Genomic DNA, 129,535 nt, shown 5'->3' on the forward strand with positions numbered 1-129,535 from the left:
CAGAGCTTTTGTAAGGCCCTCGGTCTTACATTTTGGAGGCCCTGCTGGGATCCCTGGGTGTTCTGCAGTCAGCTCCTCAGAGCATTTGGTAAGGCCCTCAGTCTTACACCGGTTTTTTCTTGCCTTTTTGGTTTTTTTAAAGTAAATTGAGTGTTTTCAGATTTTTGCTGTACTTCTTCCACATGCTTTTAGCTAAGCCTTCTAAGGTTCACTCTGGGGAATGTGGTGGTGACTTAATATTATGTCACTTCTTATATCCAGGCCTTCTGTCCTGCTGGGCATAGTGGCACATGCTGTAATCCCAGCACTCCGGAGGCCGAGACAGGAGGATCGCCATTAGTTGGAGGCCTGCCTGGGCTACATAATGAGTTCAAGTCCAGCCTGAAGTTGAAACTGTCTCAAAACACCCCCCCCCCAAAAATCCAAAAAAGCAGCCTTCTGTCCTATGTTATAAACTCTATGATGTACTGTTACTATTTCTTCTTAAATAGTTAATTATCTCCAGAGTTTAATAAATAAGAAAAAAGTATATTTTATTTCCTTGCAAACACGTGGTTTCTGGTGTTTTTTATCCTTTATGTAAATCTTAGTTTCCACCTCATTTGACTTTCCTTTGACCTGAAAAATGTTTTCTACATTTGTTTCCTGTACCCCGGCCTGCGGCCATGAGCCCTGCCAGCTTCTTTGTCTCAAAATAGCCTTGTTTTGGTTTCATTTTCAAAGATAGACTTTACTTCTGTACCACTTTTAGGCAATACTGAGCAGAAGTTCAGCGACGCCCCAAGTACCTTGAGGCACACACCTTCATTCCCAGTGTTGCAGAAATCTCAGAAAGAAATACACAGAGACACAGAATTTGGATAAAATAATAAAATTTCTTCTCACAAGTGGACGGGAATGCCAGAAACCAGTCTGGTCTATATCTGCCCTCTTTGTTCAGCGTTTCCCTTTTTATATCCTTTTTAGCCATTATCTCATCCCTAGTGGTCTTTGATGTATAAATACAATTCCAGTTTCTATTTACAAGTCACAGACAGAAGATAGGCACATATACATTGTAAATTCACCCTGGCATGGTAACTTTGTTAGGTTAATGAAGTTACTGGTTAGAGTCAGATAGCCTGCACATTAAACAAGGAGTTATGGGAAAAGCAAATCTTAAAAGAACACATTACTTATTTTGCTTCTACAACTATCTTAATATTCAATCTATTAAGTTATCTAAAACTTTTCCCTATCATTCCTCCCTCTGTTTACTTCGGGATAATTCTTCTATCCATTACAAGTTCTAGCCAGTTTATCTACATTTTTTTAACACTAGCATTTGGTAATGTTGAGCTGCGGCACTGTGCTACCATGTAAAATTTTTTTTTTTTTGTACCAGGGATCGAACTCGGGTCCTTGCACTTGCACAGCAGGCAGCGAAACCACTGAGCTAAATCCCCAGCCCCATACCATATAAATTTTGAAATCCATTGGATGACACGAGGACCAAACATTAATATTAATATTATAACAAGGGGACTCAGAAGAGGTCCTATCCAAGTTTTTTTTCATTCTGCACAAGTAAAATTAATCTCACAGGACAGCTCTCCTGTAGCAAATTTCTCATCAAGAGCCTTGATCTGATCTTTTAGTTTGCCTAGTGATTCTTGTACTACACCAGATTTATTAGCATATTAACAACTCTTCACCAAGAAATAAGCAAGTCCCTCCTTTCTGAGCAAATGGAGAGTATGCCTATTTTGTAATGACATTGGCCAGTGAATCTAGTTGGGTTTCTAAAGCCTGAAGTGAGTCTCGAATTTCCTCAAGATCTTTTTAAACTTCTTGTCCTAATGAAATATATTACTCCTTCTGGCATATACATAGATATAATATTACATTGACCTTGTTTACAATTGTTGCAGTTACCAGTGGGTCGTCCAACAAGGGAGCCGTTGATCCAAACTTGGGTTTTCTCTTTGCCATATAATTTTTCATTAGAATAGCCCCCCACAGTCAGAAGCTACCCCAGGTCCCCCGTAATGTTTTTATCGAAGAATATTGTAAATGGATAGCCTTCCGGTTCCCATTTTACCATTTTAAAAGTCACATATTGTTCATCAAACTTTTCATAACTAGGCCTAAACACCTGTAGTTCAAAAACAAACTTAAGGCAGTGGTGATCGCACAACACAATAACCCATGTCGGCCTTGTTGGGGCTCCCATCCTTCAGCCGTGCGTTGCCTCACCAGCCTCCAGAGTGGTGAGGGGAGGGCTTTGAGTGTGGTGTCTTTCTCGGCTTTCAGCATCAGCTTTGTTGTTACCTTGTGCAATGAAGTCTTTGTCTTTCTGATGTCCTGAACAATGTATTACTGTGACTTTGCTAGGTTCCCATACTGCCTCTAGCAAGTGTATAATTTCCTGTTTATTTTTAATTAGCTTCCCTTCTGCCATGAGAAGACCTTGCTCTCGGTAAATCATGCCAATGATGTGTAATGTAGTAAATGCATAGCAAAAGTCCATGTATACATTTTTTACCCTTTGCCCATCGGTGTGCCTGTATGAGTGCCCAGAGCTTAGCACATTGCACCAATGGCCCTGGCTAGGACCACCTCATCCTTCATGGTTACCGCATATCCAGCATGACAAACGCCATCTTCCACGAAGCTGCTCCCATCTGTGGACAGAATGAGGTCAGCATTGGACAAGGGTGTCATTTGCAAGTCAGGGCGGCTGGAAAAGAGCTCATCAGTGACACTCAAGCAATCATGATTGGGAGGGCCTGTCTCCACGGGCAAGAAGGTAGCAGGATTTAAAGTTTTTATAGAAATAAACCACAAGCAGGGGTTCTCACAGAGAAGGGCTTGGTACTGAGTAACCCAATTATTTGAGAGCCAGTGATGCTCCCTTGTGTTTAGCAGTTCTAGGACCACGTGTGGAATCTGCACAGTCAGTTCCTGACCTAAAGTCAGCTTGTCTGTTTTTTGAATCAACAGAACTCAAGTTGCTAAGGCCCCAAAACAATGAGGCCATCCTTTTGATACTGAATCTAAGTTCTTAGACAAATATGCCACTGGTTGATTCCATGGGCCTACTTCTTGGATCAACATTCCAAGGGCCACCTGGGTTTTTTTCAGTCACATACAGAGTAAAAGGCCGCTTTACATCTAGTATGCATAGGGCTGGGGTGGTTGCCTAAGTCAGTTTAAAATTTTTTTTAAAGCTTCCTCCTGTTTTACAGTCCAACGCAGATGATTTTCCTCTTGTCCCTTTAGAGTTTCATAAAGGAGTTTAGAGATTTCTATAAAACCCAGAATCCAAATTTTACAGAAGCCTGCTGCCCCAAGAAACCTTCTCAGCTGTTTGTTTGGGGTTCAGGGATGCCACTAATAACCTGTTTTTTTCTTTCCTAGGCAACACATGCCCTGTGTTATTTGAAATCCTAAATATTTAACCTGCTGTACACAAATCTGGGCTTTTCCCCATGATACCTTACATCCAGTTTTCCTGTAAGTGCAGCAACAACTTTTTTGGTGCCTTCCCAGCACCGTTCTTGGGTTGAGCTGCATAACAGTAAGTCAGCCACATACTGCAATAGGACACAGCTATATTGTTCTGTGGGGCAGGCAAGCAAGTCCTTGGCTAGGGCTTCCCCAAAAAGTGTGGGTGAGTTTTAAGTCCCTGTGGCAATCTAGTCCAAGTAAACTGAGTATTTTTCCCATCACTCGGGTCTTCCCATTCAAATGCAAAGATGGGTTGACTGAGGGGAGCGATGCGAAGGCAAAAGAAGGCATCTTTTAAATCCAAACAAGTAAACCATGCTGCTTCTGGGGGTTTCAGACCCAACAAAGCATAGGGGGTTAGGGACCACTGGGTGCAGCTTTACTGTTCTGCCATTTACAGCCCGTAGATCCTGCACTGGCCTATAATCCCCATAGGGTTTCCAAACAGGCAGCAAAGGGGTGTTCCAAGGTGACATACATTCTCTAATAAGTCCAAATTCCTTTAATCTCATGATATGGGGTTTAATTCCAATTCAGGCTTGCCTGGACATTGGGTATTGTTTTACACCAATGGGGCAGAATTGTCTTTTAATTTTATAACTATGGGTGGATGATTCTTAGCTAAACCTGGGGGTGATTCCTCGCCAATACTCTAGGAAACATAGTTCTTAATTCTTGCAGAGCCTGCAAAACATCCACATTGTAACAGTGCCATTCACCCTCTCTTTTAGTTGTTACCATCATGATGAGATCTCTTCCTGGGTCTAAAGGCAGAGGTGCATTTCCTCATTGGGTGAAAGTTATTGTAGCTCCCAATTTAGGTAATAAATCTCTTCCTAGTAAGGGGCTAGGACATGCTGGTATATACGAGAATTCATGATTCACTTTATGTCCTCCAATTTCACATGTCCTTTCATAGCAAAATTGGCGCTTTTCTGAAATTCCAGTGGCACTGATCACTTGGATGCGCTCTCTGCTCAGAGGGGCAACTGGAGCTGTTACTACTGAATGTTCTGCACCACTGTCCACCATTAAGGACATATTTTGGCCCCCCATCTATATATCACCATGGGCACATGGGGGCCTAGCTGCACTGAGCCCAGTCTGTGTCCGTCACTGTCCTCATCACAGGCAACAACGTGCCAGTGTCCTTCCTTTCCTTCAAGCTTGCTTTTTCTTTTCCTTGAGCCTTGTCTTTCTTTTTCCTTCTCTTCCTTGGCTCCCATAGCTACTGCTATCTTCCTTCCTGGCTCTCTTCCTCTTTCACTGTCTCTCTATTCACATACACTTTCCCAGCTAATTGCAACAATTGTGTTACAGTCATGCCTTCCCAAGTCTCCTGCCTTTGGATTTTCCTTCTAATGTCTGGTGCTGACTGGGTTACAAAAGTTTGTATTAATTAGCTGGAACAGCAGGGTCAAAAGGTGTATACATTCTGTAAACTTTGCAGAGCTACTCATAAAATCTCTCAGGGCTCTCATTGGGCTCCTGCTGTGTTTCTAGCCCTTTAATCATATTTGTAGGCCTTTTACTTGCAGCCTGCATTCCTGCTAAAAGGGCTGTCTGATAATTTCTCAAGTTTTCCTGTCCTGCTTGGGTATTGGGATCCCAATTGGGCCCCACATTTACTGGGAATTGCTGTGCATATCAAGCATCTGGATTCTGCATAGCACCCGGTATTCTAGTGGCATTAACTTTTTAATTTTTCCTAAAACTCTCTGTATATTTTAGAGGTTAACAAAGTTCTACAAAGTTTTTCAGTCTTCCCAATTAGGACAATGGATAGCAAAGATGGAATCAAATAATTGAAGCATTTTGGAGGGGTCTTGGCAGAGAATAAATCACTTTTTTCTCTGGACTGAGCCTCTTTTTTTAATCCTTTTTAAAGTCAAATCTCAAATACCGCACCTTAGTCTGACATATTTGTGCCTTTTTCCAACAGTCTTTTTTCTAACTCACTATAAAGGAGGAGGTCATATTGTAACCTGTTGGCTCTTAAACCCTTTGAAGATGACCAATGTACACATATTATAGTAACATATTTAGAATTTAACCCTTTGATAACAACCAATGTAAACATATTTAAACCTTTTAACATAGTTGAAACCAACAAACATACATTTTTTTTTTGATAAATCACTCTTGTGCATCTTTTGACATACCTAGACCTTCTGGTCTTGTATATCTTTTTATCTTTTTAACAAGACAAACATACAAAATTTTTTATATCAAAATTGTATCTTTTACTTATAGCTTTTAAATATATATATTTTATTTCACTATAGACCTTTTATCACAAACTAGTCTTTAGCTGTTAAAATTTTAAAGTGTCCCTTTTTTCATTCTCAGATAGTTAACACTTTAAATTTGGTTGGCTGCCAATAGGATGTAGTAATCTTGAGGGGGTTTTTTATCAACAAAGTACAGAAAAGAGCAAGTTAACCTTATAATTACAATTGAAGAATTTGCAATGTACAATACTTTAAGCACACCAATTAAACATCAACTCAAACTGAAACACAGATACATTTATCAATTAACTAAAATTTGTAACTTTTCAAACTGAAACAGATATTTATCACTTAACTAAAATTTCTAACTTTTCAAACGGAAACAAATATTTATCAATTAACTAAAATTTCTAACTTTTCAAACTGAAACACAGATACATTTACCAATTAGCTAAAATTTGTAACCCTTGTAAAATTTTTTACTTTCTCTGGCTTTATGTCCTTCAGAGCTTTTTTTAGCTGTTTTTAATCCATTACTCATTTTTTCTTACTAATTTTTAAAATTTGAGTGTAAGCCCTATTCCATCCTTTCTGAGTCTGATCACAGCACGGTGCTCTGAAGCCAAGCAGTTTTCACGCTTTTGTCCCCACCTCCTCCAAACCTGTGAATTTAGGAACTCAAAAGGAGGGGGAAAGTCTAAATTCTCTCCCGGATCTGAAAGGACCAGTCACTTTTCAGCATGGTCCCCTTTCTGACGGAGGACCAGGATGTTGCTTTTCAATTCCGGGCCGCACATCTGAAGCCAAGGAGGCATTCTGTGGCACAATGTGAGCCCTAAATCAACATAGGGAAATTGATCTGGATGTTCCCGTCCAGGGGTGGTGACTGTTAGCCAGACGGACCAGGCGAGACCCTCACCTAGGGATCTCCCTATTGGCCAAGCTGGGCAAAGCTCGGGCTATTCTACCTCACAAAAGGCTCTAAGTTTGGGGGTTTCATCTTAATACCATAATTTCCAATAAACCCTTCTTAAAATTCCTAAGCATGCATTCCAAAACTGTAGGACCAGATGGTTCTGTCCCCACGACCGGCACCTCAGAGTGTAGGTGTGTGTATGGGTGCCCTTGTACGGAGACCCAAGACAGACAAAGGTGGGGATCACTCGCTCACCTGCCTGGCTGCGGGCTTCTCGGCCATTGTGAGGTCCCTTCAGGCTAAGGCGGGCTGTCGCCACACACAAATTCTATGACTCGGGGAGGACTCTAAGCACAAGCGCTTCCTCCCTCTGTCTTGTTCCACAGCTCGTTCCACACACTCTCCTGTCCAGAACTCTTTCACTCACACATTTATACAGAAGTTATCACATTCCCTCCCGGTGACCCCTAACCGTGACCAAAACAAATGAAAGAAGCTACCTCCCCAAATGGCAAAGCACAAGGGGTGATCAGGCCCCTGCGCTGTATTTGCCCAAACTTACAGAATACAAATTCACAAGGCAAAACCGGAAGTTAACCACTAGGGGGTTTCCCGGGGTTTCTCACCTGGCAAAGGAAAGAGACAGAGGAGACACCAAGAGCAGCAGTCCTCCTTCTGTGGTCTCCTTCTCGGGTTCGGGCGATCCTCTGCCGGTGAGCGGGTCTCTGTGTCCTGTTGGGGAGCCTAGGAAATTAGTCCCAGGGGTGCGCCTTTGCTGTCCAGGAGACAGAGAGCCGCTCCCTCCGGTGGGGTTCGGGCCGATGCCCAAAAGGGCTATTTCATTCCCGATTCCCGGTCAGGGAACCAAAGGTTGCAGAAATCTTGGAAAGAAATACACAGAGACACAGAATTCGGATAAAATAATAAAATTTCTTCTCAGAGCGGACAGGAAAGCCAGAAACCAGTCTGGTCAATATCTGCCCTCTTTGTTCAGCGTTTCCCTTTTTATATCCTTTTTAGCCATTATCTCATCCCTAGTGGTCTTTGATGTGTAAATACAATTCCAGTTCCCATTTACAAGTCACAGACACAAGACAGGCCATATACATTGTAAATTCACCCTGACATTGCAACTTTGTTAGGTTAATGAAGTTACAGGTTAGAGTCAGATAACCCGCACATTAAACAAGGAGTTACAGGAAAAGCAAATCTTAAAAGAACACATTGCTTATTTTGCTTCTACAACTACCTTAACATTCAATCTATTAAGTTACCTAAAACTTTCCCCTATCACCAGCACATTGAGAGAGAACGAGTACTCTGTGGTGGTCGGTGGTCGGTTCCCCTCGCACACGCTGACGTCTTCCCCGGGCTTTGTCTTCCGGCTTCCATGAGCTCTGGTGAAAGATCAATGACCATTTTTATTGTTCCATCTCTTTTCCACAGCCACGTTTTAAGGTTTTCTCTTCTTTTTTTATTTTCAGCAGTTTGACGGTTGTGTACCTTTGAGTGGGTTTTTTGTTTTGCTTTTCTGGTGTTGTTTTTATTTTTGTATTTTTCCTGCCTATGAGTTCCTTGAACTCCTAGGCTCAGAGAATGTCCCTGGCCCTGAGCCTCGGCCCTACTTCCACCACCAAGACATAGGTGGCTTTTTGTGCCCATACCCCACAGCAATGGCATTTCTGCCTTGGGGCCAGCAAATGAGGACCGAAATTGTGAGCCAAAACAAACCTCTCCTCCTTTTTTTTTTTTTTGCGTACTGGGGATCAAACTCAGGACCTTGCGCTTGTGAGGCAGGCAGGGGCACCACTGAGCTACATCCCTGGCCCTAAACCTCTCTTCTGTAAATTGTGGGTGTCAGATATTTTGTCTCAGTAACAGAAAAGTATCCTTTTCCTTTTATTGTTTCATTTTCTTTAGTGAACTTTTCCACTAAAGGAATATTTGTTTCAGCCAACATGCTAATATTTCTTTAAATCCTTATGTATATTTATAACAGTTATTTAAAACTTTTTGTCTGATCATTCTAACATCTTGGGTGTCTATGAGTCAATTTCTGTTGTTTTGTTTTAACCTGGTTATGGGTCGCATTTTTCAGTTTTGTTTTCATGTTTAGCAATTTTATGTTTTGCGCTGGACTTTATGTTGCTCATTTTTTTAGGATCTTCCCTTGAAGAATGTTGTGTTTTGTTCTAGCGGAGGGTAATTTGCTAGCGGATGAGCGTGATTCTTCCCAGGTCTCTCGTAGGGCTCGCTTAGGAGGGCTCTGGTGGCACAGCGGAGGGCGAGCGTGGCCCTCCCCAGTGCATGGCTTTTCTGGGTCCCAGCTCAGCCTACTCAGTGAAGTGTTCGGATTCTGGATTAATAGAAACTCTCATACCTCCCGGTGCTGTGAGGACAGAGCTCTGCTCTGCCAGGCCTGTGGGGCTCATGCTGCACCAGGGTAAACCTCTCGGGTTTGGCTGCAGGTGCTGTGGATGTCTGCAGGTCCTTTTCTCCACATCTCTGTGCTCTGCCTAGTCCCACCTCACTGCAGCATCGGAAACACCTTCAGGCAGAGAGCTGGGAGGAGCCAGGCGTGGTGGTGCTCACCTGTCATCCCAGCACTCGGGAGGCTGAGGCAGGGGGATCGCTGTGAGTTTGAGGCCAGCCTCGGCTACACAGTGAGGTCATGACAGGCCTGAACTATGTGGCAAGACCCTGTCTCAAAAAAAAGCGAGGGAGTCCATCGAATTCACTTTGTGTTTCCTTCCTGTGGGATTCACAGTCTTGCTCAACGGTCACTTCATGTCATTTGTACAGTTTTATAGCTGTTTGCTGTGAGAAGGTCATAATGTAGCGTTCCCAATACCATTTTACAGAGTGTCTCTGATTTGCTGGCCACGTGGTTTGCTCTAGGTGATGTTGAAGGACAGTGGCTATGTGTGCAGCTGTGGGTTACATCCCAGCTCTGTGTATGAGAGAAACTCAAAGGACAGAGAAGTTAAAGGTAAAAGAGAAGACAGATAAGGGAGACAGATCTTTTGCAAACAGGAAGAGGACCAAGAGAGGGGAAGAAGGGAGGGAGGGGGAGGGGACACAAAAAGAATTAAGATGCGTCGTGTGCCTGTGCCAATCCTGTGAGCAATGTGATCATTGCGTGCGGCAACGTGTACTAATGCAAATAAAAATAACATCACACAGCAAAAAAATTCTAGCTCTGCCACTCACTGGGTGTGGGCCTTGGGGAAGTTACCGGTGATTTTCTTCACTTATGAGATGGCACGGACCGATGACAAGCCTTCCGTGAGTTGTTCATGAAGCACACCTATGTGTGGAAAGCTTAGGCATTCCTGGAGCATGGAGCCTACTCAGAACCCCAGCGACTGTCATCCAGCGTTCTTGCTTTTACAAATGACTCAACAGCATACATCCTGGAACTTATTTATTTGTATTCTTTTTTTTTTTTTTGGTACTGGGGATTGAACTCGGGACCTTGTGCTTTCGAGGCATGTGGTGGAACCACTGAGCTAAACCCGCAGCCCTCAAATGTTCTTTTTCATGTGTGTGTGTGCACACATGCATGTGCGCGCGCCACTGAAAGGTCAAAGTTTTAATGCTTTATTGCTACTTTCAAACCCAATTATTTTATGGCCACAGGCAAGGTAAATTATTCCCTTTTTCTAGACAGATAGATTCACTGCACTTTATGCTCTATGGTTTACACTACAATAATTTCCTTGGCAGATGACCTGGAAGAAAGAAAACTCCAAGAAACAGATTTCCAAAGAGGAAGCTGCTCCCAGGCTCCTATTCTTGAGCCTTCTCCATGTGTTCCAGGAAGAAAGACTGGGAGAATGAGCACTCTGTTCAAAGCAAGGAAATAAAAGTCAGTAGCTGAAACCATAAGTTCCCTTTCACCCTCCTTCTGGAGCTCAGCTTCCTGCTGTGTATCTCCCACCCTGAACCCTAAGCTGGCCTCAGAGTACATGGATAAGCCAGAGATAAAACTGAAAGGGGCAAAAATCCTGGAACTTTACTTGGGAGCAGAGGTTGAGATAGACAGCCCTGGAAGGGGCTGGAGGCCTGGTTTAAGCCAAAAGAACAGCCATGCACAGCTGTCCTTCAGGGCCGAGTCCCTGGCGCTCCCGGGACGCCAAGGCCAGCTGGCGGCAGAGCCCAGAGGAGACAGCAGAGCCAGGCAAGTGCAATGGGGTAAATTTTATTTTACACGCGGTGGAAAAGCAAAGACACGTTATGAGCAGGGAGCAGATGTGAGCTTCCACCTTGGGTCGCTCCAGCTGCTCTGTGGAGACAGCAGAAGAGGAAGCTCGTGGGGATAAGGAGTGTGTGGGTTCGGTTCTCTGGCGGAGCAGAATCTGTCCAGGAGGCTGCTGCGGATCAGGCGGTGCTGGCAGCTTCAGTGGCAGGAGGAGGTGACGTGTGTTCCAGAGGTGGAACTGGCAGGCCTTCATAATCCATCTCCCGGAGTCAGGTTTAAAAAGTGGCCCTGGGCCGGCACGGTGGCACCTGCCCACGCTCCAGCACCTTGGCGGAGTGTGCGGACACAAAAGGCTCACGCAGCCTGCGAACTGGAGACCAGCCTGGGCAGCAGCAGCGTGACCCTGCCAGCCTCCGCGAAGAGGAGACCCTCCAGGTCTCCGGCCCATTCTGCTGATGGAACGGAGCATCGGCAGCAGTAGGGAGAGGACAGGAGGAAAGCAGGCCTGGGAGGCGAAGGGGGTGCAAATGTCAGGCTGGGGTGTGAGGCTGGATGTGGTGGGGGAGGAAGGGAAGATGCATGTTCTCACCACGCTGCTCACCTGCGAGACAGCGAACACAGGGAGGCCAAAGAGGAGCCTGTGCCACGGGACTCGAGGTCAGCAACCACCTGGAAGGAAGCAGCCCCACGGGCCCCGTGGGGCTGCACACGTCCTGTCACCCAGCAGCAGTGTGGTGCAGCACACTCCTGAGCCGCTGGTGGGGACGCTGTGGACACAAACCCCCCGCTGCCAGTCACAGGGGCAGCACGTGTGAGCTCTGCAGGGTCCGTGGTCCCCATTAGCCATGTGGCACTGCCCTAGTTCTCGCCACACTTCCCACACAGGGTTTTGGAGCATGCCCATGCACTGGTGGAAAGCCCACCGCAAGCTCTTGGGCCTCTTGCATCCACCCTGCCCCTGGACAGCGCTGAGGGCCACTGGAGGGCTGACTCTACCCCCACACTGAGTAGGTACCCTTGATGACGTTTGCCCAGCAGTGAAATTGCCTAATGACATGAGTTCGGAAACGTCCTTGTTGTTAGGAAGGTGTAATTGCACACACACACACACACACACACACACACTAATGACATGAGTTCGGAAACGTCCTTGTTGTTAGGAAGGTGTAATTGCACACACACACACACACACACATACACGTGTGTGCATGGTAACTTGTTACAGTGAAGTAAATCTCATCGAAAAATTTCTAGCCCTTTTGTTTGGTTTTATGCTTAATCTTTTTTTTTTTTTTTTTGGTGCCGGGGATCGAACTCAGATCCTTCCGCTTGCGCAGCAGGCGGTGAAACCACTGAGCCAAATCCCCAGCCCCAACTTTTTTTTTTTTGTTTGGTACCTGGGATTGAACTCAGGACCTTTCGCTTTCGAGGCAGGTGGTGGCACCACTGAGCTAAATCCCCAATCCAACGAAGCAGGCAGTTTTAATGTTTTCCAAATTTCTGAAAGTTTGGTTGTATCATGCTTTATCCAATGGCACTTTTTTTTTTTCCCGGTACCGGGGATCGAACTCAGGTCCTTGCGCTTGCGCAGCAGGTGGCGAAACCACTGAGCTAAATCCCCGGCTTGTTTGGTTTTAAATAAGGATCTTTTTTGTCAAGTAGCTTTACGAGAACAACCATTAAGGAGCCAACCTGGGTGTGGTGGCACACACGTGGCACACACCTGGCACACACCTGGCACACGCCGGGTACTTGGGAGGCTGAGCCAGAAGGATTATGAGTTTGACCCAGTCTCAGCAACTCAGTGAGATCCTGCCTCAAAATAAAAAATTTTTTAAAGGGCTGGAAATATAGCTCAGTGTTTCTGGATTCAGTCCCCAGTGTGAAAGGGGAGGGGAGGGGAGGAGGATACTGTATTGCGGGGCACGCCCCACCCCTGGGAAAACCTGAAGGTCCTAGCTGCTGCCTTCTGCTGGGTAGAGACAGATAACACAGCCCAGAAAAGGAAGGTCCCGAAGAAGCAAGACAGCAAAACACACCCAGCTTCCTCCCCTTTGAAGTCTGGGACCTGGTACCCGACTCCTGCAACCAGGAACTGAAGGTAGAGAGGAGCCCACAAGCACCTGCCAGCCCAGGCATGCAGCGCTTCTGTGTGGTTCCAGCTCTCCCCGGTCTCCTCTGAAAACGGTTGTCTCCACGCAGCAAGAGCGCCATGGCCCTGCGGAGCCCATGAGGTGGCCCGAGAGGCCCCGCACCTGCACTTTGGATGGGCCTCAAGGCCAGCTGTCTCCGCTCTGGCCAAAGCCGGCCCTCGGCATGTCTCCCTTAGTCCCAGCACTGCACACCATGGACAATTGGCATGCCGTGGGCCCTTACTCTGATTTTGCTGTTTCCTAAATAAAGAACGCTTAGAATTACAAATGCCCCTGAAGCGGAAACCTGTGATTTGCATCTCGAGTTAGTGTAGGATCAGAGTCGGCCAGCAGAGGGTTTATCTAGTTGGCTTCTACTCAGGCCTGAGATGGGCTTTAGTCTTGGGCCACCTTGGGAGACCACAGAGGCGGTGGCTTGCTCACCGGGGGCTGCGTGCTTGCTGCCTGCGTACCCGACTTTTACAGGTGGAAAGAATCAGTCCACACACAGCCGTGAGACTCCATGCGGAGCTCCAGACAGGCTGTCTGGACACAGCAGAGCATGGCTTGAGGCGGGGCACTGGAGCTGTGCCTCTGTGGCCGCATCACAGTACTGCAGACTGCTGCGCAGTGACGGTATTCTAGGATATTCTAGGCCATCGCACAAGGCCGGACCCTCAGAGCCAAGGCGGAAGACAGGAACGTTAGCGTCAGGCTCAGGACAAAGAAGTGGCCACACCCTCATGCTTCCCCTGGGGCTGAACAGCGGTGACTGGTACCCCACTGTAACCTCTGGTTCTAGAATTCATCCTTGGTTTGAGAGCACACGGACCTGGCGTGTTGGACACTAGCAGGTTGCGAGTTGTAATGTTTCCCTTGCATCCTGTGGATTGCTTGGAGTTTCTGGGTTGTCCTGTATCCACCCCTGTATGGGGAGGGTGTGCTCCCCAGACCCACCGGGATGCCTGCCACGCCCCACTCCCACCCTCCGCCCAGGAAAGGGAGTGGGGCTGGAGCCCTGGTGGCCTTCAAGCCTCCTGCCCTAAATCCCTCATTTGATAGATAAGGAAACTGGGGTTCGGATGAGGAAGAGTCACCCCAGTTCTCATGGGAGCACAGGTTCCAGCAGGACGCCAGGCTGCGATGGGGTTCTGGGGTTCATCAGACTCTTTTGAAGGATTCTTTCCAGGTTCGTGTCGTTCTGAGCAAAGAATTGGACAAGACACGCAAAAAGGCAGCGAGATTTTTACATCTACTAGGCAACGTACTCTCTGCGGAGAGAGCTCAGGGTGGCCACAAGGTTAATGGCAGGGACCTTTTATCTCTCATCCTTCAGGCTGCTGTCAGACCTGGGCTTTCCTATCAAAAACCTACTTAAAAAACAAAACAAAACAAAACCCTGCTTGATCTGAGCCAAAAGAATCGAAGACAGCGCCTTCTGATTGGTCCCAGGCAGGGTTTGGGCCCCTTCTGCGCATGTGTCCTGGGCCTCGTGTTGACGGCCACACCCACTCGCCCGGCTGGCCGGCCACACCCGGATCCCCTGCAGCCTCAGGTCGGCGCCTACCCTGCAGCCCCTCCTGGACCCCAGCTAGCAGCCGGAAAGGCCTCACCAACCCTGGAGAGGTGCAGCGGGAACTACCATAGACTCTGTACCCCTGGAGGGAATCATCTCACTCTTGGAGGCAGAGGGCGTGTGGCCCATGCAAAAATGGCGAATTTAGTAGCCAAAGTTGGAAAGAGCCCTGAGTTCTGACCTCGGCAGATCCAAGCGTACTGGAATGTGTCAGCTCAGCGGTGGGCGGCAGAGCGAGTTAGAGAACCGGGGTGGGCACGACTGCAGGAGCTGAGCTCTGTGTGACCACTGGGACAGGACTTCCCCAAACCGGAACTTCAGTTTCCTCTGGATTTCGCTCAGTGTGCCAATTTCCTTTGCTGATTTTGCTCATTATTAATGTAGTGTATGTCATGTAATAAAGCATAATTGTGAAGAAGAGAGAGAGAGAACCAGGATGGGCAACATCGTCATCGCTGAAAAATGCTGTCTACGGGAAAAGCAGAGCCCGGAGGAGACTGGACCCCAATCACAGGTGAGACACGGCCAGGGTGGGGTCCCCACACAACCCGGTTCTCACGCACTGGAGGGGCGGTGGGAGAGAAGCTCCCTGTACGTCTGGTTAGAGCACAAGTGGATTCACCATTTTGGAAAAATAATTTGGCAACTTTAGAACCTTAAAAATGAGTGATTCTGTTTCAGGAACTCTATGGAGTGCGTGTGTGTGTGTGTGTGTGTGTGTGTGACTGGAACTTGAACCCTGGCCCTTGTGCTTGCTAAGTAGATATTCTGCTTACCTCTACCACTGAGCTACACCCTCAGCACTTTCTATATTTTATTTTGGGATAGAGTTTTGCTAAATTGCCCAGGCTGGCCTCAAACTAGGGTCCTACTGCCTCAGCTTCCTGAGTACCTGGGATTATAGGCATGGGCCCAGCTACTGGGCTGGAAATTTTTAAGGGAAAACATATATAGACAAAACAATTTTGGGGCAAGGCGAGGTGGCACACGCCTGTAAACACAGCACTCGGGAGGCTGAGGCAGGAGTATTCCTGCAAGTTCAAGGCCAGCCTGGGCTACATGAATTCAAGGCCAGCCAGAATTGAATAGCAAGACCTTGTCTCAAAAAACCTAAAAAGTTTTTTTTCTACCCACTGCCCCCTTCCCCTGAGCGCCACTCCCGCTGCACCGCGCTTGCTCTGATCTCCACAGTCCTAAGCTGGGTGGCCACGACTCCCTTCAGCCACCATCACGATTACCTATCTTACCAGTCGGGACCTCGTCAGCCACCGTGAGGAGTTCTCCGATGGTTATAAGATCCGGGAGATCGAGGAGGCCGTGCCCAGGGGCAGAGGGAACAGTGGTGACGCGCTCATGGCGGAGGCAAAGGCTGGGGGCAAAGGCACGGAGGGCACAGAGGTCTCTGGTGTGGACCCTGCACAAGGGAAGCCGCTCCCCAGAGGAGGCCCAGGAGAACTTCACCGAGGGTCACAGGAATCAATCAGAGCAGACCTGGAGAACAAACACCAGCAGGAGTAAGACCCTTCCGATGGGCTAATTGCAGACAATCAGTTCCTCACTGGTGCAAACGTGAACCTCTGAAAAGGAAAGGAACGAACCAGCAGCCACCGAAGCAGTGGGACACAGTGCTTAATGATACACAGAAGCCGGGCCTGGTGGCGCACACCTGTGATCCCAACACTCAGGAGGCCGAGGCAGGAGGGTCACTAGGAGTTCGAGGCCAGCCTGGGCTACACAGTGAGACCCTGTCTCAGAAAAACAAAAATAAATTGATACACTGATGCTTGAAAGTGAATGTCTCCTAGACTGCCCCTTTAAAAGATTTCTTGAGAAAACAAATGACATAATCCAAGGTCTTTTCACAAATATGAGTCAGATGCTTCAGCTGCCTGGGCAGGAAATCTGTTCCCTGGGCCAGAAACACGACCTGGGGCGCAGGAGCTTGTGTGGTTGTGCCCGACTGCATATTCGGACCTGTTTCTGCCTGGTGTGGACGTGTGTCTGCATGGGAGACACGTTTGTCACTTCTATTTTCTTATCACATTGCCACACTAAACCCCAAACAGCTGGAGTTAGTTGGATTTAAGGAAAATAAGGACTTGTACAAGGGAAGTGGCCTGCGAGCGTTCACAGATATGAACAGACCCCCGTGTCATAGACGTGGACAGGTCACAGAAGTAGCCCCAGCGTCTGGCGGACGCTGTCACAGGGCGCTGCTGTGTGCTTGCTGTACAGTGCGGAGGTGGACGGCAGCAGGGCTCGGTCAGGGCCCAGGGTGTCCTGAAGCGGGAGGAGGCCGGGGCCGGGGTGAGGGGACCACGAGGCAGCACAGACCAAGGCGCGTTGTGTATTTGTCTCGAAGGTGTGTGAGACTCACTGTGTCTGTCGGACTTGGGAGTGAGTCCGAGTTACAAACGTTCTCCCGGACGGAGCTTACCTGTAAGGCGGGGACTTCCTGTAGGTGACGATCCTCAGCACTGCCAGGCCCTAAATAAGGCCTGTGCCCACAAACGCTGTTGAGCCATCTCTGCGGCCGCACTTGGACTTGTTTGCCTTCGGTCAGCTTGGTCGGCGATGCCTGCTGAGGGCGTATGTACCTCAGTTTCTCAGTTTGTTTTCCCGGTAGCATCCCGAGGCCTCTCAGCTGTGGTGGGTCCTGGGTGGCCATCCTGTCTACGTCCCAAGAGGAAAGCAGAACCATCCGAGCCATCCGAACCCCTGCCGGAGTGAAGTACGAATTCTGTGCAACAAAGACTGAGTCCGTCGGGATGGTGGACAGACAGGGTGTCAGTGCCCGAGGCTCTGGTGCATCTCTCATAATCAAGGGTCTGATGGAAAGGGAGGAAGTGAAAGACCTTGAATATCCAAAGTAACCTGGAGCCGAAAAGCAAAGTTAGAGGCATCTGCTACCCGATCCCAAATTCTGCCACAAAGCTGCAGTAACCAACAGCAGGGTCCCAGCAGGAAACAGACAGGCGGACCCAGGGCGGGGACAGACAGCCCCACAGCAGCAGTCAGCAGGTGGCTTCTGCCAAAGGGGCCGAAATGCACCCGGGGAAAGGACAGTCTCTGGACGCACAGCACTGGGAAAACGATTCCAGGAACAGAAGAGCACAGTGGGCCCTCTTTGCTCACCGTGCACAAAAAGCCACCCCATGTGCACTGAAGACTCAAAGGCAGCAACCAAGCTAAGAAACCACGAGGAGAAAAGCCAGGGGGAAGCCCCCTGACATTGTCCCGGGCAGAGAATGTTCAGCTATGATCTCAAAACCTCAGGCAACCAAAGCAAACAGACAGACGGGATCCCACCGAACCAGAATTTCCACACACACTGGAGACGCTCGCAGAACGGGTGGCAACATTTGCAGACTGTACTCTGATAAAGGGTCAGTACCCAAAATGTACAAAGTGCGTGGCTCCAAAGCAAGAAAGCAACCTGGCTTTACAATGAGCAGGCATTTCTCCAGACAGGACACAAAACGGCAAGCGGGTTTATCTCAACATCACCAGTCTGCAGGGAAATGCAAATCATGGCTTTAGACAGTCCCATCTCACTCCAGCTGGAATGGCAACTATGAGAAAGACAAGTGCCAGCAGGTGCTGGAGCAGACTGGTGGAAATGTAAAGTACTGCAGCGATTACAGAAAACAGCACTGACTTTCCTCGAGATATTGAAATAGAACGACCACGTGAGCCAGCCGTTGGTCTGCAGGGAACACACCCAGAGGAAATCAGTATGTGAGGAGATGCCTGCACTCCTGTGCTCCTTGCAGTATTTTTCCCCACAGCCAAACGTGAAGTCAGCTTGCATCCATCCATGCATGAATGGGTAGAGAAACTGTGGCAGAATACTACTCAGCCATGAAAAAGAAACAAGAGCCTGTCATGGCAGCAGCACGGATACCACCAAGGATGTTAAGTGGGATGACCTAGTCACTAAAAGACAAATTTATGGACTCTTAAAAGACAAAGAGGAGGAGATGGTAGAACTGCAGTGGGATGTCTTGGAGCCTGGGGTGTCCAGGAGGCAGTGAGGAGACGATGGTGAGCTAGGATGAACAATTCTGAAAGTTCCCACAGTAGGACCACAGTGAGTGACCGTGTGCTCTTCAGAAATGCTGCGGTGTACACGGCAGCGAGTATTCTCACCACAAAGGGCTGCCTATGCCAGGCGCTGCTTGGTGAGTAGCCAGACTTAGCCGTTCCACAAGGCAGGCAAACTTAATACCTGCTGTGCAGGATGAATACATAAAATGTATGTATCAGCTTACAAAACAAGTAAGCCAACAGGCAGGCAGAGAACTGTCAAATAACGTCAGCTCTGAGGCTGGACATGGTGGCACACACCTGTGATCCCAGCACTTGGGAGGCTGAGGCAGGAGGGTTACTAGGAGTTCGAGGCCAGCCTGGGCTACACAGTGAGTTAAACGCTGGTCTGAACCGAAGACCCTGTCTCAAACACAAAGGAAACTCTGGTCCAAAGCGGAAGCAGGCGCCTGTCTTCCGGACTCCCCAAACTGCACCCGCGGGCGTCTGTGTACCAAGGGCCTGGGTCATGGGAGTGCCTGGCTTTCGAGGAGCGCTCAGCTGCATCCAAGGGGGCCCGGGCGCGGATGCTTGCGTCCCTGCTGAAACAAACTGCCAAATTTAATTCGCCCTAAGTGTTGTTTTTTGAGGGGTTTTTGTTTCGTTTTGTTTTGTGTTTTTACAGTACTAGGGATTGAATCCAGGCCCTTCACACTTAGCTACATTACCCCGCTCTTTTAAAATTTTTGGTCTTGAGATAATGTCTTGCTAAATTGCCCAATCCTGGCTTGAACAAGCGATCCTTCTGATCCTTCTGCCTCAGCCTCCCAGAGTGCTGGGATCACAGGCCTGTGGCTGTTTGCTCACTCAACACGCCCACTCCCGGGCGGGCGCTCCAGGCACGCCGGGTCCACGCCTCTCGCGGCGCTGCCCGGGCCTGGAGAGCGGGGCGCCTCGGGCGCACCCGGCCCGTTAGTCAGCCCGCGCACTGCTCCATCCGCGCCTCCCCGCCCGCGGCCGGCCGAGTCCGGAAGCGGGGTCGACGCGACCCTCGCCATGGTCCACGAGGGGGCGTGTGTCCGGCGGGAGCTGGGCCCGGGCGGGGCGGGGCGGGGCGGGGGCGGGGCTCGCTCCGCGCCACCTGGCTCGGCCAATGGGCGCGCGCGCGGCGGGGTTCGCGGTGCAGAAAGCCAGGCGCGCCCCGCGGGCCTCGCGTGATGGCTGCGGACCCCGAGGCGGCCGGGCGGCGGGAGTGGGGCGGGGCGCGTCTCTTCACGTGGGAGGAGGTGGCGCGGAGCGCGGGGCGCGGGGAGCGCTGGCTGGTGATCGAGCGCAAGGTGTACGATGTCGGCGACTTCGCCCGGCGCCACCCCGGCGGCTCGCGGGTCCTCAGGCACTACGCGGGCCAGGACGCCACGGTGCGGGCGGCGGCGGCGGGCGGCCCCGGGTCGCGAGCGTTCCGGCCCCGCATGACGGCTCCGGGTCCCGCCGGGTCGCTGCGTGCAGGGCCGCCCCTTCCGGGCGCAGCCGGCCTGGCCTCCGAGGGACCGGACCGCGTTCGCCGCGGGCAGGGCCCGGCTCCGCCCCGGGCTACGGCCTCTCCCGCCTGCAGGCCTCTCCCGCCTCGCAGAGTGCGCCCCGGGAAGGCGGTGAAACCGGGTCCCCGGTAGGGAGGTGGGGGAGGTCGTGGCCCATCCGGCCCCAGCCCCCCGGAGCTCCCAGGGCTGGGCATCTTGGCTGGGGCGAAGCAGAGCCCAGCAACCCCAGGGCAGCCGGCGGGAGGACGGCCCCGCGTCAGCCTGGGCAGCGCCTGGCTGGACCGAGGGGTGACCTTCAGGGAGCCTCACCTTGCCTCGCCTGCCCCTCTCCCACAGGACCCCTTCCTGGCGTTCCACATCAACAAGGGCCTGGTGCGGAAGTACATGAACTCCCTCCTGATAGGGGAGCTGTCCCCGGAGCAGCCCAGCGTTGAGCCCAGCAAGAATGTGAGCTTGTGTGCTCTGGGGGTCTGGCTGGTGGGAGGGCAGAAGCCCAGACGGACCACAGGTGAGAGGCAGGTCCCCGACTCTCCCGCGGGCCCAGGGGTCGGGGGATTGCACCCCGAGTCCCGCAGGGCTCCACCTTCCACAGGAGACCTGCATCCAGCACTTTCTGCAGACCCAGTGTAAGCTTGTAATTCCCACTGGAGAGGAAACGGGCTGGGACAGTTAAGCCCCAAGCCCCCAGTCACACAGGAGACAGCAGGGCCTCACAGGGCCCGCCAGCTCCTCGGCCTGGCCCTGCTGTCTTTTTGGCCAGGAGTCTCCCTCCAGCCCCTCACTTCCACTGCCCACTGCAGATGGAGCTGACCTATGAGTTCCGGGAGCTTCGGGCTGCGGTGGGGCGGATGGGGCTCATGAGGACCAACCACCTGTTCTTCCTGCTGCACCTGCTGCACATCCTGCTGCTCGACGGGGCCGCCTGGCTCACCCTTCACATCCTGGGGACATCCTTGCTGCCCTTCCTCCTCTGCGCCGTGCTCCTCAGCGTGGTCCAGGTGAGCCTAGCCTGGCCCCAGCTCGCCAGTATCCCTGGCTCTCCAGGCCCTGTCCACGCAGTCCCCTTCTTCCCATGGAGCCAGTTCGAGTTTGGGTCCTGAAGCCCGGGGAGCGTCGCTCCCACCCACCACGACTCCCCCTGCCTGAGAGGCCAGGCCCAGCATCTGGCGTGCAGTACTCGGCCAGCCTTGTGCCCCTCGGTTTCTTCTGAGTCCTGGGTGCAAGTCCATCCTGGGCACCACACCTCCTGGCCTTGTCCCCAGGCTCAGGCCGGCTGGCTGCAGCACGACTTCGGGCACCTGTCGGTCTTCGGCACCTCCACGATGAACCACCTGCTGCACCACTTTGTGATTGGCCACCTGAAGGTGGGTGGGGCCCTCGAAGGGCTGCCTGGGGCACGGGGATGCTGGTCGGTCTCCATTCCCTGTCCTTGTCCTGTGCAGGGGGCACCTGCCAGTTGGTGGAACCACATGCACTTCCAGCACCACGCCAAGCCCAACTGCTTCCGCAAAGACCCAGACATCAACATGCACCCCCTCTTCTTCGCCTTGGGGAAGGTCCTCTCGGTGGAGGTGAGTGGGCTGCAAGGTACACAGGGCCTGCCCGAGGTGGGCTTCGGCGGGGCTGGCTGGAGCCCTGGCCTTGCAGCTGGGCATGGCAGCAGCCAGGGCTGCCCGGGCCGGGTCGTTGGCTCCTGGGGCCCTGCACAGACTGGGGTGACAGGTCACCGTGGTGACCCCCCCCCCCAGGCAGTGGCCCGGGAACATGGTTACTGGTACCGTTGGACGTCTGTGTGCTTGGGCCCTGCGTCTGTGGGTTCGGAAACCCTCAGAAAAGCAGGTGCACCGTAGTGAGCGTGTGCAAATGCTCTCTCCCGCCATGCTTTCCTGACCAGTGCTGCGTGTCAGCTGCTGGCAGTCTCATTGTGCGGGACATCCTGGGTGTCTAGCTAGGTCACAGCACGCGTGGAGGCACTGGTGTAGCCTGCGGAGAGCGCTGGCCCAGCTGGGCTCCCTCCTAGTTCTGCACAGCAGAGGAAGCCCCGGCCAGGCCCAGGGCCAGCAGGCTCCCCGGGACTGCAGGTTGCCACGCGTGCCATGGGGCACCCCTGTGCACGAGGAACTTGGCCAGGCCAGGATCTTATCCCTGTGGCTACCAAGGTGACAGCTCTGCTGCTCCCCACCCTCCTGGTTCCTCTAGGTTTTAGCTGTGGACTGAGGTGGGGAGCAAAAATCGCACCTGTGGCTGAAGGAAGAGTCGGTAGGGGAGGACCTGAGCACGCTCAGCTCGGGCGCTGAGGTTCTGGATACCAGCAGAGTTCTTGAAAAGTTCATGAAAATCCTTATCCCCAGGCTCACACAGCCGCTGCATTCTGCCAGGTCCCTTCCCCCTCGGTGACGTTTCAACTTGCCAGGAGCTGCAGTGTCACCAGATGCAGTTCAGCCCCAGGCAGGAGTTCAGGCAGCCTGGCTCTGCTCTCCCCTGGTAGTGCTGGCTGCCCTGGCACAGGGTGCTCTGCCTGAGGCTCCTGCCAGGCCAGTCCCTGGCGTTCTCCTGGTTTCTTGGTTAGGGTGCCGTGTGGGGTGCACCCAGCCCTGGCCCCCACCTGGCTCTGGTGCCCGCTTCCAGTGTGGCGTGGGTCACCTTGGGAGCAGCCTGGGCTCTCAGCACTTGTGTGGTCGCCAGAGAGGGCCCAGGAGACGGAGGGGAAGGGACATTCTTTTCTCACCATGCTTCCACCACTTCTTGGCGAGTGATTTTGGGAACCTGAACATCCTCTGGGGTCTCGGCCTGGGCTCCTCAGGATCAAGAAGGCTGGGGCTTCGGGCTGCTTGGGCTCCCAGCTCCAGAGACGTCTTAACTGGGTGATGGCACCCTGGCGGGACCACGGCCCCTGCTCTAACAGAGCCTGGTGAACCCAGGGACAGAGTTAATGGGGTCACACTGCATTCAGCTGCCACTGAAGAGCAGCTCCCCCCGGCCCTGACGGGTGCTCCCCTCCCAGGGTCCCGCCACTAACCCCTAGTTCATCGCCGAGCCCTGATGGCCCCCAAATTACCCCAGCCCCCTCAGGCCTCTGCTCCCGCTCCATTTCCATCACTACAGAAAAATGCCTGTGTTTGGGTAGGAAAAGGGCTTCTTCAATAGCTCGCAGCTCTGCAGGCAGAAAGTCCAAGTTGGTGGCTCCCAGTGGGTGCTCTGGCTCCACGTGGGGAGGGTCCCCACCTCCCAAGCCTCTGCAAGTGACCTTGTGTTCCGACTGCTGCCCCACCCTGCCTGGGGCCTCCTGGCCGGGCTGGTCATTTCCCCACCCCCAGCCGGAGGCAGCAGAGCGGCCTCATGCCGACCTGCGGGCTCTCAAGGCCCTCTCCTCTGGCCCTGCCCAGTGCTGTTCTGAACACCATAATGTCCTCCTCCTGCTGCCATGAACGTCCTCCCCGCCAGTCAGGGAGGACAGGTGGGACTGCCTTTGCCACATGGGTGCCTTGCCACCTCGTTTCCCTGTAACTTACGTCAAGCTCTGCTTCCTGACTTACCACCGGCTCCCTCTCCTGGGGTGGGAGCTTGGTGCCCCAGCACCGCAGTGACCAGTGCAGAGCTGGTGCCGCGTGCTGCTGGGTGAATGCAGACGGCGAGCTCGGCTGGCTGGGGCGCCCGACGCAGAGGATGGGCCTGTGGCGGGCGGTGGCTCTGACAGCCAGGCTGGCCTCTGCTCGAGGTCAGCGGTGGGGTCCAACCCTGGTGGCTGTCTGCTCCCAAGAACCCCTGGGACGAGGGCCGCCAGAGCCAGGGTGTGAGACGCAGGGTGTACGTGGGACCCCGAGCCAGGGCCCGGGCTGGTGACCGGGCTGCTTCCACCCACCTGTCCCTCCTGCTGCTGGGGTCACAGAGTCCCCACTCCACTGGGAAGAAAACTTCCGAGCCTTCGGAAGGCCACGAATATCTCCTCTTTGCTCAGCTCTCTGGGGTTTTAGAGTCCGGGAGACTGAACCGGGAGGTGGCGGGGCAGGACCTGGGGCACTTCCTGTAGAGGGGCCGCAGTGTGTTGTGTGGAGATCCTGCTGTTGACAGAGACAAGGGGGACGATGGGCCAGGAGCCCAGGCAGAGATGCCCTGAGGGACAAGGAGCCCCGCACAGCCCTGCCTGCGTGGCACCAGCCGCCCAGGCGGGAGGCCGCAGCTGGGGCAGGGGCGCTGTCCCTGACAGGGACCACAGTCACGGTTGGTTTTCTTCACAGCTTGGGAAGCAGAAGAAAAAGTACATGCCGTACAACCACCAGCACAGATACTTCTTCCTGAGTGAGTGCACCCAGGCCCCCGCGCGGCCGGCTCGGGCTCTGCACCACCCGGAGGTCACCTTGGCCTGGCAGGCGGTCACGGCCCGGGGAGGGCCACCTGAGCTCTGCCGCACCATGCTGTGCTGTCTGCTCCTCTCCTCGCTGTAGGAGGCTCTCCAAATGTCCCAAGTTTGAGCTGCACAACTTTCAAATTTGAGACCTGAAAGGAGGGAGGGGAGAGTCTGACTGTCCGCTGGGCGGGTGGCTTGGGGCAGCAGGGAGGGACAGGGAGGTCAGGACGGCACTGGGCCGGAAGCAGCGTCTTCAGCCCACAGCCTCCTTGCGAGAGAAGCCGCTGTGCCTCACCAGTGACCTCCAGGCTGCAGGTGGGGGTGCACAGGCCCTGCCCTGGTCTGAGGAGGTGGCGCAGCCTGTGAGGAGCCAGAGAGCCCTGACCCGGCGCGTGCCACTTGCCTTCCTGCCCCTGCCTGAGACCGGAGGGGAGGGTGGCGGTTTCGCGGTGGGCCGGGCCGAGGCTTGGGAATGTCTGCAGTGCCCATCAGGGAACAGAGCAGGCGTCTCCGCTGCCTGGCGTCCATGGCAGCGTGGCGCTTAGACTCGGCGTGTGCCCGCCCTGGTTGTGGTGATGTAGGCTGCTGGTGGGGTGGCCAGGACCTCTCCATGGTGGGGCTCACCCGCCTCCCCTCTCCTCTCCCTCCCAGTCGGGCCGCCGGCCTTGCTGCCACTCTACTTCCAGTGGTACATCTTCTACTTTGTCATCCAGCGGAAGAAGTGGGTGGTAAGGCCCTGAGGAGCCCCGCACTATGTTCTCTGCTACCCTGGGGAGGGGTGAGAGCTCTCCAGGAGAAACTGAGGCTGGCTCTGGCTCCCCTGTAGAGCAGAGTCAGCACCAGGTGAAGGTGCTCCCCGCATCTCAGTGGCTCAAGCACTTGGCTCAGCAGCAGCTGGGCGAATGGGTGTGACATGGGAGGCGGGCCCTGGGCACACAGAAGGGCCCGGCACTGTGCCCCGCGGAGACCCTTTTCCAGCCGGCCCCAAAGCATGGGCAGGAGCTGACAGGCAGAGGACGGCGGAGGCGGGCTGCAGGCTGAGAAGCGGGGTGTGGGGCGTGTGGCCCCAGATGTTGGGAAGAGTGATGCTTTGTCACTGAGCAGAAAGGGGCTGCATGTATGGACCGAGGTCCGGGGTCCCTCTGCCAGGCTGGAGAGGGCGCAGGGCAGGGGCGGCAGCCCTGGGAGTGAAAGACGCTGGCCAGGCGGAGGGAGGTAGAAACCCCACAGCAGCACCGCTCTCTGCCCCTGGCCCCACAGGACCTGGCCTGGATGCTCACCTTCTACCTGCGCCTCTTCCTCACCTACGTGCCGCTGCTGGGGCTCAGGGGCTTCCTGGGCCTGTTCTTCATTGTCAGGTAGCGCTGCTGGGTGTGTGGCGGGCACAGCAGGCTGGGGCCAGCACGGTGGGCTCACAGTTCTATCACCACTGTGGCCAACAGGTTCCTAGAGAGCAACTGGTTCGTGTGGGTGACACAGATGAACCACATCCCCATGCACATCGACCACGACCGCAACGTGGACTGGGTCTCCACTCAGGTGGGCCCGGCACCCCAGTCCCCGGGCTGCTCCCCGCCGCTGGGCTGGCTCACTGACCCGGGCCCTCCCCTCCCCTCCCCTCCCCTCCCCTCCCCAGCTCCAGGCCACCTGCAACGTGGAGCAGTCCTTCTTCAACGACTGGTTCAGCGGGCACCTCAACTTCCAGATCGAGCACCAGTGAGTGGGGCCGGAGGGCGCCGGGGAGGGGTGGGGAGAATGCAGGGCTCAGGCCATGGTGCTGCTCTGCCCGCAGCCTCTTCCCCACGATGCCCCGACACAACTATCACAAGGCAGCGCCACTGGTGCGGTCCCTGTGCGCCAAGCACGGCATCGAGTACCAGTCCAAGCCCCTGCTCTCCGCCTTCGCCGACATCGTGCAGTGAGTGCGGGCAGCAGCTGGCGGGCGGGCATGGGGCGGGAGGTCGCCCTGGCAGGCGTGGGCCAATGCCCACTGTGCTGGCCACCTCACTGCCCGCCCTGGGTCCCTGCAGCTCGCTGAAGGAGTCGGGGCAGCTGTGGCTGGACGCCTACCTTCACCAGTAGCTGCCGCCGCTCCCCTGCCCCATCCGGACGAGGAAGGGACGACTCGGCCAAAGTGGGGAGCTCGAGGGATGTGCCACTGTGACTCGGTGTCCGGCAGGGGCGCGTTGGGGGCCACAGGCGGGAGTGGGAGTCTGTGTTGCTTCCTTTCTGCTTCAGCAAATGCAGGTGGATGATGAGTAGAGGGGACCACGGAGGGTCGGAGAGGGGGACCCCTGGCCCTTGTGCCCCTCCGGCAGACCCCAGGGCTGTGGCGGCTGATAGCTCAGGACGGAAGCAGTTGCCTCCCACCTGGGCGCTCAGCTCCACAGGGCCACCTGCCTGCCTGCCGCTTTCCAGAGTGCACAGCGGGGCACAGGCCTGGACTGTCCTCTTGGAGACCTGGCCACATGATGCTGGCACTTCTGGTGTCAGCCTCATGATACGCCAATCAGGTGGGAGCCCGGGTCGGGGTGTCACTGGCACTGGAACCCCATCTTCTCTCTGACCACCGCAGGAGCGCAGGACTCACTTCCTGCTCCACTGGCCAGTGAGCAGACAGGGCGACTGGGTCTGTCTCCCTCCCTGCAAAGAAACGGGGCTCCCAGCGGCTCCCCTCTGCTTCCCACCTTGTGACTCCAAGTTGTAAGCGGTGACCGGAGCGTGTGAGGTGTCAGCACCAGGATACAGACACAGGAAGTGACGCCATGGCGTCATCCCTGGGGAGCAGAGTCCATAAGCCGCGCGTAGTCTGATCCGAAGCAGGAGGGAACAAGTGCAGGTGTTTGTGGCCGTCACTGCGTCGCCTGTTGGCTCTTGTTCCAGTGTCTGATTCTTGTGGAAACCAGATGGAAATTTAGAGTAACTTCTTAAAAACATACTAACACTGAAAGTCAGTTTTTAAATCTGATTTGCAAAAGAGGAAAAAAAAAACCAGTTGAACTCATCATTCCAGAAAGGGGCCCGAATACACCCAAGGGGTCTCCCTGAACCCTGAAGGTGGCCATCCTGCATTCGCCCCTTCCTGCCTGGCTGCAGCCTTCTGGTCCAGCCTGGAAGGCAGAAGCAGGGCCCAAGTTGGCTGGGGCTGGTGGCCAGCGGAAGCAGGGTGGTAGGTGAGGCTGTGCCCAGGCTGTGTGACCCTGATCTTTGTCTAAACCTGGAGAGGCCCTGGCGTGCTCAGGCTTCCCATGATGCCCCAGCTGGAGACCCTGCTCGAGGATGGCTGAGGGGAGCGCTGCCTGGCGCCTGCTCCTCCAGGTGCTGCGCTGACCCCTTCCTGTCCCTGCCGGCCAGCGTGCACATGGCATCCCCGGCCTAGGGCGCCAGCTGGCCCTGGCCCCGGGCCACCGGTCTGCACTAACACCAGTGGGGGCCAAGGCCTTGTGACCTTATTTCCTTAGCCCTAAAGCATGGTCCCATGTGGCCAGGAGGGAGCAGCCACAGTCACCCTGTAAAGCGAGGGACTCAGGAGATGCTCAGTCGGAAGCTGCCTGCCGGCACAGGGATCGAGCTGGAGCCCTGCAGCTGTTCTCCAGCTCTGGCTGCCATGTTTCTCCTTTCTTCTCCACCTCCAGGCCTGGGCGTCTCCTCTGACGGGCCCAGGTCAGGCTCCGTCATGTGCGCCAACCTTGTTACCACATCCTGATGGTGTAAAGCTCAAAAGTAAAGTTGTGACCAAGTGACAGCGTGGTTTGTCATCGCGATGCACGTGGTGTGAGACGAGCCCTGGCTCCATTCATTGTGCCCTTGCCTCGCTGCCCCCTGTACACCCCTCAGGCAGCACAGGAGCAGGGACTCTGTGACACCCAGGCCAGGGTGGCGCTCCGTGCCCTTGCCCTGCCCTCTGGGTTCCTGTTCAGTCATTGCCTCTGCCTCAGGTGTCCTGCCTTCACGGTGGTCACTGCCCTAAGCCCTTCCTCCTGGACCTCGGCGAGCAGCACGCGCTTGGCACGGATGGCACCATGGTTCCTACCCTGTCCTGCCCACTGGGCAAGAGTCCGCGTGCGGGTGGTGATTTCTCACAGGGTGCCCCTGCAGACTGACAGCTAGCTGTCCAGGACAACCCGGGTTCACAGGTGCGATGCCGGGCCCGGCCATGCTTGCCCACCCCAGGGAACAGGCCCTTCCCCGCGGCTGTCTACACCAAGGTGATTGCATCCAAGGTCGCATCACCCTTGCTAGCGGGGCCTCTACCTGTCCCAACTGTGGCTCTGCTCCACCTGGGGAAATCTGCTCCGTTCATCAGCTGCTGGAGTAGAGCAGAGAACAAAACGGGGGGGGCATTGTCTCCCTGTTTCCAGTACCCTTGTCGGGTTTGCTGGGGAGACTCCTGCTTCAGCTGCACATGTGCCTCCACCCTGGTCTTTCACCTAAGACTCCACCTGGAAAACCGCCTGCTCTGCTCAAAGGTGTGGAAACCAGTGGTGCTGTCTTGTTTATTCTTCCAAGATGTTTTCCACCAAGTGTGGATGGTTACCTAAGTATTTGGAGCTACAAATGGCAGTGACGGGAATGCTAAACACTCAGGCCGGCTGGCCCCATGCCACGCCAGGCTCTGCTGGGCTGACACAGCTCCGAGGGCAGCCGCCCACCCCACACTGGCCGAGTACCTGCGGGATGTGAGGGTGCGGACTAAATCTCACACCCTTCTCGGGGTCCTGTGTCTCCCAGGGAAGGCGGAGCACCAGAAACCCACTGAGTTTATTAAAACCGGCAGCAAGATGAACCAGGCCGCCTCCTACCATGGCTCGGGCCTCGCAGGGGGCACAGTGCCACCTCGTGGCCACTCGGCCACCTGTCACCACGGTGTGATTCCAGCGTGTCACCTTCAGTGTAGTGGAGAATGTTTCTGACCCGTAGAGCCAGGGGTTTTCTCAAATGTTTGCAAAGAACACACATTCAGGACACTTTCACTATTTTATTGATTTTTTCCCCCCGTTCATATCTTTAGAACAAAAACAGCGTAAGACACCAGTGTTAATCCTGGCTGCAAGAGCTCGCCAACTTACGCCTCTGAATAACGCATCACATAGCATGTTCACGTTTTCACCTCAAGAGCACCCAGTGGTCAAACCCTACTGCCAACCGCAGGGCTTCCTGCTCTCAGGAGCGCTTCCCTGCCCCCATGGGTCCGGCCGGGCTGGGAAGAGCAGTGTGGCTCTGCCTGGGCTGCCCAGACAGGAAACCATTCCCTGCCATCTGGTCCCCGCCACTCCCGTCCCTCTTCCTGCTGTCACTGTCACCTGTCCTCCACCCTGCCTGAGCAGTGCTTTGAGCCCAACACTTTCCTGAGCTACAAGAGGAAGCAGCAGCTCCGTGGGCTTCCTGCCTTCCCACCAACACCAAGTGAAAGGGAAGCACCACTGAGAAGGGTGGAGCGCCCCCACCCCACCCCACCCCACCCCGCGGCCTTGCCGGGCTCAGGCTTCCGTGGGGACAAGGGGCACGGCGGGTTTACTTCCTTCCTTTGAACTTCCCCGCCGCCCCCGTCTTCGCCTTCTTCTTCGCTGACCCCTTGGGCCCTGGTTCCTTGCGCTTGGCTGAAGACAGCGAGCCGGTCACCTTGAAGAAGTCATCCAGGCGGCCCTGAGTGCTGCCCTGGCGGCTCTTGCTCAGCCGGCGGACCCCGCCACGGATCCGCTCCTCAGAGAACTGCTTCTCGCCACACAGGAACTTGACCAGCTCCTCCTCGTTGGGCTCACTCCACTTCAGCTCCACAGACTCGGGGTCCAGCACCTCAGGCTCCAGGAAGAGCTGCTGTGCCTCCTTGTGCAGCCAGTTCTCCGGCACGGGGTACTTGCTGGGGTCGAGCCGCCGCACGATCTCCTCGATGCTCTTGTGCTTCTGGATGAGGTCCACGGCCCGCTTGGGCCCGATGCCCCGGATGCTCTCGCAGTAGTCACTGCCCAGCAGGATGCACAGATCCACGAACTGCTCCTGGGTCAGGTTCAGCGCCTGCAGGATGCGGCTCAGGTGGAACTCCTGGATGGGCAGCTTCCTGGCCTCGCTGGCAGTCAGGTGTCGCATGAGCACAGGGCTGCCGAAGGTGAGGCAGTCCATGTCCTCGGTGGCCGCGGCATAGACTTTGCCAGCCTTCACCAGGGCAGCACAGCTGGCCTCCGCCTCGCTGGGGGCATCGAGGTACGGGATGCCCATGAGGCTCAGCAGATGCTTGCACTCATCGTTGTGCTGCTTTGTGACCTTCACCAGCCGCTTGGTGAACTTTTCCACCTCTTCCTCCGCCCCGGCAACCTGGGCCTGCTGCAGCTGCTTCTCGGCCTCGGCCCGCCGCTCACTGCGCTTGGCCAGCTCGCCCGACTTGAGCTGTGGTGGTTTGCCATCGAAGACGTACACGGGCTTGATGCCGTGCTCCATCATGCGGATGGTGCGGTAGAACATGCCCATCAGGTGGCTGGTGGTCTCACCCTCCTCGCTCTGCAGTGTTTCTCCTCCCTGGCGAACAGCGATCAGGAACTGGTAGATGCTCATGGAGGCATCGATGGCCACCTTGCGGCCAAAGTAGCTCTTGATGTCATTCTCCCGGATGGCACTGGGGGCCACATCGGCGATCAGTTTGGCCAGGCCTTGAATTCCCATGGCTAAAAAAGGAAAGACAAGAAGAGGAGAAGCTTTACGTACTCAGCAGATTATGCCAAGGGTCACTCAGGCAGGTGTCATTCCAACCAGCTGATTCTTGTACTGAAGAAATTTGATAAAACTGCCATTTTTATATTTCCGGCTATCTTATAAAAACAAATAAAAATACGCAACGTCTGTTCATCCTGTATTTAAATAACTCCACTGGTAAGTGACTTAAGTTTTGTGCAGGAGTGAGGGTGATAGTTGGTGCTATCTCACCAAGCTCTTTATTTTTTTGGTACCAGGGACTGAACTCAGGACCTTTTGCCTGTGAGGCAGGCGAGGTACCACAGAGCTAAATCCCCGGCCCTACCAACTTCTTGTTTAACCAAGTAAGACACCAAGTCAGTGCAACAAGATGGAAAGATGAACAGGACAAGACCCTTCAAAGTCAAGAAACAGTTCAGGAGGATTGCTCACTCGATACTAAGGGTAAGTATTGGGAGGTGATCCGATTCTTACAGGAATTACACACTGAGTATGGTATTCTTGAGGTATGCAAAGCTGTGGACAAGGTAACTGCATGATGCATCACATAAAGACTACAGTAGACACCCGCATCAGGAACGTGGAGGGCCGAGCAGTCTGCGGCTCAGCTCAAGTCTGCGGATCATCATGGCTGGACAGGCAAATATCAGCTGCAGGACCCGCAAACACCAGCTAAATAAACGTGCCTGCTGTCTGCTCTGTTCTATTTAGAGAACTCTGAGAAGCCAAGTATAACATCTGGATGGGGGTGATGTGCTGCTGTATTCTGCCTTTGGCACCCCTTAGCACATAAAGTTTCTACTTTTATCCACATGTTGCTGAGAGTTTCAAATCTCCACCACCTTTGTTATTTTCTCTCCACCACTAAGTCTGAAGTGTGAAATCCACGGCTCTACTCCCTCCCCATGTCCTGATTTGGGGGCCTCCATGTTGTAGTCACCTGGCCCAGTATGACACTTCGGTCAAACCTTCCCTGGCCCAGTGTTTCCCAAACTACCCTCACAATTTTTGTTACTTCCAACCTAAAACCGAACTTTCATTCACTTAGTATTTTTCTTTAGGTGGACCCGATTTTTTAAAAAACTAAGTTGACCAAGAAAATGCATTTTAGGCAATAATATTTATATCATTTAACTATTAAAAAGGACTTTTAGGTTGGGCATGGTAACACGCCTGTAACTCCAGCTACTCAGGAAGCTGAGGCAGGAGGATTACAAGTTTGAGCCCAGCTTGGGCAACTTAGTGAGAGAGGGTCTATCTCAAAATCAAAAAGTGTTTAAAGGGCTGGGGATGTAGCTCAGGGTGAAGGCCCTGGGTTCAATCCACAGTACTGCAGTAAGTGGTTTTTGGTGGGCAACTTAAAGGCATCTGTCAGCCACTCTCTAAGGAATATTCTGTCTGGCTTCTAATTGTTCCCACTCTTCCGATTCTTTCTGGAGCATCAGTAAGTGACAGCTACGGTCCTATCTCTGATTAAGTCCCAGCACCTCCGAAAGGCATCAAGATCTGCGTCCTTCTCCCTCATCCTCCTGCCCCTCCGCCACGGCCCACCTCAGTTTCGCTTCTCCAGGAACAGGCGTGGTGGCCAAAGCTGGGCCTCGATCCCAGGTGCCCGCCATCTGTGTGCAGTTATCAAGCCACTTAAGCTTGGTCTGCTCATCTGTAAAATGAGGATGGTAACCACGCCTGCCTAGCAGGATTCGTGCGGAGGGGAACGGCGGCAACAGATAGAAAGATTACCGCGCGGGGCCCGGTGCTCAGCAAACGAACCCCCCCCCCCCGCCTTGCTTTGTGAGATCGTGTGCACAGGTCGATGCTGCGCGCACAATGCCCCACTGCTCTGGGACACCGGCCGTTAAGGCAGGACGGGGGCCAGCACGTGGTCCCCAACACGGTTCTGATGAACACACACCACGAGCCGAGCGGCGGGAGTTAAGATCCTCGTCCTCGGGGAAGAAAGGCCCAGGGCCCTGCCAATGGCCCAGGTCTCAGCCGGAAGGCGCTGGCCTGCCCGGCTGCGAAGCCGCCTGCCGCCACCTCGAAGGCGACCCCGCCCTGGGGTCTCACCTGAGCCTCCGCGCCAGCGCTGGTCCCGCGGCGCCAAGGTGGTTCCGAGCCCTACTCCTCCGAGCCAGCCCACGGCTCGCTCTCGCTTGCCGCCTTCCAAAGCCCGCGCTCACGTCACGTGCCGCGCATGCCGCGCACAGCCTCCCGGGAAATGTAGTGCAGCCCCCGTCCCCCGGGTCAGAGCTCTCCCGGGACGCAGGCCTGCTGCAGCAAGGAGCTCTTCCAACGACCCCGCTCCACCCCTCGGCCCCTCATATCCCCATCTTGCCCGTATTCGGCCCCCACAGGCCTAGCTCTCCTACAACCCCCGAAGCCTCAAGACTTCAAGTCCCACAACGCACCTCGTTCGGGCCCTGCCTTTTCCGGCGCGCGAGGCGCAGGCTCCTGCCGACGTGTTCTTCCGGTTTTGAGTGGCGGCTTAGCCTGTGTGGGGCGAAATGGTGAGAGGGCTGGGGCGCTACCCCGGGCATGTGAGGAGCCGGCGCCCCACGCCGTGTTCTCCCAGAGGCCCAGGCGCCCCCGGGATTCCGGCTGGAGCGGGCGGGCAGGGAACGCCCTAGCCGGGGCTCCTTGGGCGGAGGGCTGGAGCGCGCTGTTTTGAGGGGCGGGGGCCCTGAATACCTGCGAGCTCTTGCAGCTCCATCACCTGTTGTCGCTTTCAAGAAAGTTGTCCCCCTCCCGAAGTCACACCCACCCGCGGGCCCCTGGGCCGATGTCATTTCCCGGTGAAGCCCTGGGGACTCGCGGGCCCAGCTCCGTGCGGACCTCGCGCGCGTGCTGGGTTGTCATCTGCCTCGCCTCCTAGTGACGCCGTCTGACGCGCGCCTGGCTCTGGGACGAGGTCTATTCATCTTTGTATTCCCAGCGCAAACACAGGGGCTGCTGGTGGAGGCCCAGTAAATGGCAGTGATTGTCTTGATTGCTTCCAGGGGGGCGAGGGGGACATCATTGTTTACTGGATTGAATTCCAGTGTCTCTTGGAACAGTGGGATCTGTTTGCTTCTCTAGAGCTGTTATGTTCTGCATCTCAGGAGCATTGGCTGTTGGGTGACAATGAAAGTTACCATTTGTCCAGAACTTGACGTTCGCAGCCCTCTCTCACGGGCATTAGCTCATAATTGTCCCTGTGACCTTAGGAAGGAAACAAACACACCTATTGACCATTTACTCTAAACTAGACGTGTCAGCATTCATCGTTTTAAGTCAGACGTCAACCCCATGAGGTAGATACCGTTGTGTCCTCTTTACTTGGGCTCAGGTTATTCAGCGGAGCCCAAATTTTAACTGATGAAGGTCTTCTACCTGTAGACCCTGAGGTTCCGGAATTGTGTGGTGAGAATAATACTGAATTGGAAGTTGAGGTCTGGGATTATGGCAGGGATTAGGGGTTTGCAGTCTGTAGACACAGGTCTGCAGGCTCCAGAAGTTACAGGGGAGCTTTTTCCTCTCTGCGGTTTTTCCTGGGCAGAGTCCACAGCTTTCCTCACCTTTTGGTAGTGGCCATCGGCCTCAAAGATGGCTAAGGACCATTGCTCTGCTGGTCACCTGTGTTGCAGTCTCGTCGGTTGCCCTTCTAGAGACGGTGCCACGTTCTTGAAGATGTAATTGTAATGGTCATTCCCATGATGGACCACGAGCTGTTGGTTCTGAAGGATTTCTACATTTCCCAGGCGGAAATGGCCCCTGTCAGTCAAGCAGCACAGGGGGCTCCGGTGCTCTGGGTGAATTCATGGGCTTCTTGGGTGACTGACCTCACGCTTCCCCTAGGAGCTCGAGGCCATGAGCAGATACACCAGCCCTGTGAACCCAGCTGTCTTCCCCCATCTGACTGTGGTGCTCCTGGCCATTGGCATGTTCTTCACTGCCTGGTTCTTCGTGTATCCTTTTCTGAGCAGCCAGTAGGCTGTGAGTGATGTAGGCAATGGAGGGAGGAACTGCTGGGATCCTGAACCCTGCCAGTTTTGTATGTTGCACTGGGAGCAGGACAAGGCTGGCAGTGCCCAGGGGCAAGCATAGCTGTCTTTTCCAGTTCAGGTGAGCTCAGTTGGCTCTTCAGACCGGAGCTGGGGCCAAGCTGAGGTTGGGAAGGTGGAGTGAGGAAGGCTGTGCCCAGGGCCAGAGGTCTGAGGGCAGTCCCAGCTCTGTCACTGTGAGCTGTGACCCAGCATGTGGCCTGCTCGCAGTGGACCTCACTTCTCCGTGGGCGGGCGGGGGTGGTGTGGGGAGCAGCGTCCGTGGCCTCTCCCGGGCTGCACCAAGCTGGGGAGCCCTCCGCTCACACCTTCCTACCCTGAGTGCCACCGGCAGCTCCCTGCACTCCGAAGTCCACCTGCCTCTCCTTAACAGCTCGCCCAGCTACGAGGTCACCTCCACCAAGTACACGAGGGACATCTACAAAGAGCTCCTCATCTCGCTGGTGGCCTCGCTCTTCATGGGCTTTGGCGTCCTCTTCCTGCTGCTCTGGGTTGGCATCTACGTATGAGTTGGTAAGAGCTGTGGTGGGCGGGACACTCCAGCCTCCGGGTGCAGCCACACGAGCCCCCCTGCCCTCCTGGGGGCGTGAAGCTGCTCAGTGCTGCGTTCTCTGCACTGTCCCGCCCCCTCCAGCTCTGGGATCACTGGGGGGGAGGTGGCGAGGGTGTTAACACCAGTGACTTGGGTGGGATTTCGGACAAAGCTGGCTGCACGTGACCCACCCTCAGAAGTGTCATGGGCCTGTGCTCTGGCCCCCACTGGCAGCGAGGGCCTCGGGGAGAGGAGGGAAGAAGGGGCTTCAGTCTGGCCCTCACACTCTCGTCCTCTTTCAGGTACCCCAAGTGGCTTCACTGAATGCCTGCTTTTGTAAATTAATTTTTTACTGTTGCTGAGTGTCCCTCCTGCTGCTCTCGCAATAAAGGCAGATGTGTGACAGTGCTGTCCTGCACCCTTCCTGCTCCTCAGCCGCCCTTCACATGGCTCCTGCTGCCAGAAGTGACCTGTGGGCTGGGGCCCGGGCTCCCTTCTCTCGCCCCTAGAACACGCTTGTCTAGGAGCCCACGCCAGCCCCTCCGCCTGGGCAGCCTGTCCGTAACGCAGCCACCCTCTCTGGGTGGGGCCCCTCCCCGGGCACAGCATGCCCTCACCAGGCTCGGCTGCCCAGTGTCCTTGCCATCCAGATGGCCAGGCCGGCAGTGGTAGGAGCATGGGCAGGGGAGGTGGCCCAGAGATGCAGCCAGCGTGAGGCCGAGAGTGAGTACAAAGCACCATCCACAGTGAGACCTCCTTGCTCCTGGCCCACGGGGCCCCCTCTCCCACCAGAGCACTCAGGAAGAGCCCGGGAAGCAAGCTGGGGTACAAGGCAGTGTTGGACATTTATTTATACATGTATATGTACTTCAGAAGAAAAGGCAACCTGGGGACAGCAAGCGGGCCCAGAGTGGGTGCACGATAAATATAAGAAGGTGGGAGATAAGTGGAGGGCGGCGCAGCGCAGGCTGCTGGGTGGGTGGGCAGGGTCCGCTGGGGAAGCCCTGTGTACAGCCGAAGCAAGGGGACGTTTAGCTGCCGCCACAGGACGGGCAGGGGGAGGGGGCCCACCCCTCTGTACCCAGGGCTAGGGCACCTTTGGTCCAGTGTTCACACCTCAGGCAGTGCGAGCTGCCGAAGGGACCCAGGGGCAGAGGCGGCTCACTTTCCAGTTCAGGGCTGAAGGGCCCCAGTCCAAGCTCCCGTGCCCCCAGCACAGAGAGCCCCAGAGTCCTGCCCAGGAGCGGGGCCTGGCAGCTACAAGGCACTGGCAGGGAAGCCCTGGAGGGCTGGGCAGGACAGGAGTTCCCCTTCCGCACACAGGACTCGGGTCTGTCAGGATGAGGGTGGGTCCAGCACCCCCATCCCCAAGGTAAGTGCTCTGAGGGCCGCGGAAGGCCTCTCATCTTACGGGCTTTACCAGAGGCTGCCCGGTGGGGCACTGCACAGGACACCGTGCAGCAAGGCTGGGTGCTCCAGGCACCACTGGGACTCAGACTTCTGACCCACTCCTGCCTCTGCACTGGGCTAGGGAGCTGCCACCAGTGGGTGCCATCAGCCTGGGACAGCCGAAAAGCCAGGGTTTGGGGCTGGAGGGAGCAGTGCCAGGGCCTCTCTTTGCAGGGGTCACCCCATGCTGTCCAGCCCAACCCCATTGGAGAGTCGTCGCCGGGGCAGTAACTGCAGCATTAGCACGTGCACCCCAGCTGTCCCCACTGCTGGCAGGGAAGCCTGCTCCTCTGCTCAGAAGGGCGGGTTCCCTTCAGGATGCCCCAGGCTCCCGGCCCGGCTCAGGCTGTGGTGGGCTGAGGGTGGCATAAGGCACGGGTGCCAGCTGTCCAGGCATCCTCTAGGCCACACTTAGAGCTTAGGGTCCAGGCCCAGCGTAACAGTCACATCGTGGAGAGTCCCTGGGCTGTCGCTGTCCAGCCCCAGCAGGACTTTGAGTGGGGCCGAGAGGCCGCTGTGGTGGGGTTGGCCCCACCCGGGTGGGGAGGTGGCAGCAGGCAGCAGCGCCAGGGTGAAGACTCTGGTCCTGTGAGGCTCTGCACAGCCCCCGGCTGCCAGCTCCAGTGTAACACTGCGTCCGCGAGGAGGGCCCGGCTCAGGGCCCCGCGTGGCCACCTCCACCGCTCAGGGGCACAGGCGGTAGAAGTGGAAGTAGTAGTCTGTAGCCGGCCCGGCCTCCGAGCTGCAGTTGGCCTGACCCTGGGGGAGGGCAGCAAGAGCTCAGGACACAGGGCAGGTGACACCCCTGCTAGCCCTGCCAAGTGCTCAGCAGAGGCCTCTGCCCCTCCCAGCCCCGCTGCACAGGTGGAACCTGGGTCCTGGGCGCAGGCGGGGCCCACACTCACCTGCGGCGCCACACGGAAGTGGTAGGTGAATTCTCGGGAGGGCAGGATGGTGAGCGGCCACTGGTGGGAGGTGCCCTGCAGAGGAGGGCACTGGGTCAGCAGCCGCAGCCCATCCCTGCCACCCCTGGGCCACCACAGCCCCATGGCCAGAGCAGCCTGCATCTTCAGAGAGGTGGGCACTGTGGCCGCTGCCTTCCCTGTCCACACTGCCCAGGCCCTGTCTCGCACCCTGTTGCAGGCACGCGGGCCGCTTGCTAGCCCGCTCCCTGTTACAGGTGAGGACACAGCCACTGGCCTAGGTCGCACGGCATGGAGAGCAGGGGCCCACACCCATCTGCCTGGCACACCCTCCCAGCCTGGTGCTTGGGTCTGTGTGCCCACCTCCCGCTGCGGCTCTGCTGTGGCGTCCGGCACGTGCTGGCTGGGCTGTCCCTCTGCTCTCACCCACTCCCTCTGCTTTCCACACAGCCCCTCCCCCTTGAAGACAGTCCGTCCTTGGAGGCGGAAGCCTGTGTCCCACCTCTGTCCCACCAGTGGGAGCAAGGGCCTGGCAAGAGGCCCAGGGGCCTTGCCGAGCAGACAGTAAACGGGCAGCGGCTCCCCCTTCTGTGGCCTAGGCCATTGGCCCAGTGTACAGGCCTGGCCAGGGAGGCGCTGGACGGGACCAGGCCCGGAGCCCAGGGCTCTGGCCCTCAGGTCACCCTGCCAACCGCAGTCTCACTGACGCGCCCAGCCTGGCCCCTGTGCAGCAGGGGCACCAGCAGCGAGCAGAGCCAGTGGAGACGCACTGTCCCCAGGCCGTCCCTCGTGGGGACCTCTGCATCTGACACCGGCTCCCGCTCCTCAGCCGCTCGGGGAACTGTCCGGGGAAGAGGGTCGGGCTGCTGGCCACCGCTTCCTGCTGCTCCCACCTGGGTGTCCCAGGGCGTCCGGGGGCTCTGCGGGACACCCCTGTCCTCACATGGCTCCGCGGCCGCCGTCAGGCTGCACAGCACCACGGACACGGGGGCAGAGGAGCTGAGGGAGAGCACAGTGAGCTGGGGGAGAGCCTGTGCCTGCCCAGCCCACCCCCGGCCCTCTGACTGTCCGGCTCCGGCTCCCGCACGGTGCTTACTTCATCTGCAGGGTCAGCCTGAGGTGCAGTGGGGTGCGGCCGCTCACTGGGATGCGGTAGGTGAAGTTCCCGGGCCTGTGGGGCAGAGGGCGGCTCAGCCAGGCCTAGCAGGGGCTGCCCTGCCCGGAGGGAGAGACCCGGGCTTGGGCGCGGCCCACCTGCAGGCATCCTCGGGGGCGCAGTACTGGGAGGTGATGGGCATCGCGCTCTCCAGCACCTGGATGGAGGTCAGGGAGGGCACTGGGTCTGCAGGAAGAGAGGCCATTGGGGCCGGGCGAGGGCGGCAGCCTCCCGCCAGGCCTCTCAGCACGCACCTCAGTGTGGTGGCTCAGATGGCCAGGGTCGCACCGCACCCCCTTGCCGGCAGAACCAGAACCCTGGCCCGGAAGCAGCCAGGCCTCCACTCCGCCCCTCAGCATTGCACCAGCAGCTGTGGGCACCACGCAGGGAGCACTGCAGACTGCAGCTGTCCCCACCCAGGAGCCTGCTGGAACCCTCCCCACCAGGCCCCAGCACGCTGGCTGGGGGACAGGCCCTTCCTGTGATCTGGGACTGGGCACCAGGCCACTGGTCTCAACCCCTGCCAGACCACGGACCCTAAAGGACTGAGGGTGCCCCGTGCAGCCCGGGGCAGGTGCCCTTCCCACTTCGGGGGCCCCTGCGTGTCCTCTGAAGCCCCCCAGTCCTGTCCCCTTGGATTCTCGCCACCACTGGTGTCCATCTCTGAGCTGGCTGGGGCAGCAGTGTCCGTCTCGGTTGCCTGTAGGCCCCGGCCCAGGAAGCCCCCACCCGGTTCCCGTCACTTTGAACTTCAGCCTCTGCAAGGCACCGTCTGAGCCTTTTTGCTCTAGAAGCCACGAGCTCGCTAGTGGAGGTGAAGAGGCTCACATGTCCGTGCAGGGCTACGGGCCCACGCCCCCAGGGCACCTCCGGAGCCCAGCTTGAGAGCCTCTGCAGTGACAGGCGCTCAGGAGCCTGGGCATGGCGGTGCACACCTGAATTCCAGCACTGCGGGAGGCTGAGGCAGAGGGATTACGAGTTCCAGCCCAGCCTGGACAACGTAGTGATTTAGTGAGACCCCATGAAGACATAAAAAGGGCTGGGATGGAGCTCAGTGTCAAGGCCCTAGATTCAATCAGCAAGTACTACAAAAAGAAAATGAAACGTTTTAAAACCTCTGAAGGTTTGAGGTTAGAGCGCTGGAGGACCCTGTACAGTGCCTTTCTCACCCTGGCACAGTGACAAGGGAGTTGGGCAGAGTGGGCGCGAGTTCCACCCAGGCTGTCTGGCCCTGGCAAACCCTTCCCCGATGTCTCGCCGTCCTTGTCTGGACGGTGGGGCCAGCAGCCTTCCTGGAGGCCACTGAGGGGACGACAAAGACCCTGACCCCCATATGCCCCATGTCCACTGTGGCTGCCCTGTGCCAGGCACCGTGTGACCCGGCCACAGGGCCTGCGGGCCTGGCTGGCAGTGTCAGGGAGGCAGGTACCTGGCTGGCCCTGGGTCCCAGAGGGGCTGAGTGGGGGTGCCCCTCGGCGGGCCCGGCCGCGGAGCCCGAGGTTGGGGCTGTTCTTGGCCTTGCCTGGCCCCCCAGGAAAAGGGACAGCAGGGCTGGCTGCAGGCTCCATGCCCTTAGGGTGCTTGGTGTGGCTGATGCCATTGGCCGAGATACCCCAGGACTTGGCTCTGATGTTAGTGACTGGCAGCGGGGCCACCTGGCTGGGGCCTGTGGACAGAACCGGGGCAGTGAGGAGGGCACTGGCCCGTGTCAGCCTGAAGGTCGCTGAGCCCACTGTCCTGGGCCCCTTCAGGGTGCCTCCCCAGGCCTCCTATGGTCCATGCTTTGGGCCCCAAGGCCCCTCCACCCACAGATCTAGGCCCTCCTCTGTGCTGGCCCCCCACCCAGGCCCGTACCTGAGTGGCTGGTGGCCGGGCTGGGGCTGGGCCTGGGGCTGGGGGTGGTGCAGCAGATGACAGGGCAGGGGTGGCTGGAGCACAGGTCCAAAGCTCGGACGGCTGGAACCGGGGCCACGGGGCTCGGGCTGGGGGTCACTGAGGAAGGGGGGGTCTGATGAGCCCAGGACGTGGGCCCTGCACCTCCCATCCCAGCAGCCCAGCCCGGCACGCACCCAGCGGCAGGGAGGGCTGCATGCCCGCTACCCCAGTGGTCATGGGCAACTGGCGGAGCTTCGTGGTCCCAAAGCTCTGGCTGGACCTGCTGGGGAAGGCAGGGGAGCTCAGGGCTGTGGGCCGAGGGGAGGGCCGGGGCCTGGGCAGACGGGAGGACGACGGTGGGAAGGAGGTGGGACAGGGGCTGAGGGTCCCACGTACCAAAGGCACAAGGCCTCACTCCCCCCAGCACGCTGGGGGCGAAGCAGGGCCAGGAGACAGGACGTGGGCACCGCAAGATAGCTAAGTGCAACAGAGGCCGAGAGGGGACAGGCACGAGGAGAGAGCAGACAGTCAGAGGCGGCCTGGGAGCTGGGCGACGGCAGTGACGGCCGGGTTGCACCCTGGCCTCCCCCTGCCCCCGGAGCACTGAGCAGCCCGAGAGACCTTGAGTCAACGGGGACCCCAGCGGGCCTCCCACTCTGCCCAGCCCGACCCCAGACCTACCCGTTGGTGCTCACCAGGTCCTCCTCGGCACGCAGGCTCAGCACATACAGGGTGGACATGGACACCACGCTGGCGGCCACAGGATGGGTGACTGTCAGAGCCAGAGCCACTGGCCAGCTCCCCAGGGGTCGGCACAGGGCAGCCCCTTCCCTGGAGACCTTGGCCACATCACCTCCCATGCCGCGCCCCCAGGGCCCCGGGGTGTCACCTGAAGGCCATGACCACCACCAGGGCAATGATGGTTCCCTGCAGGAAGCGCTGGCTGACACAGGCCTGGTCAGGGACCACTGAGGATGACTGAGCAGGGAGGAGGGAGAAGCGGAAGAGGGACTGAGGCGGCCTGCGGCCCCCCGTTCTGGGGCAGAGAGCAGGGAGGAGCCCAGAGTCGGCTGCCCCCAGCCTGCCACTCACCTTGCTGGCCACCTTAGGGGGCCTCTTCTTGTGGGGGGCACTGCCTGCCCGGCTGAACTGGCTGCCGCTGTGGCTGCGGGGAGGGCCAGGTGAGGGCCCCGAGTGCCCCAGCGCGGGCTCCCCCAGGACTGCCCGCCCTCCCGGCCGCCACTGTGCCCACCTGAGGGCGCCTGAGCTGCCGGTGGACTTGAGGCTGTCGAGGCGCCGCAGCTTGGCCAGCTTCTGGCTCCAGCGCTCCAGCTCATCGATGCGTGTCTCCAGGTTGTCTGTGAGCTTGCACAGCTCCTTCACGGCGCCCACATTCTCCATGAAGATGCGCTCCTGTGGGCCAGCCGTCAGCGTGCACCCACGGCGCCCAGAGGCAGTGCGACTCAGCCTCTGCCCCGCAGGGTCAGTGTAGCCAGGGGCGCGTGTGCCCCAGCGGACGGGGTCTGGGCCCCTCTGCGCCGGGACCCCAGCACCCGCCTACCTTGTTCACCACCAGGAAGTTCTCTACGGTCTTCCCATTGGCAAAGACCACATCCCCCGTGTCCTTCACGGCCTCGGGCAGGATGTCCTTCACCTCCTGGGCAATGACACCTGCGAAGCCAGACGGACGCTCGCTGGGATGCGGGGTGTGGGGGGCGCTGGAAGTGGGTCCCGGGAGAAGGGGCGGGGTCCCAGAAAACGGGGCCACACTGTGGGGGCCAGGAATTGGACTCCTGGGTCAAGGGCTCAGGTCCCAGGCCAGCAGCGGAACCCCTGGATCAGGGTGCCAGGCCCTACCAGTCTCGGGCGCCGCGGCCTCGATCCCGGCGCTGGCGGCGAACTCCGGCTTGTAGCGGTAGTGCACCAGCCGCATGCGCGAGATCCTCTTCAGCTGCTCTGTGGTGTCCACCTTGGGGAACGGCCAGCCTGAGCGTGGCAGGGCAGGCGGACCGGGCTGGGCGTGGACAGGAGACCCTGCCTCCCGCCTCCGCCCGCATGGCCCCGCCCACCTGCCCCGCCCACCTGCCCCTGCCCACCTCCTGCACATGTTCCTTGGCGCGCAGGTCCGAGGGGTGCAGCAGTGAGCCCATGACCTTGACGTTGCCGTGCACCACCAGCGCCTCGTCCGGCCGGTCGGTGTTGATGCCCACGCGGCCGTGGTGGAAGACGGTGTCGGGCACCTGCGCCCTCTGCCACAGCACGTCGCTGTCGCTCTCAAACTGGCCTGGGTTGGAAGCCTAGGTCAAGTTGGGGCTGGGTCATTCCTGGGAGGTGGGAACAGGCAGGGCCTGGGGGAGGGGGGGCCCCAGGCCGCCTCTGCAAGAGCAGCCCGGCCCCTCACCCGCTGCCCAGCGGAAGGCGTCCTGCCCGCGGGGACAACTCCCAGGAGGCTCGGGTCCCCTCCACCTGCACCCTGAGTGAGGGGACCCCAGGCCAGGACCGCCCCCCGCCCCCCGGCAGCCCAGGGCGCAGGCCGCCTCACCCGCACAATGATGCGCTCCGAGATCTGCGCGGCCAGCGTGTAGCTCTGGTTCTGCGCGTGGGCCTGGAGCGCCACCACCAGCATGAAGTACCTGGACACATGGGGTCAGTACGCTCGGGCACCGAGGGCAGGACCTGCGCGTCCACAGGGGCAGGCAGCAGGCGTCTGCCCCGCCACCCCCCACCCCCTGGATCGGCCCTCGAAGCAGCAGGCCGGCCGGCCCCGCCTCACCTCTGGTCGGGGTTGGGCTTGCCCTTTTTGCGCATGTTGTTGGCGGTGGTCTCGCTGAAGTGCAGACGCCCCACGGTCACCTTGGTGACCTGCTCGGGCGGCAGACTGACCCTGCAGAGGGGCAGCTGCTCAGGGCAGGGAGGGGGCTGCCCAGCCAGGCCAGAAGCATGCAGTGGGTCACCATGGGTGGCACCGGGCCTGATGGGACAGACTCACGTGACGGGGTTGAAGGGCCGCTTGCTGCGGTCAGACTGCGACTGCTCTATGTTGATGGACTGGTTCAGGGCCTCCAGCTGGGGACACAGAGGGCTCAGGGCAGGCGCCTGCCTGGGCCCACATGCATAGCGGACACGCACCCAGGCCTGGGGGTGCCCGACCCGTGCCCGGCCTCACAGCGGGCCTGGGGGGCACCCTGGGGAACAGGGAGCCCATGAGAGGCTACAAAGGGGCAGGCAGGTGGAGTGAGCGTGGGCCCAGGACCCCTCGAAGCTGTGGCTGTGCCGGGGGGCACCAGGGTCTCAGGAGGAGGTGGCAGGCTGTGGGCTCCTGAGTGACAGAGGGCAGGGGAGGCCGAGGGGCCGTCGTGGGGAGAGGCTCCAGGCGAGGCCAGGCCAAGAGGGGAGCTGGGACCCAGGGAGCAGCAGGCTCGGGAGGAGGCAGCTGAGGGAGGGGTCTCCGGAGAGGGGGTCCCTGGGAAGCCAGCACACCCGGGCCCCCGCCCCCCGGCCCAGCCTGCCTTCACTCCATGCAGTTTCAGGTGGAAGCAGTCGAGCGGCTTGAGGCCCTCGGGCGTCTTCACGAATTTGGGCTCGCCCAGCATGCCGATATACACTGTGACCTGGAAGTGGTTCTTCTTCTGGCACACGAAGGCATCGTCACCCACGGAGAAGTTGAAGCCCTTGTCGGCATCCACGCGGTAGGTGAGCATAGGCCTGGGGCAGTGATGGCACTCAGGAGTCCTGGGGGCCCCCATGTGCCCTGCCCTGTACCCCAAGACCCTCCTGCAGTGAGGAGCTGGCATGTCAGAAACAGAAACTGAGTCCCCACGAATATTCGCACACATACTTCTTTACATGTGCCAGGGACAGGATGCGGGCGAGACCCGAGGCCCCCCGATGGAGGAGCTCGAGGTGCTTCACAGCCCCCACTGTGACCGGCCTCCGGGAGGGGAGTAGGCCGGGGGCTGCATCTGCAGAGCCTCATGGGCCTGACAGCCAGTTGCCATGGGAACCGTGGGTCCAGGCACAGGCTCCCACGGGCCCAGCCCCCGACTCCCGCTCTGCCGGCAGGGAGAGGCGTTTTGGGGCTCTCCCGCGAACCCTGCCAGAGCAAGGCCCATCCACGGCGGATGCAGTGTCCCTGGGGTGGTGCCTGCAGGGGAGCTCCAGGTGGCCACGCAGAAGGCAACTACTGCCTCTGCCCTGGCCCCTCACACTGGCCACAGGGACGCTTAGTGGGTGGGGGCACACATTCTGCTCGGTCGGGAGGCCTCAGCCTGGCTCACCCGTCTTTCCTCTGGGCCCCTAGCAGGACAGCAAGGAAGTGGGCCACCTTAGGGACTCAGCTCCCCCAGCCGCCAGGCCTGGGCCTGTCAGGAGGATCGGCCAGAGGAGCATGGAGGGAAGAGGGGCTCCCCCAGGACCTGCCCTCACTCAGGCCCCACTTCGAGGGACTACTGAACTGGCACAGCAGCTGGGCCCCTGCTGGCCCTGGGGCTTCCAGCTGGGAATCACATAGCCCAGGGTACTCAGCGGCAGGAGGCCACCTTGCCAGGGCGGGGCCCTGTCAAAGGGAGGAAGCCAGCTGCCCTCTCCGCCATCTGGACCTCTGGGAGAGCAGGGGAGTGGTCCACCCACAGCCTGGGTGTCGGTGCAGGGCCAGGAATGCCCCCGGGAAACCTCTGCCAACGCGCCCGTCCTCCTCCTGGCGGGGAGCAGGCTATGGGCAGGGCCAGGAACCCTGGGCTTCGCCATCTTCCTGGAATGCAGGGGAGGAGGCGGCGGCGTACACAGGGCCACTTCCTCCTGACCTGGGCCCGCCCTCAGGCACACAGCGCCTCCCCGGGAGTCTGAGGGTCCCGCTCTGCAGTGGCAGTGCCCCCTGCTCTAGGACACAGGGCACGGTGACTCACAGCTCCTTGTAGTTGGCATCGTACAGAGTGGCCCACTTGTTCTGCTGGTGGGGTTGCCACTTGATGGACTGGTAGTTGGGGTCCAGGTAGGAGCCACTGAGGCTGTCGCTGTCCTGCAGGAGACCTGCAGGGGGGCACCCATGTGGCCGGGGCTCAGCTGCTCCCCACCCCCAGGGCTGGCCGGCTGAGTACCTGGGGAGGGCGCCCCAGGAGGATGCCAAGGCGGGGTCTGTGCCCGGGCAATGCTGAGGGGCAGGGAGCTGGGGCCCGGGGACAGGGGGCCCTGCGGGGGCCAGGACGGCGACGGGGCTCGGGCGGGGAGCAGGGGCAGCGCGGTCACAGTGCCCGGCTCCTGCTTGATCGTGCCGTTCAGCATCTGGGCGCTGAGGGTGTTGGGGGGCGACTCAGAGTGCTTCCTCTTCTTGGAGGGGTGCGGGGGGGGCCTGGGGGACACAGGGTGCGCCATGGGCCCGGCTTCTCCCAAGCCCCTTCCTGGGCAGCGCCCAGCCTGCCCAGCCTGGAGGACCCCTCTGGGCCACACACTGTCCGTCACCCCTGCCCAGGGTCCGAACACCCTTCCTTAGGGGCATTGTGGGGGTGCTTGGGTCAGAACCAGTCACAGAGGCCTGGGCCATGCAGGCTGGGGTTTCCGGGCCTACATGGCTCCCCGCCCTTCCGTCTACAATGGCCTTTGACAGTAGCATCTTTCCTTGAACAAAATCAATGAAAAAAAATGTTCTTTTTTGGTGTTTTTAAGACAGGGTCTCATTATGTAGCCCAAGCTGGCCTCGAATTTACGGTGATCCTCCTGCCTCAGCCTCCACAGTGCTGGGATCACAGGCGTGCGTTACCATGCCCAGCTTGATGATAAAATTTCAACAGAAACACAGATGAGGGCCAACTAGCAGGTGCAGCCCCTGGGGTCCAGGTTAAGGCCTGGCCCTGCCTCAGTCCCAGCTCCCCCTCTCAGACCTCAGTTTACCCATCTGTGCCCTGGCCCTGCCGGCCCCCCTTCTCCACCCTGTGCCCCCAGGCCTGGGCCTCACTCTGCTCCGTGCTGCAACAGCTGGTGTAGCATCTGCGGCTGTGGGGTGTGGTGGAGCTCGCCGGGCAGCAGCCCCTGGCCCATGGCCGTGTAGGGTGGGACAAGGGGCTCGGGCTTCAGATACAGGTCCCGCGGCAACACGGGGTAGTGGGGCGGGGGTGGGTGCTCCAGGCGGGAGGGGACCCCCACGTGGCACAGGGTCTCTGGGGTGATCGTCCGCAGCAGGCGGGGGTCTGCGAGGAAGGAGTGGAGAGCGGCCTCGCCCTGCTCCCAGGCCCACCTGCTGCTTCCGGCCACCAGAGCTGGCGGGACAGGACAGCAGGCCCATGCGGGCTGGGCAGTCCCCCACCATCCGACCTGCGCCCTCCCCCAGCTCCTCTCAGACCCATCCTCGGCCGGAGCCCCCCACGCAGCAGCCTGGTCCCAACAGTGCCAGGGGCCTGGCTCCCCCTGCCTGCTCCCCAGGAGGCTGCAGCCCCCTTTGTTCCCGGCAGGCATTCCAGGCATGTTTGGTAAGATAAACAGAACTCTTGACCCCTCCCAGGCTGCCAGGGTCACTCCGCCTGGCCACCTGCGGGCCGCTGCTCCCCGCAGGCAGGCAGGCGCGGTGGGCCCGCAGCAGGCCCTGCCTGGCCCACTTACCACCGAAGGGTGCGTCCATGATGGCTCGGGCGGCCGGGCGGGCGGCATCCCCGGCGGGGACACTGGCTGGAGACAGAGACGGCCCAGCTCCCCACCCGCCCGCGGGGAAACAATGGCCAGGCTGGGGAGTGTTTGACCAGCGATAATCTGGCCGTTGGGCAGCCCCGGCCCCCACCCGCCTCCTGCCTGCCCGCCCTCCCGATAAGGCTGCCCAGCCCGGGCGCTGGCGGACCGACTCACCGTTCACCTGCTGGGGGGAGTAGGCCTCAGAGCCCGAGTCGGGGGGCGAGTCGGGCAGCACGCTGTGGGGCCAGAGGGGGCTTCTGGGCCTCAAGCTGGCAGTGCTGGGGCACCCAGGCACCAGAGGCACCTCCTTCCGTGGTGTCATCTCTGCCACCCGCCCTGGTGTGCCCAGCGAGCCCTGGGCCTGAAGTGGGGCTGGGGGCCTTGGGGTTCCCGGCCCCAGACTACAGGGTCTCTGTGGACCCCATGGTGCCTAAGGACCCCACACCCAGCTTGCCCGGCAGCCCTGGGGGTCCGTGGGCCTCAGGGGCGGAGCAGGGGAGGCTGGGGCTCGGGGCTGCCCCCCAGAGGCAGGTGCGGGCCGGGCAGGGTGCCAGCTCCGCAGGGCCTGGCCAACTTCTTCCTCACCAGGGGTGTTTATCAGTGGCTTGGGAGCAAGAACAAACGCAGGCCCCGAGGTCAACACGTCCTGCACGGCCAGCAAGGGGAGGCCGTGGCCACTCACTCGGGTCTGGCTCCTTGGCCATCCCTGTCCCTCGTCTGGAGAGCCCCCTCCGGGCCGCCCACAAGCCCTCTGCACACGGCCCGGCACTGACTGCAGAGCCCCAGTGTCCCTGGACGAGCCACCCATCCGCCTGTGTGTGGAGCGAGCAGACCCTGCAGTCGGGTGCACTGCCGCCTGCCCACAGCCCCAGCCACCGGGAGGCCGAGGCAGGAGGTTTGCAAGTTTGAGCCCAGCCCGGGCAACTTAGCGACTTAGTGAAACCCTGCCTCAGAATAAGAAACAAAGAGGGCTGGGAGTCCTTCCATCCCCAGCACTGCAACAGCGAAGACAGCGAACGTGGCCCGGGGAAGGTCTGGTGAGGGAGCAGAGGAGAGTGTTGAGGTCGCAGCCCACACCCTCCAGTGGCTCCGGCCGGCAGCTGAACAGCCTGGCCCGGCCGCCGAGCCTTGGGACCCCGTCCCTGAGGGCACTCACACCACAGCCCGGCTCCCTGAGCCTCCTGGCAGGCCCTCTGCTTCCCCATCCTCGCTTTGGCCGTGGGGCTGTGTGTAGCGCTGGAGGGGAGCCCTGGGCGCCAGCACCCCTGCCCTGCCTCGAGCCCACAGGGCCACGCCTGGGCCCGCGTGCCCAACTGGACCTGCACAAGCCCCCTCTCGGAGGCGTCGGGAACACCCTCAAGGGGTCCCAGCTGCGCCCGGACCCCTGCTGACAGCCAGGCCCCAGCCGGCCGCGCTCCTGGGGCTCAGCACTGTTCCCTCTGCCCCAGCCCTGGGACAGCACCAGGGCTTCAAGCAGCCCCACACCTGAGCGCAGCCTCCGCCCAGCCCCGATGCCCGGGCTCGGAGCACCCTGCTGAGCAGGTGCGGGTGGCTGCATCCCCAGCACCCCATGCTGCTTCTCTGTGACCCGGACTGGGCAATTCGGGGCTCACTTTCGGGGGTCCCCTGACCTAGCCCCAGGTGCCTCCGAGGAGCATGGCGGGCACCGCAGTGCTGGGCCCGTCCCGGGGTCACTCAGAGAGACGGGGCTGGGCGGGGAGGCCTCTTCGGAAGACAGTGGCTCGGAGGCTCGCGCCACACAGGGCGGTCAGCCGTGCACCCCGCTGAGGACCTGGGGAGCCCACCCACCCCTCAGCCCCACATCCCTGCCCTGCCCCCCCACTCACCCTGGGGCATAGGGGGCCTTGGGCTCCGCCTTGATGGGGGTCCCGGAGCCCCCCAGGAAGGGCTTGGGGGCAGCGCCCAGGCCGTTGTTGTTGTTACAGTTGAGCGGGGCGCCATAGCCTGGGGGTGGGAGGGGACCGTGGCGCCCTGGGGAGGGTCCGCCAGCCGGAGGACTCAGGTGGTGGCCCCCGCTGGAGCCAGGGACGGCAGGCTGCCCGTGGGGGTAGGAAGTCGAGCCGGCGGGAGCGGAGATGTCGGGGAAGCAGCTGCGGAGAGGGAGCAGGCTCAGCAGGCGGGCGGCCGGTGGAAGGGCGAGCTCGGTCGGGGCTCCCAGGGCGACTCACAGCTCGGATGCGTCCTCTTTGCCAATGTACTCCTCCAGGATGCTGGTGTCGATGTTGGACGGCTCCAGGGCGCCGTTGATGTCATGGCCTGCGGGCAGGGCTGGGCTGGGCAGGCTCCCTGAGACCCCAGTGCCACCCTCCTGCCCTCTCAGGGGCCTGCTGTCCACCCTCGGCCCCACCGGGATGCGGGGTGAAACGTCCCTAGCCCAAGGAGGTGACAGGACAGGCCCAGGGTGCAGACTGGGGGCAGGGAGGTCACTCGTGCCCCGCCACCCCATCCCAGTGAGATGCAGGCGCCCAGCCCTGTGAGCTGCGGGGAGCACCGGGGAGCAGTGAGTGCTTCATGACAGTCCACAGCCCGGGGCCACAATCAGGGGAGCCCAGGGTGGGGGCCCACAGCCACCCCAGCTTTGGGGAGGTGGGCACGGCAGCACCCGCCAGTGCCCACAGGGCTCTGGTCCCCAGGAGGCGGGGCCTGGCTCGCCCAGGGGACGCAGCGCTGGCTCTGCTCCTCCCGAGCCCTCCCCACTGGCCCTGGCCCATGAGGGCAGGGAGGTGTGGCGCCAGCCCTTCCCCACCAGGGTCACCTTGCGGGGGGAGCCCGAGGGCGGGTGATAAGCAGGCTGACGTTGGAGATGCGTCACCCCAACAGTGCAGGACAGTCCCTCCCACGCCGCTGGCCTGGGCTGGTGGCCCCACTAGGCAGGAAGGACCCTCGCATGGGCCTCGAGCTCGGGGGTCTGTGCCTCACACCCTCTGGGGAGCCCCGGGGCAGAGCCAGCTCTGGGTGAGAGGGTGCCGTGTCTCCCTCTGTGGGCCTCAGCTCCGGGTAGGAGAGTGGGTGGCGCACAGCGAAGGCCTTGGTGCTGCGGGCCTGGGGCAGTGGGTGCTCAGCCCCAGCCCAGCCCGGGGTCCCCAGAGTCCCCGGCCCTGCTGCTCCCTGGCCCCAGCTGGCATTTCAAGAATGCTGAGCCCCGCTTAGGTGATTAATGAGCAGCTAAGCCCTCCTAGAGTCACGAGCCTGGGCAGCCCAGGGCCTCCGGCTGACCCCCTCCACAGACAGGGACGCCCACCAAGCCCAAGGGACCCTAGCACCGAGAATGAGCCCAGCCTCAGAGCCCATCCACTGCGCACCACTGCGAGCCAGGCCCGAGGCCAGCGCTCCCCAGCTTCAGGGCTGGCTGCGCGGCCTCCTCCGCGGGCCTGCGGGCAGTGTCAGCTCCCCCAGCCCTGGCGATGGCAAAGGCGACACTGACGGTGTAAAGGGACAAGTGCTCTTGCACCCCAGTCACCCGCACTTGGGGTCAGGGAGGCATCGCACTGCCTGGGGGTTGGGTCTCCCTAAACAGCGCAGCACTAGGCCCACACTTGAGGAGCGGCTGAGGCTGAACTTGGGGCCCACGGTGGACGGTGGACGCTGGCCGCGACCCCTCCTCCCTCCTCCCCAGGAGCTAATCGCCTAATCCCCCGCCCACCCCGTGAGAGGGATGGAGACCCTAACGAGATCCAGATGTGGGGGGCGGACCCTCCGGTGCCAGGGACGGCGCTGGGTGGGGGAGGGGCACAGCGGCGGGGGGGAGGCGCCCACTCCCTGCGGGCGTGGGCTGCCTGGGCTGCCCTTTGCTGCCCCTGCACCGAGGGCCTGGCCACCGGCAGTGGCCCCACCCGTCCCACCAACCCATGAGAAACAAGGGTCCCTGACCAGGGTACGTTCTCGAGGGCACCCTAAGTGGCTGTCCAGAGGCCCAGGTCTCGCATTGCTGGGAGGGCTGCGTCTCCGGAGCCTAGACTCCTAGAGGGCAGGGCTGGCCCACCACCAGAAGGTAGCACCCCCACAGGGATGCGGGCTGGCATCTCTGTCCTCCTCTCTGGTCCCGCCTCCCACCCTGCAGCCACTCCCATGGCCCCAGCTGAACCCAGGGCCAGGCTGCTGCTCAAGCCCGGGACAAGCATGTGCCCCCAACCCTGCCCCAGGGCCTTTGCACAGGCTGCAGCCTCTCCAGGAAAGATCCCTTTAGGTGGCTTACGCTACACCCTCCTCCCACCTCACCCACAGGCCAGGTGGCTTCCTCTCCTCTGTTTTCCAGGCTGAGGGTACCTGTCCATGGCTTCCAGGGACGGGAGCTGGGCTGTGCCCCTTTGTGCCCTCTTGCCCTGCACAGAGTAGGTGTGCGATACTGATCTGTGCAGAGTGTGCCCCAGGTCACACGGGGACAGCGGCAGGGTCCCCAGGCAGCCAGGCCCCAGATCCTTGCCACTGGCTGGCCCTTTATTACCTGCTGGGGACAGGAGCCAGACGCCGGCCTGCCCATGGCGGGGGGTCTGGCTGTGGGATGCTGGCCTTGGCCCCGCCTCTCTGCTGGCAGGCGGGGGCCCAGGTGTCCCCGGCCCCTCCCCCCACCAGCTGTGGCCGCTGCTGAGTCCCGGCCATTGTCCCGGGGGCGCGAGGGTGCGGCTGCCACACAGTGGGAGGCTTGTGCCCTGCAGCCCCCTCCCTGCCCCGTCAATGGGGCACTTGTCAATTCATGCCCCAAACATGGCGGAAATCCGTGGGCAGGGTGGGCCAGGCCCAGGTGCTGACCAGGCCGGGCGACGTGGACATGGGGTGGATGGGGCCCACGCCCGACCCCCAGCGTCCTTCTTCCCCAGGTGCTAGGCGCTGACCTGGGGTGCCCTGGCTCCAGGTAGCAGCGGGGCTCAGCCCCTGCCCGGCCCAGCATTGTCAGCATTGTCACAGGGCCTGGAGAGCCCTGCAGCCGAGAGGCCTGGCTCCCACAGAGTATCCCACTCCGTGCTGAGTGACCCCACCCCTTACCCACAGGACCTGCAGGGTGGGTGCTCAGTGGGGCCTTGGCTGTCTGCTCTCCGCACCGGGCTCTCAGGGAGCTCGGCCCACAGCTGCACGGGCAGGCTGGACCTCAAGCCCGGGCCACAGCTGTCTGCTCGAGGCCTGCCCTGCAGCAACTATGCAGAAGTGCACACACCAGCAGGCAGGGACCTGTCTTCTGGGGACCCCACACAGCTGCCGTGCTATCCTCTGGTCACACACCAAACCCACAGCCCTGGATACTCTCAGCCTGGGGCACAGGCACCACTTAGTGTGGGGCACAGTGGCCGGGAACCCGCAGGTAGGCGTGGAAGCTCACGCACTCCACACTCCCGCAGGAGCGCCTGCCATGCACCGGTTCCGGGCCAGGCCAGCGCGAGGGTCAGGGCCAGGCCGGACAGCCAGCCACTGTCCTGTCCAGGGGAGAGGAGGTGACGAGGACTCAGCAGATCCACTGCACCATGGAAGGTCAGGTGCTGGCTGAGGCCCAGGTCCAGCAGGGTCCCCAGGCCTGGTGCTGGGAGCAGACGCACATGTGTGAGGGCCACGGCCACATCACACAGCCCCGACCCCACCAGGCAGGGGCACCGTGGGGCCGCATCGGCCCTGGCCACCTAGCAGCAGCCAATGCTCACCAGGACCCCAGGTCAGCTTGCTGAGGCCGCCCACAGCCTCCCTCCCCACTCGGCCCGCCCTGGGAAAGGGGTCACCTCCTGCTCTCCTCGGCACCCCAGGAGCCCAGGCCAAGACAAAGGAGGACCAAGGTCCGCCCTCGGGGGACCGGAGGTCTGTGTTCCTGACTCCGGGGTGAGTGGGGTGGGCTGGGGACCAGGCCCTGCCCGGCCTGGGCCCCCCACACAGCACACACACCAGCTGCCAAGTTCCCTGGCCCTGGAATCAGGGACCACAGGGCGAGGGCTTTCTCAGCCCAGCCTGAGCTGGGGCATCCAGGGCCCTGGGGTGGGTGGGTGACTGGAGAGCTGCACTGTGTGCCACCTGCCCTGGGAAGGACGGGAGGACAGCCCGGTGGAGCTGACAGGCCGGCACGGTCTTACGGTCCCCACAGCACCCCCAGAGGTGGGCATGAGTCACCAGCCCAGTGACTGTGTCCCCAGTTTACAGACGAGAGCCAGGGCCCATTGAGGCTGCAAAAAGCCACTCGCCACCCTGGGCCGGCTGGAGACCGCCAGGTCCCCGCCCACACCCCACACCCGGGCCTTGTGGGAAACTGAGGCCCTGACTGCAAACTGGGCTTCAAGGGGAGGAGGAGGGAGAAATGGGGCTGGCTGGGCAGGGCTGTGCCTGGTTAATGATTCAGTTAATGATTCCTGTCCTGCTTATCAGAAGGCCAAAGTCCGAGGGCAGCAGCCAATGGGCACCCGTGGGCTGTCACCTGGCAGCCTAGGCGCCTGGGCCGGAGCCCTGGGAGTGGGAGAGGGCCAGGTCCCCAGGGGCTTCCTAAGACCTCCAGTGTTCGCCCTGCAGCCCCCAGACCAGGAGAGACTGTGGTGGGGCTGGGTGGGGCTGGGTGTGACCCCGGAGGGGATGCCCCTCCGGCCTCTGCCTAAATATCGATTGTGGCTTTCACCGGCTGGGCGTGTTCCTGCTGCCCCTTGGGCTGGAGCCCTGGGTGGATGAGTCAGACCCCCGCTGGCATCTCCCCGCCTGGCCTAGGACCTGCGTCAGGGTGGAGGAGGCTTACGGGCTGGGCTGGGACAGGGGTCTTGGAGCACGGGTGTGGGGGCCCAGCAGGAACCTCCCGTGTCTCCTGCAGGGGACAGGGGCAGCACCTTTCCGGGGGAGCAGGCTGCTCCCTAGAATCCAACCCAGCACCCACCCCCTTCTGGGCCCAGCCCTCGTCCCCCAAAATGTCCACCTTCCCAGGCATCCGGGGAACCCTTGCCTGCAGGCAAGAACCGGAAAGAGCGAGGGCCCTGCACGGGCAGCCGCTGTGGGAGCCTCCGACACTGTCTTGCCCGTCCTGGGCCTGGCTCTGGAGTCCATGGCCCAGCAGGTCACCTGCCACAAGGACCCGTTACCTGCTGGCAGCCAGTGCATCCTGCCGGTGGGTCCCCTCTGCACAGGCCCTGTGTCCATGCTCTGGGCCGCTGGTGCCTCTCTCGAGGGGATTAGCGGGTAGTCACGGGGGCCACTGTACCAGCCTCCTACCTGGGCACAAAGCGCCTTAGCCCCCGCCAGCACCCACAGGACAGGACCAGGACAGGGCACACACCAGAGCCCTTCCCAGCTCCCTCCCTGTCCAGAGGCCTCTGCCCCTGTCCAGGGTGCACGCTGAGACTACATGGGCACCAGGAGGAGCCCAGGACGGTGCAGCCACATCCCCAAGCTCAGCTTCCCTCCCGGCACACTGTCCTGGGGCTCCATCACCCACCCTGAGCCCCATACTGTCACCTCAGGCGGGTCCCCTGCATGCCTCCTCTCCCAGGAGCCCAGGGACCCCGGCTCCGGGTGCCCCCCCACATCGCAGGCTCTGGAGACTTCTGGCCCTCCTGGGCGGGCGCCGCACCCCGCCCTGCTCCCCACCACATTCTTCAGCTCCTCTTATCTCTGGAGGAGCTGCAGCCTCCCTGCCAGGCGGCCGCATGGCTGAGCTGTGGCGTCAGCCCCTGCCCCCCACCCAGGGCCAGGAGGGAAGGTTTGGCCCAGGGTCCTAGGAAGGAGGGATGAAGAGGGGCTGTAGGTCATGGGGTCACCTACCAGCACCCCAACAGCACCCCAGGTAAGGACCTATGTCTCTTCCCTCCCCTGGGAAACCCAGCCTCCAGAAGCCCCTCCCCATGGATGATGAACAGGAACAAGGGCCCTGGGGCTGATGAGGGTCCTTTGCTCCACCAAATGGCCCAGCTGACCCAGCATAGACCGCATGACCTCATCCACACCTGGCTCCTTGGGGCCTGGGTCCGGTGGGTGCCAGGCATCCCAGAGCAGACAGTGCATGGGATGCCCTTGCCCAGGCTGGTCCCCAAATCAGACTGGGGAAACCGAGGCAGGAAAGGCCTTCTCTTCCCTAGCGACTCCCACAGGAACTGGGGGTGCAGCCCCACCGCCCTGGCAAGATGTGCTCAGAGGCTACTAGGGATGGTGGAGCAGGACATAGGCTTAGAGAGTGGGGGTAGGGGCTCCCCAAGGTGGTGGAGAGGGAGGCAATGGGCCAGGGGCCTGGCCAGACGTCCCAGCGGGGGTCTGAGAGGCAGTGGGGCCTGGGAGAGGCACCTCCCTGTCCTCCTAACTTGGCCCTGGGGAGGGCCAGGGTGCCCAGGCGAGGTAAGTGGTCAGACACAGGGCAGACCCTGAAAACCCACGTGGGATGAGACACACCTGAGGTGTGCGTAGGTCCCGCCCCAGCGCTCCTGCTCAGGGTCAAAGCAAGGGGCGGTCACTCCGCGGGGAGGCGCTGGGGACAGGTTTGGGACGCAGCCCTGCCGCGTGTGGGTCTGGGGCACGGTCCAGGCTCCGGGGTTCCCAGGGCAGATACCGCTGTGCGGGGGCGCTGGGGGGGTGCAGTTCAAGCAGGACCTAGCCCTGGAAGGCAGTGGGAGGGTCCCAGGCCCAGGTGGGGACTGTCTCAAAGGGGTTCTCAGCCCGGACGGACGAGGGACTGTCTCGGAGGAGGTTCTAGTCTCGAGTCCCAGCCCCAGGTGCGGGGGCAGTCTCGAGGGGGCTCCCGGTCTCGGGGCCTCCGCCGTGGGGGGCTGGGGGTCGCCACGTCCCCTGGGAGGCGCGGCCGGGCTGCGCGGGTTCTGGTCCCCAGGGCGGCGCGGCGCTCACCTTCAAAGAAGCGCTGCAGCGCCTCGGTCTCGTCCACCACCTCCATGACCGCCGCTCCGCCGCTGCACCCCGGCCCGGGCGCGCACGGCCGCCACCGACGACCGTCCCTCCCGCCTCGGCCCCGCCGCGTCCCGCCTGCGCTCCACCCCCCGCTACGGCCCGCCCCGCCCCCAGCCCTGACTCCGCCCCAGGCCCGCTGGCCCCGCCCCTGGACCCGAGGACCCAACCCCAGGACCCGTCCCACTGCCTCTCCCGGTGACCTGCACACCCTCCCCGGCTGTCCCTCCCTGGCCAGATTGGGGTGCGGTGTGGGGGCCCCAGCAAGGAGGGCGGGCGCCAGGCTATGCAGGATGGAGGGGCCCTGAGGCTGGGGTCCGGGGTCGTCCAGCAAGGCAGCTCTAGGGACCAGGGACCAGGATCCAGTGAGCGGGCACGGGGCCCAGCCTCCCAGGAGAGGCCCCTGCCCGCCGCCCGTCCCAGGACCCTGCCTGCCACCTCAGCTGCACACCTTCGCCCGTCTCCGGGCTGCAACCGCGGCCTCTCCTCCCGGTCCCTCTGCGCCGGCAGTCACTCCTGCGCTAGGTCCCAGGCCATCCTGGGCGTCTCAACATCTAAGCTGGGGGCCCGGGCAGGACCTCGGCTCCCTAAGTCGTTGGCCCACACCTGCCCCAGGGCCTTGGCGTGAGGCAGCCCAGCTGTTTGCAATGCCTCCCAGTCCCTCCCAGGAAGCCGTCACCTTACACTAGACCACCTGGGCCCAGGGCCTCCGAGGTCCGAGCACCCACACACAAGCCAGGCCAGTCGACCCACCTGCCCCTGATGATAGCACAAGCAGCAGGCCAGGCTCGAGACCATGCCACAGTGCCCCAGCGCTGGCCAGGGACAGGCTGGGCTGAACACTGGGGCCGGGGTGTCTGGATGGGCCGCTTCCCTCCTGCTTCTCTCCCTCACCCCCTTCCTCCTCCTCAGCCAGCGCAGGGGAGAGGGTGGTCAGTGCCTGAGCCCAGCTGTGCCCTGTCACAGGCCCGCAGTGCCCAGGGAGAGGGTCAGTGCCCACAGTTCTCATTCAGGGAGGGCGTGACGGCGGCCGCTCTCACAATGAGGTTTTGTCCCTTGGGCGGGCACAGGCACTGTGGGCCTAGGTGGACAGAGCAGGCTGGCTGAGGCCCAGCTGTGAGCTGACCACAGCCCTCAGGCCCAGGCTGGGGCAGGCCACCCTGAGCTGCCCATTCTTTTCTAGGAGGTGCCCGGGGTTTGTCTCCTCTGGGTCACCCCAGGACCTCTGCACCTGCGTGGGATGGTGACCCTGATCAGTGAGAAAGAGTGGATTCTCAGAGCTGCCCTGGGCCTGCACGCCCCACACGGCCAGCAGAGCCCCAAGGGGCTAAGCTTCTCCCTCTCTTGGCGGCCAGGCCTGGGCCACCCACTTGTCCTGAGGGTCCAGGTACCCTTGATGGTGGCGGGGTGGCACAGAGCCCCATCCACCCAGGGGGGCCGGCCTGGCAGGGGCTCGTGTAGCTCTCCTGGGTGGCTGGTCTGGGACCCACTGTCCTGTGCCGGGTGAGTTCCCTCTATGCAGTGGGGCTGGGCAGCCACAGGACCTCTCTGGCCCTGACTCCACACCACGAGGGGAGCCCTGAGAGGCCAAGACAGAAGCTGCAGACAGGGAACAGTGCCCCCGCTGCATGGAGGGGGCAGGGCCTGGCCAGGTCTCCCGAGGTGTGCTGTTCCTGGCCAGCCTCCTGTCCTGGCCTGGCCTGGCCAGCCATCTGGTGGCTGAGCTCTGCCCCGTGCTGGGACCCCAGCACTGCCTAGCACTCAGCGCAGCAGGGTCATCCTGGTGCCCCAGGCCTAGGCAGCCCCTAATGCTCTCTGAGGGGTGCTGGGGGCACTGCCGCCCACATGCTGGCGTCTCTTCTGTCCCTGCTGCATCCCAGTGCAGCCCTGGGCCCGGGTGTCCACTGAGGTTGGAGCCAAGGGCGGGGTGCAGAATGCAGGCTCCAGGCCCCTCAACCCTCTGAACCACCACCACGTGCATGTGTACATATGTGGGCACGGCATGGAACCCAGGGTGCTCTGACCACCCAGCTACTTCCGCATCCCTTTTTGCCTTTGAGAGTCTCCCTCAGCCGCCCAGCTGTGACAGGAACTTGTGGTCCTCCTGCCTCAGTGCCCCTGGGTGTCCTGCCATGCCCAGCTCCAGCAGGGCTTCAACAGGGACGGCAGCAACTGGAGCCGCAGTCTGACCCAGCTCACAACCCGGGTGGGGTGGTACCTACCCCACCTGAGCACACCTTGCATCTTTGGGTCAGAACAGGATTGGGCTGGATTTCCAGTTTCCCCCTTTCCCCGCCCTGCTGAGACCCACACTGTAAGAGAGGTCACTCAAGGGGCCAGTGTGGTCCCACATCCATTTATACACAGATCTATACAATGTACAGAAACGGTATGTACAGGTATATTTATAGATAAGCTATATTAATCTCTCCTCTGTACAGCAGTATTATGTGGATCTTTCATACATTAGGTACAAAAAGTCACGGGAATGGCACGCAGAGTGCAGGAGGAGTCGGCTGGCCATGCCACGGCTACATCCAGAGGTGGCCGGGCCGGAGAGCTTGTGCTGCGGGTTGGGGCCGTCTGAGCCCCGGGCTGAGGGAGGCTCAGGCCCCTCCATGGACGGGGACATACAGCGGCCCATCCTCAGGGTAGCGGGGACCCTGGTGACCGAACCATGGCCAGGCCTGCCCTGGCCCAGTCTGGGACATGGTGCGGCTGTAGCCTGGGGGTCTGTCCTGTCCCTGATCCCAGCTCAGGCCTGGGCGCCCACCACCCTGGCACCAGGGCCCTTGGCAGCTGGCCGGGTGCTTGTGGGAGCTTCCGTGTGATTAGGGCTTGTCTAGTGTTTTGGGTCCTAGGAGCCACTGACTTTGTCTTGCTTGGGGTGGGTGGCCTGGTGTTGGGAGGGCGGGAGTCACAGAGAAGGAGACCCAGCTCCCATGTCAGGTCTCAGACCAGTGTCAGGTGGGGCCGAGCGCCGTCCCAGCATGGGGGGCAGAGGCGTCCAGGCCCAGGTACCAACGAGGGTGGGACTGGTCTGGGTCAGGGACTGGGGCCGCCTGGGAGGGGTGGGAGGGACAGGCAGGGGGGCCATGCTCCAGGATGGCCTCCCCCCGCCCCCCTGCTCCCGCCTGTTTCTTGGGCTGGAAAGGGCGGCCTCAGGCAGGGCACGGGTTCCTCAGGAAAGGCGCAAGCCCACGCACATGCATACATGCCCGCCCCTGCCCCTGCCCCTGCCCCGCAGGGGAGGACCCGCCCCTGGGCCGGGCACAGGGTCTGCAGCCCGAGACCCACTTCCTGCCAGGAGGGCAGGGGGTGTCTGGCTCCCTTGAGGGAGCCCTGGCCAGCAAGGGCAGGGGAAGAGGTGCATTTGGCTTCAGATCCCAGGCCCTGGCTGCAGGGCCCGCTGGGAGGAGGTGAGTGGCCAGGAAGCCGGCTGGGGAAGCTGGCTTGGGTGCCCTGTCCTCCTCCCGGGCGCTGACTCTGGATCCAGGGCTGGTCCCAGCAGCGCCCACTGCCCTTTGAGTGGCCATGGTCCTTGGGGGTAGAAGGGAGGCCAGGAAACAGCAGGCAGGTGGGGCAGGTTGGGTGCCCAGGACCGCAGTAGGAGGGGCAGAGCTGGGTGGCCCTGCCTGGCCCCCGGCTCCTCACCTGAGCACTCTAGGTGTGGTGCGGGCCAGGCCAGGCAGCTTCTGTAAACAGAGCCCTGCGGTCACCTTGGCGAGGCCACCCCAGGGGGCTGGGCAGCAGGCACCAGAGCTGGGGGTGGCAGGGCAGATGCCAGTGTGGGCCAGGGGGACAGCAGCCAGAGGGTGGCGGTAGGGGCCGGCTGCCCACAGCTGCCCTGCAACAGGGGAGCGGGGTGCCCCTCTGACGAGCAGGACCACCCACTTCACAGGGCCAGGTCCCAGCCGCCTGGCTCAGGGGGTCCTAGGCTGAGGTAGGGATGCGGACCCCGGGCTCACAGCAGTGCCCCATCCTGAGGCACCCAGCCCCTGGCAGTAGCGCACAGTGCCAGCTAGCGTGCCGGGATGACCAGGTCATCCCCGCGCCCAGCGGGCGTGGAGGTCCGGGCCTTGTCAGCTGCCAGGCACTCCTGGCTGCTGAGGGCCGTGGGCGTGAGGTCCATGAGCTCGCCCGAGGAGCTCAGCGGGAAGGACGGGGACAGGGAGATGCCTGAAGACGGCTCCGCTGAGCCAGCAAACAGCCGCGGGGGCTTGGGCACCAGGTTGGGCTCGAACTGGGCGCGGAGCAGGATCTCCTGCTGGCTGGGTGAGCGGGGACCCTCGGTGTAGTCGCTGGTGGGGCTCTCGGGTGCCACCATGCAGTACAGGTCCTGGAAGGAGCTGCTCTTGCTGTCCAGGTTGAAGAGGCTGTCGATGAACTCGGCAAACTCCAGCACCTGCGGGCTGGGCGACTCCCCCAGGCGACCACTGTGCAGGGCCAGGTCTCCGCAGGCCGCGCCAGCCCTGTCCCCGGCCACCACTGCCTCCTCCTCAGTGTGGGCCACGCTTGCAGGCCGCTCTGGGGTGGCACTGCCCCTGCCCGGGGTGGCCTCCAGGGGCTGTGTGTCCTGCGAGTGCTTGGACAGGCTGTCCGCGGCCAGCAGCTCGGTGCGTGAGCTCAGGGACGGGTTCTCCTCGGGGATGGCGGGGTCGATGTAGAACAGGTGGCCCTCATCGCGCTCCAGCACGGCGTGCAGGCTGGGAGAGCCCCGGATGCTGCGGAAGCCGGAAGAGCGGCGTGAGTCAAAGCTGTACAGGGACTCGGTGTCCGACAGGCTCTCCATGGTGGCCAGCGGCGCCCGCCGGGCCTGCAGCTCAGCCGCGAGCCGCTCCTGCGTGGACAGTAGCAGCAGCTCCACGGGGTCCTGGGGGGCTGCCGCCGCCACGGGGGACAGTAGCCGGCCCTCGGAGAAGCCCTCCAGGCTCATCACGGACTGGGACTTGCTCCTGCAGGGAGGGCATGGGTCACTCAGCCACCCGGGAAAGGCACGAGGCAGGCAGAGGTACCCAGATCTGCGAAAGGCCCGGGCACGGCCAGCAGCTCCTCCGGGTGGGCTCAGGGGAAAGATGCCTGGAAGGCAGCACCAACCTGCCCCGCACAGCCACTGCCCACACGCCCACCGCCTGCCCAGAGTGCGGCGACCACCAGGAGAGTGCACTGTGAGCTCCCGTCTGTGTAGCAGGGAGCATCAGACATCTGTGTGTCAGCCCCGTGTCTGCACGCCGAGACTGACTGTCTGCATGCCTGTGCTTGCACGCACTTCAGCACAAATACATGTATGGCGCCACAGTGGTCACGCCCGGCATCCCACCACTCTGCGAACTAAGGCAGGAAGATTGAAGTCCAAGCCCAGCCAGGGAACTTAGCACCTTAGCAAGACCGGGCCTCAAGATGAAAAACAAAAACAGGGCTGGGAGGTAGCTCAGTGCAAAGGACACCGGTTCGATCCCCAGGACCACCAAGGAGAAACAGTGAGCCCCTGCATGCACGAGCGTGTAGACACAGGTGCTGCATGTTTGGACGTGTGGCTCTGTCTCGCCTGGGCCAGGCCGAGAGACAGCAGGGCAGAGGGCAGCTTGCTCCCCAGCACAAGAGGAGCCTTCTCAGCGTGCACACAGCCTCTCCCTGGCGGGCGCTCACCTAACGCTACTGTTGCGCTGCTCTGTGGGTGGCAGCTCCAGCGCCAGCCCGGTGGGCAGTGGGGGCCCGGTGGGCAGCGGCTGCTGCTGGAAGATGAGCTCGGGTGTCAGGTCCACCTCGGTGGGGCTCACCATGATCTTGGCCGCGGAGAGCAGTGCTGTCTTCCCCTTGTTGTAGTTCTCCAGCACCTGGGGTATGAGGCATGGCACAGCCCCCTCGTGTCTGGCAGCCAGGCTGCGGTGCCCTCCGTGCCCGCTGTGGCGGCCGACATGGCAGAGGCTGTGCCCGGCTATGTGTCTGGCGAGCACCGGTGGCTGAGCTGCTAGGGACCCGGGCCCGATGCGGCCTCGCCTCCCCCAGGGTCTGATGGAGGCGCGGGGAGGACTGGTGAGGAAGTGCCCACCCATGGTCCCAGCTCCCGCCTGGCGAGCCACGCTCACCTTGTTGAGCCCTTCCATGACCACGTAGGGCAAGTGCTCATGCAGCATGGCCGGCGAGATGATGACCTCGTTGAAGGCCTTGTTGTCGCCCCAGATGGCGAAGTATGTGGGCTCCTCCTGCTCACAGCAGCTGCGGGACAGGGCGGGTCCCGTCACGGCCCTGCTGCGTCTGCCCGGGGGCCAGCCTGAGCCTGGCCAGGGTCACTGTCTGCCCACCAGAGGCCGGCCTCGGGAGGGAAGCAGGAGGCTGCCTCCCGTCCGCCTCTGCCTGCGGCGGTCGGGGTCCTGGGGACGGCCGCCCCGCCAGACTGCCATTCATCCTCGAGACCTGAGTGGGGCCAGTGGCCAGGGTGGCTGTGCTCTGTGCCCAGGCTGTGAGGCCCGCCCTCCTCAGTGCCGGCCACCGTGCCCACAGTGGGTGCCACCTACCAGCTGTGCTCCGCGGGGTGGTTGTGCACCACGTGGATGATGCGGCCCGGCGGGTAGAGCGGGGTGCTGGCAGACAGGGCGATGGTCAGGTCACTGGGGTGGGTCCAGAGCCGGGTGCTGGCCAGCGTGGTCACCTCCACTTCCTCGGGCAGCTCCGATTTGGGGATGCACTTGGTGGCCCCCACGATGATCCGCCACTGTGGGTCGGGGGACGGGACAGTCCAGCAGCAGGCCGAGTGGGCAGCAGGGGGGCCAGTGGCCAGGGGGCCAGGAAGAGCCACGCAGAGGGCCTGGGGTTGCTGGGTCCGGGGCTGCTCGGTCTGAGCCCTCCTGGAACAGCTCAGCTGCTGCTGGGCAGGGTTCCAGCACCAGGTTCCTGGCCTGGCCAATGCCCAGGCGGGGTCCCTCGTACCCAGGGTGGCTTCCCTGCCCCAGCTGCCACGCTCATCACCGGCCTGGCCCGGGTAGCACACCAGGGATCCCTGACACCACACAGGGTGCTGCAGGGGCTGGGATGCCTGCAGGGGAAGCCCGCAGGGTGGCAGGCGACCTTGGAGGTGACCTCAGCGGACCCCGCCGCACGCCCACAGCTCCAGTCCCAGCTCCCAAGGGCCTTGTGCCTCAGGACCCCGAGTTACAGGTGACTCCTGCCCATCCTGGGCCTCAGTGTCCCATGCTGCCTGGACAGGCTTAGAGACCTGCAGTCCCAGGACATGGTGGGCCTGGTGGGCTCTGTCCCTAGGGGGGCAGGGACGGCAGGGACCCACCTTGGGCTTGGTGCTGCGCTGCAGGACGTCCAATAGCTGCCTGCGGAAGCCTTCCAGCTGTGACAGGCCGATCCTGGGGAGGAAGGTGAGGGCCGCCGGGGTCACAGGGGACACCACAGGGCGAGCAAGAGGGCTGCCACCCCGTCTTCTCACCGCGGGCGACTGCGGGTGTGGAGGGGCCTAGGCAGGGGCAGGCCGGCAGGGGCCACATGGGAGGGGACTCGCCTGGGAACCAGGTCCTTGCCCAGAACCACGGCTGTCACGAACTCTTTGGAGTACTCCATCGCATCCTCGCTGCAAGGGAAGTCGAGGCACCTCAGGGTGGTCCCAGGCAGCTCCTGAGGACGGCTGTCCAGGGCTGGACGGGGGCATGCAACAGCCCTCATCCGCCCACCATGGGCGGTCAGGGCCATGTCACCAGCCGGGCCTGGGAGCCGCTAGGCTTGGTGTGTCGGGTCTCGGGGTCTGGCCTCGGTCATGTCCCCTCTTCTAGGGTGCTGTCCCCCTGCTGCCACCACGACTAAGCCTCTCTGTCCCAGGTGGGAGCCAGTGGACCCTCATAAGTGACCATATAGCCACCCCTCACTCGCTGGGAGGCCCCGCTCAGCTCCACGGCCGGAAGCCTGATGCCCGCCCGGCCACCACTTACCTCAGGAGGCCCCCGGGGGGCGAGTAGGCAAAGCACTTGAGGGTTGGGTACTGCGGGCGCAGGAGGAAGGACAGGATTGCGGCCGTGCCCGCGCCCAGTGAGTGGCCCACCACGATCAGGCCGTAGTGCTTGGTTCCGCGGCCCTGGGGACCAAGAGGTGTTTGGGTGTTGCCTGCGGCCGCTAGGCCAGCTCGGCTGACAATGCTCTCCGAGCCCAGGCGGGGACCCCTGCCACCGCAGGGTGGGTGGGCACAGGAGGGCACCCTCCGCCCACTCCAGCTGCTGTCCCTGGCGTCCTGCTGTATCTTAAGCTTCTCCACAGACTTCCCCTCCCAGGAAACTTCCACTCTGGAGCCCCGGGTCCCCGTGGAGTGGGCGCTCCCTCCGTCCCTGTGGGCGCAGGACTCGCCTCACCAGGTCTCGCCCAAAGGCCTGCGACAAGACCATCTCCTGCTCTAGCTTCTTCTTGATGTACTCGGCAGACAGCACCATGCCCTGGTGGGAAACAGGGGTGTCACGGGAAGCCTGGGGACCTGCAAACCAGAGACCCGCAGCCACTGGCCCTGTCCCCTGTGGGCCCTGCACAGCCTGGCTGTGGGGGCGGGTCACACTCACAGGGAATCGGAAGCCTGGCAGGTGGCGTCTGGCAGACACTGGTGTGGCCTCCCTGCTGCCCTGGGCTCTCTGGGGACAGCTGGGGACAGGGACCCGGAGGACAGACCATGCGGGCCCTGCAGGCGAAGCCACGCCCCCAGCTGGCCCTCCAGCAGCCCAGGGAGCAAGGCCTCCACCCACAGCAGCGTCCCGCTGCATGCTGAGCCGAGTACCTTGTGGCCCAGCCAGGTGCCATGGTGGCCCTCCACAGGGAGGCGCTCGGCATCGCCCGTCAGGTCTGTCAGGGCATCCTGGGGGAGGCAGGGGAGGGGAGTGGTGAGGGCAGGAGGGGGTCGGGTGGGGCACCCGGGCCTCTCGGGGCGCAGTGTACCTTGGGGGACAGCGTTCCCCGGATGCTGATCACCACTTTCTTCTTGTCGTGGTCCACAGCCACGTAGAAGGGGGTCTCGTACACCTGGGGGGGCTGCGTGTGAGCCCAGGGCCCGGTGGCCATACTCTGCCGCTGTCCTGGCAGCCCAGACGTCTGGCTCCCGCAGTGAGCGAGCCCTGAGTTCCCGGCACAAGGCCCCTGCCCTCCACTCTGACTCAGCCGCCCGAGCGCCGCCACCTCCTGGGGCACAGGGACCCTCGTCACTCCCCGTGGCCACCCTTGTGTCCTACGGCTGGGGCCAGGGGAGCCGGTCCTGAGCACAGGGCTGGGGTCCCCCTGCACGCCGCAGGTGGGGCCAGGGCAGAGGCAGCGGGAGCTCACCGCGTCATGGCAGGAGGTGTAGACAATGTCCACCGCTGTCATGTTCTCGTCCAGGAAGTGGCGCCGGATGGCGATGGCGTTGCAACCACAGCAGTTGTCCTCCTCGATGGTGACACCAGGGGCAAACCGGGGCCGTGTGGGGCACAGGCAGCAGCTGTGTCGGGGCAGAGCGCGGGCTGGCACCCCAGCAGCAGATTCCTGCCTGTCCCTCCACACCTGCTCCTGACGCGCGCCCCGCCTCCCTCTGCGGGGCGTGGACTCCCGGGTCCCCCACCTGCCTCCTCCCTCGGCCTTCCCTCGGCCCCTGGCCCCCGGCCGCCTCTGCCCCGTCTCCCTCCCACACCCCCGCCTGGCCTGCACTTGTCCCCGTTTCCACCTTGGCAGGGGCCCTGAAAGCCATCGAGCCTAGTGCCCCCCAAGGCCACATCCCACCCAGGACAACAGCCCTGCCTTCCCACGCCCCCTCTGCACCTCTCCTGGTGCTTCCCACCCCACAGGCCATGAAACACGCGTGGGCCCCACGGCTCACGCCCGCATGCTACACTGCTGGGCCGCTGCCTGCAGGGGCGACCTGGCCTCTCACGTGCAACCAGCAGGGTGCAGCTGCTCGTCCAGCCACCAGAGGGCGCCGCCAACCCACAGACCGGGCCCTGCCCTCTGGGGACGCAGCTGAGGCCTATCAAGGATCCTGAGCTTGGGTGACGCTTGAGCTGTCTTCCCTCACAGCAGAGCAGTCTGTGGGGTCATCACCTCCCCATGGGAGAGGCCTCCCGGAGGAGCCCAGGGTCCAGCAGAGACCCTGATGCCTGGGGTACAGACCACCCACCTACACCAAGCAGAGCAGGGTGCTGGCCAGGAGGCCCATGGTGGGGCACAGAGGTGGGGCGGGGCCTGTCACGGCATGCTGGCCCTTCCCGCTGTGCCCTCCCGACTGGGGGTGCTCCGCCACCCAAGCCTCAGCTTCCTCACCCCTGGGGTGGGGTGTGGACTGGGCGTGGAACAGTGACCCTCCCTCCCTCCACCCGTCCCTCCCTGGAGCAGTGGCCTGGGCCCAGGATAGGGGAGGTGGAGCCCCAGGGAAGCCAGCCCTTGTCCGGGGCGGCCTGGGGTCCACTGCCGGGTCCAGGCAAGCCGGCATGGGCTCCTTCCCCGGGGCTCGCCCATCCCAAGCCCTGGAGCAGGCCTGGGCCCTCCCCACACCCTGGGCAGGCGGTGCCAGTGCCCACGTCCTCTGTCTGCAGGGTGCCCTGGGCCTGCCCCCCAGGGCCCGTGGCTGACAAGACCACCAGGCAGACACCACCTCTTACAACTGAGGAAAAGGACTTGAGAGGGCCCTGTGCTGCTACCAGGCGCCTCGGAAAGTGGCCCTGGATGCAGGGAGACACGGGCAGAGGGATGGGGACAGAGCAGGTGGGAAAGGGAAGGGACCGGCAGTGCCCGCAGCGGTGACTCCCAGGTGCCCAGCTGTACCGCCCGTTGCGCAGGAGAGGCGCAGGAGAGGTGGCACTCACGAGCAGGAGCGGGCCAGCTGGCAGAGGCCACAGGCGGGCTTACGCATCAGGTACATGGGCCAGCCATAGGCCGCCAGGGCGAACAGCATGTAGTAGCAGACCTCCTTGTACCGCTGCATCTCGTGCTGGAAGACAGAGCCTGAATGGGGGCTGCGCCTCCAGCTCCCTGCACGTCCCTATTACTCCTGCTGTGCACAGCACGGGCCCTCGGGGACCTGTCCTGCAACCTCAGACTTCATGATCTGGGGACGGCAAATCACCAGGAGCACTGGATTGGTTTCCTGGCAGACAGTGAGTGTGTGAGCGGGGTCACCCTGCCACGGCCATCAGGCTGGGGAAAGGGTGATCAAGCCCGAGAGGCCCTGGGCCTCCAGCTGCCACACTGGCGAGGGGACACAGGTGGGCTCCCGGTCTGTGATGCGGGGGTGGCGCCCAGGCAGGGCCCCAGGAGGCTGGGGTCCCCTGGACAAGGCACCAGGGAAACCCGGTGGGTTGGTGGCCCGGGGCTGCTACAGATTCTGCCGGCTGGAGTGGCAGAGGGTCCCATCCATGCTCTGCAGGGCGCTGGGCTCCCAGATCTTGGGGAGACCATGCTGGGTCTGTGCCCAGGTTCCCACAGCCTTTGGGCCCCCCAGGGTCACCCCAGGTGGCAGCAGTCAGCCAGGCAGGTCATGGCGAGTGCAGATGCTGCTGGGGCAGCCGTGGTGGATTCAGCTGTCTGCAGAGTGGGCAGGTGCAGCCTGGGGCCTGGGCCTCCCTAAAGCATGAGGCCAGCAGGGCAGCCTTCCCCAGCCTCGCCTTGGGCCCCTCTGCTCCCCCACAGCTCCGGGTGAAGCTGTGCCCTGGGTCCCTTCACAGTGGGGACCGGAGGGCAACAGAGACCCCAGGCCCATGCTCCCCGGCTGTGCCCACTGCAGCCAGCTGCTGGCTTTCCTGTAGCGCTGGCTTCCACCCAAGGCCCCAGGGCCCCAGGGCTGGAGAGATGCAGCTGCGCCTGCCGTCCTGGGCCAGCAGTGGTGGGGTAAGGTCCCGGCTCACCCCGCCACCTCAAGAGGCCACAGCCACCGGCCAGGGGCCTTGGTGGGGGCTCGGGGCTACAAGGGAGGGGCATGGGATCTGAGAGCTGGGGCTCTGAGGAGGGCGGAGGACGGGGCCAGGAGCGGCTTGTGACTCACCGAGTTCTTAAGGTCGAGGTACTTGGTGTTTCTGGTCACGGGCATCCCGGACAGAAAGGCCAGGATGTCGTTGTTGGCCTGGAAGACAGGTGCGGAGGTGGGCGGGGGCCCAGCCCTGCGGCTCCACCGCTCCCCAAGGCCCCAGGGCCAAAGGAGCAGGGGCTCCCAGTGCCAGAGCCCCGTGATCAGAAGCCCGCTTCTAGGTCCCTCCTTGCGCCAAAGCAGTGTAGCCTTGGGGCACCCTGCGAGGGTAGGGGCTCTGCAGGCGCCAACACTGAGACCACGAGGAACGCAGAAGCAGCAGGGACGGGACAGCATGGGGAAGGTCTGGGAGGGCGGCCTGGACGCCCTGCTTGGCCCTGAGAAGGGGTCACTCAGCCTGTGCGAGGCGGCGGTGGGAGCTTGGAGCGGGAGGGGACTTGGGGTGGGGCGGGGCCTCAGGAGGCGGAGCCCGGGAGGCCTGCACGCTCACCTCATCCAGCACCGCGTTGCGCTTGGCCCGCTGCCGCTGGCGTAGCAGCACCAGGCCCGCAATGATGTCGGAGGGCACGATGTCCAGGTCTCGGAAAAACTCGGCGAAGAGGTAGGCAATTTCCGAGTAGGCATCCTGGAGGTCCGGGCAGGTGGAGGGCACAGAGCACAGGGGTGAGGCCGGCACCTGGGGACACTCCAGCCACCCCCCCCCCCCGCCTCTCCTTGTCGGCCCCACACCACGCTGTCCACTGCACCCGGTGCCAACGCTGCTGCCACCTCCTCTGTCCTTCTAGGCCCTGGGGCAAGGGCCCTGAAGGGGGCGCTCTCGCCTCCCGGAGGCCAGTGTCCTTCCAGACCCGTCAGGGACTAGACAGGTAGGGGCAGACTTGAGGCACTGGTTCTGTCCCATTGGGCTCACCCTGATGGGTCTGGCACTCAGGGGAAGAAACCTGGGGTGGGGGACTCAACGCCTAAAGATGCAGCTGGTGGAGAGGCCCCAGCTGCCAGATTCAGAAATACAAGCCCTTTACAGAGCCCGACGCCTGATCTCTAATGCTGGTGGCCAGGTTGTGGGTTTTTTCAATTATTTTTGTTGCTGTTTTATGCCACGTATCTGGAGGTTGAACCCAGGGCCTTCCCGCTGAGCTACATCCCCAGTCCTTTTCCATTTCAAGACAGGGTTTCACTAAATCACTAAATCGCCCAGGCTGGGCTCAAACTTACAATTCTCCTGCTTCAGCCTCCCAGAGTGCTGGATGAGTCCCACACCCAGGTTCCAGTTCAACTTTTTATTATTATTATTATTATTATTATTATTGGTACTGGGGATCAAACTCTGGACCTTGCGCTTGCGAGGCAGGTGGCAGAATCACTGAGCTAAATCCCTGGCCCCACAATACAAGTTTTTAAACAGCACAGCACAAACTGATCAGAAAGAGCACAAGCTTATTAAAAATCCAGGCCAAAAGTAGAGGCCTAGGCCTGGGCCTGGCCCCCTGGCTATGGGCATCAGACAGGACCCTCCAGGCTGAGACAGACTCTGAGTGAGCCCTCCCTGGCCTGGGCTCCTCGTGGCCTGTCCACACCCAGCACAGAGCCCCCGGAGTGCCCTGCTTGGGACTTTGGAGCTTTCTCGGGTTTGCTCACTCGCTCTGGGGGGAGCTGCCCTGCCAGGTTCCCACTGGCTTCTGGAGCGGCCTCCTGGCCTCCCTGCCCTGCCACCTACCAGCTGGGGGACACTCGGCTGGTCACAGCCCTGCTGGCACCAGATGACCTCTGAGGCCCTCCAGCCAGTGCTCGGAGCTGCAGGCTGCCTGTTTCCCACATACCCCAGCCCTCTCAGGCCACCTTGCCCTGTCCTCTGTCCCCTAACTTCTGAGCATCCTCCTAGGCTAACCTACATTCCAGGGCTCGAGGCAGTCCTCACGGCTTCAGTTCCTTCTGCAAAGCAAGTGACAGCTGACTTGTGGGCTGAGGCGTCACCAGGGAGACAGACCGTCCCACACTGAGCAGGCTGCCACGTCCAGCCAGGCCTGCCCACCGGCTCTGTTTTTCTTTTTCTTTTGGTTTGTTGAGACAGGGTCTCACTATGTAGTTCAAGGCTAGACTTGAAGTCACTGCGTAGCCCAGGCTGGCCTTGAACTCACAGCGAACCTCCTGCCTCAGCCTCCTGAGTGCTAGGATTACAAGTGTCTGCCACCACGCCCAGCTTGCCCACAGGCTCTGCCACAAGAGCAAAGGAACTGAGCCCAGGTGTGGCCCGAGGGTGGCTGCCCATACTTACGGACTGTGAGTCCTTGGTGCGGGTGCAGCACAGGAACACTTTGAGCCGCCGGGACCAGCTGGTGGCCTGGCCCTCTTCTAGGCGGTGCCTGGGAGGGGAACATGGGGCTGCTTGTGGAAACGGGGCGGCCATGCCCCGGCTTCCATCTGAGGCTCCCCCGGCCTGGGGCTCCTGCTGGCAGGGAAGCCTGGCACCCCAGGACACGGTGGGCTCACTCCCTGGCACACTCTGGAGGCTCGGGCGAGGCCTAACCCAGGGCCATACTGCAGCGGGTGGAGAGCTCACCCGGAAGCCCTGGGCCCGGCAGCAGAACAGGCCTCTCTGTGCTCTGGGCCAGGCCCCAGGAGCACAGGCCCAGGCTCTCGAGGCCAGCAGGAGGGCCATGCAAGCCCATCAGCCTGGGCTCCTCTCTTCACAGGAGTGCCCCACTGGGTCTCCAGAGCAGGCGCCGCTGGGGAGGGCCAGGTCTCCGGGCTTCAGAGGGCCCCGGCCATGGGCAGCCAGCATCTAAACCCGTGAGCTTCCTTCCAGGGCCGGGTGAGGAGACAGGCCCAGCTGGCTTCCCGGGACGCAGTTCTCTGCCGCTTTCCAACCCCTCGGGGAGGGAAGATTCCTGCCCGCCTGCAGGCTCCAACGAAGTGCCACTGAGACGCACCAAGGGGCGGGTCATTTGGGGACTTTGAGCTGGCCAGTGACAAGTGTGGCTCAGTGCCTGCCACAGCTACTGCAGGAGGCCAGAGACATAAACCCAGGCTGGCGGAAATTCCTGGTCCCGAACCCCCTGCCCTGCAGCACACTGAAGCCAGGAAGAGGCTCCTTCTGCGAAATCCCGAGTCAAGGCTCCCAGGAGGGTGGGTGCTGGGCACGGGCGCCCTCCTCAGCCTCAGCGACTTCAGGCAGGGACGGAGCCCATGCCAGTCGCTGCCTCCCTGGAAGTGGGCTTTGGAGCGCACATTGCAGCCTCAGCCCGGGCAGGCAGAGCCCGCATGGACAGAAACCGCAGCAGGTCGAGGGCGGCAGCTCAGGCCTGTCCTTCACCTTGTGGCGGAAACCACAGAGGCTCTCTAATTAAAACACAGCAACCGCTGCCTGGGCCCCGGGCGATCACCCAGCCGGGAAGGGAAGTTTCTTTCCAGGACCAGGTCAGGGAGGGCGTGAGGGGCCATGAGTGAGGCAGGCGGGGTGGGAAGCAGCTGGGGGCGGGGGAGCAGGCTGGTGCTCAGGGCTGGGAGGGGGCCCGGCTGGGCGAGGATGCTGCTCGCAGGGAGCGGAGCAGATCCGAGGGGCTGACGTGGAAGGGCCTGTGCCATGCCGTGTGGAGGACGGCTGGGCTTGGTGGGTCCTGGGCGGGTCCTTGGGTGGGTCCTCCCAGTCGCCACGCAGAGCCAGTCTGCAGGCTGGATCTCAAAGCCCTTGCACTGGGCGGCAAAGGGGCCAAAGCAGAAGGAAGGGCTCAGCTCTGCCTGGTCACCAGGTCAGTGCGGCCCACCAGAAGGCCCCTTCATTTCTCCCTCGCCCTGTCTGCCGTGGCTCAGTGTGAAGCCCAGGCCCGCCCTTGCCGAACCTGGTTGTGTTCTCCAAGCCTTGAAGCCCAGGTGGCCCTGCCTGAGGGGTGAGGCGAGGGCTTATGGCAGCCCCCGGCTGGTCCATGCCCTGCCTTCTGCTCTCTGCACAACCTCAGGTCCCCGTGCGGAACAAGGACAGCTGTCCATGGAGCGGTGGCGCGCTCTGCATACCTCCCATGTGCTGCTGCCAGCACTGGCGCCTCCCTCACCACCTCTTGTAACCCTCAGCCACTCCCTCCCCGACCACGTGGAACCCGAGACAGGGAGGGCAAGGCCCCCACTGACGCCCGTGTCCCCCACCGCCCGCCCACTGACCGCAGGTTGTAGGTCCGCAGGTTGCGCTGCCTCCTCTTGGTGGCCCTCAGCTTGACGAAGGTGCGGCCCGTAGGGTCGAAGACGCAGAGCACGGTGATGCACACGCTGAGGATGACCACCCAGTTGCAGACGACCATCCCTGGGGCAGCCGTGGGGGGCGAGGGGCGCGGGGGACACGGTCACCAGCTCCGAAGCAGGGACACCGGGGCACAGGGCCGAGGCCCAGCTGCCCTGCCCGGCCCTGCAGAGCCCGAGCCCAAGGCCAGGCTGGCACACAGCGGCCGCCCTGCTGCCCCGTGCCAACCTCGGCCCACCCAGCCCGGGCCCTTGGGTTCCCCGCCGCCCGGTGTGCCCTCCACCCTGGCTGGCATACCAAGGGTGACGTTCTTGGCAGTGAGGTCATTGCAGGAGGTGTAGTACTGGGTGAGCCACACGATGCCCACGATGGCATAGATGAACTCGATCACCAGGATGGCTGCAGGGAGAGAGAAAGGCCAGGCTGAGGGCTGCACCGATGCCTGCCAGGCAAGGGCCGGATGCCTGACCCACCAGAGGCACAGGCCTGAGGCTGCTCCCTGAAGCACTGGAGGGGAGGGAGGGGAGGTGGTTCCCTGCTCCTCCTGGACTTCAGAATTATGATCAGCCCTGTGTTAGGTGAGCTCCCTGACCTGAGTCCTCAACTGAGACCTGGGGTGACAAGGTCCATGTCCCAAGACTGTGCAAGGCCGGGGGTGCCTGATGCAGCCCCAGCTCCCACCTACGAGAGGAAGACACGAATGTCCACTCATGGAAACCACGGCCTCCCAGCTCCAGCCTCTCAGCCTGCAGGAGGAGACGGCGAGGCCTCCTCCAGGAGGGATGGGCCTGTTTGGGACATCACAAAGAAGGTGCCCTGCAGCAGCACCCTAGCTAGAATCAGGGACAGCAAAATTCATCCATAAAGGGTCAGAGAGCAAATACTGTAGATCTGGTCCTATGGGCTCCGAATAAATGACTCATCCTGGCTGCTGCAGGGCCAGCGCCGCCCAGGGTCCTACAGACGAGTGTGCGTGTTTCCACAAACTTCATTCACAGTGTGCCCACCCAGGCAGTCTCCCCCATCGCTGTCCCTGGTGTTGGCATAGGCTCGCCCACGGCATGCACAGCTGAGTGGCTGCACGGGCATCTGAGCACCCCCACCCCGGGGGCAGCCCTTACCCAGGCGCACGTAGAGCACGTACTGCATGGAGTCCCGGGGCTCTGTGTAGAGGATGCCCCCACGCATGCTCAGCCAGATGATGGCCATCTCGGCGATCATGCAGCTCAGCAGGATGCCCAGGTAGCCGCGGCCGTGGTCCACCAGGTTCAGGGAGCAGGCCTCGTGCGGGCTGTAGACCAGGCCGAAGAGCACCACGGACAGGATCACAAACCTGAGGGAGGACCCGGGTCTGCACCACCAGACAGCGCCGGGCTGTGCTCAGCGAGAGGGCAGGGCAGGAGCCAGGAGCCTGTGGCCATGGTTTAGATCTGGAACTCGGCCCCCAGGGCTCCCGTGCTCAAGAGACTGGGCTCTGGTAAGGTGACTGGATAGGGGGGGTGAGACACTCCCATCCGCCGAGTGTTCACCCCCTGAAGAGTCAGTGGGAAATGGCCTGTGAGAAGGCAGGGTCTGGGGAAGAGGCGGGTCGTGTGGCGTGGCCTGGAAGGCCGTGGCTCCTCCCTTCTCTCTGCTTCCCAGCAGCCAGACACCAGCAGCTTCCCTTCTCCCAGGCCCCACCACCACGCTGTTCCTGCCTTGGAGCCAGCTGACCAGGGACTGTAACTATGAGCCAAAATAAACTCTCCACCTTTATGCTGCAGATGTCAAGGATATTGTGTCCCAACAATCAGAAGGTGACCAAGACAGGTTTTGGTACCAAAGAAGTGGGGTCACTAAAGTGGCCATGTGGTTCATAAGCCTTTGGAAGTGGCATGCAGGAGGTGTTTGGAAAGGTTTGGAGATGCTGGCAAGACAAGCCCTAGAATGCTCTGAGCCAAGCTTAATGGGCAATTGTGGTCAGAGCTCTGAAGACCAGAAAGCTGACAGAAATGCAGACAGTAAAGGCCAGGCTCAGGTTTCTGTTGAGAAGGCCTCCATTGGCAGTTGGAATACAGACCATGTGTATTATACCCAGGCAAAAAATTTGTCTTCACTTTGCCCATGTTCTGAGACTTCAGGAGACTGAGGAAGGCAAACTAACAAGGCAAACTAACAAATCTGGAGGAAATTTTAAGGTAGCTCAACATTTGGGCTGTAGCATGGAAACTTCTGTCTGCTTTCACCCCGATTTACAGTGAGAATCAAGAGCAAAAAGCCCATTGGAGAAGTTTTCAGTTGGCCTGCACAGTTGGGGCCATGGAGAGCAAAGTGGAAAAGATAAGCATTGAAGAAGCTGGTGGTTTTCACAGGGTAACAGTAAAGGTGGCTAAGGGCACTTGAGGCATCAGTAAGACACCACTGTTCTCAGGCTCAAAGGTGCGAAACTATAAGCCTTTTCTTTGAGAAGAGAGTCCCTGGCCCCCGCTCGAGAGCGCCACCTAGGGGATGGCTTCTCCAAGACTCACTTCACAGTGCTCCACCATTTGGGCACTTGGAGGCCTCAGCAGCCACAGCCCAGGGGAACTGGCTACTGCTTGAGCTGGTGGCAGACCTTGAGGCCACCCATGGTGTGGTTTCCAGGCATGGAGAATGCGAGAGTTCTGAGATCAGGAAGGCGTCCACCCAGACTTCAGAAGAAGGCCCAGGAGGCCAGGCAGTGAGCCCAAGAGGGCAGTGTGGGAAGCTGTGAGAGTGAAGCTGAAGGTACAGTGGAGATGCCAGGAACACAGATGCTCCGCTGAGGAAGGGTGCAGGCAGTGAGTGGAGCCGAACGAGAGGCATGAGAGCTGCCACTGGCAACGCTGTTGGGGTGGGTTGGCCCAAGCCCTTGGAGCCCACATCTCTCCACAGCTTGTGCTGGGCGATGGATGTGGAACTACAGGATTTAAGGTTTGCCCTGCTGGGTTTCAGTGTTGGTTTGGATCCAGCCCTTTCTATCCTGCTATTTCTCCCTTCTGGAATGGGAATGTTTACTGTACCATTGCATGTTGGCAATGTTTAATGTTTTTTTATTTCCACAGGGGCTCACAGCTAAGGGTTTGCCTTGAGTCTCATAGGGTACTTTGGACTTGGCTCTGTGTCAGCAATGCTGGAACTGTTAAGACTTTGATGACTCTTACAAATGCACTAAATGCATTTTCTATAAACACGTGGACACAAGTCTTTTGGGGGCCAGAGGCAGAATGCTATGGTTTAGGTCTAGAAATGTCGCCCAAAAGGCTCCTAAATTCAGAGGTCAGGCTTTGGAAGGTAACTGGATGGGGGGGTGCTATACTCATCAGTGGATCAATACAGGAGAACTCAGAGCTAAATGTCCTGTAGAAGGTAGGGTCTAATGGGAAGAGGTAGGTTGCTGGGGCGTGGCCTAGACCCGTGCACTCTGTCCCCAGCTGGTCCTCCTCTCTGCTCCCTGACTGCCAGGCCCTCCCACCATGCCCTTCCTGCCTTGGAGCCAGCCGATTAAGAACTGAATCCCCTAAAAGCTGTGAGACAAAATAAACCTCTCCTCCTTCAAGTTGTGAGCTTCACATATTTTGTCCTAGTGATGAAAACGTAAGACACCTGGCTACATCATCTGCTGTCAGCAACCACCTGGTGACTGGCCGGTAGGTGACCTGGCTCCTCAGGCACACTACCCAGGGGGCTCCATCCTGCAGGTGCCTCCTTGGGGAGCCAGGAGGTCAGGGAGGGTGAGGGCCCAGGCAGGAGGGCAGGCGGCCACAGGCTGCCTCCCAGGTCTGCAGCCCGGCACAAGACTCACCAGGTGGTGTGCAGGAGGAAGAGGAAGATGGCTGGCAGGACGAGGTCATCGCTGCCCACAGACCAGCGCCGCCGGAACACCACAATCCCGGGCATGGCTGGCGACTCTGGAAGGCTCAGCAGGCCTGGTGCTCACCTCCTGCAAGAGAGCAGAGGACCCTGGAGCAGCCTGGGCAGGCTGTACGTCCCAGGGCCACTGCGTTCATCCCAGATGTGGTCAGCAGCGTTCGCATCTCTGGTACCGGTGGTGACTCCCTCTGGGCCACTGGAAATACTGAGCCCTCCCTAGGCAGGAGCTGCTTCCTGCTGCTCAACTCCTAGAGTCAACATCAAGGACCCCAGCAGCGAGATGCCAGCTCAGGAGCACCCAGGACCCTCCCCAGGGCCGGAGGAGGACGGCAGCACAGGCAAGAGGTCATCCGGGCAGACCCTGGTGGCAGGGCAGGGAGTCTGCAGCCCACAGAGGCTTACATGGCACCTGGTCCAGGGGGGAGTGGCAGGTCCTCCTCTCCCCAGGGATGGCTCCGGGGAAGGCATGTGTCCTCGGAGGCTGGTATCACTCAGGAAGGAAGCAGCCAGGTCCTCCCCAGCCAGTGGGCACAGCCCTTGGGGTGGGCGAGGGGACATGGGGCCGGCTGGCCACTGGCATGTCTGGCCCAGCCTGTCCCCTGCCCCGCGTGCGGCCACTTTGTACAGCTCTCCAGGATTGCTTGGTGCTGGCAGCCTGGCGGGCTGGCCTGCCCGGTCGTGCCTGCTCCTCCCCCCAGGAAGTGACATCATCCACACTCTGAGGAGGAGCTGAGGAGCGGGGACTGGGGAATGGAAAGGGAGAAGGGCGGGGATGGGGGAGACGTGTGTTAGGCGGCCGGGGGCGGGGGCTTTGTGCGCCTGTGACAAGTGGGCAGCGCTCCTGGGTTTGCAGAACCCGGACCTGGCTAGGCAGGAAGGAGGGGCTGGGCAGGAGGAGCTGGAGCAGCTGCCTCACCACCCTCCTCTGCAGGTGGCTCAGAGGCTGCGCGGAGTATGAGGTTGGGCTTGCGGGGCTGCGGAGTGCTCCCCACACCATGGGACACATCCAGAGGGCGGAGGTCAGCAGCAGGGCCGGGGCTCTGCATTCTGCCCCAAGGGCTTGGTGGAGCAGGTCTGGCCACCATGTGCCCAGCTCCTCTGCCTCCCAGAACACCCGCCCTGAGGCCCCCCTCCCTGCACAAGGCCTCCTCGGCCTCACCCGTCCCCTCGTGGGGTCTGCGGGGCAAACACCCTTTGGTCACGAGGACCATTCACCCGTCACCCGGCACAGGCACTCGGAGCTGCCACAGGGCCGCCAAGACCCTGGAGCCACAGGGCCAGTGGCAGCCTCTGTCCCCCCACGGCCAGCAGCTGTGGCCAGCCCACCGCCACCCAAGCCTAGGCACACAGTGGAGACCTCACAGCTCTAGCCATGTGATACAGGAGTCGTGGCTCAGGGTCCTCATCTGTACCGTGTCCCCCTGCCTACCTCCCAAGGCTGGCAAGGATGATGAGCGACATGGCACGCAAGGCCCAGGCCAGGCCAGAGCAGGCCGGAGCGTCGGGGTCCAAGGGGCAGCGTGGGCCTGAGTCAGCGCCCCGCCCTGTCCGGCCACCATGCTGCTCGGCCTCCCACACTGGTCACCTACAGGTCACGGCCCAGGAGGGGTGGCAGGCCCCTGCTGCACGGGGTTCATGCCACAGATCCATGTCCCAAGAGGCTATTTTTAAGGGCCTGAAAGGCACCTTTTCTCTGAGACCGTGGTGGTCACAATGAGGGCCTGTTCCCGTGGCTGTGACGTCATCTGCAGGAAGTGTCCCAGGAGGGCAGCAGAGCTGCTTCCCTGTCTGGACGCCCCCAGGGCAGAGTCGCTGAGGCAGGGGCAGGGAAGAATGACTTAGGCAGCCCCAAGAGCCTCCCTCCTTCCTGCCCACAAGGCCCAGTTTCCCCATGATGATTCAGGCCCTGGGGTGTGGCATGCACCACTCTGGGAGTTCCTCTTTCTAAAAATGCTACTCTTTAGAAGTCATGCTGTCCCTACATGGAAACCCTTCTATGCTCCCCGTGGTCTGCAGGATCAAGTCCAAGCCACGCAGTGAGTGACGAAGCCTCGGTCCCTGTGCCACCTCGGCAGCCTCAGCCCCTCTGAGAACGCCTGGAGACACAGCCTGTCCTGAGGGCAGGGCCTGGCTCACCGAGGCCTCCCCTCCCCTCAAGCAGAACTTGCTGCTCCCCAAAGATTCCACCCCGCAGGCTGCGGCAAGCTCCAGGTAGCTACCTCGTTCCGCCAGGCAAAATCCTATCATTCCAGCCCAGTCAAGTCACCTGCTCCTCAACAGATTCGTCTCCATCATCCAGGCTGGCCTGGAATTTACTATGCGCCCTGGCTGGGCTTAGACCTGTGACCCTCCTGCCTCGGCCTTCGAGTGCAGGGTGGCAGGTGCATGCCATGGCCCACCTTGAAGCCCTCCTTGACAGCTCCCTCCTTCTAGGCCCCTCACTCAAACGAGGTCCGGACACACCGACCTACAGTTAACCTGCTGATGCCAGGCGGTGGCCTCTGCCCATGCCAGCTGTGACCGGGGCAAGGCGGCAACCTTGCTGTGCCTCTGTCTCCTCCCATCTCAGGGTCCTGGTGAGGCCACCGGACCTCTGGGAAGGGCCAGCCTGCACTTCTCCCGTTACTGCTGCTGGAGGACACCGAGACTTCGCCCAGGCGTCCCCATCCCCCTGTGCTGCCCAGCACCCATAGTGGGGGAGGAGTGTAAGGCACAGACTTGGGGCAGGCACGTGCCCCTCGCAGGTGGACACAGAGGCTCAGGAAGGACGCTCGCTTGTGGTGCCCGCCAGGTGCTGCACATGGCCCAAGTTCCCAGGCGGCTCCCTCCTTCCTTCTGAGTTGGCCGTTACCACAGTGTCACTGGGGAAGCCGGAGCCAGGCCTCTCCTGCCGCCCCAAAGATGCATAAGCTTCCAGAAGCCAACCCAGTCCACCCACTTCCCACCAGGGAAGGATCTCCGCCTCCAGTCACCAATGCCCTCACCCTGTGGCCAGGCCACTGCCTCCTGCCGACGGCACCCAGCCTCACCCCCAGCTGCCCGCCAGTGAGCATCGGTGCCCTAGGGTTGGTGGGAAGCTGTCACCGGGCACAGAAGCCACAGTGGGCTTGGGCCATGGAAGCCACAGCCTGCCCCAGTCCTGCAAGTCCTCTGCTCTAGGCACAGCGAGGCTGGGCCCTGGCAGCCCGAGGCTCCGTCCACCCCAGCGACCTTCTCCACTCTTGGTGGTTAGGAAGCTCTGACCCTCCAGGGCCTGACGATGGACAATGGCACACAACCTCCGAGAGCAGCAGGTGGAGGGGCTGCATGCACACTGGTGTTGCTAGGCTGGGGGGGTCTGGTGGCTCCAGTTCCTGCTTCATCAGCCTGATGAATCAGCTGTGTTTTCTCCCCACCCGAGCTCTTCACAAACACTGACACGGGGGACCCCAACCACTCCACGAGGAGGTGCTGTCGCCACCGTACTTCAGACAGCCGACCTGTCTGGGGCCCCAGGCCGGGCTCCAGCACCCACACTTGGCCTCCACTTGCTGCTCTTGCGGTGAGGATGCCACCAGCTGCCCATCGAGCTCCGAGCTAGCTCCGGACCTGTCAGGGTTTGGATCCTAATGTCTCCCCAAAGTTGCACATATGCAGAGGCGGGCTTCGGAAGGTGGCCGGGTCATGGGGCGCTGTGCCCAGCAGGGGATTCACCCACGGGCGAGGGCACGGCTCAGAGCGCTGCAGGAGGCGGGGCCTGGGTGGCCGTGCGATCCACTGGGTGAGACGGGAAGGGAGATTCTGGCCCCTGCTCCTCCTCTCCTCCTGGCCTCCGGGCCCGCCGTGGGGTGAGCAGCGTCCCCCGCCAGCCCCTCTGCCGAGCTGCTCCTAGCTGAGAGCCTGGATCATCCCCTGGAACTGGGAGCGGAGATGAACCGCCCCTTTAAGAAGTGGGTGCTGGCGCGGATTTAGCTCAGTGGTGCCGCCGCCTGCCTCAAAAGTACAAGGTCTTGAGTTCGATCCCCGGTACCAAAACACAAAAAGAAGTGGGTGCTGCCATTGGAAAGTGGCAGGGACACAGCGTACACAGGCACAGGGTCTGTGAATGGCCGTAGGAGCCATAAAGTGCTCTCCTCCAGGAGCTCCATCCACCAGGCTGGGCACCACCCCGCCTCGCACACAGCAAACCACAGCTTGGAGAGAGGCGACATGAGTCCCCCAGGGATGGCATGGCGAGGGTGTGGCAGCGCCGGGCCTCACGCAGCCTCCTTGACTGCTTGTTCCCAGGGGCGCCTGGCTGAGGCCCACAGCCCGTTTCACCCCCGGGCTGCTGCCCCTGCACAGGAGTGGGACAGGCAAGGGCAGCAGAGAGCGCTGGGCCGGACAGTGCATGCCACCAGCTGTGCACCCAAGGAGGGCTGAAGGCTGTCGCTGTTCACACATCAGCTGTGCTGGAGCGGAGTGGAGCAGAGCTGCCCCCGCCGGGGCAGGACTTCAGCAGGGGTGGTCCTCACACGCCCTGCTCTCTGCCTCCCACCAGGCTGGCCTCCGAGGTGAAGCAAGCGCTTCCTGTGGCCCTCACACTTAGGGGTCCTCTCTACAGCCCCACAGGTGGGGAATGGGCCACCTCAGGAGTGGGAGACGGGTGTGGAAGCCGGGCCCTTCTGCCATGCTCCCCACAGGGAGACGCTGTCTGCCCAGCAGCCCGAGTGCCAGCCCTGCCACTGCGAGAAACGCCGGTGCCACTGTGCTGGACCCAGAGATGCCATCAGCAACCCCTCCCCCTGGAGCATGGTTCCCAAACTCGCCTGGCACTTACTACACGAGGAGGGGGGCAGCAAGCAGCCGGCAGACTTCTGCCTTCATCAGTAACCACCCGCAGGGCACTACCCCTAGGGCACTTTCTGGATGAGGGAAGGGAGCTGGGAGAGTGGGTAACACACCAAGGGCTGGGGCACTGTGGTTCTGGGCCTGGCTTCTCCCCACCCTGGGGCTCCATTTATCACTGGTCCTCTGCTCCCATGCTAATTATTTTCCACTCTTCTCCAATGAGAAGAATTTGCCATCTGCCACAGGCCCTGCCACTGACACCAGCCAAGTCCCTGGATCAGCCTGGCCTTTGCTTCCTGCTGGTTGCTCTGGGAGGGCGGCTGGTGGCTGTGGCTGGGGAACTGGGAGGCGCCAGACCCCAGCCTTCCCAACCCCTCCCCCCGGGCTGGCTCTGACCTGGCTGAGCAGAGCACAGGGTCCACAGGCCCTGGCTGGCCAGCTTATTCCTGAATTCTCTCCCTCAGAGAACCACTGACCTTCCTGAGTATCCAGTGCCCTGGGCAGTGGAAATGGGCTTGCTCTGCTGACCAGGCCATAGTGCAGCCTCAGGGACAGGCCCCACGGTGTCCGGCCCTCCCCCACCCCCAGCCTCCTTGTCCCTCCCGCTGACACGCCCTCCCGGCAAGCAGGCAGCCCTGGCTGGACCTTGGGTCTGTAGCCACCGAGTCCTGGTTTCCTCATCTGTATAATGGGTGTGGGGCCCTCCCGTGATAGCAGCATGCAGAGCCCGTGCCCACGGCTCCCCTCCCCGGTGGCCCAGCTCCTGGGTGGCCAGTGAGCTGAGAACCCCCACCCATGGGTGGCACAGGTCACAGAGCTCCTGCCAGGACACCTTGTGCCTGCGTCTGTCCCTGTTCCCATGGCGACCCTTAAGAAGCTGCGGCCCGGAGCAGTCCAGCGCCTCACCGCCCACCCCTGCCCTGGCAGGCTCATTCCCCACATGCCCCCGCCAGCGGGCTGCTCAGCCCCAGCCACACCCTTCTGCTGCTGCGATACCTCCACTTCAGGAGAAATTAGCACCTCTCCTCATTAGGCACCCAGCGGGCTGTTAATGAGATGCTAAGCAGGCACTGCTGGGCCTGCACCTCCCAGGCCTACCCTGCCAGCGTACCGCACTCCTCAGCCTGGCTGCTCCAGGGCAGGTGCTGCCTCCCGGCAGGGGCTGCAAGGCCTGGCCTCCCGGGCAGCCTTGCCATCTAGGGCACCGACCTGCTGCTCGGGCGATCGGTTTCCTGTCACCAAGCCCTGGGCACCTTGGAAGCAGGCAGGGATCGAGTGACGGTAATGGGAGCCGGTCCCTGGGGGGGAGGTCTGCCTGCTCTGCCCGGTCACCAGGGGCCAGGCGCGACCACCACAGAGCCCGCGGCAGAGGTGCACCATCTTGGTGCACAGGGTGTCCTCAGGCCGCGCGGGCGGGTGGGCTGCTGTGGGGCCCCGCACAGGCCCCCAGCCCGGCCCAGGGCTCATCCTCTCCCCTGCCTGGTCCCAGGGCAGGGCTGTGGGGGGAGCTGCTGACCTAGAGCCAGGGCCACCGTGCCTCCCTCGTCTCAGCGACATGGCTGGGCCCTCCCACCAGCCACGCCAGCCTCCAGGGAGCAGGCGGAGGAGGCCCCGGGGGTGGAGGGAGGAGGGAGGGCCGGCCACCTCCCAGGCCTTCAGTGTCACATCTGCTGTGCCGGACAGGGTGGCGGTGACCGTGCCCCTCCCAGGGCTGCCCGAGGGCGCACTCAGCTAAAGTTGTGGGGTGCTAAGGGTGGGCGCTGGCGCGGAGCGGGTGCCCTGTGCTGTCAGCGCCTCCCAGGCCCAACCCCAACATCCCCCGCCGGTGCACACAGTTCCATCGAAGTCAGCCCCTCCTCAGGAGCGCATGCTGGCCCTCAGTACCCTCTGAAGAAAGCCAACACCCGGGCCTGTGTTGCAAAGCCCTGTACCCTACTGCACGCCCTGCGCCCATGCCCTGCTCAGTGCCAGCACCTGGGCCAGCCGAGGGCTCACTGGGCAGCAGTAGCCCTCACTCCGCAGGCTTCCGGTGCCTCTGCCCCGCCTGCCTCAGGACTCCAGAGCTCACCTGCCTCTCCCAGCCCTGGGAACCAGGAGGCCGGGACAGGGCCAGGGCCAGAGGGCGCGAGGGCCAGCAGGAGCAGGGCTCCGGCCTGCTGACCCCTGATGCCAGGAATGGGTGTCATTTTCCCTCCTGGGGCCCTGCCCTCGGGAGCTCGGCTCCCACTGAGTTCGGGTGTGGCAGGAGGTGGAGGTGGCCCTGCTGGCACTGTGCTGCCACTTAGCCAGGGCGCAGCAGGGTGGCGACAGGCGTTTGGCAGCTGAACTCCTCTCGCAGACCTCTCAGTGGAGGGGCCAGCAGGGCAGGCGTGGTGCTAATGCGATGCCCACCGGGACCAGCAGGCCAGCGGGAAGTGGCACCTGGCGTCCTCGGGGCTCGGGCTTGGGGTAGTCTGCGTCACAGCTCATGCCAGCTTCTCCTCCAGCGGCGGCTGCTGTGGCTATAAATACCACGCTGGCTGGAGGTGACCTAGAATCCGGCTCCGAGGCCTCCTGGGCCCCTCCTGGCCTGGTTCCGACGGCGCCCACCTGACCAGCGTCCTTCAGCTGTACCAGCCCCTCCAGCAGCACGGTCTCTTCCAGGATGGGACAGCCCCAGGGACTGAGTTTCCTGCCATCAGCACCTCCACCTCGTCACAGGAGGCTCTGAAGACGCTGGGCCAGGCCAGCCTGAGGCAGGCAAGACACAGCACCAGCACCTGGGACTCAGGGTCCTCACACTGCCCGTGGGGTCTCCAGCCCAGCTTGCTCTGAGCCCCACTGGGGGGAGACGGCTCCAAAACGCCAGGCCCTGGGGCCCTCCATCCACAGGCTCCTCATCCCAGGAGCCTCCACGGGACACTGCTTCTGCAGGGGCCCCTAGGATGGCAGAGGCTGCTCCAAGGAGAGAGTGGCAGAGTGGCAAGCACCTTAGCCCCAGACATGTGGGAAACCGAGGACAGAGGATCGCTGGAGCCCAGGAGACCAGCACAGGCAACAAAGCAAGTCCCCATTTATGGCAGCACACACATGCCTGTAATCCCAGCACGTGGGAGGCTGAGGCAGGAGGATTGCTGCGAGTTTGAGGCCAGCCTGGGCTACACAGTGATTTCAAGTCCAGCCCTAACTACATAGTGAGACCTCATCTCAAAAAAGGAGATGGAATGAGAGGGTGAGTGAGAGAGGAAGGCTGCAGATACCCCTAGCTAATCTTCAACACACAACAATGTAAATGCTTAGTCCAGTGCTAGGAAGACGGGAGACCCTCAGTGCCTGAAGGGGGAGAGGGCAGCTGCTTTGGGGCAGGTGTGGAGGTCGCCCCTCCACAGGAGGACATGGAGGGCAACCGGAGCAGACCGCAGGAGCAGGAAGGTGGCACAGTGGGGAAGCTGGGGCCTTGCTGGCAGGAGCCCAGGTCAGGGCTTGGGAACCATGGCCAAGGTGGGCTTGAGGACAGAGGGATGGGGGTGGCCCAGACTGAGACTCAACAAGCAGGATGGGGGCAGGTGGGGATGGGGCAGCATGCGGCAGGCAAGCAGACGAGGCCAAGCCTCCAGGGAGGCCTTGAGAACAGAGGCCCAGGGCTGCCTGCCCCCGCCCAAACCAACACATTCCCTGAGACACTCCAGTTCAGCCCAGTTCTGGCCTCAAGGGAGCCCAGGTGTGCACAGAGGAACCCACAGCTGAGGGGTCCTGGCAACACCTGGGCACTGAGGTGCTTTTGCCAACAGGGTTGTGGCTTGTATCCAGATGTCCCTCCACAGCCTCACAGGTGGGACTTTTCAGAGCCGGCTGGATCCAGGATGTGATAACTACATTGGTTTAGTATAGTTCTGAGTGGATGATGGAAGTCCCACCCTGGGGGTCAACAGGGTTGCAGCCTGGATGGGATACAAGGGACAGAAAAGAAGGCTGCTGCTGCCTCCTGCCTACTCTGCCACGGACTGTTTCCCCTCTGTGATGTCACCCTGCCTTGGAGCCAGCTGACTGTGGACTGAAACCTCTACAAAATGTGTACTGAGGTAAACCTTTGCTCCTTTAAGTGTCAGGTATTTTGTCACAGCAACAAGAGAAGTAACTAAGACAGTCAGTTTACCACTTCTGCAACCCAGCCCAGCCCATGAATGCAGCCTTGTCCAGGGAGGCCTAACTCAGGGTGATGTAAGTCCCACGCAGGAAGGGGAGTGGATCTCCACCTTCCAGCAAGGCAGCTGACATCCATCTCCCCATCCAGCCTACTGTCCACATACTCCACAAGTCTACCTGTCCGTCAGTCCACCCAACACCCCCCCACTTTTAGTCACCACACACACATCACACTGTAAAGCTCTCTTCCTGTCATGGGTTCTGCCCTCACCACCTCCTTCCCAGGCAAGCGAGCCTTCTCCTTGTCCCTTCACCCTCTGCCCTCACACACTATACCCTCCCCATCCCGAGACCCTGCCCCCGTACCCCACTGCCATCCTATGTCCTGGACCTGCCCACCCCATCTCTGGGGCCCAGGCCCTGTCCCTGTCTGTCACAGGACTGGCCTCCCTTTGCTCCCAGCACTCCGCACCACCTGACCTTTCTTGTTCACAACTGGCTCCCCTCACCACGATGTGGCTCCCAAGGGCTTCCCCAGCACCCCACAAATGGCCAGCCAGGTGGCAGGAGCACATCACTCTGCAGCCCTGGTCCAACCCTAGCACCCCTCCAACTGTGGCGGGTGAGGCCAGGAGAGACCTGGGCCTTGTATGCACTGAGGCAGTTGTGGCCGGGTTCGCCTGTTGGGGCGACGCTGGGCACCACCTTTGCGTTTCCTCCCGCTCTGCACAGTGCCGTTCAGCAAATCCAGGCCTCTGTGCCACTCAGTCCCTGTCACACAGGACAGGGGACAGGCAGGCTGCCACCCTCATGGTGAAGCTGCTAGGTGAGGGTGGCTCCGACGGCACCTCAGCTCAGGCCGGTGACAGCCTTCCCGAGTGGGGACTACTCCCCAGGGCTCCCCAGCAGTGGGTAGCCTGGGCCATGGCCCGCCGGCTCCAAGCCCTGGCCTCCCCGCCAGCGTCCAGAGGCTGGGGATGGAGGGTAGAGGAAGGGGCTGGGCAGGGCTGGAGCTCTCTCCCAGCACAGGACACCGTGTGGTTGCAATCAGGGAGGCCCTGGGGCCTCTGGCTGGGGTCTCATGAGGACGAGGGCAGGGAGCTGACTCAGGGTTTCCACCCCTCACCCCGACAGGGGGGCTCATCCCAGCTTCCCTCCCACCCACACCTGAGCCTTGGAGGACATGGAGGAAGAGGCAAGCGTATGTCTCGTCCCACACCTCACCACAGGCAGAGGGCCTGGGGAGGTGACCTCGAGGGTGAGGGTTTGAGTCCCCATGGCCCTTGCCAAGGAGCACTGCTGGGCCTTGGCAGGACGCATGAGATCACGTCTGGAAGGAGCAGAGCCAGTGGAAAGGGCCAGAGGGAAGGAGGCAGATTAATTATGCAATAACGTGCTTACTTATCAGCACGTCTACTGATTGCAGGGGGGGTCAGAGGACCTGGGCTGGAACCCGGCCACCTCTCGCGTGGGCAGTCACAGCTATGAGAAGCCCCGGCCCCACCGTGTTCGACACCAGGCGCCCTCACCGCGGCCGAGGCGAAGGTGAGGATGGAGCAGTCCTGGTTCCCTTCACATCGTCCTGCTCCTGCTACACGGGGGCATAGTGCCAGTGGCTGTCCACGCTAGGCCAGGTGCCGGCGACCAGGCTGCCCACTGGTGCAGTCCCCGCCCGGGAAGGCTGTCACCAGCCCAAGCCCGTGAGGGTGGCAGCCTCCCTGTCCCCTGTCCTGTGTGACAGGGGCTGAGTGGCACAGAGGCCTGGGTTTGCTGAAGGGCACTGTGCAGAGCGGGAGGAAACGCAAAGGTGGTGCCCAGCATTTCCCCAACAGGCCAGGAGCTGCTCACGGGGCTGGAGAGAAAGGGCAGCCTCTTGTTGGGGTGCCGGGCCCACGTAGCCAGCGACCCTTCACCTGGCCCTCAGCCCCAAGGAACAGGACCGCGGCAGGGCCAGGATGGAGGCAGGGTCGGGCTCCTGGGCTGAATCATCGAGGGTGAGGAGGTCAGGCAGGCTGGGCTGCATGGGGAGCTCCTGCTAGGAGGAAGGCGGGCCTCCAAGGAAAGAGCAGATGCGCCTGTGCAGGTCCTGGCCGGGCCATGTGTTCCCCTGCCCCGGCCACACAAGAGTCCCATTGATGCCCCCACCCGCCCCCATCCCTGGAGCCACAGCCCGGCACAGGGCCCTGGGGGCCTCCCTTGTTCCCAGCTGACCGCTGGCTGTTTCTACTGCTGCTGCCCAGGCATGCTAGGCATGCCAGGCCCGGACACTGCGGGTCACATGTTCTGCGCGGGCGAGGCCAGGCGCTGCTGCAGGGCAGCGCAGTGCTCCCAGGCGGCATGCGGCTGCCGAAACACAGGGCCCAGGAGCTAGGGCTACCTGCCTCCCACCCTTGTCCCAGCCTGCCCCCTCTTCCGGGAGGGTAAATCCTTGGGCAAACAGGCAGGCAGTGCCAGCAGCTGGCCAGGGCCGGGGTGGGCGAATACCGCTGTAGCTGCACTCTGCTGAGTTGCCGTGCTGAGGGTCCCGCAGGGCCATGGTCTGACTTCTGGCCACCACACTCTGCAGCCAGGCCTGGCCACAAGCTCATGCGTGGCCCTCAAATGGGGCTTCTGCTCGCTGCTGCCACCCCCAGCCATGTACTCAGTGCCCTCTCCAGGGTGCGGCTGCTCGCCAGCGGGACAGGTGTGGAGAAGGCTGGGCTGGCTCGGGCCGGGTCTGCTGGGCCCTGTCCTGGCTGGGTGACTAAGCAAAGCCCGGGCCTCAGCCTGGACATGGTACGGCTGCAGGTGCGGGTGGAACGGGCAGTCACCGAGGAGGGGCACAGCCGATGCTGACCCTGGCCTGAGGCCAGGACTCCACTGGCAGCGCTGCCCCTGCCCCACACCCTTCCTGCACTCCAAGCACCACACAGATGCCTGCAGGCAGTGTGCGTCCTGCCATGGAGCTGTAGCTGGCCTGCTGTGTGCACTGCCTTTCCCATCTCGCTCTCAGGAATGCTGCAGCGCTCCTGGGCATGGCCTGACACCACCTCCTCCACGAAACCGCCCAGCCTGCCACCCCTCAGGCAGAGTCCGCCAGTGCTCCAGGCTCCTCAGCACGCTGGCAGCGCTGGAGGACAGGGTTGAGCAATCTTCATCTCTGTGGCTCCCAGCACAGTGCCTGGTGCCCAGCAGCTGCTCGAGAAATGCCACACAAGGCCTGCCAGCTGGGTTAGCCTGAGAGACACCAAGGTGGCCTGCAGCAAGTGAGGCCAGAAGAGCACCCAGCAGGCAGGCAGGGCCTCCGGAATCCCGCCTTCCTGTACATCCAGCTCCGCCCACATCAGAGGGTTCTCTGGGGCTTGAAGCTGCCTCCCCAGCTCCCAAAGCAGAAAGCAGATTTGGGGCAGGGGGCAGCAGGGAGGGAGGCACCAGAACTGCAGGAGAAGGGAGTTGTGGCTGCCATCTGCTATGGACAAGATGTTTGGAGAACACTCACTCCTCACTGCGGCTTGAGGCCTCCCAGCCAACATGAGAGGGCAGGTCACCCGCAGATGGGAGGCACAGAGCTGCCAGGGCCCTCCTGCTGCCTGGCACCCAGCACCCCATCTGCCCTCCTGCTGAGGCCAGGATCCAGCACACCCCACTCTCCCTTGGAGCCCCAGGTCCTGGGAGCCAACTCCACCATGGTGACATCGACATGAATGGTGACAATGACCATGGTGTCGGCTGTGTCCATCACAGCCCGGCGTCTGCAGGAGGCCCTGTCCCGGGAACACCTAGCCATTGCCACTGTGCCCGCCACTTCTGGGGGAGAAGGGAGAGGCCCAGAATGGCCAGCCCTGCTCCCCTGCAAGGCCTGGCAACCTCAGGCCCTCCAGAGAGGGCTCCAGCCTGTTCTGCGCGCTAAGCTTGGGCGCAGTAGGGACAGAGCAGCAGGCAGAAAGGAGCCTGCTGGCCGCGAGAGAAGCAGGAGAGTGCCCAGCCACACCCAGGCTTGCAGCACAGAGCCCTGGGAGCTTGGCTTGTTCGTTCTCCTGTCCTCTGCACCATCCGGCCCACCACACAGGGCTCAGAGCTACCAGGAGAGTGGGTGGGGCTGTCCCATCTGGGAGGACCTTCCGGGTGTGGCCACTTGGAGGCAGAGCTCAAGGACTGGGCAAGGCTGCACCTGCAAGCATCTTCCTTCCCCGGCCTCCCCACTCTGCACCGTCCACAGATGCTTAGGGGCATTCAGACGCCCTGCCTGCCACACATGGGCTGTGCCCCGCACTGGGCCAGCAGGGACCTTATGGGGCTGGGAGGTTTGCCGGATGTCCACTTCTCCCTGCCCGAGAGGTCAGTGGCCACTGCCATCCCCCCAACGGGAAGGCCAAGACGGGGTTCAGTCACCCCACATTGCATGCCCTACCGCACACAGCACTGCTGCTCTTCCCCACAGGCTGCCAGCACCCCACACACTGCGACTGCGACACTGCTGTCCCGATGACAGTGCCCGCTGCTGCCAACTGGGGGAGGCTGCAGATGGGCCCCAGGGTACCATGTGCCCCAAGTGCACGGCCGGGCAAAGCCGAGTTTCCCCAGTCTCCCAGCGTCCTTGGTCCAGCAGGTCACGGAGCTGACCCTACTTCCTGCCTTCCAACCCCAGCTGGCACCCATCTGCAGAGCATCAATGGCATCCCGATTCCTAGGCCTCCTGGCAGGGCAGGGAGGGAGAGCTCGGGGCCCCAGGCCTCGCCCCACAGCACTGGGGAGTGGGGGCAGGCAGCCGAGGGGCCCCTCCACCCCCACTCACCCACTGCTCCTGGGACTCGTGGAATTGCTGTCACCACCCTGACACCTTCACAGATACCTCCCGCCTCTCTGAGCACAGCCAGGCCAGGGTGACTCAGCCAGGGAAATCCCAGCACCAGCACCCACTGCGGGACGGCTCTGCTGACACCTCCAGGCGAGCTCAGCACCCACCCTCGCTCCGTGCAGGGTGAGAGGAACACCTGGCCCCCCACCCCCCACCCCTCTGCTGGAGGGAGCCAGTGGGCACGCAGCTACCTGCTGTGAGCCTCTGCCCTCTGCCCTCTCGAGCCTGGCACAGCCCTCCAGCCTCTAGGATGATGCTTTAAAGAGCCTGGGCCCCAGGGGCGCAGGATGGAGGCATGGACAGCCTGCCTCGTTCCTGGCTGGGCTGCCTGACCTGTCACCCACATCACCTGCTGCCTTGGACCCCAAGAAGGGCGGGTGGAGTCAGGACAGATGCCAGACCAGGAGAAATGCCTTCCCAGGGAGGGGCAGACTATAGGTCCACAGCCTCCATAGCAGGACTTCCAGTCTGTGGAGAAACAAACAGGGCCAGGTCCCACAAACCTGCCAGAGCGCCTGGGGTTCGGGCCACCCCATTGCTGCCACCTACGTCAAGATGCAGAAGTTGCTGCCTTTTGCGCAGTGGGGACTGGGTCTGGCTCGGGGGTGGCCCGCCCTCGCCCTTGTTACTCCAACCCCTCTCGCCTGGTACTCGAACAGGCAGTGCCACCTTCCACAGCCAGGGGAGAGGGAGGCAAGAGGAAGTTCTGAGCAAGCCCAAGGCCCCTGTGGCTCAAAGACCAGGCAGAGGAGCGGCCCCCAGCCCTGCAGGCTCCTGGAGCTCTGCTGGTGGAACCTCAGCAAAGAGCTTCTGGGGCCATGATGTGAAGACATCAAGGCCCAGCCTCCAGGGCCAGGAAGGCAAAGACACTCAGGGGCAGCAAAGACAGCCACAGTGCAATGCCAGGGCCAGGGAGCTGCCCGCTGTTTGGCCCATGGCAGATGAGCCTTACCAAAGGGCAGAGGGAAGCCCCAGGCAGCTGCAGCTGGTCTACTGCTGCCTTCGACTCCACGCTGCCCCAAACCAGGCTCCAGCAGGCTCCCCGGCCAGCCAGGAAACGAAGGTGGAGGCCAGCAAGAGTGAGGCTGAGGGTAGCTGCCTGGCCGTCCACGTGGTGCTGCCTGGGCAGGTACTGAGCCCTCTGCCCCAGGTGAGCTTTCTCCTCCCACCCCAGCTTTGATCTGCGCCTCCGCTGGCTGCCCTCTCCTGCCCTGCTCCAGGCTCCACTTGAGCCTGGCCTGCACCTCCCGGACAGGGGTGTGGGTGGTGGGAGCAAGCCTTCCCTCCATCGTAAGGCTGAAAGAAGACTGGAAGCATGTGACCACACAAATCTCAGGGGTTTACTTAAATGTCTTTCAAACAAATAGCCTGAATGGATTTTTCCCACCCTCCCTCCCCACTGGGCCGGCCGCTCAATGGAAAGGGCAGCTCAAAGGGCTGAGGCAGCTGCAGGGGCTGCTGGGAAGAGGGTCCTGCCACAGAGCCTGCCCTGGCACGGAGAGTGCAGAGGGGCGACTTCCAGCCTGCGCTCAGACCCCAGCCCTCCCAGTCCAGCAGCACCGCCTCCCTCGCTCTGCCACTGGGCAGCAGTGAGGGCCTGGGCAGCCAATAGGCAGGCTCCCTTCTGGGGCAGCACATGTTGCTTAGGAAGTCAGGCAGGGGCTCAGAGTGGGGAGACACACGACTCCCCGGAAGTTCAGAAGAGCCTGGGGAAACTATCCAAGCCTCCTGATCCCTAAAATCTTACAGATGAGGACCCCAAGCCCAGACAGGCACGCAGCCAGGCTAAGGTCACACAGCACTGGGTCTCCGCCCACCTGGGGCTGTCCCAGCTTATTCGGCCAACCGCTAGTACTTCCTGAGCACCCTACCTGCCTGGGCATGGGAACAGGTCCAGGCACCTCGTGACACCAGACGGGGACAGACGCTGTCTGGAGCCTGGAAAGCTGGGGCCAGCACTCCGACCCTTTCCTCTCCGGGCCTGCATCCCCAGACGCCGGCGTGGGCGGACACGGGAGAAATACCAAGGACAGCAAGTGCCAGGCAGCGCCCACGGCGAAGGTCACCCGGGGAAGGGCCTCATCCTGGGGGTCGCAGCCAACTTTGTCTTCTAGCAGGGCACAGCGCCTCGTGACCAGCGACCCAGGAACAGACAGGCTATACCTGCTTTTTCTATTACAAAATTATGCTCTCCTTGGGAAATAGAAAGCAACAAAAAGAACGAAACAGAAACCACCAGGGATGCCTTTAGGAAATCATTAACTACTGGGATCCCTAAGCTCTCCCTCTCTGTCCGCACACACTTGCTGTTCTATCCTGCCGGTTTTCCTCAGAGAAGGGAGCTTTCTCTCCACCAGAAGTCCGTACACTCATCTCTCCTCGCTCCTGTGGAGCAGCCCCATCCCGAGGTCTGTGCGTTTATCTGACGCCTTCCTGCCGGTGGACAAGTGGCTGCTCCCCTCTTCCTGCTCTGAGCTGGACCCAGATGGGGGCAGGACTGGGCTAGTACCTGGCACTGCCTGGGCAGGGGCGGAGCGTCCTGTATGGGCCTGGTGGGTCTGGCCCCGCTGGTTCTCAGGCCTCAGTGATTCCCGACAGGAGTGCAAAACCTGGACCAGCAGGGAGCACATGGACACCTACTGACTCCCAGCCCCCACCCAGCAATTCCACCTTGGCCAGTCCACGGCAGGGCCTGGAGCCCTCCTGGGCTGCCCTGGGGGCTGTGCCCCTTTGGTTGCCCAGCCTGCACCCAGCACATGCAGACTCCCAGGAGCATGGAGGGGCACATCTGGCCAGTTCCAACCATACCCGGGTGGGACCTGCAGGGCACGGGCACGTCCTGCCCAGTGATCGTCATGCCCTGGTCAATCCAGGTGTGGCCCAGGGACCAGCAGCTGCCCCTTGCTGTTAGAAATGCAGGTTGGAGCCCACCTGACCTCTGCTGGAACGTTCACGGGCAAGCCCCCAGGGCTTGGAAGCCATGCCACCCTGACACTCCCCAGGCCCACGACCCCAATTCTATAGGTGGGGATGGCAGCGGAGGCAAGAGAACAGGATGAGGACAGACACCTCTAACCACAAAGCGGGGGCAGAAGCCAGGTGTCCCACCCACCTCACACCCCCGGGGGCTCATTCTGCACCATCGGGCTGCAGGTCAGGCCATGCGGAGCAGCTGTCCTGGTGTGGAGCTGGGGCCAACCCGGCCGGCTGTACTCCTGGCCACACAGCCCACCCCACCAGGGGCCCGGCAAGGGCGGGGGTCCCACCTCCACAGCCTGCAGGCTCCGCTGTCACAGGAAGTGGGATCTGGGGCGGAGGAACCAGGAGCTGCGTTTGGATCGAGGACTTTATTTCCTCCCAGCCAGACCCAGTTCTGCGTGCCTTTGGAGAGGAGAATAGCTGTGCTCGGCCCACTGGGGCCGGCCTCTTTCAACGTTCCAGCTGCTGCCATTTCCAATTATGACTTCAGAGGACTCCTATAATTTATACATCCCAGGATGCACTGCTCCAGCTGCTTTATGATGGGAATTCATTACACCATTAGGTTAAACTTTTGTAAAGTACCAAGCAGGCAGTGGGCTGGGTGCCCGGCTTAGTTATCCCTGTTGGAAGCTGGCTGAATGGGGTTCACCTGGGGAAGGGAGGGGGCAGGCTCTGAAGGGTCTGAGAAATGGAGAAGGCAGCCTCTGGAGTGCTGAGGCCTCGGCCAGCCTGTTTATGAGCCGCCCTGCACGACTCGGCAGGTGGGCAGCAAGGAGAACAATCTGGCAGTGCTCAGCGTGCCTGCTGGGGGCAGCGGGTTAGTGAAGCCACCCTGGGTGAACCCCAGCCGCTGCCAAGGCCAGGAGGTGTGCAGTCTGTGGAGGGCGGAGCTGGAAAGCGGGCGACAGCCTGGGCACAGCAGGCACAGAGGGCAGGGCCACCCCCCGACTCTGATGCAGTGTGGACAGCAGGAGGAATGCGGAGCAGCACCGGGACAGACACCAGCTGCAAACACTCAGCTCCAGCCCTGCATCCTCCAGAGCTGAGGTCCTGCAGCCCACTGCATACCCCTTCCAGGGCACCTGCTGTGTTGAGCACAGCCAGGTGAGGCTGTCCCGCTCCCGGAACCACACCCGCCCCACCCTGCAGCGCTCAGAAGTGCGGCTGGTGGCTGGCCAGGAGGCTGCCCCTGAAGTGTGTGTCAGTGGGGCTGCTAACGGGGACACCCTGGGGACCTCTGCTACCCTCCCCACAGCCAGCTGTGTGCACCAATCGAGCCCCTCTGGGGAGAAGCTGAGTGCAGACACACTCTGCCCCAGGCTCTGCCCCGGCCCAGCACTCCCTGCAAGAGTGTGAGACTGAAATGATCCCCACAGAGTCCTGGACTCTCCAGAGGGAAGACACAGCGAGGCTGGTGTCCGGGCGGTGCCCTCGGCTGACCTGCATTCTCCTCCATCCCTGCAGCCCCAGCCCTACAGTGCTCTGAGGCTCCTGAAGGCCTGGGTCACCCCCGTCTCCTGGCAGCAGAGTGGCTGCCTGCCCAGAGGCTCCTGGGGTGGCTTCTCGGACTGGCGGTGCTCCTGGCGCTGCTGGAGGCACAGTCCGGCCAACAGGCGGCTGCACAGGGAGGTGGCTCTGAGAATGACACTGGCTTCCCCAAAGGCCTCCAGAGAGGAAAAGTCAGACAAAGGGAGCACCGGATGGAAGCGGCGCCAAAGAGAAGGAAAGGCAGACAGAAGGACCCAGAGCAGCGGGGGCGGGAAAGCTGGCTAGGGAGGAAGGCGAGGGCCGGGTGGCTGCCGGTGCAGGGCAGGGAGGTACAGGCTGGCACTGCCGGCTGGCACAGGGCAGGCTGGGCAGGCTCCCACTCACAGACAGCACCTTGCACACCAAGGGAAATTCCTGGCACCGGGCAGAGCACAGAGGCATCGCGTGGACCCAGGGTGCCGAGTCCCACTCGAGTCCATGCGGGGCACGGACAGGCTCAGGGCAGGACCTGCCCAAGCAGCAGGGGACTGGCGAGGCTGTTGCTCACGGCACCCACATCAGAGGCCTGTGCTGCGCTGAACTCAGGGCCATGGGATGCACTGGAGGCAGATGCCAAAGGCACCCAGGGTGGCACATGCTTCGAGGCAGACAGTGCCGTGAGGGTAGCATGGGCAGAAAGCCCCAGGATGGCAGGGGCAGGAGGAAGTGGGCGGTGGCCACGGCGGGCTGAGCCGGGAGCCTGATGTAATCCAGCCTGCAGAAGGCGGAAACTTGGGGAACAAAGCAGTTCCACCTAATGGCAGCCCGGCTAAAGTTCCAGTGAGCCCTGCGTTGCCTCCCCCAGCCCTGGGCAGGGGCTGGACGGGGAGAGCCCATGAGAGAGCAAGGATTCCTAGCCGCCGCCCTGGGAACCCTGCCACGCGAGGCTGGGCTGGTGGCCGTCTCCACGCTTTCCGGAACAGACGCCGCTCACTTCCCGGCTCCCGACGAGCCCAGCGGCGGTGCGGTGGGGAGTCTGCGCTTCTCCTTCCTCGACCTAGTTAGGCTGAGCGTGGGAGCGGGAAGGAGGGCCCAGCGGGAGGGACGCGCTCGCTGGACGCTGCTCAGCAGCCTCCCTCCCTCCTCTGCCGGCCCAAGGGTCGGGTCAGTTGGTGGCAGCTGGCAAGCCCAGCGTTTTCTGGGCTCGGTGGGGCAGCCCAGGCCAGGTGCAGATGGCTCAGCTGGGGTGCGTGTGTGTCCCCACGGCATGGTATGGGAGAAGACAGCATGCTTGCTGCTCGCCGGTCGGCACAAGGCCGCTGGATAGGAGGATGGAGGGGCCAGGGAAAGATCAGAAGTGCGCGTGCGCCCCGAGGCAAGGCCGGCGGCCAGGGTTCAGACCCCTGGTGGTGAGGGGGGAGGAGGGCACGGCCTTACAGTGCAGGCGTCTGTTTTGCCTTGGTTTCCCTCTCATCAGGAAAGCGGCCGTGCACTCTCGGGGGGAGCCGGGTGCCCCTCAGACACAGCCCTGGACTTCAGGGAGCTCCCTGGAGGAGACTGCTCATGAGGCTGCAGGAGAGGTGGGGGCGGGACAGAGACAAACCCCAGCCCCGGCCCCCGCCTGGCCGCTGTGTGACCCAGGACAGGGACTCGACTCCGAGCCTCCTGCAGGACAGAGGTGGAGAGAGGCACCAGGGCCTGGTCACAGCCAGCACTGTGCTGTGCTCTGCTTTGCAGCTGAGCGGAGTACCCTGCAGACACCAGTGTCCTCCCTAACCCGAGCCCCAGAGAGCTGACAAAGCCAAGCACAGTGCTGTCCCCGGCGGGCTAGACAGCCCTGCAGAACCTGCTCCCCTCTTGGCTGTCCCTCAGCAGCCCCGAACCTGCCCCCGGTCCTCACCCTGAGGTGGCACCTGGCCTTGCCCCACACATCTCAGTGGCTGCCTGTGTTTTCCGCAGTGACAAACCCCGGCCCCCACCGGTGGCCCTGGGCACCAACTCCTATCCAGTCCTCGACCTCAGTCCTCATGGCTTGTTTCATGCCTGCACCCTCAGGCTGATCGCACATGAGCACCTCACCTGCCTTCCCAGCTGCAGCCCTGAGCCACCGCGCCCTGGTTTGCGCCTCTAGGTTCTGAGGGGGGCACCCAAGGCTTCCCTTCAAGGTCCCTCTTGCCTCTGACCTTGGTAGCACCCACTTCTAGAAATCCTCACGCCACTCCTAGATTCTGACGCCCTGGAGGGCAGGAGCCACACTTCAGGCTCTGCTGTATCCTCAGCCCATACTAGGTGCTCAAGAAACAGCTGGCCCTGGCCCCAGCAGAGGACTCCGGGGGCCTGCCTGTGACCGACTACAGACTGCAGGACCCACCTGCCCAGGGCAGGGGCACCGGGCCGTAGGACGCCTTCCTGGTGCTAACCTATGCAGTCCCTGACATAGTCACTTTCTGTGAGGAGACAGGCAGAGTGTGGCATCGCGAGTGCCCTCTGCCCTTGGGGACCACACTTGGCCTCCTGAGACTCTGCTGCAGGGAAATCCATGGTCCCCACCTCCCCGGGAAGGAGACAGAGCTGGAGGTGCCAGAACTCGCGCCTGGGTAGTCATGGCGCCTGCAGTCTGCAGCGCTGTCTCTGTCACAGGTGGCCTGTCCCCGGCTGACTTCCAGGGGGCTTGGGCAGGAGTGAAGCGGCAGCGCCGTGAGCCGCCCCCAGGTAATACACAGATGGGGGCTGGGGGGCTGCACCCAGCCCAGCTCCCTTCTAAGGAAAACAAAGAAAGCAGGAAGGCCCCTCTGTCCCACCCCCGCCCGCCTGGACGGCCACGTCCTAGGGGTCCTCACCCCTCCTGCTGCCACCAGGAGCCCAGCAGGGCCCCTCCCACATCCACCGACACCGGGCTAGCCAGACACCAGGGTCCACGGAGGCCCACGCCACCAGCCACTCCATGCCCCTGCAGCCCTGGATTCCCATAGCCATGCGGCAGGCACCAGCTCTACATGCACGCCGGGCAGCCTGTCCCGCTGTCCTCAGCCACATCTGGCAGACGTCCCACAGAAAAGCCACCTGGGTCCCCATCCTTCCACCCCCCTGGACATCCTAGTGGCAGAGTTCCCCACCCACAGCAGCTTCCAGCATCTCCCTGAGCGCAGATCAAGCCAGTATCAGGAAGGAAAAGGGAAAATGAAGAGAAACGGTATTCAGCACTGCCCACCAGGAGGTAACTGCATCCTCCAGCATCGCAGCTCTGCGTTCTGAGATTTATCTCCCTGACCACAGGCTCGCTGATGTCCCCCAGCGCTGCTGGCCTGGCCCACTGGGGTGGATGGAAAGCTACTCCAGGGAGAAGTCGGATTCTTAAAGGCCTGCTGGACGACAGGTGATTTCACGCCAAGGTCCCGGGTCGGCAGAGGGACGGGGTGGGGGGATGGTTTCTGCTGACCCAGCTCTCCTGGCCCTGGCCAGCACCTCCAGCCTGAGATGCCTGCTTCCCTGGCACCCCTCACGCAGGGCAGCCAGGCATCGTGATTTATGGGGTGCCAAGGGAGGAAAGGTTGCCAGGAGCTGAGGAAGCAAGTTCTGGACAATTGTGAAGAAAATGGGCATAGTTCTGAGCACCAGAGCCGCAAAACCCCAGCTCCAGGGCGGCTGGCCCTCGATGCCCACCGCCATGGTGCCAGCCCCAGCCCCCGCCCCAGCTGGAACCTCAAAATCAACATTTGTGCACAGTGACAAGGGACACCACCTGGCCAATCAGGGGACAGGAAAGAAAGCTCAGCTCTGCTTTAGGGGAGCACAGGCCCCGTTGCAGCCCAGCTCTGCTGTGCAGTCCCAGCACCCCAAGCAGATGGCACGGGGTGGCTGCAGAGGGCTCCTAGAGCCCCAAACCATAAAGCTGAGCCAGGATCCGGAAACACGGGCGGAGGTGTGGAGGGTGAGCCGAGGAGACGGGAATACTGAGCATCCACCGTGGCAGGCGGCCCCTCACTGGGCTCTGCAGAACAGGTGGGAAGCCCCGGACACCCAGGACCAACCTGGGAACAACCAAGGACACCCCGAAAGGCCAGGCAGCATCTGGCGGCAGATGGAGGACAGGCACGTCCACCGCATGGAAACATGTGCCTGCCACTGGGCCTGGCAGGACCGCATCCGCTGTCCGGCCACAAGCTCCACACCGCAGCCTGGATGCAGGCAAAGCTTTCTGCCTGGGGGAACAGGCTGAGAAAACAGGCTTGCTCACATGGCACGCTTGAGGAACGGGCCTGGGCTTGACAGGGAAGCCTTCCTGGCCCTGAGCCCGTCAGGGCTCTGTGACATAGGGCACAAACATCCTGGAGAGCTGTCATGCACCTGTCTGTCCTCGGCACACCCACGGCTCCCCCTTCCTTCCCCCATGACCCAGGCATTGCCTACTATTCCTACCACTCCTGCCGCCCCACTGCAACTTCTCTCACAGGACCACCCAGCCCCAAGCCCACGCCATGGCTGCCCTGAACCACTTCCTTTTCTTCAGGCCACAGCCCACGGCGCTGCTGTGCCTGCTCCCACCCCACCAGGGGAACTCTGGGAAGAAAGCACACACTTCCCAAGCCTCCCTCCCACACAGGTACCCCGGACCCCACAGCCAGATGCCTGCCAACCTGCAGAGGAGGTGGCAGTCTGCAGCCCCGGCACAGGGCTTCCTCCACCTGAGGCCACCCCTGCAGGCCGCCTTGTTGTGGTGGCCATGCCAGAGCCGTCCTCGGGAGACCCAGGCCTGGTTCCACCTCGGGAGCTGACTCACAGCATCAACAGAGCCCACTCTCCCGGCCAGGAGCCACACGCCGGAGCCACAGATTCCCCATGCCCGGGCCTGGGCCTCTGGGCTTCCTTCTTGCTCATCAGATCCACACCCCCACTTCCTACCAGCTGCCTTCCGGCCTGGGCTCTTTACCTGCAGCAGTCCCTGACCTTTGCACACCTTTCCCGAGTCCACCTGCGCAGGCTCCTCCCGTTTCCAGAGACCGCTGACCACGGTGTAAGGGGCTCTGAGAGATAAACTCTGGCGTTCAAGGTCACACAGACAAGACTGGGATCCAGGTTACCTGCTCCCAAATGCACCTCACCGAATCCTGGCTTCGGGGAGCTCCGCTGAAGCACCAAGAAGCCCCCTTGGCCGAGTAGCACCTGCCAGCCACCCCAGTCTCCAACCTCCACCGCGACCCTTCCCAAACGCCTCCCCCAGCGCCACCCATGCACACCCCTTTCACTCCACTTCTCTAGGGGAGAGACAGAGGCCTGAAGGTCTCCCCACATCCTGAGGCTTCCTGGGGTCTGCAACCGCCCCTCTGTCAAGTAGGGCACCGTGTGACTGTGCGCCACCTGCACCCAGAGCCTCCCGAAGGATGGTGAGGGCGGGCGTCATCCAAGCACACTCCTCCAACAGCTGCACCCCAAATGGTCCTGTGGACCCACAGCTTTCAGAGCCTGGGGAAGAGGGTGGACTCCCAGATGCCCTGGGGTGAAGCCATCGACTCAACCAGAAGGCAAGGCCTGGCCGCAGATGGACACCCAGGCGCTGGCCCACAGCCCCTGGACCACGGGTGCAGCCACCTCTTGGCACCTTCGCCACTGTCACGCCCTGCACATGGACAGACCGCTGAAAACCAGCTGTCTCCCCTCTCCCCACGGAGCAGGAACCGTGACCCCAGGGCAACGGGGTGCGGTTGACGCCATGAACTTCACGGAGGGGCGTCTCCTGTGCCTCTTCACACCCACTGTGAGGAGCACCAACCTTCTCCCAGCGCGTGTGCCCGGAGGCATCAGAGCCGGGCCCCGACGTCACGGGCAGGGTGGCCGAGTGGGCGTTTGCCCTCCCATCCGTCAGGGTCTGGGGCACAGATTCCCACAGCACTGCGCAGAGCCCCGGCCCCGTCTTGCAGTCCTGCTGAGGACACTGCCTGCATGCCGAGCCCACCGATTCCTCCAACCCAGTGCCACCACCTAGACCGTGCCAAGCCCAAGGCCGGCGCACCACGCACGGCGCGCGGCGCCCCCTGCTGGGACCCGGGACCCGGGCCGCGCATCACCTGCACGGCCGCAGCTGGCACCGCCACGCCGCGCTGCGCCCGGCAAGGGAACAGGGGTTCGGACGCGGGGCCCGGCCGGAGGAGCGCGCGCCCCGACCGCCCGCGTCCCGCATCTGCGCCCGGCCCCCTGGACCTCGCACCTGCGCGGCGCGTGGCGGCCCCGGCCCGGCCCGGCCCGGCCCCTGCCCCCTCCCCGCGCCGCCCTGGCCCTACGGTCCACCGGCCGCGTCCTCACCTCCCGCGCGCCGCAGGGCCCCGTGCGCCCCGGCCGCCGCGGCCGCCGCCGCCTCCATCCCGGCGCCCCGGGCCCCGCTCCCCACGCCGCTTCCGCAGGGCGCCGGCGCCGCGCGAGGCCGCCCCCGCCCCCGGCGCGCTGCGTCCTTTACGTAAACCCACTCCGCCGCCAGCGGTGACCATGGCGACGGGCGGGGCCGCAGCGCCCCCTGGCGCCAGGGAGGGGAGCGGCGCGCGCGCGAGCGAGTCCTCTGCGGGGCGCGTGGGGGCGGGGCGCGCGGGCCCCGCAGGCTCGTGGGCGCTGGGGCCGCGGGAAGGGCCGCTCCCAACCTGCGATGGCGCCGCCCGGCCCCTCCCCCGGGCCCCGCGTGATCGGGTTTGGCGTGGGAGAGGAAGAAAAGCAAGTGGGATCTCTGGGAAGCGGCTGGTTTGGGGGAGCGCAGGAATGGTTCCCGCCCCCTGGTGGCGGAGCAGCTCCTCTAGCGCATCTGCTCCGCGGGGTCCCCTGCCGCCTCCCACAGTGCTTGACTTTCGCAGGACGCTGGGCAACCTTGAGTCTGGTAAACGAAGAAACCCCGTCCTCCCGCCCCTCCCACCGGCTGTAAGTCACTCCAGGCGTCTCCTCGGCAGGGTCGGCGGCGCTCTTGCGCTTGGGGTGCGGGCAGGGGTGGGGCGCAGAGAGCTCCAGACCCCGGCCCTGCCCTCCAGGACCCAGGTCTGCGCAGGCGGGACAGTGCAGGGCCACAGTAACCGTGGGACTGTGCGCAGGGCTGCAGAGCCCTGAGGGGGGGCAGCAAAGATCCCCGGGGACGGAGTTCCCCAAGGTAGAGTCGAAGTTCGTCCGAGGCAAAGCGAGGCCAGGGCTTCAGACAGGGAATGTGCCAACAAAATGTTTCCTGGGCCCAGCTAGCGTCCCGAGGGCACAGCGAGCATCTGGCTGAGTCTGGTGGGAGCCAGGTGGAGCTGGGGTGTGGGTGAGCGAGGTGGAGGCGCCTCACCTGCCCGTCCTGGACATCTGGCTGACAGGGATCAGGGCCAGCCCGCCCCCTGCCGGGGCTGCTGGCAGGAGTCTGCAGTTTATGGTTATTTCCTGGAAAGCCTCTGCCTTAGGGGAGAAGGAAGATGGGGCGGGAGCAGCATGGGATGAGGACCTGGGGGGGGGGGGTCCCAGGAGCAGCGCCCCCCCCCCCCGGGCGGCTGGGGAAGGGCTGAGATGAGAGTCAGCTCTGGAACTCCTTTCTGGATCCTTGCAGTTCATCAGAATGAAAAAGTGCAGACTGGATGTCTCGGTTCAGAGTTCCCGATTCCCAGAAGAGGAGTTTCATTGTTGTAGTGTGGGCTGTGGTCAATCAGACAACGCAGAGTGCCTTGTAATAAAGACGGCCCTGCCGACCCACACTGAGAGAAGTCATGACCTGAGCAGCCGCTCCGCGAGGGTGTTTCTGTCACTCACACTGCTGTGCACCACATCTAATGCCCGCAGTTCGAAGGAGCTGAGGTCCATTGTCACCTGCAGTTTCAGGGGGTTCAGTCCATGGTGGGCTGGTGCCAAGGCGGAAGCAGCGGGGTGTGGAGAAGGAGAACCGCCCACCCACGTCGTGGAGGCCAGGAAGCAGAGAGAGAAGGGATGTGCAGCTCCCGGTGAGAGCCCAGTGTCCACCTCCACCCAGGCCCCAGTTCCTACAGCACCCTCAGCCGTGCACATGGGGGAGTAGTCAACTTCCACACACGTGAGGATTTGGGGCGCCTTTTTGTTCTGAACCATAACAGAGGGCTACTGCGCTCTACTGCTTAGCTGTCCTGTGCACACAAACCCACACCAGTCCATGAGCATGAACAGGTATACACACACACACACACACACACACACACGTCCTCCTTCCCATTCGTCCAAAGTTGTCTTGTCCAAACAAGTCCCAGCAGTCCATGCTGGGCCACCTCTGAGGCAGGATGGCAGGAGGTCACCGTTACTCCAGATCTTCAAAGTGATACCCTTTCCTCCTCAAGGCTGAGGCAGTCCCAGCTGAGCCTTCAGTGACTGCATGAAACTCCCACCAGCTGATGGAACTCTTGCAGTTCTAGGTGTGGTTGGGACCATTGGGATCTTGTCAGGAATGCAGACTCAAGGCAGGAAAATTGCTGAGAGTTCAAGACCAGCCTGAACTACATAGCAAGAACTTGTCTAAGAAAAAAATGCAAATTAAATTTGCAAGGGATTTAGCTCAGTGGTGCTGCTGACTGCTTCACAAGCACAAGTCTCAAGTTTGAGCCCCAGTACCAATAAAAAAGGAATGCAGACTTCCAGGCCGTTCACCAGACCCTGTGTGATTCAGGCACATCCAGGTTTGGGAAGCACTCCGGTTACGCAGGCTGGCAGGAAGAGGGGCAGGATGCAAGAGATGTTCCAAGCTGTGATGGAGCCTGCTTTAAAGACAGGGCTGGCTCGGCTCGGTGTGTGGGACCTGCTCAACAGGCACCGGGTCCTTGTCCCCTCTGCATCTCCCTCGTGGGTCGGGACTCCTGCCCCACAGGCTGAGCCTTCCATGGTTCCAGCTCCATGGCAAACCTCTCCGCAGGCCCAGTGCCTCGGGCTCCTGGGCTCCTGGGCTCCTGGGCTCCTGCACACAGTGCTATGGGCGGTGCTGCCTGGGCCCTGGCTTCCTCCGGGCCCCAAACAGCCAGGTGCAGCCCGAGTTTCTGATTCCCAGGGACCTTGACTGTGCCTCCTGGTGGAGTGTTCTGCCCTAGAGCTGGAGACCCAGTCACCCGCAGCTGCCTGGCCAGGAAGCACAGGCAAGGACATAACCTCCACCTCTAGTTTTGTTTTCTTTCTTTTTTTTTTTTAAATAACCACTTTTTATTTTTATTTTATTTATTTATTTGTTTATTTATTTATTGGTACCTGAGATTGAACTCGGGTCCTTGCGCTTACATAGCAGGCGGCCAAAACACTGAGCTAAATCCCCAGCCCCTCTGTTTTCTTTCTGAGACAAGGTCTTGCTACATAGGTCAGGCTGGACTTTAACTCACTGTGTAGCCCAGGCTGGCCTTGAACTTGCGGTGATCCTCCTGCCTCAGCCTCCCTATCCACCTCTAGTGCAAGAAACAGCCCACTGCGGTGGGGGGGGGGGCGTTCAGGCAAGTCCTCCTGGGTCCCTGACCTGGTGTAGCCAGACTCCAGCTCACCCCTGAGCGCTTCCCACCCAGCTCTGTCAGTCTGGGCAGGCTCCCTGGAGACAGCCACCGGGTCTGGAGCAGTCCACAGCAAGGGCAGCAGCACCAATGAGGAGCATGTGGGTCCTGGGCCGGCAGCCAGGCTGTGCTCCGTCCACTCTGCCAGATTCCCACTCTGGCCTCAGTTTCCCTCTGGGTCCCAGCGGGGATGATAGCATGGCTCCTGCCCCCAGGGGGTGGAGTGGACAAAGTAATTAGTGAGTGACATCGCCTGCTTTGCACAGCGGCGGATCAAATGCTGCTACTAGAAGCTAGAGTGGGAAGACAGCTCTGCTCCCTTCGCCCCTCCTCCATCCGGCCGCCCTCTGCTGCCAGCTGCAGGTCTCACCAGACAGAGCCAGGATGGCATGGAACTTGGCACATTTCCCCTGTGTGGAGCGTGAGGCATGGCAAGCCTCGCAGTGTCATCTGTCTCCACAGCTGGTACAGCTGCACCCTGCCCCAGGCTCAGCCCCAGCAGCTGCAGGCCTCAGAACAACTGCAGAATCCCAGAGGTGGACACAGCCCTGGCTGCACGGCCCTGGGGCCAGGGTGACCACTCAGCCCCCGGGACACGCTGGCTGGGGCGGGGAGGGCTCAGCGTGCAGAAACTTCGGTGTGAAGCGCCTGCCATGCTGAGGGGATCCCATGACTGTGTAGCTTGGGTGGGGGTGTAGGACAACCGGATAAGACTGAAGCTCTGGTCCACGAAGACTTCAGCCTGTCCCAGGGGTAGAGTCCAGGCAGCCCCAAGGTTTGGCAGTGACCATGACTTCGAGCAGCCCGCCTGGTCCCTGTGGCTGGCGTGTGACTCTGCCCACCTCCAGAGCGGGGTTTTCCACCCCTGAGTGTGGGGCCCTGGCTCTTACCCCGAGTCCTGCCCTGGCGCCTCTGATGGGGTGGGCGAGAGGCAACTGCCCAGTCCCCCGCCACGGCCAAGGAGGGGAATGGTGTTTACCCAAATAGCAGAGACCGGCCTGCTGGGAGGGAATCCCAGGTTGCTGCCAGACTCCGGGGTGGGCCCGAGGTGCAGGGTCAGGGAAACGCATGTGAATTCACAGGAGTTCTGGCCTTCCGGTCCTCCCTGGACCCCCAGGCCTTTTCCTGTCCCGCCTCCCTGGGCCCTCCTGCTTCGAGTGGGGGCAGCGGGGCCTGGAGTAAGGGCCTGGCCGGGAAGGTCCCCGAGTGATCTTCAGCCCCTCCCGGTCTGCGCTGGCACAGGTCCCGCTGTGCGCCGGGGCTGGGCGCTGGGGGAGCTGGGAGACGCCAGGCAGACGGGGCTGACGCTCCACGCGGGGTTGGGGCTCCGCCCGCCCTTCCAGACGTCCCCTGCTCGCCTGGGCTTCACCTGCACTTTCCCCGAAATCCCCAGAGGAAGGGAGATCCTCGCATCTCATCAAACCAGCCGGCCGGCCGTGTCTCTCCGGCCTCCGCCTTGGGAAGTAAATGGGTCTCAGGAAGTCTGTGTGCTCGCGGCCTGAGATTCGTGCGCGCTGTGTGGACGCCAGGAGCCGGCAGTCTCCTTCCGGGTGTCACCCAGCGCTGCTGCCCCTCACTGTGCGCTCACCCCAGGGCCTCAGGCACCCGCGCACGTGCCAGTCTGCCCGCCTACCGCCCGCCCTTCGCCCGCCCTTCCCCCGCTCGCCTGTCCCCTCCCTCCTTCCCCCCAGCTCTGCCCGACGTCACGTCCTGTTGATTCTTCCTCCTAGTTATATATTTGACACTGCCCACTCTCACCACCTGTGCCCCCCACGCCCAGGGCGCCTCTGTCTGTCTTCAGGGTGAGCATGGCGGCCCTCACATGTCACCTGGTTTGCCCGACAGGCAGTGACCTTTAGGAGTGAACATCAGGTCAGCCCTGCTCGTGAGGCTGCTGTGGTTTCCTGCGCTCTTAGGACAGACTCGTGTCCTCCTCTGGGTGGGTCCTACCTTCACACCTGGGACCGCCCAGGAGCGGTCAGAGCCTTGTTGTCCACATGTTTGTGCTGCACATGGGCTGTGGGCTGTGTCTGTCCCTGCACTTCCTGTGAATGCAGTCATAGGTGCACACTGTCTGTACCGAGTTCTGCTCAGCTTCATCTCTGCGAGATCCATTCACGCTGCTGCATGTACCTGTAGCTCATTCTTTTTCATTGCCATGCAATATTTCATGAGATAAATATACCAGAACTTGCTGTTCTGCTGTTTTGGGGATGTCAGGGCCTTTTCCAGTTTGAGGCTCTTATGAATGAGCTGTGCTATGATCTGAATATATTTGTCCCTCCATGTTTCACCTGCTCGCACCGGAGCCCCAGGCGACAGTGTTAAGTGGTGGGGCGCTGGGGGTGGCCGTGGTGCAGGGGCTCAGCTTGCATGGATGGGACTGGTGCCTTCTCAAAGGGTGTATGGTTGAGGCCACACTCGTCAGTGAAGTTAATAGGACACACGTGTAAATACCAAATAGTTTCTCTGGTGTGAGAAACTGAGAGTGTAAATAAGGACTAAAATGATTAAAATGTATAACTGATGATGTGAAATAGGAAGAAAAGGTCCAAAGAAGCAAGGGAAGTGGGAGGGGCAGGGGAACGGGAAGAAGGGAAAGGAAAAATTATGAGAAAAGGAAAAAATGGAAACGAAGTCTTTGTAAATAGGGAAGGGAGCACAGAGAATGGGGAAAAAAATAAGAACCAAGACACATCATGTACAGGAACAAGCACCCAGTGATAAATGTAAACGTACTGTATACCTAACATGGACCAAGAAAAGAATTTAAGGGAAAATCGAAAAAGGGTGTGCGGGCCAGGCGTGGGGCACACAGTGAGGAGACTGAGCCAGGAGGACCACAAGTTCAAGCCCACCCTGGGCAAGTTAGTGACGTAGTGGGACCCTGTCTCGGCATAAAAAGGGCTACGGGTGTAGGAGGGGTGTAGCCCAGTGGGAAGGCCCTGGGGTCCCACAAAACACCCACCCCACAAACAACCTTCCTCACCCACAGCTGGCCCTGCCAACCTGCAGCTCACGCAGCACTGCTCTGTCCCGAGCTCCTCACTGGCCGCTCCAGCTGCTGAAGTCCGTGCTGGGGTTGTGGCCACGCAGGGCTGTGCTGGCTGCTCCGCTCTTACGCTGGGCCCTGGGGGCTTCACCCATCAGGACGGTGTCTCCGGCCACTGTCCCTGTGCCCAGCCCGGGCACCGTCAGAGCCCGCCAGGCCCGTCCCTTGGCTGACACCCACGGCATACCCCTCCTGGGGCAGGAGCCAGTGAAGGCCACCTTTGCAGCTAACTCACGACAGAGGCCCTGGTGGGCCCCAAGGGACTGCGCTTCCCAGAGGTGGCCCTGGGCTTCCAGGCTGATGAGAGCTGTGCCCAGGGCCGGGGCAGGTGGGTCCCCAAGGACCACTGGGCCTGTGCACCCTGGAGTCCTGAGGCCCTGTGCCCCGGCCCTACATAAACAGTGGTGCCCATTTCCACCCCACCGGTACCCTGCTCGCGTGCTCAGCATCCTCTCTCCATGCCCGTGGACCTGGCACAGAGAATGCCGGGAGGCCGTAGGCAGTGGGACAGTAGAGCTGCCACTGCTTTCTGAATATTTCCATGGCTCGCAGTTGAGTCCGGGGTGCGGAATCCACAGACACACAGGGCCAGCTAGTTTTTTGGGGTCTCTAAGAATTGTGGCAGTGTGCATAGAACTCGTGAGCTGAACCATTTTTGATGTTCACCTCAGGAGCATTCAGTGTCCACAGTGTGAAGTCCTCACCACCACCCCTCTCCAGGACTCTGTCCACTTCCCCCCATGAAACAAGTTCCCCATCCCTGGAGCCCACTCCTTCACACAAGTGAGGTCACAGGTGTCTGACTCATCTCCCCAAGCATGACGTCTCCAAGTTTCATGTGTGTTGTGCCTTGTGTCTGAATTCCTTCCTTTTCACCACTGAGTAATATTCCCGTGTGTTACATACCATACTTCATCCATGCCTGAAAACACAGTTCAGGCTTCTGTGGACATCTGGAATGAAGCTGCCCTGCAGGGGAGGGAGGCTTTGATTTGTGCTTTTTCCCTAAGCCTGGGCAGTGTCAACTGGCACCTCACGGGCTTGCTGGCCATCAGTCAGTAGCGTTTGCCTTGGTTTCTGCCCACTGAGGTGAAGGTTACACACTAATCCTGGTGTGCAGCCCAGCTAACTTGCACATGTACACAAGTGGGTTTCACCATGCAGACCAAGGCTGAGAACACCTGGCACCCAAGAAGGGCTCGGATGCCTCCCCCCAGTAAGGCCCCCCTGACCTGCTGCTGTGGCTGCCGCTCAGGGCTGCTGTGGCCCGATTCCCAAGGCCCGGCCTGGCTCTCGGCCACAGCCGGGAGGGATTTGTTTCCGTGCAAGGGCTCGGCCTGCTGGCGTGTCCCGTGTCCGGCATCCCTGTCCCGTGTCCAGTCCGTGTTTGGCGCACACCTCACACCAGTAGCCTCGCTCCCGTCCTCTGGAGCTCCACATCCCTTGGTTTACGCCGGCGACCTGGGCCAGCTGCAGAAAGGCAGGGGCCGTCCCTCTGTCCCTTCCGGCTCATGCTGCCTCTGCCACCCTTTGTCCGTCCCTCCCTGCCCCAGGAATCCCTCCTTCTCCTCCCACCCCAAACTCAGCCCTGCCTCGCTCGCCTTGGAGGTGGCTGCTGGCTGAGCCTGTAGTCCCAGCTTCCTGGGAAGCTGAGGCAGGAAGATCTCTTCCGGTCAGGAGTTTGAGACTAGCTTGGGCAACATAAGATCCCATCTCAAAAGAAATAAATACATGGGCCGGGGATTTAGCTCAGTGGTTTTACCACCTGCTGCACAAGCACAAGGACCCAAGTACCAAAAAAAAAAAGAAAGAAATACATAACATACAGTAAGATAACCTTTATTACCGTCAAAATTGCATGGCAGAAAACAGGAAGAGAAAGAGGAGCAAATATAAGAAAAGAACCGACTCTGTTCCCACTGCCAGGGGCGCCACCCTGAGACCTCCCCGCTGCCCCCTCCCTAGGCCAGGCGTCAGCACAGACTCGGGTCCTGCTGTCCCCACGGCGATGCCCTGGTGTCCTTCAGTGCCCAGCCACTCTCAGACCCATCTCTGCCCCTCGTGAGCCAAGGATGGAGCTCAGCAGCACTGCAACAGCCCAGCAAGCACAAGGTCCCAAGTTTGATTCCCCGCACCAAAAATAAAATTGCCCCTTGTCTCAAACCATTAGGCTCCAGAGTGAGTGGCACCTCCCACCCCTCCCACCAGACCTTGACCACGGCAGCGTTTATGAGAAGAGCCTGGGGTGGTGGTGCACACCTGTGACCTCAGCACTCAGGAGGCTGAGGCAGGAGGGTCACCAGGAGCTTGAGCCCAGCCTGGGCTGCATAGTGAGTTCAAGGCTAGCCTGAGCTATGTAACTTGAAACAACAAACAAAGGAGGGACAGGGACAACTTCTTGCAGGACTGGGGCAGGGAACATCCCAGCCGGAGGTCCTCTTGGAGTTTTACAACCACAGACGGTGAGGGCCCGGGTCAGGGTCCCCTCCTGTCCCTCCTTTAGGGGCCCCTTCGCAGCACCTGTCCAGGCCCACGGTTCAGGAGTCACAGCTGCAGCTTCAGGGAAACTGAGGCTCAGGGAAAACTGACAGGCGGATGTCCCCCCCCCCAGTCCCTGTGCTGGGCACAGGCCTAGGCTGACCTCCCCACCCACAGCGGTGCCCAAAGCCGGCCGGTCCTTGCGTGTGAAAGGGCAGCTTGTGCACCCAGGGGCAGGCTGGCCACCCAGAGCCCAGAATCTGTCAGCTCAGCGGGCTCTGCTGGCGCGAGGGCCGCTGGAGAGGACAAAGGAGGCCCTGGGCTGTACAGGGCCCGGCTTCGGAGCATGGTGCTCCCTTCCCTCCTCCCTGCAGACTGTTCAGACTTAGAGGTAAACTGAGTGTCAGCCTGGAAAGCAAACCTGACCTCAACCCCGAGGGCAGCTCCCACTTGGCCGGCCAGTCCCCAGCCCAGTTAAAAGCCAGGTGGAAGCCAGGTGTGCTGGCACACGCCTGTCATCCCAGCGCTCTGGAGGCTGAGGCAGGAGGATGGAAAGGGCAAGCCTAGCCTGGACAACTTGGCGACTTAGGGAGAACCTGTCACAAAAACAAACAAAAGAGACTGGCGTGCAGCTCAGGGTGAAGGTCCTGGGTTCAATCCCCAGTTCTAAAAACAAACAAAAAACCCCAACCAAACCAAAACAAATAAGGGAACCAAACCAGGTGGCCTAAAGCCGCACTGGGTCGAGTCCTCCCGTGCCTCCTGCCATCTGCTTTCCACCCGGCTGTGCCCAGCCCTTCTTCATCCATCCGCCCTGACAGTGGCCGGGCAGACACGGGAGCGGCTGGCGTGGGGCCCTCGCCCTCAGAGGGGCCGAGGCGGGCTTGCTGGGTCAGAGCGCCTGTCCCTGGCATGCCGAGGGCTGCTACACACCGACAGTGTCTGCTCCACACACCTCCACAGCACGGGCCTGCCGCCCACTTCTCAGTGAGGAGCAAGAGCCCCAGGGCAGGCAGGTGGCCACGCCCATGCTGCCCAACCCACACAGGGACCTGGGCGCCCGGGTCTGGCTCAGCCAGGAGGCCCGACTGGCCCAGCAGCCGGTTCGTGTGGAACAGCACTGCCAGCCCCTCCGCCAGACCCTTGCTCTGCCTTGGAGCCGCCGAGTGGGGACCGAGAGCTCTGCACACCGAGTGAGGAGAAGCTCTCCTTGGGTTGCATGTCAGGCCTTGGGTCCCAGCATGATGGAGACAGGCCGCGTCTCCCAATGGCTGCCGCAGAAGTGCGTGTGTGGAACGTGTCACCCACCAGCCCTGCTCTCCTGCTAGCCGGTCACAGGAGTGACAGGAGCAAGTGCAGCCTGCTGCAGAGGGCCCAACCCTTGGGGCTGGGTGCAGCCGAGAGCGCTGGCTGTGGGGGCCAGTGAGCAGCGGGACCAGCAGGAGGCAGGGTCCCCAGCGTGCTCCACCAGCCCTTTCAGTCTGGACACTCCCAGGACACTGAGAAATCCAGAGGTCAGCGTGGGTTCCCACGCCTGCAGCATACTTCAGATGGCGACACTGAACAAATTAATGCTTGTAGCGCACACACAAATTGCCAAGCAATATAATTATGCTATTCACGAGGAAATTACAGGGTTTATTAGAATTATTAACTGTGGCATGCTCTGGGCAGAGGGGCTTGGCGACAGGCCCCCGGGTGCAGCTTTTCGGAAGATCATCTCCGCTCAGCCAGGTGGGGCACCCTGGCCAGGGCACGTGGCTTCTGGGGCTGCACCCCGCACTCCAGCCCTCGAGCAGACAGGACGGCGGTTCCCGGGGGGCACTGGGTGCAGCCAGGTTGCAAATCTTGGATTATGGGATGGGCAGGTCTAAGCCAGCTTGAGCTAATGAGCTGGAAGGGAGGCCTAGTCCTGGCCTCCGGGAGAGAGCCTGCCTTGGCCTGGAAAGATTCTGTCTCCTGGGGCCGGGGATTTAGCTCAGTGGTTCCGGAACCTGCCTCGAAAGCGAGCAAGGTCCTGAGTTCAATCCCTGGAGCCGCCCCCCCTTCTCTCCCTCCCCCTCTCCTCCCTTACTGGGGATGGATCAGGTTCTCACTGAGCTACATCCCCACCCCTTTCTTATTTTATTTTGAGACAGGGTCGAAGTCGCTGATTTTCCCAGACTGGCCTCAAACTTGTCATCCTCCTGCCTCAGCCTCCCAGAATGCTGGGGTGACGCCAGGCAGAGTGTCATTCTTGTTGGACGTGAATGAGGAAGGCGTCTGCCTGGCTGCTCCTGGTGGCCGTCCGGAGGCACAAGGAAGCCCGTGTGACAGACGCCACTCACTGAGGGAGGACACGAAACCACAGCGCCCAGACTCGCCGCTCCTGCCCCCGCCAGCCTGCGTGCAAGCTGCCGGACAGCGTCTTCCTGCTCGGGCTACAGTCCCGCCCCTCGCACCTGCAGGCCCCGGAATATGACCGCCTGGGGCCGTGTGTGTGTCTGTCTCCCTCTGCTTGGTGGGCAGTATGGGCCTCGAGCCAGCAGTGCTGCTCAAGCCCCGGGGATTTGCGGGGTAAGAGGCTTAGCGCCGAGGGGACCAACAGCTGCGGGCGCCCGGGGCAGGGACCCTCCACGTCTTTGCCCCGTGAGGAGCTTGGTAGGTCTGCAGGGGCACCGGGTCCTGCACTTCGTCCCTGTGTGTCTGCACCGAGGCCCTGAGAAGTCTCAGGGCTTCACCAGACCAATGGTAGGACAGACAGATGCACAGACAGGTGCCGCCCTGAGGTGCGGTGGAATTCCTGGGCCCCAGCTGCACCTCCTGGCCTCCAGGAGTGAAACCCACTCTGGCATGTGGTGTTTTTAAAAATGATGACTACAGCCGGCCGAGGTAGCACACACCTGTGATCCCAGCACTCAGGAGGCTGAGGCAGGGGGATCGGCACACGTCGAGGGCAGCCTGCACTACATAGAGACCCTGTCTTTAGAAGCCCTAACCTGCTAAGTAAAACAATGACTGCCTGGTGCCCAGAAAGCACAGTCCGTGGTCCAAACGTCAAGCCAGCATCGAAGGTGGGGAGCCTGGCAGAGAGGCCCGTGTGCCCGAGTTCCCGGCCCAGGTGACACCCCCCGCCTGTGTCCCTGTGTGGGGTGCAGCCTGGCTATATGAGATTTGGTGGCGGCTGCCAGTGTCTCTGAGAGGCCCCAGCCGGCCAAGCCTCTCTCCCGGGCTGGGCTGCACGTTGAGGCCCCCACCACGTGTTCAAAACCTGACCTGATGTCAGGGCAGGAGGAGGGAGCGCCGGAGCACGTGCTGCTCAATGGAGCGAGTGCCGTGCTCCACCCACCCGGAAGCAGTGGGCAACCCGAAGAGGGCACTGCCAGAGCCTGATCTCAGACTTCCTGTCTCAGAACCTCGAGAAGTGGATTTCTGTTTATTAGTAACCCAGTCGGTGACATCCCCTGACAGCACCCCAAAATGGAGGCATCTCCCCTCTTATATGAAAGTGACATTATGAACACATCCACATAGTTCCAGGGCTCCTTCCCAATCTGTACAGGATGCGTCCTCCTCCTTGTTCATGGCTGTGTAGTGTTCCACCCACAGTTTACTTAAAATGCATCCTTAAGACTGTTCCCAGCTTTGCTGTCATAAGCAAGGACACACGAAATACCCTGGACCTCACCCATATAGAGCACTAACCTATAAAACACAGGGATAAAATATAGCCTCAGGGTTGCTGGATCAAAAGGCAACTGCATTTGTGATCTTGATAAATATTGTGAAATTACTCTTTGTTCGTGATACACCCACCAGCAACATCTGAAAGTTGCTTCTTTTAAGAAATGAGCCCATGAGGGCCGGGGATTTAACTTAGTGGTGTCGCGCCTGCCTGGCAAGTGCAAGGTCCTGAGTTCAATCCCCGGTGCCAAAAAAAAAAAAAAAACAAATTAAAATTTTTAAAAATGAGCCCATGAAATCCATTTTTTCTCGAAAAGAACACTTCTTGTCAAATACCAGGGAAACAGCCACAAAGCAAAAGGTAAGAACTGCCCGTAACCCGAAGGTGCAGAACCTGCTCTCTGTCCCTGAGATCCATTTTCCAGGCGCCCCATGCCCCGTGGGGGCTGTGGTGGGTGGGCCCCCCAGGGAGGCTGTGTGGTGCAGCGGCTGGCACAGGGAGCCGGCGGGCCTGGCACTGCCAGCACCGTCCGAATGTGGCCGGCCGTATCCTGGGGACGGGGTGGCGTCCCTCGGTGGGCCTGCTGCCGTGTCCTCGGCCTCCCTGTGCCCCTCTGTGGGATGCTGTCACTGCCCTGCGCGGCTCCAAGGACTTGGCTCTGCTCAGCTCTGTGGCTGCTGTGGGAGTGGAGGGTCGGGTGGGTGGGCCTGGTTTCCTGTCCCTTCTCCACAGCCCCTTGCTGCATCCTCCAGGACCCTGTCCAGGCCCCTCCTGGCCCTACCACCCGGGTCACCTCTCATGGCCTAGAGAATATCACAGCCTTAAAACCATCCCCCTGGCTGAGCAAGGTGGTACACACCTGTGATCCCTGTACTCAGGAGGCTGAGGCAAGAGGATCTCCAGTTTGAGGCCAACCTGGGCTACATAGGGACTTCCAGGTCAGTCTAAGCTGAAGAGCAGGACTCTGCCAACTGGTGGTGATGAAGTTTCAGATGTGGTCTCACTTCCAGGGGAATACTATTCAGCAATAAACAAGGGCGAAACTGTGAGTGGATGCCCTGTGAGAACATTGTGCTGAATCGGAGGAGCTGGACGCAAAGGCTGGGGAGGGCACAGTCCCACGTGTGCCAAACAGCCGAGGAGGCAAAGCCGTAGGCAGAGGGTAGATTAGGTTGCCAGGGTGGGGTGGGCACCGGGAGACCAATGGTGATGCTAGCTGGGGGTGAGGACAGTGTTTTGCAGCCTGGCGGTGGCTCAGCTCTCTGAATGGCTCAGAGCAAAGGGCCCGGGGCTGCGTCCTCTAACAAACCACAGAGGCGGCAGAGCAGGCCTCCGGGCCCAGGGCTGGGTCTAACTGCGTGTGCTGGGCCTGCCCTCCCTCTTCATGCCTCAAAGGTCCATGATGCAGCCAGCCCGAGCCCAGGGAGGCCACAGGACCACTGGCCCCGGGGCCCCAGCACTGCACGGGGAGAGCAGACAGCACCCAGCAGACCAGGACACTCGGCCCGAGAGCACACACACCGGAGGATCGAGTCAGGAGCTACCTGAGTGTCGAGCTACACACTGCTTCCCACACGAGAGCCTGGGCCCTGGACCAGGGACCTGGGTTCGAGTCCCGACTCTGCCCTGTGGCTTTTTGAGCAACAGCCCCTCGGAGCTCACGGGTGTCATGGGGAGCGGTCCACCACGAGCCCGGCGCTCGCGGGAATCCGAGGTTTGTAGCACTCCCGGAAGGGGTAGCCTCTACCCCATCCACTCGCCCTATCTGGACTCTGCGTTCCCAGCCGGTGGGGAGCCTGGACCGAGAGGCGTGGCGTCTGCAGCTATTTTCCATGTGGACGCACCTGGCGGGTGGGAGTAGCAGCCCGGCCCCTGCAGCTGTGTGGGGCCTGGCACCTCCTGTCCACACCCACAGTTCCAGGAGGCGCAGCTCAGCGCGGCACAGCTGGGTTCAGACCGGGGTGCATTTCCGCAGGAGGCCACTAGGGGGCGCCCGCCCCACGGAAGGCTCCCGGTCGCTGGCGGGCAGGGGACCCGCGGGCGGAGACGGGCGTGGGGCAGGGCCCTGCTCCCTGGAAGTCGCCCTTGCTGTGCCCTGGGCCCAGTTACGGAGGCCCAGCCTCGAGGGTGTGAGCCTGGCTCCGAATGGACACCTGCTCCGCCTGCGTCCGGCGCCCACACGGGCGCTCCGGGGGGCCGGGGGGGGGGTCGCCCGCTCTGCCCTAAACCCGGCTCTCACTTCCGGTCCGTGGATCTGGTTTGGCCAGGGGCTCCTCTCCGGATCCTGCGAGAACACTGCTTCTCCCTAAAGCGAGGGTCGCTTTTTCCTGCTATTGCGAAACTAGCTGAGCTGCTGCAGAAGCCCCGCGGAAGCCTAGAGAACAGAAGCTCCCGGGCGCCGCCCCCAACCCACCCGGTCCTGCCCGTGCTCCTCCTCCCGCTGCGTCGCGACCCTCCTGTCTCGGCGGCTGGGCAGATGGCGCTCCTAGGCCTCCATCCTGCCGCCCCTGCATGCCAGCATCCTTTGCGGGTGGCAGGCTGGTTCCAAGGGATTCTGGGCCGCGCAGGTGACGTGGGCGTGAGGACAGCCCGGGGACACGGGGTTCTGCGGGGACAAAGTGCAGGCCGGGGAGGCGGACAGGCAGATGGCGCCCGCCCGCCGGCCCAAGGACAGGGACTGGTGTCCGGCCCTAGTGAGGCCGGCCTCCTGGGTTGCAGCCGCTCCCTGCTGTTGCCTGGTTGCTGTGCTCAGAGCCAGGCTCCTGGATTCTCACCTGTAGCCCCCAACTACAAATTCCCACGTCTCCAAGGACGGCCAGGTGCTCAGCTGCATTGTGTTCGGCCTTGCTCGCTGACAGCCCTCCCATACGCGGCGCGAGCTCACAGGGCACTGCTCTGTCCCCGGAGGGTCCAGGTTTGGTGCCCTGCACACTGCGTCCCTGGCTGAGCCGCTCACTGCGGCTGGTGCCAGCGACCTCAGTCCTCCTGCTGCCCTCCTGCCCTCTGCACCCAGCTGCACCCAAGGGCGCCTGGGTGGGCGGCAGCTCCAGCCACACGGCCAGGCCACCTCCCAGGCCCGCACGTGCTCTCCACTTCCCCTCAATGCACAGGTCGGGCTCCGTGGAGGTTCAGAGGTCCCGTTCACCACCTCGGGTCCTGCCGGGGATGCAGCCTGTGCCAGTCCTGGGCCGCAGGCCCCATGCCCGAGAGAGGTAAAGACGCAGCCACAGCAAAGTAGTCAGGGCCTGGGCTCCTCCCCCGTGGCCTTGGCAGTTTAACAACTGAGCGTATGAGAACAGAGGCCCCCAGACGAGCGCATCCCACAGCCCGCCTCCCCGAAGGGGCTGGGGTCTGCTGGGCCTGGCTCCCTAGGTGCTCAGCAGGTAGCGTGTCCCTGAGACCTCCTGGAGCCAGGAGGTGAAGGTGACAGGTGAGTGAAGGGCTCACTCCTGCAGCCGGGACACCGGGACCGCAGCTGTGGGCTGGAACTGCCAACTGCAGGCCAGGTTCAGCCTCGGGAGGCACCTGCGGGCCGTGGGACAGCTGCACTCAAGGGCCGCTTCAGGGCCCCTGCCCAGCACCTCAATACCCCTCTGGAGTCTTCGGGTCAAGCCTCCTCCCCAGCCCAGATGCCCCGTGCTCTGTGAGCCCAAACACCATGCCACCCGGTGTTCCCACACTGAACCCCGGGACAGGAGCTGCCTGAGGCACCCATGGGGTTCCCAGGGATGGCTCCAGCCAGCCCCCATGCAGGGCCACCCCAAGGAGCCAAGATTGAAGACGCGATGCAGACGCGGATCTTGAAAATGAGTAGCCAGAGGGTGTGTGGAGCTCTTACCTGGCCTGACTTGATGGAGGGACCCTGCTCGAGGCTTGGGGTCACCGGGACAGAGAGTTGGGGAGTGGGCACCTCGGTCTGAGTACATGGACGGCGGTCCTCGAACCCCAGCCCCCATGCTAGCAGCTTCAGGACTGTGTGGGACATGGAAAGCCAGATTCCAAGCCCCGGGAAGCAGCTGTCGAGGGCAGTGGGAGCCAGAGGGGCCGCGCAGAAAGGCAGCAGGGGTGGGGCAGCTGCTCCTGGGCAGTTCAGATGGAGAGCCGGGGCGAGTGTCCCCAGGGCTGCTCCCAGGCGCCGCCCCTTCCTCCCGCCTGTCCATCTTGTCCCCTCTGGCCATGCTGCCCATCTGGCCCTGTGTTTATCTGCTGGCGTGGGCTGGCCTGTGAGGGTCACAGCCTCGGCCACCTCCAGGCCCTGCACCTCCTAGGTCCTGAGCGGCAACTCCAGGGCTGCAGCTGGGGACCCGGGCAGAGGGCTGGGGAGGCCCCACCCCATGACCACCCAGCCTCCCGTGCCCAGCGCCCTGGGAGTCTGGGAGTGGAGGCCTGGCCCAGGTCCCCCAACACCCCAGTGTGCCGGGCCTCCTGGGCTCACACAGCCTCCTGGTGGCTGAGGGGGCTGCTGTCATTCTCGTGGCTGGGGAAGCTGAGACCCACGGAGGAAGTACCCATGGCTGGTGGCGACCCCACCCTGCAGCCTGGCCTTGTCCACCAGCATCAGGGGCCCTCGAGCCGGGGGCCGGGGGCCTAGCTGTGCCCCTCGGGTCTCTCAGAGCCTCAGACTGGAGTCGGTGGCCGAGGTCAGCAGCTCAGAGAGGCTCAGGACCGTGCTGAGGTCACAGCCCGGCCGTCTGGGGTTCATAGCCCACAGCAGCAGGAAGGCGCTGGTCCGGGGTTAAGCCCTGCTCCGGCCTCCCTGTGGTTGGAGGGTCCAGGGTGCCACAGGAGGGAAGAGGGCGGTGGAGAGCAGGCACCCAGGTCTGAAAGTGGGGTATAGCGTAGTGGGTGCGGTGGGCCCGGGGAGGCACAGTGACCTTGGGTTGGGGACGCGGCCGCTGCTCTGGGCTCGGCTCTCTGGAGGCTGCAGGCTCCAGAGTCACAGCACACTGCTCCCGGGGCCCAGCCCGGCCCCCGCCCACTCAGAGCCCACTAACCCAGGCCCCCAGCTCGGGTCCCCACAAGCAGGGACAGGCGGCCGAGGGGCACACGGAGACGTGGGGTGATACAGCCAGGGCGCCGTCCTGGAAAATCCCAGTCCTTCCCCACGGTCACAGAACCTGCTCTCCTGTCCCTCCCGGCAGCGTCCGGGCACCTGACTGGAGCTATAAATAGAGGGTGATGGAAGGCTCCGGAAGCCCAGGGGAGGCGGCGGAGAGGACTCGGTGCTCCCTGTGGCCGGCAAGGGGTCTCCCGGGATAGGAGCGGGTGCTGGAGCCCAGCAGAGGCCCCGAGGACAGGGGCAGGCGGAGAAGCAGGAGGCAGCGGGCAGCAGGACTTGGCTGACCTAAGGGTTGTGGCTGGGGATCCGCACGCCGGCTGGGACCCTGAATGCCGACTCAAGGCTCCCCTCAGTCCGAGTCCGCCCTCCAGGTGGTTCTGACTTGGGCTGGAGAACCAGGAGTCCAACTCAAGAACAAGCGATTCACCAGGCTGGGGCTCGGCCAGCCCTCCCCAGGGGCAGGGCAAGCTGGGACCTGCCCGGGGCACCCCAGCCCCAACTGCTTCCTCCTGTGTCTCCCCCAACAGAACCCTGGCGTTACCCACACAGTGGTGACCGATTTCCCAGATGTCCTGGCCCGTGTGCTGCCCCAGGTTCTTCCATGGGGTCGGAGAGGTGCTGGGACAGGGGCAGTCCCCTGCGCTCCTATTTGCCTCTTCCTCTCTGCTCATGGCAACAGTTGTGATCACTGGAACTGCAGCCACTGTACTGGGTCACGTGGTAGAAGCCACACAGCAAAGGAGACCAAGCGCTCCTGTAACCCCTAGCACTCTGGAAGGCCGAGGCAGGAAGATCAGAAGTTTGAGCCCAACCTGGGCAATTTAGGGACACCAGGCCTCGACGGCCCCTCCAGGACGAGCTTCTGTGTCTCCCAATTTCCCTCCTCCCCGGGCTCGGGCTGCGGTGAGGTGGGTGCGATCCACCCCTGGGGACCTGGGGACCCACCCCAGATGCCGCCTCTCCAGGCCTGTTTCTTCTTCTGAACAAAGGGAAACTCAGTCCTGCCTCCCGGGGTCCTGAGTAAGAAATGAGCCAGTGCTGGACAAGTGTTGGGAACGTGTGCTGAGGAGCTGCTAGCGCAACCTCATCATCGTCATCTACGCCATTTCCAGCAGGTTCGAGGGAGAGGCTCGGAGGAGGAGGAAGAGGAGGAAGAAGGGCTGGCATGGTGGCCCACACCTGTGATCCCAGCATGTGGAAGGCGGAGGCAGGAGGATCACCGCTAGGTCGAGGCCAGCCTGGGCCACACAGTGAAACCCTGTCTCAAAAGAGCAAAAAAAGAAGAAGAAGGAGAGGAGAGGGAAGAAGAAGAGAGGGGGAGAGAGAGAGAGAGGAAGAGAGAGAGAGAGAGAGAGCAGCTCTGCCTCAGGCCCTGGTGCCCGGCGTGGGCTGCAGCCTGGAGATGCTGCCCGCTCCGTGCAGCGCCCGTGGCCCCGTGGCCGCCCGCCCCTCTGCACAGTGGTTTGGTGGCGCGGCCAGGAGAGCGTGGGCTGGAGCGCAGACCCGCTGCCCCTGGGAAGGTCCCTTGGCCCTGGAGCTCTCTTCCTCACGGATGCGGGCGGCACAGCATCCCCGCGGGTTAATGCCTTGGCACGGCCTGGGGTGGGTGGCCTGGGAGTCGGGGTGAGGCAGCAGACGGTGAGGGCCCCCCGTGTCCCCCATCGGGCTCGTGTTCTGGAGCCCCGCATCACCAGGAGTGCACGAGGCCATGGCCAGGTCCTCCCAGGTGACAGGGCCTACTGTGTCCAGACACAGAGCTGGGGGACACCATCAGCAGGGGACAGGGCAGGCGCTGGCATCTCAGGATCCCCCAGCCAGAGGGTAGCATCTGTGCCCCATTCTGCAGGGGAGGGGCTGAGGCCCAGGGACTCGGAGTTAGGGCTCTCAGCTCCAGGCCTGACCCTGACTGACTCCGTCCTGAGCCCTAGCTGTCCACACGCTGCCCTCCCTGCACTGCCCCCCAGCCTGACCCCCAGAACAAGCTTGTCTTCCCTCTCGGGGAAGACGCTGTCACCCTGGGAGCAGAACTGGGCTGGTACTGACTGCTCCTTGGCCAGTGGCTGTGCCCCAGGCCAGCTGTCCAATCCTCCACCTGCTGGCCTTCCCTCCTTCCGACACCAGGGATCGAACCCAGGGCCTTCACACAGCCCTGGAAGAGGGAGGGTGATGGAGCACGGAGCGGGTGAGACTCTGCAGGACTCCGCCCAGCCCCACACCCTACGGGGGGAACCAGACAGTTCTCGCCTGAGGCCCCAGGCCTCCCAACTGGCACCATCTGCAAGCGGAGCCCACCCTGAGAGGGGCACCCCATCGTGGGAGCACCCCTCCAGGGCAAAGGCTGAGCCTGGCTGGGCACAAGAGGTGATGGGAGCACATGTGTAGCCTGGGCCAGGCCTGCAGCAGCCAGGAGGGAGGCGGCACTGGGTCCCAGGCCCCTGGGAGGTTGCCCAGTAGGCACCGTGCAGGCCCGGGGCAGGGTCCGGCCTCAGGATGGCCGGGTTCTCTGCCCAGTGCCCTCGACTCTAGGCCACTGGAACTGGCACTGCTCGGTGAGAGGAGGTGAGGCAGCAGGCAGGCGGGAGGCCGGTGGAGGGCAGAGAGGAGAGGGGGGGTGATGGTTGGAGCAGGCCCCAGCTTCTGCACTCAAAGAACGCCCCAGAGCCCGAAAACCCAAACCACGAAAGACGCCACCTCACACCTTGGCGCCAGGGAAACTGGAAGCCTCCTGCACTGCCTGCCGCTTGGAGAACCAGCCGCAGTTCCTCAAAGTCACCTCGAGTCACCGTGTGGTCCAGCAATCTTCCTAGGTATAAAACCAAGAGAATTGAAAACATATGTCCTCAAGAAACTGCGGAGAAATGCTCACAGGAGCAGTATTCACATGGCAGAAAGTTGTAGCCGAGCGTGGTCGCACTTGTAACCCCACCAGTCAGGAAGCTGAGGCAGGAGGGTGGGCAACAGTTCAAGGCCACCAGGGCTACCTAGTGAGTTCAAGACCAGCCAAAATACATAGCGAGACCCTGTCTCAAAAAACTAAAAAATAAACTGAACATCCGTGAACTGAGGAATGTATATACCCATGCCATGGAATACTACTTACCACAGAAAAGGGAGGCAGTGCTCTGTGCACTTTGGAGACGTCAGCCAGGGACAGCCCAACACCAGAGGACAGATGCGGGTCACTGAGCCATGCTTCCATCTATGGAAGCTTCCAGAGCTGGCTACCTCACATAGGCAGAGCGATTTCCAGGCTGGGCACAGTGCTAACGGGGCAGAGATTCCTTCGGGTGGGACAAACATGTTCTGGAATTAGACAATGGTGATCCATGCAGGACTCGGTGAATATAACAAAAACCACTGGTGTGTGCACCTCAGGAGCGTGAGCTCTCGGCATGTGCATTATATACCAATAAGGCTGTTACTAAAACTATCCAGGCAACCTCTGAGATTTACAAGAGCACTAGTGAAGACCTGCATACCAAAGGCCTAAATATTTAAAAACCGGGCAAACAAACTGCTAAATAAAACATGTCTTCCTCTCTTACCCTGACAAATACACTTTCACAGAGGCAAAATCAGGGAGTGTATGTCCAGCTCTGGTTTTCTTATTCTTCAATGCTGTTGTGTTTGAGTTTTCTGTTTATGAGCCGGCTGTGTTCAGACAACTGATAAAATAGAGACATACGTAATGCACAAATTAGCATTGCTTTATTTCATAAAAATGTACATGTCTTCATTTCACCAAAATTACTCATCTGTGTTCCAGGGACAGTAGCAATCCAAAAAAATTTTTTAAATGAAATACAGTTTTCCTCAAAAAGGGATAAATTATAGCAAATGTAAAATTTTAAAAATATTTTTCAGAAAGGCATTTTTCTAAAATACTCAATGTTATTTATTGAAATTAAAAGGCAAAATACAAATGATAATTAATATAATAGTTGAAGTCATGATTTGAAATTAAATCTGAAGTTTTAGTAATTTTTAAAAGTCCAATACAATTTAAATAACCATTTTTGAAACAGTAACCCTATTAGCAATTCTAGTGTTCTGTGGCCATGTGGTTGGTAATATAAAGAATCAGAATAACATTTCCTGCATGTTATATCTAAATTTATATATACAGATATAAGAGTAATGTGGGTTGTTTAAACACTGTAAAATGTCACACACACACCTGTCGAGCATATTGGGTAATTCACGGGCCTCTCTGGAGCCAAAAGTTGGTGGATGAAGAAAAACAAGAAAATTGACATTGGCCGGGTAGAGGAAGAGCTCTGGTCTGCAGAAAGCTGCAGAACCCAAGCCTTCTCAGGGGAATTTGACAAGTTCAGCAATGTGCCTGCTTTGTCAGTTTTAGTCAGCTTTCCACTACTAGAACAAAATGCCTGCAATAACCAACTTCAAAGAGAAAAGGTTTTGTAATAGTCACTTTTCCAGCCCTGAGACACACACAATTTGAAGGAGGAGAGACGTCCTGCAGAGATGTCTCAGCCACAGCTATGGAGACTCGGGGGAGCCCGTGTGCTCTCCCCTTGGTCCCAGCCTTCCCAGCCTCCCCTGCTCCATCCCAGGGCGGCCTGGGCCAGCGGGAGCGGGGGCTGGAGGGGACGTCCCACGCCCTGCCTTTTCCTCTGCTGATGTCTCAGGGACCCAGTGGGGGTCCTCTGGGGAGCCCAGTGTGGCCCTTTGAGCTGGGGGTGTGCAGGAGGGGACTGGATGGTGCCCCCCACTCAGGCCAAGCCCAGAGTCCTCACCACTGTGAGCCTCAGTTTCCCTCGTGTGCATGTTGTAGGTGAGTGCTGCGGTGAGGGCTCAGGTGGCCACGGGGTGCTAGGTAGCAGTGACGCCACTCAGTCTGGCAGTCGGTCCTCGGTGCTAACAGTGGGACCGGGGCAGAGGCTCCAACACCCTCCCGAGGCCCAGGGCACCGGAGGCACTGCGGCCAGACTAGTGGACCACGGGTCAGAGAAGGCCCAGACCATGGCCTGGCACTTCAGGCCGTGCCCTCCTCCACGGGGAGCAGCCTGGGGACAGGCCCCGGGAGAGCGTGCTGGCTTCAAGAAGACCTCCGCTTCCTGTCCTGCCCCAGCCTCCATGCCAACCCAACCTGCTGGTGCCATGGGGTTGAGACTCTTGGCAGAAAATGGAGGTCCAGGCCTAAAGGAGCCCTATGAGCCCAGTCTGACCCTGATTTCATAAAAGCGGAGACATTCCTGGAACCCCGTGAAGTCAGGGAATGCTGGGAGCCTGGGGAAGACCACGAGCCAGCCGAGACCTACCCTGGTCCATCCAGGAGTCAGGGCTGCCCGAGGCAGCGTGCCAGAGGGAGTTCAGGGCACCAGCCGGGCCACACAGAGGAGGGTGTCCAGGGGTCCACAGTCTGTCTCCTGGCCCTGTGTACCCTGGAGCAGCAGGGCTCAGAGAGGAGGGGCCTCTTGTCCAAGGCCACGTAGCAAAGCAGGACCAAGGTGAGTCCTGGGCCTGAGGTGACTTCCGGCCGCTGGCGCCTTCTAGAGGACTCGGGGCCCGGCACCCTCAGCTCTGCACCCGGGAGCCCTCAGGAGGAGGCCGATGGGCCTCCCCTGTTGTCACCCCAGTGTGGCGGGCTGGCAGGCGGCTCATTACCCTCATCACCCAGAAGCTCCGGGGAGATAGCGCTGTAATCTGCCCTCCCTCCGCCCCCGCGGAGGCTGACAGTGAAGACAGGAGGTGGGGACAGCTGGCGGGCAGATGGGCAAGGGAGACAGCCAGGGGACCAGGGTGGGCACGGGCGTCGCATGCCACAACACTGCCCTGATGGGTAAACTGAGGCAAGGTCATGTACGGCCCTGCCCCAGGGAGAGGCTGCCAGTGAGTGGGGCTCCTGGGAGATGTCCCCGGGAGCCCCATGGGGGACACTGCAAACAGGACCCGAGGGGGTGGGGACTGTGGATACCCGGAGGAGGGTGGGAAGGGCGAGCGAGTGTGGGGCTCACCTGTGACCCGTGACACCGGCCCAGCCTCGAGCGCCTCTCCTCATGCCCCGTGCACAGGTGCGGGGAAAGGTGGTGGGCTGCCTGCTCCGCCCGGCTCCTCCCGAGGCCTCCTTATGCCCACTTCTTTGTGGCCGCTCAAGGGGCAGGTGGGGGCTGTGAGCCTGAGAGAGCAGCTGGGCCTCGGACAGGGCGCTGTGCGGGTCTGGGCAGTGGGGCGGGGCAGTGCAGTGCAGCTGCTGCTGCAAAGCCTGCTGGGTCCGCTCTCCCTGCAGCCCCATCTGGACCCTTCACTTCCCGCCTGCTCCCTGCGTGCGGCACAGGCAGCGGTTCACTGCGTGGGGCCAGGAGCCCACCTGCCTGGGTCCGAATCCCGCCGCGCTGCAGATGGTTATGAGACCCCGGGGAATCGGCCTGCGCGCCTGGTTTCCTCAGCTTGGCCTGGAGGCGCACACCTGCCCTCCGGGAGCCCAGGGCCAGCTGGCGGCACCGTGAAATCCCATCACAAACCAACGGGCGGCAGGGGCGGCAGGCGGGAGGCTGCACACGCCCTGTCATTGTGGATTCATCTACTGCCTGGCTCGCCTGGCTCCCTTGGACCCTGTACCTGGCAGCTCTGCAGTCCTGGGGCCGTGCCCTCCCTGTCGGTGGCCCCGGGCGGCCCAGACACAGGACCACAACTGGTGCTGCCCGGTAGCAGCCTTCTGCCAGCGCCCTCCGTCCCCCGGAGTCTGGACTTGCTGCGGCCCCACTGAGCCCCTGCTCTGGCTCACGTGTGGCCATGCAGCCGTTTTCCCTCCTTGCGGGGGACACCGGCCCCCCTGGGGAGGGGCGCCCCACTGCAGCGGGCCTGCGCTTGGCACGACGACCTCTGAGACTCCTTGTTGTCAGCCAAGCTCCTGCCTGGGTGGGGACACAGTGCAGCACGAGTCTTTGGCGAGGACAGAGACTAGAGTACCCAGGCCGCATACCCTGCACCCCAGGGCCAGGCTCCAGGACCCGGCTGCCGTCCTGCCCGCCCGCAGACAGATCCAGTCAGACACATGGTGGGAGCAGCCGGGTGGGGTGACCTTGGGGGGCGCGGGGCAGAGAGGCTTCCGCCCCGGGCTGCAGGCGGCTGTGAGCCCAGCGTGGGGACAGTGACAGTGCCACTCAGCACCCACATGGCGTCCCCGGGGAGGCATCTCTGAGGGTGGGGGCGGCCGATGTGTCAGTGACGCTGCTAATCCAGGCCCAGCTGTCCCTGCGTCAGGCTGTGACTTGGGTGCTGGGTCAGGGCACAGCGAGGGCCGAGGGGTGAGCCAGGGTGCACCCCAGCCCGCTCCCAGGCCCCAGCTGTCTGTGGCTGCCCCTGCCCGGCTGAGCCAGGAGGGCGGGGAGAGAGGAGGCCGGAGGCAGCGCTGGAAAGGTCAGTGGCCCTCGCCTGGGAACGGCCAGATGCAAATGTGGAATTTACACTCCCGAGTGCCCCTGCCCGCTGCCCGCCCGCCGTGTGCTGGCCACAGCCCGCTTGGTGGTAGATGCCTAGGCCTGCTGGGGGGCAGCTCCGGGGCGGCCTCTGCCTGAGCAGCCCTGGCTGTGTGGGGGGGACCCGGGCACCTGGGGCTTGTCCTGCTGGTCCGGCACCCATTGGGTGCCCCGCTCAGCCCTGGCTCCATGGCTGGAAGGACAGTGCTACCAACCCTCCTGTCTCACGGCCTCTCCCAGTGCAGTGGAGTCCTCCGAGCGGCTGCAGCACCTGGGCGCTGGGGAGGAGGGGAGGAGGGACAGAAGCACAGCCTCACGTGCCTGGCCTTTCCTCTCCCTGTCCCTGTCATCGGCTCTTTCAGGAGAGGAGACTGAGGCAGGAGAGTCCCCAACACACCCACAGCCAAGGGCCACAGCCGGGGGTCAATGCCACATGACCAGGGCCTGGTCTGCCCAGCACCCATGCTGGCTGCCTGCCCACCCTTGGGTGCCCAGCCTGGCGGGCTGGAAGGGCTCTCACCCTCTATCCCCAGCAGCTCACCAGGCCCTGGGCGCCGCAGGCCTCCCCTCCCACCACTCCCTGTCCCTCCTCCCGCTCTCTGGCCTCGTAGCATCCTGTCTGCCTGCCCCTCTGCACACCCGTGCCCCTCCCCGCCCGCCTGCCCACCTTCCTCTTCTTCAGTAGCATCGCCTGTCCCCTGGCCGTCAGAGTCTTTAATCCTATTGACATCCAGTTAATGAGCTTCTGCTGCTGTTTACCAACCTCCTGCCCAGCTTGCGCCTGGTGGAGCAGGCTCAGAGCCCGAGTTGTCCCTGGGCCGGGGGCAGCGGCACTCAAGGCCTGGGTCGGGGTGGCTGTGGGGGGGCCAGGAAGGAGGGTGGGCAGGTCTGGGCCCTCATCGTGGGGCGGTGGACACAGCGAGACCCTGGCAGGGGGCAAGGGAGCTGCCCAGGTGAGGCAGGACAGGGACTGTGGGTGCCATGCCGTCCTCCCACCCCAGGGCCCACTGGCGAGTGGTCAGTGATGGCTGTGCCCAGCCTGGGGCAGGGGCCTGGTGAGAGCACAGCAGGCCACAGCTGGGGACAGTGCCAGGGTGGACAGGCTGCAGGCCATGTGTCTCAGGGCATAGGAGGGCTCTGGAGAGGGCGCCTTGGGGCCCGGCCATGGGTGCCGGGGAGGCTGTGCTGGCTCTGCCCACTTCCTCAATGCCACCTCAGAGTGGCCTGGCACCTGGGGTCTGTCACCGAGGGCCCTGGCAGGTTGGGGACCAAGTCGGGTCCTCCCTGCCCACCCTTCTCCTGAGGGGCAGCCTCCCCAGCTGGGCCAGGCCCCAGGTGCTTAGCAGCACCCCCGGAAGCAGCCTGGCCCTCTGAGGGGCAGCAAGGCCCAGCTCACACATCCAGGTTCAACCCACCCTGCTCCTCAAGGCGGGGCTGAGGAGATGATCGAACCGGCTGGGCTCTGAGTCTCTGGGTGAGATGGAGCCACGCGCGCGCTCAGCCTCCAGTGGCTCGTGCAGGTGTGCCGGGCGCAGCGTCCTCCTGCTCCACAGACAGCTGTCATTGAAGAGCAGGTCATCCCGATCGCAGGTGACTGCCGCTGACTTGCAGAGGCGGGCGGCCTGGGCCCACCCACTTCGGGAGACTCGCACACAGGGTTCTTTCCCAAGGCTGGGGCAAGGCCACACAGGAAGGAGTCGTCCGCAGCCGAGAAGAAGGATGGAGAAGGCGCCTGCAGATGACACAGCAGCAGCCGAGACGCGTTTGTGCAGGAGAGGGTGGACAGTGCGAGCAACCGTTAAGCCTCATGCCTTGCTGGGAAGGTGTCCAGGCGCCGGCTGGAGCCCGTCTGCAGGGGACGAGGATGCTGCAGGAGCACTGCTTGCTAAATGTCTTCTCTGAGTCTTGAATTTCAGCAGTGTGAGTGGTAGCTGGAGTGACTACTCAAACACTGAACATAAATTATTTATTTTAAATTATTTTATTGATTTTATTATTCCACTGGCTGAGGCAGAGTGCCACATGTGCCTTTGGTGCCATGGAAGGGCCCAGGGGTAGAAATGGCACTGGGACCCTCAGGAGCTGGGCCCAGGGGCCTGGGACCCCGAGCCCATCTGAAAGGCGGGAGGTGAGGATGGGGCTCTGTGTGCCCCACCAGCCAAGGCCCCCAGAGGGACGAGGTCCCCCTGCATGGCTGTCCTGGGTCACATCCTGCCCGTGTCGGGCCCCAAGGCAGGGGTGCAGCAGGCAGGGGTGAGCCTTCCCTCCCGACAGCCACTGCCCCGTGCCCACCACCTTCCGGAGTACTGACCCCGCTGGCGGCCAGGGCTCCGGAGCCCACCTCCCCTACCTGTGGCAGCGGCCTGTCCTCCCTGCACCTCATCTGCCAGGCCCAGCCCTCAGCCCACCTGCCAGGGCCTGGCAGCTCCCGCGGCCCTGGTGGGCACAGCTGCATCACAGACACCCTGCAGCGGCGGTGGCAGGAGCCCTGCTGCCAGGAGACCGTCCCCTCGGTCCTCCCTGGGTCCTGAGGAGCTTCTGGCAGGAGGAGGAGGCAGAGCTGCCCACCCTCCCGCGGGGCAAGGTGAAGGTGACTTGCAGGACTGGTCCCCAGGGGCCTGGGACCCAGTGGCGGCAGCTTGTGGGCGGGAGGCAGGGAGGCAGGGACCCCGGGACAGGGCCTCCTGCACAGCCCACACTGCAGCCTGGGCTCACAGGTGGCAGAGGTGCCACACCTGTCCCAGCCTCCGGGACCCTGGCTCAGCCTCACCGGTGCTGACATGGATGCTCGTTCTACAGACACGGAGGCCTTGGGAGTGGGGGGCTCGAGGAAGACCCCAGGCCACAGAGCTGACACCAAAGGCCCTAATCTCTTCTCTGTCCCCCACACTTCTCTCCGTGCCGATGAGGCTCGGACGTCTGGGCTAGCACAGGTGCCACGGTGGCCAGGTGGACTCCAGGGAAGGGCGCTTGGGCAGAGGGAGAGGCCAGACAGTCCAGAAGGTGGTGGCGGCTGAAGTGATGGGGCAACTGGGGACCAAGGGGTGTGGGCATCACAGGGCAGGAAGCCAGGCAGACAGGGTGGGTGCAGAGTTCCAACAGGAGGATGCAGGAAAGAGGCGCCCAGCAGCTCAGTGGGGATCCACTGACAGGAGTCTGGGAAGGGTGTCGTGATGGAGCCCCATTCCTCAGCCCCTCGCTAAGTCCGCTCTGTACAGTGGAGTGGTTGATCGCTACCTGCCTAGAGCTGGAGTGCAGACAAAATGACTTCAAACACCCAGCACCCGGCCTGGGCTGTGGGAACCCCAGAGGTAACTGCGCCTGGCTGCTGGGCACGGCGCTCTGCCCCTGGGGGGGGCGGGACAGCGGGCACAGAGGAGGAGCTGCCTCCCGGAGACAGCCGCCCTGCCCTGTGCTCAGGC

The 129,535-nt window shown here is 61.6% G+C and overlaps 5 protein-coding genes and 2 long non-coding RNA genes across 29 annotated transcripts; 3 read left to right on the forward strand and 4 right to left on the reverse strand.

Moving 5' to 3' along the window:
* Window positions 1–14,966: 14,966 nt before the first annotated feature.
* Window positions 14,967–28,197, forward strand: Fads1 (fatty acid desaturase 1). Of its 3 annotated transcripts, none has more exons than XM_021251746.2 (12): window positions 14,967–15,059; window positions 20,446–20,556; window positions 20,910–21,107; window positions 21,372–21,473; window positions 21,552–21,680; window positions 24,348–24,408; window positions 25,109–25,185; window positions 25,718–25,815; window positions 25,900–25,996; window positions 26,094–26,173; window positions 26,250–26,375; window positions 26,488–28,197. In XM_021251746.2, the coding sequence occupies exons 1-12, from the start codon at window positions 14,982–14,984 to the stop codon at window positions 26,537–26,539; spliced, it is 1,209 nt and encodes a 402-aa protein (XP_021107405.1). In that variant the 5' UTR covers window positions 14,967–14,981; the 3' UTR covers window positions 26,540–28,197. The 3 variants fall into 3 exon arrangements, with proteins under 3 accessions (XP_021107405.1, XP_004874356.2, XP_021107406.1); XM_004874299.4 differs by lacking the exon at window positions 14,967–15,059 and adding an exon at window positions 19,730–19,989; XM_021251747.2 differs by lacking the exon at window positions 14,967–15,059 and adding an exon at window positions 20,003–20,202.
* Window positions 28,198–28,588: 391 nt separating this feature from the next.
* On the forward strand, window positions 28,589–28,926 carry LOC147820693 (uncharacterized). The gene is made up of 2 exons (XR_015448289.1): window positions 28,589–28,665; window positions 28,819–28,926. It is a non-coding gene; the product is annotated as an uncharacterized LOC147820693 (long non-coding RNA).
* Window positions 28,927–29,420: 494 nt separating this feature from the next.
* On the reverse strand, window positions 29,421–33,936 carry Fen1 (flap structure-specific endonuclease 1). 4 transcript variants are annotated; one of them, XM_021251749.2, is made up of 4 exons: window positions 33,833–33,924; window positions 33,553–33,634; window positions 32,696–32,804; window positions 29,421–31,116 (listed from the first exon to the last, which is right to left on the reverse strand). In XM_021251749.2, the coding sequence occupies exon 4, from the start codon at window positions 31,112–31,114 to the stop codon at window positions 29,972–29,974; it is 1,143 nt and encodes a 380-aa protein (XP_021107408.2). In that variant the 5' UTR covers window positions 31,115–31,116; window positions 32,696–32,804; window positions 33,553–33,634; window positions 33,833–33,924; the 3' UTR covers window positions 29,421–29,971. The 4 variants fall into 4 exon arrangements, with proteins under 4 accessions (XP_021107408.2, XP_021107407.2, XP_087059846.1 ...); XM_021251748.2 differs by lacking the exon at window positions 32,696–32,804 and having other exon boundaries at window positions 33,833–33,936; XM_087203720.1 differs by lacking the exon at window positions 33,833–33,924 and having other exon boundaries at window positions 33,553–33,651.
* On the forward strand, window positions 33,462–36,121 carry Tmem258 (transmembrane protein 258). The gene is made up of 4 exons (XM_004874300.3): window positions 33,462–33,651; window positions 34,979–35,088; window positions 35,567–35,697; window positions 36,019–36,121. Exons 1-3 carry the CDS (start codon window positions 33,649–33,651, stop codon window positions 35,691–35,693), a joined length of 240 nt encoding a protein of 79 aa, XP_004874357.1. The 5' UTR covers window positions 33,462–33,648; the 3' UTR covers window positions 35,694–35,697; window positions 36,019–36,121.
* Window positions 36,122–36,542: 421 nt separating this feature from the next.
* Window positions 36,543–56,725, reverse strand: Myrf (myelin regulatory factor). Of its 11 annotated transcripts, none has more exons than XR_002392019.2 (27): window positions 54,832–55,035; window positions 49,966–50,053; window positions 49,624–49,887; window positions 47,951–48,012; window positions 47,711–47,776; window positions 47,070–47,370; window positions 46,216–46,466; window positions 46,024–46,147; window positions 44,629–44,824; window positions 44,109–44,185; window positions 43,893–44,003; window positions 43,662–43,752; window positions 43,216–43,416; window positions 42,977–43,088; window positions 42,681–42,790; window positions 42,372–42,532; window positions 42,212–42,284; window positions 42,009–42,097; window positions 41,801–41,869; window positions 41,314–41,402; window positions 41,099–41,236; window positions 40,674–40,910; window positions 39,343–39,401; window positions 39,185–39,259; window positions 38,982–39,087; window positions 38,071–38,145; window positions 36,543–37,924 (listed from the first exon to the last, which is right to left on the reverse strand). XR_002392019.2 is itself a non-coding variant. In XM_087203714.1 (27 exons), exons 1-27 carry the CDS (start codon window positions 56,625–56,627, stop codon window positions 37,850–37,852), a joined length of 3,306 nt encoding a protein of 1,101 aa, XP_087059840.1. In that variant the 5' UTR covers window positions 56,628–56,725; the 3' UTR covers window positions 36,543–37,849. The 11 variants fall into 11 exon arrangements, 9 of the variants coding, with proteins under 9 accessions (XP_087059840.1, XP_012924564.2, XP_012924563.2 ...); XM_087203714.1 differs by lacking the exon at window positions 54,832–55,035 and adding an exon at window positions 56,582–56,725 and having other exon boundaries at window positions 39,343–39,430; window positions 47,070–47,301; XM_013069110.3 differs by lacking the exon at window positions 54,832–55,035 and adding an exon at window positions 56,582–56,725 and having other exon boundaries at window positions 39,343–39,430.
* A 2,248-nt stretch (window positions 56,726–58,973) lies between these two features.
* Dagla (diacylglycerol lipase alpha) lies at window positions 58,974–101,310 on the reverse strand. 5 transcript variants are annotated; one of them, XM_021251828.2, is made up of 20 exons: window positions 101,228–101,310; window positions 76,640–76,777; window positions 73,959–74,170; window positions 73,135–73,236; window positions 72,762–72,900; window positions 70,882–70,969; window positions 69,097–69,231; window positions 68,625–68,702; window positions 67,450–67,574; window positions 65,939–66,092; window positions 65,558–65,641; window positions 65,400–65,477; window positions 64,987–65,067; window positions 64,573–64,715; window positions 64,149–64,217; window positions 63,924–63,996; window positions 63,157–63,353; window positions 62,728–62,857; window positions 62,288–62,475; window positions 58,974–61,593 (listed from the first exon to the last, which is right to left on the reverse strand). In XM_021251828.2, exons 2-20 carry the CDS (start codon window positions 76,732–76,734, stop codon window positions 60,660–60,662), a joined length of 3,105 nt encoding a protein of 1,034 aa, XP_021107487.1. In that variant the 5' UTR covers window positions 76,735–76,777; window positions 101,228–101,310; the 3' UTR covers window positions 58,974–60,659. The 5 variants fall into 5 exon arrangements, with proteins under 5 accessions (XP_021107487.1, XP_087059930.1, XP_087059931.1 ...); XM_087203804.1 differs by having other exon boundaries at window positions 73,959–74,128; window positions 101,228–101,301; XM_087203805.1 differs by having other exon boundaries at window positions 58,974–61,362; window positions 101,228–101,301.
* A 12,499-nt stretch (window positions 101,311–113,809) lies between these two features.
* LOC110347405 (uncharacterized) lies at window positions 113,810–119,925 on the reverse strand. Of its 4 annotated transcripts, none has more exons than XR_002392027.2 (6): window positions 119,217–119,925; window positions 118,957–119,058; window positions 117,451–118,774; window positions 115,457–117,137; window positions 114,472–114,629; window positions 113,810–114,289 (listed from the first exon to the last, which is right to left on the reverse strand). It is a non-coding gene; the product is annotated as an uncharacterized LOC110347405 (long non-coding RNA). The 4 variants fall into 4 exon arrangements; XR_015448278.1 differs by having other exon boundaries at window positions 115,457–116,217; window positions 116,387–117,137; window positions 117,451–119,058; XR_015448277.1 differs by having other exon boundaries at window positions 116,026–117,137; window positions 117,451–119,058.
* Between the last annotated feature and the right edge of the window lie 9,610 nt (window positions 119,926–129,535).

Source organism: Heterocephalus glaber, unplaced genomic scaffold (assembly GCF_053883595.1).
Source record: "Heterocephalus glaber isolate CG9 unplaced genomic scaffold, H.glaber_assembly_v1.0 deba00001806, whole genome shotgun sequence".
Lineage (NCBI taxonomy): Eukaryota > Metazoa > Chordata > Mammalia > Rodentia > Bathyergidae > Heterocephalus > Heterocephalus glaber.

Bases quoted from the DNA above. Each gene is read 5' to 3' on its own strand.
- Dagla (XM_021251828.2), bottom strand. From the start codon at position 76,734: ATGCCCGGGATTGTGGTGTTCCGGCGGCGCTGGTCTGTGGGCAGCGAT. The intron at 70,970-72,761 runs GTCAGTGGGCGG...TTCCCCTCCCAG, and splicing joins CTGCGGACCTACAACCTGCG to GCACCGCCTAGAAGAGGGCC. The intron at 64,218-64,572 runs GTAAGTGGTGGC...CTTCCCTTGCAG, and splicing joins CCCCCCGGGGGCCTCCTGAG to CGAGGATGCGATGGAGTACT.
- Fads1 (XM_004874299.4), top strand. From the start codon at position 19,789: ATGGCTGCGGACCCCGAGGCGGCCGGGCGGCGGGAGTGGGGCGGGGCG. The intron at 19,990-20,445 runs GTGCGGGCGGCG...CCTCTCCCACAG, and splicing joins ACGCGGGCCAGGACGCCACG to GACCCCTTCCTGGCGTTCCA. The intron at 21,108-21,371 runs GTGAGCCTAGCC...CCTTGTCCCCAG, and splicing joins TGCTCCTCAGCGTGGTCCAG to GCTCAGGCCGGCTGGCTGCA.
- Tmem258 (XM_004874300.3), top strand. The intron at 35,089-35,566 runs GTATCCTTTTCT...CAGCTCGCCCAG, and splicing joins TTCACTGCCTGGTTCTTCGT to CTACGAGGTCACCTCCACCA.
- Fen1 (XM_021251748.2), bottom strand. From the start codon at position 31,114: ATGGGAATTCAAGGCCTGGCCAAACTGATCGCCGATGTGGCCCCCAGT.
- Myrf (XM_013069109.3), bottom strand. From the start codon at position 54,889: ATGGACACAGGGCCTGTGCAGAGGGGACCCACCGGCAGGATGCACTGG. The intron at 43,417-43,661 runs GTGAGGCGGCCT...AACTTGACCTAG, and splicing joins CGGAGCGCATCATTGTGCGG to GCTTCCAACCCAGGCCAGTT. The intron at 42,098-42,211 runs GTGAGTGGCAGG...CTCCCTGCTCAG, and splicing joins CCCCTAAGGTGGCCAGCAAG to TCATCCTCAGTGGTCCCTGA.